At 39.3% G+C, this 144179-nt stretch overlaps 2 protein-coding genes across 7 annotated transcripts; both read left to right on the forward strand.

The window, feature by feature from the left end:
* Window positions 1-18055: 18055 nt before the first annotated feature.
* Window positions 18056-71321, forward strand: SPIN1 (spindlin 1). 6 transcript variants are annotated; one of them, XM_031054178.2, is made up of 8 exons: window positions 18056-18136; window positions 32303-32434; window positions 44462-44515; window positions 47125-47350; window positions 57629-57677; window positions 63310-63563; window positions 64513-64746; window positions 67480-71321. In XM_031054178.2, the coding sequence occupies exons 4-8, from the start codon at window positions 47299-47301 to the stop codon at window positions 67677-67679; spliced, it is 789 nt and encodes a 262-aa protein (XP_030910038.1). In that variant the 5' UTR covers window positions 18056-18136; window positions 32303-32434; window positions 44462-44515; window positions 47125-47298; the 3' UTR covers window positions 67680-71321. The 6 variants fall into 6 exon arrangements, with proteins under 6 accessions (XP_030910038.1, XP_030910039.1, XP_033928618.1 ...); XM_031054179.2 differs by lacking the exon at window positions 44462-44515; XM_034072727.1 differs by lacking the exons at window positions 32303-32434; window positions 44462-44515 and adding an exon at window positions 18399-18636 and having other exon boundaries at window positions 18070-18136.
* Window positions 71322-81630: 10309 nt separating this feature from the next.
* Window positions 81631-90174, forward strand: NXNL2 (nucleoredoxin like 2). Its single transcript, XM_005154915.3, has 2 exons — window positions 81631-82079; window positions 88701-90174. Exons 1-2 carry the CDS (start codon window positions 81778-81780, stop codon window positions 88867-88869), a joined length of 471 nt encoding a protein of 156 aa, XP_005154972.1. The 5' UTR covers window positions 81631-81777; the 3' UTR covers window positions 88870-90174.
* The last annotated feature ends 54005 nt before the right edge of the window (window positions 90175-144179 follow it).

Genomic DNA, 144179 nt, shown 5'->3' on the forward strand with positions numbered 1-144179 from the left:
GGGTAGCTCTATGGAAAAAACCTCTAAACTGTACTATATTTAAACGGTCAATTTGGTAATTTGAAAACCAAACTTTTAAATGTCCAGTAATACCCAATTGTAAATGTTATATCTTTTGCTGGTTTTGCTTTTGGTAAGAGAAAGCAAAAGAGGGAGACCCACAACTCTCCTTCTGAGAACAAATAAGGACATAGTAAGCTACCACTCAATAAATAATACAAATTCATTAAATTGGTTCTCTGTATGTGGAACACAAGAAGGCACACAAGAGGCAGCTCTAGGCTCTTTTGTCCCTGCCTTCAGGCTGACAGGCATTTCTCAGACAAGATCACTAATTCTGAATGTCAAAATATGGAAGAATGTAGTGATAACCACATCTCCAAAGAGGTTATTTTTTCACTAAAGATCCCTGGAGCATAAACTCTATCCACCCACAGATCTGGAAGAGGAGTACTTCCTAGGCAAGCCACTTGAAAAGACTGGAAAGGCATTGTGTATAGCCACCATGAATCTGTTGCCAGTGTCTAAACAAACAGCAAATGTACTTTGTAGGTCATTTTACAGTTCCGGTTCACTAGTCCAATAGACCACAGGAGATAAAAAATATAGCTGGCTTTCTCCTCCCTGACCACACAGATTTTGCAGTGTGAAAGAATCCAGGGTACACAGAAGGATTCCATCAGGTCTCATTCAGCAGGGATGTATTCTGAATACAGTGAAGTGCCTTTAAGGTTTCCCTATATCCATGTGCTTGGTGCTGCTCAATCTATTCACTCAAGTCACTTAAGTGATATCCTTCTCCAGCATCAGCCACACCTGCCTATTTGTTGCCTGACAGTTTATCCATTGACCCTGTGTGTCTGTATGTCAAAATCGTTTGTTTTCAGGTTGATACTCAAGAGACATTACAAACCAGTTTCACTGCCACCATATGTCCTTCTTTTCTGTAAGATAATATCATGTTATACTGAGCATAACAAAGAAGTTTTTCAATCAGACATGTGGTCTCCATTCTGTCCTTTGAATAATGTTTCTTCCCTTTCTTCCATTGCATGCTAACTACTGAGCCATATTAATCAAGCAATTATAAATTATACGAATACAGAACTAAGTGTCAATTAACCAATTGTTTTCTGCTCCTTTTGAGATGTGTGGCCAATTCACATTCCTTTCACCAAATCTTAAGCAACACAGTAGCACCATAAAACTGTAAACTTTCCAGAACTGCTGGGAAAATTTATGTAATGAAAATCTGAAATTATTCAGGCCTGCATGAGACTTTTCTGACTTGACCTATTTACTAAACCACATTTATCAGAGGATTATGATGATTTTGAAGTCAAGGACTTAGGGAGAATGCAATTCTTTATATGTAAGTGTTAATAACAGGTTCTGGATGACATTCATAAATAATTGCAAACTCTTATTAATTATGCTTTTAGTAAGCGGGTGCTGTGACTTCGAAATTATAAGCTACCAGTAACAAAATAATTACAGTTGCTTTAACATATGCAGATTAACTGCTTTAGCACTCTATCTTTAAAAATGGTTGTATAAATAATTGCACTGGTTCTTATTTTCCTCTGTATCTCATGCTATATTGCCAGTTGAGGTGAACCCAAACAGTTTTATGTATCTCAGAGTAGAAGAATGAAAATGGTCCCCATGCTTATGTTGAAAAGAAGTGGTACATAACAGAAAATCTATCTTTTCTCATCAACTAATGTGGTTGCCTATAGTGGGATGCTTACCTCTGCTTGCTCTTAGAGGCTGCTGGTGTGAACACCTTCCTGGAAAGATGCAGAAGAAAGGAACAACTGTCCACAGAAACAAATGCACCTTATATCTTGACTGTATTGGTGGGAGACCAGTTTAATCCTGTGAAAAGTTTCTGTACAGGAGATTTGATACAAATTAGCTATTTGCAGTGTTGGTATCAGCTTTTGTTTCTTACTTCTTTTTTTTTTTAACATTATCGTTGTTTCTAGTAAATTGTAGGGAGACATTTCCCTAATATTTATTTATTTAAAGGCAAATGATGCTTCTGTCTCATACATTTTTATAAGCAGTTTTCAAAAGTTGTTTTAGGAAAGCTCAGAATTGCCTCTTCAGAGAATGATGCTCAGCCCTGAAGCAAGATGAAGACATGGAAGAACCAGCATATTCTTGACAGGATTCTAGAAAACATTAGTTTCAAACGGACCTTTGAATGCCATGTAGACCAGCTACCTGCTCAAAGCAGACCTAGCTTCATGATCAGATGAGGTTGCCTAGGGACTTCTCCAGCTGAATTTTAAAAATTTTTGAAGGGTATCCCACAGTGCCTCTCGGAAGCTTATTCCAGGACCTGATCCACTCTACCAGGAGCAAGTTTTATGTTATATCCAGACAGAATTTTCACTCACAGTTTTTTGATTGCTGCCTGCTGCCCTTTTGATGTGCATCTCCGACAAATGTTTGGCTGGTTGAAACTATAAAATGCCCATCCACCTTGAAGAAAACTGCTTACTGGAGGGTAAAGCACAAGCTTATAATATAATTAAAACAGTGCATATATAGATGACAAAAAAGACCACACTTGCAAAGGAATAGATGCCCTGAAGTCGCCTGCCAAAAGTGACTCTTCATAATACAATTGTTCCAACATATTTTATATTTCCATTATGATCTCCTAAAGAAATTTTTCAGGAAGCTGGTTACGCTGTGTATGCATACACAGGTATAAGGAATCTGATAACTCATCACAGGCCTTCCTAAGGTACAAAGATATCTTGTGGCTACATTATGTGATCTGCATCTGTCTCTGGTGAAATGAGAGGCTTTAACCACAACATTCCTTTTACGCTCAGTCAGTACCCCTTTTTAAAACTGTTATTGGTTAGACAACACTAACTATCATGCTAGAACATGCATTCGTGTTTCAACAGCACCTTCACAGCAATTCAGCCTTAACAGAGGAGCCTTTTAAAAGAGCTATGTTCCAGTCAAGTGAAGCAACAGACATCCTCATAAAAGCAGACACAATTTATTTACTTATAGCCTCATTTCCTCTCACATTCTTTCAGTTTTCAACATTCCTTTTGCTATATAGAGCTCTATATATGAAATAATATTGCAACATGGGCAGCAAAGCTCAAAATGAGACCTTACATGAAGGAAAGGTATTTTTATCTTGTAATAGAATTGATTGCAGCCATACTGTCATATCCACATACAGCATCAATAAGTGTGTGTCCAAGAGGTCTGTCAAGCATGAAATGTCAGTAAGTGGGCAGCCAGGTGTATTTCCTCATTCAGACTTCCTCAGAAATTCAAAGGACAAGGTATGCAGACTATCAGTCCTCTCAGCACTTCTCCTAGGTTGTTTTTTAGGTTATTGATGAAACACTGATTTTGGATGCATGTGTTTTTCCTTCTTAGGAGATGGTAATGATTAGTCCCTTCATCCTGTCCCACCTCTCTGAATCACTGGGATTTATTGATTCTCCGCAGACTCACAGTCTGGGTGCCCTGTTGTCATGGTTTAAGCCATAACTCAGAACCACACAGCTGCTCTCTCCCACCCCCCCTTTCCTCCTGCCACCCCCCCCCCCCCTTCCAAAGGGATGGGGAGGAGAAAGAATGTAACTCCCATGGGTTGAGATAAGAACAGTCCAGTAACTAAAGTATGATGCAAAGGGTTAACTGATGTACAGGGGGTTAGGGTTAAACCATTCGTTTAGCAATGCTACTGCTTACTTGTGCTTACTCAACACATAAGTGCTCAATACTTAGGGTGCTTGCGGAACAGAGTGGGAGGACCAAGGCTATTGATAGGAGGAAGGAACAGTAACTCCTGCACTCTGGACCCCTAAACTGGCTGCAATCATCTTTGCGGTTTGGACAGTGACTAAATCACCAGAGAACACGCACAACGACTAGAGATGAAAAGTTCAGGGAAGACTTGTTTACTTCATCTTGAGACCCTCGCCCATGACCACCAGGAAACCCTACACAAGCAAGGATCTTTTATCTCATTATAATATGAAGCAGGGATAGGTTATGAACATGTATAGATGTGTTGTGCAACCTCATGAATATGTAATAGATTAGAGGATAATGTGAAGGAGAAAAACTGCTGAGGTGCACATGCCTTTAGAGGAGCGATCCCCCATGCGCCTTAGTGCTAAATAAAGCATACCTACTTTACAACTTTAATAAGTTGTGGGGTCTACTCTCGTATCAGGTATAACACAAAATCACTACTGCTACCACCAATAATAATAATGATAAGGGAAATAACAAGGGAACAGAATAAAACCGCTCACTACCCACTGACTGATACCCAGCCTGACCGAGTAGTGATCTAACCCTTCCAGGTAACTGCCCCCAGTTTATAAACTGGGCATAACGTGCTGTGGTATGGAATACCCCTTTGGCTAGTCTGGGTCAGGTGTCCTGTCTCTGCTTCTTCCCAGCTTCCCCTACTCCCTGGCAGGGCACAAGACTCAAAAAGTCCTTGGTCAGAGTAAACATTACTGAGCAGCAACTAAAAACATCGGTGTTATCAGCTCTGTTCCCAGGCTGAAAGTCAAAACCACAGCACTGCACCAGCTACTAAGAAAGAGAAAAATGACTGCTACTGCTTAACCAAGAACACCTGTGAAGATACACATACATTTCATGGAATCTTGACGATCTGTTAATCTACGTGTCATAACATAGTCCATGCCTGTATCTCCTCTGTTGCTCTTTGTTGCCCTGGTGCTTTCCACACCTAGACACTTCCATTAATACCAAACTAAACCTTTTTATTACATTTCTCTGTGTCTAGCTAAACAAAGAGTCATTTGTCAGCAGTGATGATAGTTCACACAGCTGCTGGCCACAAAACTTCTCCAGCATGTATGTATGTATACTCCTCCGTGTGTAACTTGAAGCAGTCGTTAAGTTATTCACAAACTGCGGTGCAAGCAGTTTGCATGAGGTGGCAAGAAGGTGAGAATAGCCAGTTAAGAAGAAGCCAACGAAAGCTTAAGCTCCACTACTGGTCAACATGCAGCTACAACCTATATATGCATTCGGAATTCCCTCCTCCCACTCAGGGTACATGCTGATGTTATTAGTTGGCCAGTCTGTTGTCTCCTCTGATTCACTAGTTGTCCACACAAGCAAGAGAGATTAACTTTCTGACTACCTGACGAGAAAGATACCATTGGATTCTCTAGAACCCCAGATAGAAAACTTCTAGGATCACCCTTTTTCCTCCTGCTACAGTATACAACAACCATGCCTTAAAAAGTAAGATATCCAAATACTATCCTGTTGCAAAGACTGATAATTTCTGCAAGCAACTGAATTCATTGCATTGTAAGTTTGTATGCCGTTAATTCTAAATATCACCTAGCAGCAGGAACTTATAATTCATTTTTTTTTCCTAATTAAAATAAATCCATCATGGATCAAAAATTTATAGAAACAATTTGCCTCAATATTTTTCAAACAACTTTCTTTCTGCAGTACCTTTGCAGCAGGGAGGCTGGTTAGCTTATTTCAGATAAATCTGATCCATTAAAAAGTCAAGCCAGAACGGTTTCAGGCAACTTTCCTATATTTTTCAATATTTATTTAATTTTCATGGGATATTATTTATTCTTCTCAATGATCACCAGATTTCAGGATTTCAGATTATATATATTTTTTATCACTGCAGAGAAGAGTTAAAATAAAACTTTTAAAAAAAATTAAAAGCGAAATTATATTTCTGCTTAGACAGGTATATGTTTTCCTCAATAAAACACCTGAATAAAAATCCTTAGGGTTTGTCTAAAAACATAAATTGTTTTGCAGTCATCATTATTATAGGATCTGTGGGGTGTAGAAAATAATATAAGAGAGGAAACAAATCAACTCTGTCATGAATGTGTGCCCAGACTACAGATTTGTATGTCTCATCTGAAACAGCATGCTGAAGTCTTGTTGATCATTGCTCAGTACAGGTAAAAAAATACCTGTTCATGGAAGACTGTGAGAAAACACATTCTAGAGCCATCCATTTACCTGTGATATGTTCACATGGTTTTTTATTAAAGAAATACACAGTAGATGGAAATAATCAAGATGCTTAAAAGGCATGATTGTAATCTACAGAAAGGAATGGAAGAAACTTCTTATCTGCAATTATAACTACCACTAAAAACTATCTCTTTGAAGTTGGGGTGAACATTAACAATCTGTTTTCTTGAATTGAAATCTAATGCTAGATATGCTTCTTCTTTGAGTTAAGAAAGAAGGAAAAGATTTTACGTACAGGTGCTGAGAATCTGTAAATTAATGAGCTCTTTTAATTCAATATAAAGATTTACAATATGATCTTCATATTGCATATTAACTGTACATTAGAAATATATGCTGTCTGGCTGCTATGTGTTAGCTCCAGACTATGAAAGAGTGCTCAGACTGACTACTTCAGTAGTGTTATTAAACATAAACAAATTGAAAAGACTTATTTTTAGACTGTAGATTACAGAATTTCATTACGTGAGTAGTCAAAATATGTGTGGTAGTCTAGTTTGGCACAAAAAGCATGGGAAAACCTTAATAGTTCTCATCTAGGCGCTTAAGCTCACAAGAATGTTCAGTCACAATAATGCTACCAGGTATTTATATATGAAATAATTTGTGTTATTGCACCTACCAACAGAACAGGGAGTTGGAGGAGAAACCAAACCAGATGAACTTTAAGTTCTTTTGAGAAATCAAATAGAATTAGCACACATCAAGCTAAGAACATCCACTATAAATTTAACTGAATTGTACTAATTAACATCAAACAATAGAGAAAAATAATGCTCTGCACCAAGGGTATCAAATATTAGCAAGGGATAGAGTAAAAGCAAGTGCTTGTAGTATGTGCAGTGAAATTTTAGATCACGTGTATGAAGAGAAACATAACAAAATCCATTATTTTTATTCAATTTAGTTAGGGATTTTTAGTTTGCTTGTGTGAATATTTGCTCCCAAGTTTGTTTTCGAAGGGTTTTTTCAGTTGCTTTTCTTTTTTTAATCTCTAGACTATGGACAAAGAATAGTTATTTTGTGAAAAATACACTTCCATTAAATAGGTATCTGCATCCTTCACTGACTGGTTCAATGCTAATGAGCAGTGTTTGTTCAGTTTAACCCACATTGTCTCTACTAAGACATATGACGAATGAAACGGAGTATATCACATTCTGCTAAGTGCATTTGCAGAATTCCTGTATTTTGACAGTTCAGCTGTGGAAGACACCTACTGAAACAGTTGTGAAGATCTGCAGGTATGTCTTTTATCCATTGTTCTGGTGCACTCTGGTTCCATTTGTTATATAGTCTCCCAAATGCCTGGCCCTGATGAGTCTCATTGGCCTGTAGGGAAATAGGGTTTATGCAACATCCAAACCTTCTTTAAATATATTCAACAAATTCTCATAGAATTTTCAAAACAGAGTGATACAAAACAACTGTATGAGTTATCACTTCATATTGTATTGATTCCATATAGGCTTTTTTTTTCCTTTTTCTTGCAGTTCTGAGCCTCTCAAAATATTTTCCCTTGAGTTGCCCTAATTTCATGAACTTCTTTTAAAGCTGTATTGCAACTACAGCTGTGTATAAAGTAATTGAGGCTTTTATGAAAGCATATGTTTTAGATGGTTTCTGCTTTTATGAAGGCGGATGTGTTAATGTGTGAGTTTAAGTGCATCAAGCAGTCTAGAGGTTGCTATTTTTTTTATCTTCATCATCCCACTAGAAACTTACTAGATAAGTATCACTATAAAGTAGTCCAATTTGTATCCTTAGATCATCACAGCTGACACCATCATAACCCAGTAAATAATTCTACCAAGTTACATACATACTGCACCTTCAGCATCAATACAGAATATATTAAAACTTAATTTTCTTTTTATACAACTCATGCACAAGTGTTAACAATGTATCTAAACTGGAATGGACATGATTGTAATTATAACAAAAAAAAAGTAATGAAGATATTATTCATAAAAAGTGAATGAACAACAAATGAAAATAAAAAACACAAAGTAAAAGTTCAGCAAATACTATGGAAAATTGAAATAGAATGAGGCATTATGCTCAATATGTAATTTCGAAGTAACCTACAATGTTTCCCAATTAACCCAATACTATTGGAAGCAGGATCACACAAGATTATCTACATCCTATTTTTGATCTGGTATGGAAATAAATTTGGCTGCCTTAAAAATGAATATTTTCTTTCAGTACTAAATCTTTGAAAGAACAGTTTTCCTAACTTCTTTAAAAGCTATTAATAATTTGGGATGTCATGCTTTTTTTTGGGAAGATTTCTTGCAATATTGGCTTTTGGGTTGCTTGGTTTGTTTTTCCTGTGGTGCATTCATTTATTAGTCTTTAGATATTCTGGAAAGCTTTAGAGCACATTACATAGACAGCACGTGTCCTAAATGCTTCTGTACTTCCTTTAAAGCAAAAAATCTCTGAGTGGAAATAAATGTCTTGTATTTGTATATTAAGCTGCTCATCAAGCTTCTTATGTTTCAGTCCATATAAATGAAATCATGAAGAAAAGGTGTATTTTACAGTACACACCTTTCTTGTTTGTCATAAAGACTTCTCCTACCTACATGGAAATTATCAAAGGGAAAAACTCTTCTACTTTGTCAACCAAAAGGCTGAGGACTACCACCTTTGTGTGTGTATGTATCTGTGTGAAAGGAAGGAGGGAAGATACAAGAGTGGGAGAAGAAGAGTTTAAATTACTGCAATAGTAGTATAATTCATTTGAGATTCTCTCTTGCTATGACCAAAGCAAGTCTGTGAAGAAGTGTCTCATTTTCATGAGAGAAAGTCCTATCTGTTTGAAAGGAATGTCAGAAAAGGAAGAATCTGTGAGTCTTCTCTCAAAGAACATTTATTATGCTCTTTTCCTCCTTCATTAGGTTACCGCTCTTTAACACGCAGCAGTAGATCAGGGTATAACTACACTGGTAAGAATGAAGACTGTTGATAAAGAAAATATAACAATGAATTGAGACTGAGCTGTGAACAAAATAAGTTTGCCACAAAATCTTCCCCATCAAACCTCTAAAATCTTGGGTTTTGGTTTTTATTTCTCAGACTGAAGTACTGATTTAAACAGTGTTAGTTTAGGGTTTTTTTTAATTTAGTTTCTTTTTTACATATGTTTCAATTCTAAGCAGATTCATTGTAAGCCTGCTCCTACAAGTTAAGTACATTGATCAGAAGTTGCTCTGTGAGAGGGTAGAACTATCTGATAGTTCTTGGGGATTAGAGCATGTCTCTTAAAAGCTGAGCTTTATTCACCACATCCTGATGTATGCAAAGATTAACTTTAAAAAAAAACCAAATTTTAATATAGATCATCTAAATTTGAAGCTTACTGTTCTTTCACTAAAATTGTTAAATGACAGATGTTTGGTTCCTGTGGGCATGACATTTTGTAGGTGTTGCAACGATGTAATTCAGCAAACCCACTGGAAGAAGGCCTCTGTTTCTCTTAATTTTAGGTAATTTATGTATCAGTTTTGTAGCAACATGCTTGGAAAATACAAATTGGCCAGGTACTCAATTAGAGTCACCCTTTAATAAAGTCCCCTTAATTATCCCCTTAAAGCGAAGTTAAAGAAGAACTGGTTGACTGATCCCAACATTTAAAGATGTTGGTTCAAAACCAGGCTCAGAGGCAAGATGATATTATTTCTTCAAATTCAGATCCAGCAAAGATCTTCCTACTAGGATTCTGAGGCTTTTTGATTCGACCATTACATCAGGAGGGCTCTGATTCTTCACTAGTTAAGGCTGACTGTTCATACGCTGGGAGGATGTTGGAAAAAGAAAGCTTTTTTTATCTGGAGAGAACCTGATTTCCACCCAAAGCACCTCAATGGCCTTCAAAGCTTCTGGAAGAGTTGAGTCATTCAACTCACAGAAAAACTAGGTAACAGTTGAAGCATTCCAAAATTCTAGGAAGTTTACATGGTGATGTGATGGCTTGACTTTGTGAATGAAATTTTGGGAATGCTTTAACCACACTTCTGCAAGTGTGAGTAAACCCTTCCAGCCTGCGCAGTGGATTTTCCAGGTGAGGCACAGCATGCATGGAGCTGGCCACACCCTTTACACCTGAGGTTTATCTGCCAGGGCCTAGCAAGTCTGGATGATGACAGCAAAGTCCTCACGTCATAGGTTTGGTTAGAGTATCCTTCTCTTAGATGGAAGACCTTACAAGACTAGACAAGCTCCATCTGCCTGGGTTTGAAGTTAGAGCTGTCCTTCTCCTAGGACGGTTGCCTGAAGGCTAGTAAGCCCATCCTACCCATGGACACGCTTTGTCTGACCCTTCACTTGAGACCTGTCTGGCATGGGAGACCCTAGCGGTGGCATGTGCCACCACCAGCATAGCTCCCAACCTCACAAGGGCATGCAAGCTCTTTCCCCACAACAAGGGGGTGTCTGTGAAAGAGGAAGTTTATGTACAGTACTTTAAAAAAAAAAACAAAACAGTGGTAATTTATAAGACAGTTTATACGATTTTGTTAATTAGGTTTATTTCAGAATATGATGGCCTCCAATCAAACTCTTCTTGACTCTTACAGGAAACCAATTTCAGTGTGTTTTGTGACTGTCTTCTGAGACAAGAAAGTACAAAATAAAACATAATCTTCTGTAAATAAATAAATTCAGTTCTAAATAATGTTAAGTTTGATGGCTTTGTAACAATAGCAATGGAAAGTAACTTAGGTAAACAAATCACAAAAATTAGAATGCAGCCAAAGGACATAATGAGAATCCTTGTCTAATATAAATCATAGTTGGTGTAGTTTTAGGTCCTTATGAACTTAGTACAAAATAATTGCAAGAAAAACAGGACGTGTAGATAAAGAGTATCTGAAACTAGCAGGTGTCCAGGATGTGCTGTAGCTGAGCTAACTGATGAGTACAAGGATGGGATGAAACCATTCACTTATGTCTTCAGTCTTACTGAACGAATTAAGCTGGTGTAAGCATTTATCTACTGCGCATAGATTGACAGAACGAGTTCCAGGGGCAGCTAAGTGACAAAGACTGTTGGAAGAAGTAAACAACCCCTAAAGACCACTATCACATTGTTCTGTGCATGCAGAAATAGAATCACGTAAAGCCGTTCTCGGATGGTTAATAGATATGTATGACGTTTAATGAATATGCATGTTAAGTAACAATATAACCAGTCTCTTTGAGGTTCGGCAGAGACGCTAGGAGGAGCTATCCCCTGTGTCTCCCAGTGCTGCAATAAACACTACCTGCTTGTAGACTTTGTTGGCAAGTTCTTCATGTGTTCTATGAATCACTTTGTGTATCTTTGTCCCACAATGTTGTAACAGAAAAAGTCATGTCACACTACACATGCAAAGCTCTAACGGAAGGCTTGCCAATCAAATAGAAGCTAAAAGCTAGTATAACTGTCAACAGTCCACCAAGACCATGTAAAGAACTTGTAGCGAGTACTTATGTTCAGCAGAGATTTTTGAAGTGTTCCCTCACCATCTGTTTCTCTGTTCTACAGATGACAAGAAGGCCATGATTTTAAACGAATCATTTTGAAGAAACTACTCCTTCTCCATCCCAAGAAATAGTGCTGGCTCTCTTCCATAAAGAAGACAATTGAGCACAAAATGCAGTCTTTGGTTTTGTTCTTGTCAACATCTGAGGGACACTACTATTTAGGAACAGGTTGCCTTGTCATGTGAAATGCTAGTTAGCTGTCAGGTACCTGCACACTCTTGAACTTCTCTGTACAAACATGACCACCTGCACTTCCTCAGGTAACCTGAATTAACATCATTTGGCAGTACTCTAATGCAGAGCTTCCAGCTTGTGCTCAGGCAATCCACTGATTCAGAGATCCACGCTGTAGCAGGAGGTGATACCCAAAGCTTTAAGAGTTAAACAGGTTTGCCCTGCAGTGCCTACTCAATGAATCAGGGAAGAGCTATTAGTAATTCAGAAGAAAGAACAAATGGCCTTGATGGACAGTCAATCTCAAATGCTTCACAATCAAGAAAACAGTCTCCCATACCAGCTCAGGGATCACCACACCTGTGATGGAAATGGGAATGCAAATGCATAATTATGCATTTCTCCTTCCAGGCATGAGAATGCAGCCTCTTCTGTGGACAATTCCCAGTACTCACAGAGAGCTAAGAGAGGTTAGCAAGGAAACAGCTCTCAACAACCTCCCTTTGTTCCCAGGAGAAGACATCTACAACTGTCCGGATGCAGCCCCTTTTTAACAGTAGTTAAAATTCCCTTTTTAACTTGCCCACCTCCTAACAGCATAAAAGAAGATACACTGTAAGTAGAGTGTGTAGGACTGAATGCAGCCTTTGAACTCGGGTGCAGACATCCCTCCAGGAATCAGTCTTTGTTAACTTCACATTTGGCCCGATTACTTCAGGAACAAGAAGACAACACCTGGTAGGACTCACAGTATTTCTTTCAAGAAGCAGCCACATCCCATTTTTGTTTTGTGGCACATAAACTGGGAAGACAAGCCCTGCAGTAAAATTTGACAGCTAGTGAATGAGGGTGCTAAGTGCAGTTACTGGCAGTGCACATTCTGTTTTGGCACTCTGGATGCTCAGATGCAACTGAACTCTGAAGAAGTGTATCTGGAATTTGTTCTAACATAAAAGAATATAATTGTAGTGGGCTTGTAATTTGGTTTTAGTGTTTGTGTAAAGGCAGTATGGGAGTACACAATATAAAACAGACCATGCATGTTCTGCTAAAAAATATACTGAAGAATAAAAACATGTTCTCCAAGTGTGTGACTAAACAAAGGAAATCTCCTTGGAGCACTGGCCAGTTCAAAACAGCAGATACCATCTTTATTGCCTGTGAAACATGCATTACATTGCAAATCAGCAAAATTGAAAGGCAATAAAAACAAGGCTTGTGTCATTTGGACCCTATTGTATGCCTTGCATCATGCATAGGAACTCCTAAGAAAAAAAAAAAGAAGAAAAAGGTCTTAGAAAAAGAAATACAGAAATAAAAGAATTGAAAATGAGATTTCCAAATTAACATAACTGAAGAATAACTTAATCAAAAGAAATTATCTTAGACCTTGTTTACAAATTAAACAACTAGAGTTAGATGTGGAAAACTTCAAGACTAGAAACAGGATGGTTTGGGAAATGAGCTAGAAAAAGCTGTAAGAGCAGCTCCCTTCCTAGCAGAGCAACGTGAAGTCATTCAATGAATGCATCAGTGCATTTTAGTTAAGCCAGACAAATTTTAACAGTGAATAAGAGGTTTTAGCCCCATTTTTCCCAGGAAAGAGTATTACTATTCATTTGAGAGTGACTGTACTGTCGTGGGATGTTGGGACCATGCAGGAAGCCCATCCAATTACAATAAAAGGACTCCTGTAAACCCACTTTGCCAATGACACCAAGTTGTGTGGCTCGGTTGATACTGGAGGGAAGGAATGCCATCCAGAGGGGCCTTGGCATTCTTGGGAGATGAGCTGATGCCAACCTTATAAATTTTAATCACAACAAGTGCAAGGTCCTACACCTGGGGTCCCAGGCACAGCTACAGGTTGGGCAGAGAAGAGATTCAGGGCAGGCCTGCGGAAAAGGACTTAGGGGTGTTGGTTGATGAGAAACTGAATGTGAGACGGCTGCAGTGTGTGCTCACAGCCCAGAAACCCACCCTATCCTGGGCTGCATCAAGGGGCGCATGTCCAGAAGGTAGAAGGAGGTGATCCTGCCCCTCTACTCTGCTCTCGTCAGACCTCACTTGGAATATTGTGTGCAGTTCTGGTGTCCTCAACATAAAAAGGACATGGAACTGTTAGAACAAGTCCAGAGGAGGGCCGCGAGGATGGAGTACCTCCCGTATGAAGACAGGCTGAGAAAGGAGACCTCCCAGCAGACTTCCAGTATCCGAAGAGGGCCTACAACGATGCTGGTGAGGGACTATTCATTAGGGACTGTAGTGATAGGACAAGAGGTAACGGGTTAAAACAGGGGAAGTTTAGATCAGATATAATGAAGAAATTCTTTACTGTGAGGGTGGTGAGGTACTGGAATGGATTGCCCAAGGAATTTTTGAATGGTCCATGCCTGGCAGTGTTCAAGGCCGGGTTGGACAGAGCCTTGGGTGACATGGTTTAGTGTGAGATGTCCCTGCCCATGGCAGGGGGGTTGGAACTAGATGATCTTAAGGTCCTTTCCAACCCAAACTATTCTATGATTCTATCATTCAAACTGTGATTTCTGCTAATCATGGCCCTCACTCTGCTTCAGGCAGAAGGCAGAAAACCTCACAGACTCCAGATTTCGGTGTTTCTTTTGATTCAGAGAAATCTCCAGGAACTCGACAACAAAGTTGAAGTTGACAAACAGGTATTTATTGCAGCACCAGGAGACACAGGGCATAGCTCCTCCTAGTGTTCTCTCCTAATTGCTAAATAAGCTGTCCTTATATAGTCACTAAACATACATATTCATTACGTTCACACATGCATGTTCATGAGGCTACTTATGCATTACATAGTCCTTCTAGAAAGTTTCCTCACATGTGTACAAAAAGGTGGTGGTGGTCTTTGGGGGTCGTTTACTTCTTCCAACAATCTTCATCACTTCTGGCAGTCTTTGAAGCACTCAGGTTAGATAATGCTTACACCAGCTTAATTGGTTCCGTAAGACTGAAGATATAATCATCCTGTCCTTCTACTTGTCTGCTAGCTTAGCTGAAGCCCATCCTGGACATCTGCTAATTTCAGATACTCTTTATGTACATGTCCTGTTTTCTATCTTGTTTTTCTTACACTTATTTTTGTACTAAGGTCATAAGGACCTAAAACTACACCAGCTACAATGGTTTATCAGATACAAGGATTCTCATTATGTTCTCTAGCTGCACACTGACTATATATTTTTTCTTCTGTGAAACATGTACCTCAGTTATTTTCCATTGCTACTGTTACAAAGCCATCAAACTTAACATTACTTAGAACTGATTTTACTTCTTTACAAAGGTTTGCCTTTAATTTTGTGCCTCCTTGTCTCACTTTACAGAGTAATCTAACCTTTAGCTGGAGGTGACCACCTTTTAATCAAACCTACTTGGGATAAAGAAAATCACAGCCATCCAGAGGTGCAATTCAACTCACTGACTACTCATAATCCCTGCCCAAAATCTCCTGAATTCACACAAAATCCATTCAGTAATGAACTCTGGGAGGAACTAAACAACCTTGGAGAAGATACGACAATCTACCAGAATGAAATCTACTGATACGTTTATGGAAGCTCCATAGATAGAGCTCGGAGAAATCTGAAGGAACTTGCCAACAGATTTTAAGTTGACATGTCTTCATTGTGGCACTGGGAGACACAGGGGATAGCTCCTCCTAGCATGCCTTGTTTGAGCATCAACCAGGATGTGACTATATTGTCCTTAAATATATATATTCATACATATTCACATACATATTCATTGAGTTACTTATCCACTACTTATCCATACTTCTAGAGAATTCCTCCCGCATGTGCACTAAAATCTGGTAGTGGGCTTTGGGACCCCTGGTGGTTATTTCTTCATCATCTCCCTCTTCATTACTTTAATTTTGGGATCGTTGTCATGTCAGTAACCACCAGGCTGATTTTAGTTTCCTTATCTCTACAGTTGTTAACAAAGCCTAACGTCCTTGAAGTTACTTATTTACAACCCCATTCTTCAATCAACTGCATTCTTCAAAAGATAGGGACTATAGCAACTGTGCCCCCTGAAATGAATCAGTAGCAAAGTTTGTGAACTGAGTCTGGGCAACTCTACAGTGAGTCCCAGAGAAGCTCTGTAAGTTCTCCTAGGGAAGCCCAGTTTCCTACGGGCTGACACCACAGATCCTGGCACCTCTGACACTGGATTCTCTTAGGCCAACCCTCAGTCAAATGTCATTGGGAACTCAGAAAAAATGCCCCTCTTACGCATGAAGTGCCTCATTTTTCCACAAAACAATGAGGATGGTGAGGCACTGGAAGAGGTTTCGCAAAGAGTAAAGACCACATCCCTGGAACCATTCAAAGTCATACTGGATGGGGCTCTGAGCAACCTGACCTAGTTGAAGATGTCTCTGCTCATTGCAGAGGGGTTGGACTAGATGACTTTTAAAGGTCCCTTCCAATCCAAACCATTCTATAATTTTATGGTTAATTTCAGGAAAATTCAACTAGTGGTTGCTTATCTCAGAAGCTGTCTTGTAATATGCTACTGATATACGTATGTGGCTATAGATTTTATAATCCTGCTTGGATAGCACAGCATTACAAAGCTCATCTTTACCAATATTTATCCTGTTTCATGTTTTCTTACTCTCTTTTCCTCTCTTTTAGTAATGTTCTTGGAAACATTTTAGTTAGACATATTTGCTTTAAGTTTCTTTAAATTGTAAACAGAAAATCTCTCACATTCTGGGGGACCTGCATGTAAGAGGTATTATTTGGGATACAGTCCCTCTTTGATGAAACTGAGAGCTATGAAATTAACAAAGGGCTGACTGAAAGTAAAATTCTTTGTTCTTCTGTTTTGCCAGTAACAATTTTAAGCAAAATATGTATGTCTGTACTTTCATGTTACTTTACTTTCTGTCAAGGACTATGTATTAATAACATGATCCATGAGTGTGAATTGAGAATTCGGATCTTACTCTGTGCTTGCTACTGTTGAACTAAGAAATCCCAAATGTATATCCATCCTTTGAACCAAATCATCCTCTCCCCAAACACATTTCAGATCCTGAGTGTATATTTGGCTCTTAGCCACATGCAGAAGCTCTACACATAACAGTAGTTTGTGTTTCCTATAATGAACCCAAGTTTGTTGTATGTGTTGCAACAGAAGAAACAGTATCATGTCACAATACACTTGCCAAGCTCTACTTCCGAAAAAGTATTCATCTGTTAAAGCAGATCAGGCCTCAGCTGTTGACCTGTTTTTAATGTCCAACAAATTACTTAGTCTGAGAACATAATCTTAGTTACTGATATTTTTTTTTGTCAGCCTGAAGCTATGAATGGCTCTTGAATATGGTACCACCACTGATGGACTACGATTTGATGATAGTAGATTTTCATCAGATCATCTACAGATGACTTAGCTTTTTCCTTTATTATGATTAAAGGCTTGCAAACAGATTTGTCAGAAAAATTCTGGTATGGTTTACTGAATTTCCTCCTACTGTTCAACTCCACATAGATCATGCACATTTCCTGACTCAGAAAATGCTCTTCATGACAGTTAGGATGCTTGCTGCTTCTCTTGTAGATGTTCCAGCATTTAACAGTAATGGCTCAGAAAATGATGTTTATCCATAGCCATGACTATTTAGAGGGTTTCCATCAGCCACCCCCTCAGGAGCTGTCCTTAGCCTGCTGACACCACTCAGGAGAGTCCACCAAGGCTGCGTGAAGAACTTTCAACCAGTGCTTTTGTTCAGCAGGGATTTTTGAAGTGTTCCCCACTCTCTTTATTGTTTCCTTGTTCTACAGATGACACCAGATTTTTAAAGACATTTTAGTGCAAAATGCAGTCCTTTGCCTTTTTTTTTTTTTTTTTCCAGAGATGACACAATACTCTGTACACCTGAGAGGCTCCATTACTTGCATTTTGTCTAGTCAGGTGAAGTCCTAGTCAGCCTTTGGGTACCTGCACACTCTTGGGCTTCTCTGTGGAGGCAAGACCACTAACACTTCCCCATATCACCCAGACATTGTAAGAGAGTTGTAAGGCGACACCGCAGAGAACGCCGCACACCATGGAAACCAGTGAAGCCGTTACCCATAGTCCCACGCCTCAGGCAGGCCGGGCCCCCAGAGGAGTCTGGCCAGGAGCAACTGCTGCTGAGCGAACGGCCTCCACGGGCCGCCACGGACCGCTGCGGCCCGCCCGTGAGGCGGCGCTGGGCGTTTTCCGCAGGGAGAGCGTGCGGGCGGAGCAACAGCCACCCACCGCCCCAGGGCCTTGTAGGCCGTGTTTCGAGGCGGCCGGGCACTCAGCCGCCCGCCCAAGAGCTCCGGGAGCGGTCCGCAACACCTCCGTGCCGGTGAGAGCCGTGCGTGGGTCACCGGCAGCGGTGATCGACGCAGGCGCGCTGGGAGCGGCGGCGAGCGGGTGGGGAACACTCCCTCCCCTCCTGTCGCAGTTTGGGCGCCTCAGTGCGCCTGCGTGCCTGCGCGTCAAGGGGGGGCTGGGGGGTGGGTGCGAGGGCAGGGCGGGGGAGGAGGAGAAGGAGGAGGGGGAGGAAGAGGGCGGGGCCAGGCCCTGTGTTTTGAACGGCTCGATGAGGGTGGCTCACTATTTGGCAGGAAGGTGAGGAGGCCTCTATCCTGGCGGTGGAGCTGGCATAGGGAGAGGGGATCCAAATGTGGCAGAGGCGAGCTAGAGGCAGCGGCGGCGGAGGGGGGCAAACGAGACAAGGGAAGCGGCCGTCCCCGTTGCCGCCGCGGAGCAGCTGAGCGGCCTGGCAAGGAGGGGGGCTGCGGCTGCGCTGGCACCCCCCCGGGACGCCGGCCTCGCAGTCCCGGGCGCCCGTCCCGCAGGCAGGTGAGCGAGCGGCGAAGACGGGGGAGGGGAGGGGGGAGAGCGCAGCCCGTCGCGCCGCCCTTGGCCTGGCCCGGCCCAGTACCCGGCAGAGCCGGAGGGAGTCGCTGTAGGGGGAGCCGAGCCGGAGCTCCCAGCCGAGGCTCGCCTCGCCTCCCCTGCCCTCCCCTCCCCCGGGGCTTACATTCTGTACCCACCCGCGGCGTCCCGGTCTCGCGCCCCCCTCTTCCGCCGCCCGTCCCGCCCACGCCGCCCGGCTCAGCAGCCCACCCGGAAGCTGTGGGGGTCTCGGGCGCGTGTTGCCTTCTCGGCCCTCCCGTCTTCGGGAGCGCCACGGCTGCCTGGCAACCACCACCCTTCCGGGCCCCGGGAGGTTCCCGTTTTCCCTTGGCAAGGGCCCCTCTCAGCAGCCACCCTCCGTCCCCTGCCGGAGGGAAGAGTTTTGGGCCGCTACTCTTCTCCCATCCCCCTATCGTTAACTTCTGCGGAGCTATTGTATATGGACTGGGGCCCGCCGAGGGGCTGCCTTCGGATCAGCCTTCCCCTGGTAGCGCACGCAGGGGGAGGTGGAGGCGGGGTGAAGCGTGCCCCAGTCCGGCGCCCCCGCCGCGGAAAGCTGTTCAAAGGGGGCGTGAGCACGGTGTCGGCGCGGCCGGGCCGGGTGACGGGCGCGGGGGGAGCAGCCGCCCCGGGCTGTCAGCGGCAGGGCTGCGGGCAGCGCTGCCGCGGTATGAGGCACCCGGGAGCGCGCGTGAGTGTGCGCGAGTGTGTGCGCGCTGCGCTGGCGCTGCGCGGGGATCCTTTGTCTGCTGGTGCTGCTGCTTCCCCTCCTCCCTCCGCCCTCCCTCCCTTCCTTCCCCCTCTCTGTGCCTGCCTCTCCTCTCTGCTCGCCTTTCTTTCTCCCGCCCTGCGTTTCCCTCTCTCCCAGACTCCAAGCGCTGCTGCAGCTGCAGGTTTGTAAATACTGGACCAACACACACACAACATGGCTGACGCTCGCCCTGCTCCGCCACCAGGGTCTCCGCCTTCTCTCTCTGTCTCCGCTGCTTAGCCTCTCCTCCGTTTAGGCTTTTGTTTCTTCCCCTCCCCCTTCATCTCCCATCCAAAAAAAGGAGGAAAAACAATTCACCCTCCTTATTGCGCGCATGGCGGGATTTCAAGGGTAAGGATCCTCGCTTTGGAAGCTTTCTCCTTTCGTTTTGCTGTTTACAACAAAATGAAACCTAAAGACCGAAAGGGATTTGGGAACCTGGCAAGGCCTGGGGCGAGGGAGGAAGGGAGGGCGGGAGGGGGGAGGTGGGTGAGCCCCGATGAGAGAGGCTTGATTGGAATGTGCGTATCTTTTCTTTTTTTTGGGTGGGGGAGGCTGATGCACCAAAGTGCTGGCAGAGATGAAATACCGTGTTGCACTTGCAGAGGATGATCTAGGGCCGTTTCTTTCATTTCGTAGTTAGGTGTAAGGTATCAACTCAGCACAGTCACATTAAAAAAGACCTGAACTAGTTATGTCAGAATAGGCATTGTGTAGGTTAAAAGCGTGGCATATCTTTTTGGATTTCTTTGCATTTCCTGTATTTCCTTGTCAGTATCTTAAACAGCTCACAAATCATGGGGATATAAAACTGGAATTACCTCTTGCCAGGTCTTTGTGTTGCTAGTTTTCTGTCACAGATTGATTTGCCCTTGTAATGACAGCAGCACAATTCAAAGCATTTCCTTTTTGCTAAAAGGAGCGCGCCCGCTTCTCATATTCCTTTTTTTGTAAAAAAAGGCATGGCATTGTGAACTTAGGCGAGCTGCCAAACTAAAACAAGACAGCATGCTCTGACCTCTACTAGCGCAAGGCAAATGCTCAGTTCAATACCCCCAGCCTCAGTTTTTCACAGCACCCTCTTCCGGCTTTGATGAGTGTTACATTTTTTTTTTTTTTGCCTGCTTATGACGTAAAACCAAAATAACGTTTGAAGGTAATTTACTGAACGTATTAAGTGATCTGACGTGGAACAGGTTTATATCTAGGTTGTAACTTAAGGGTGAATGCTGAAGGTGCAAAGACATGATTTATATGGTTTCCTAGACTGATTAATTCATAGTTAATGTTTCGTTTTTCAAAGATTGTGTTTAAAGATGCAGCCTTTATTCAGTCATATACACATGGATAGCCATAGCTTCTGTTAATATCCGAGCACTGCCCTAAAGTGAGGGACTTCCTATCTCTGTCATCTTTGGCTACTTCGCTTTGGAAGTTTCTAGTGGAGAAGCACTGCCATATCATAATCGTACACATTTTACTGAAATAGAAATAAATACTACACTTTAGTCCTAGAATTAACTATCGTATGTTAATACTTCTGCTGCTTTTTCCATCCCCATTAGCATGCATTGAGTGACTAGAAGTGAGGAGAAAATAATTTGGCATAATGAGTTTACAACAGCATAAAATTTGAGGAGTCATCCAAGTTACAAGATCATTTTGGAATGTGTATCTACATCATGGCTGCTGAGCCAACTGTACTGCTTCTAGATGGAAAAGTCTGAGCAAAAGTCTGTAACTTGTTACATCAATAGATCTCTGCAGCAGTTACTTTTTACTGCGGGTTTAATGTTTTTGTTTGTTCTGTTGGAGTTTTTTGTTGGTTTTTTTTTGGTGGGTTTTTTTGTTTGTTTTATTAACCTGAAGACAGTATTGGTAAAGCCACCAATACCATGAGTTAGGCATTCATTGTGATAGTCACCAACTTTTGCAATTATTGCTCTCTTACTCTGTGAATTGCACTGAGGTATGCAGCTCCTCCCTCAGAGTAGGTCTTTGGATACTTAAGTTGATTCTTCATCTGAAGAGCAAAATGAAATAAAAATATGCCATCCTCAAGGCATCCATTTAAATAACAGATTGCTTAAAAGCAGGCATGTTTAACGCTGGTATCTTGCAGTTTTGTTGCTAGAACTAGAAATTTACTTTATAAAACTCAGGTCTACTTTAGTACCTTCCTGCAGTTTTTTTCTGTATAGCATCTGTGCTATTGCTTGCAGTTTTATTCTTTTCTATGAAACCAGAAGATGTTTCTTTTTGTCTTGGTTGTGTTAATTTGGTCAAAGATCAAGATTGTGGGTCTTCATATGCCATGAGAAGCTGATCTGGTTGAAGAACTTGACACATCTTTGTGTCTTTGTTACCACTAAGTGAAAACACTCCAGTGTTTTTGCCATTGTGGGCAATGGTTGTCTGTGTTCAACCCAAATAAAAAAAGATTGTACTAGTAAAGTCTTGTTTTCCAAAACAGTTTACTTTTTCATGTTTGACAGCAAAGCTGAGGAAGAACATGGTTACAAGAAACACAGTCTAAGCAATCAGCTTGCTGGAAGATGTTAAAAATTGGTGAAAGAAGAAATACTGTTCAGTGAATCTTTGATGAAGTAAATTATGACCCAGTGTAGTTTAAGTATTTATGAAATTACCAACTAAAATATAAAGTACTAAAGGTAATACAGACTGTTAGTTGATCCTATTCTTCAATATGCACATATTCTCAGTTTGGGTAACATTCTTCCATTGACTTCTTACCCTGTGTCTTTCCTTGCTGTCCGTTGCCAAGCTGCACTCTTTGACGTGTTCAGATCTGTAAACATCTAGCTGATGCAATAGCTGTTTTGAAGTGTTATTTTTTAATGTAATGCATACTTTGCTTAATGTTTGACAAATGAAAGATTTTCAGTATGACTCTGTTTTCTGATGAGAACAAACTGTCTTTTTATTTTTTTTTTTTAATGAATTCTGCTGTTATAAATCTTTTGTGTTTTCATTTTGGTTTTCCTTGCCTCCTTTCTTTCCTTAGGTATTAGAAAGATTGATCTTGACTTCTTGATGGTAAGACATGAGAATATGTTTTTGTAGGTGACTGAAGGTGAAACAAAGTGGTTTAAAAACCATCTTTCAAAATCAGTTCACTGAAGGTGAACTGAGAGAATCACTATCATGGAAAGTTATTTCCTGTTGTATGATTAAATAGCATGTTTCTCATACCAGGTGTGAGAGATTTATTTGGTGTGTTGTTTTTCTCGTCTTCCTTCTCTTAGTACTTTTCAGAGTTCAGTGGTTTTATGACTGAAAGGCAGATGCTTATCTTTCTTCCTTGACACTGGTTTTCCTAGTGAGTACTTTCAAGATGTGTCTACTTTCTATCCAGAAGAGTGGAGAATGTGACCTTCCTGTTGTAAATTGCAGACTGCATCCATTTGTATCTCTGACATAGATAAGTGAGTTCTTTGCAACAGTGTGGTTAACTGGTTTGTATTTATCTATGAACAGTTGATTATAAAGGCAACTGTTCAACCTCATCTAAAGAGTGATGAAATAATTTAATTAAAATTTGCTGCTTTTGCCATGTGGTGGTTGCAGTTAGCTTTCCACTGTAGCGTAAAAAGTGAATTTGGTGATGTCATACAGAATTCAGGAGATTAATTGATTTGGCTATCAGGTTGTTGAGAGTAGTTCTGTTAAATCCAGGGTATCTTAGTATGTTTATTTCCTATAGTGTATGTTGTGAAACCACCATAAATCTATGCCATATGAGGTCTTGTTTGACTTGCTTATGTGGAAACTTCGTTTAGATGGTTCCACAAAATGCTGAACTGTATAGAAATTGTTGTGATTACCTGTGCTGACTGCTAGCCTTTGTAGTTACTCTGAGGTGGTTGAGATGTTGAAATATTTTCTGGGTTTTTTTGGTAGTGTGGTGGGTTTTTTTTGTTGGTTTTTTTTTTGTTTTGTTTTGTTTGTTGTTTGGTTGGGGTTTTTTTTGTTTTTGTGGGGTTTTTTTAGGTGCTTGCAGAGTCAGACTTAACAACAGTATGCTATAAGCACTTACAAGTAGATTTTTGCAGTCTTTTTGATAAGACTGTAAAGGTTATAAACCCCATAGAGCTGATTAGCCCTTGCCTTGGCTTTTTTGTTTGCTTGCTTGGTTTATTTGTTGCTTTGTTTTAGGATGGGTTATCTTTGTTTATTTTATTTGTTTATTTTTAATATTATTATTGAATGTTCCAGTATGGTATTCAGTGTCTGGATCTACAAATACTGGGGAGAGTAGGTTCTTGTCTCAAGAGCAATTCTATGTGTTTCTGGTTTGTAAGTACTTAACACAGAACGACTGCTGAACTTTGATTTCATTTCTATATGGTCGTTTGAGCAAAATTGAATTGTATAATTTTGGTTACTCCTTTATTGTATTTTCCCTCAGTTTTCCAATTCTCATGTTGCTGTTTTACAGTGGCTTTGCATAGGGAGAACATTTTTATCGTGGTGACTAACTCTTGAGTCTCCTTGCTGTCTTTGAACTCATCGCTTCCACTTCACCACTTCTAGTCCAGCTGGACACAGGTCCTATGCTCTGACTTCTTGTAGCTGGTAGCCCCCTTCTAATAATGCTCAGCTTGAATCCTGAGATCTCGATCTTTGTAAAATAACTATAACTTTGGGGGTAGCCTGTTAAGGTCACAGTTCCTTCTGAATATATGTACCTCAGAGGCTCCCCCCCATTTATGTTGCTTTCGTTCTTCTAGGTTCATGTTAGATCAGAACAATTAATTAATACCAGGAGCGTTTATGTGTTTAACCTGTTTTAAGATTACTAGACTTACTTGATTGTGAGGTGTGACGCTACCTTTAATGTACCACTGATGATGCTGCTTAGGCTGATGCTGCATTAGCCAGGCATAGCCAGTCCCCCCAAAAAAGAAAAAGCAGTAAGATTGACTTTTTTTCCAGTGATGTTTTTGACTTGTCCTAAAGCTTAGGAAGTTGTTCTAGCTGGTCTGTGCCATTATGCCAAGGTCTGCAGAATTTCAGTTATCTAGACTTAAATTTTAGTCCCTTAAAGGAATATTTTTTGACAACTTTTATTAATTCAATTTAAATATAAAAATTAACTTTGATAGAGCCTAATCTCTTACCTTAAATGGGTAAGAACTAAAAGATTTATTAAATGTCAGACTTCTGGCCTGGTATTTATTAAAATCAAATAATTACTCTGTTGCAAAACGCATTGTTCTGATTCTTTGTTCCCTGCACAGAAGGGAACATACTTCTCTAGTACACATAACAAAGGTAGTTTGAGTCCATTTTATAATCTTGTTTGCTGTTGAGATTTTTAAATAGGGAACACTTCAGCTGTCTAGATTTAATGTAAGTGTTGTGAGCTGAGTAGCCTAGAAGAAGGCATGTCCTAGAATAGTTCCCCAGTGACATTTGTTCAGAATTTTCTTGATAACCTTTTCCAAATGCCTTGACAAACATAATGTCTGCTAAAATTCAGTGCAGTGCTTATGCTTTAATCATGCAAAGGTTAAAATACCTATCATAGACTGGCAAGTATTGTGTCTGTTCTTCTGCACATCTAATTTATCTCTGTCTTTCAGCTTGGACTGTAAAAGCATCTGCAGATTAAGTGTCATTAAATTTTCTATGAATGAAAAAACTAAGGAAAAAAAACCTTGGAGGATGTAGATCATGTAACTTAGCCAACTGTCTTCCAAATATAATTGTGTATGTCTGTATGATTCTGGATAATCACTTGCCTGCCCTGTTTCATAACCATGTGTGTCTTAGGCAGTGATTTGAATGTGAAAGTGAAAGCAGAATTGGAGAATATATGTTAGAAATTAATTTACTACTTCCTTCTCAAAATCTTCAGTTGAAGAGAGCTTTATTAAACAGATATAACTACTTCTTTCTTCATTAATCCCCTTCAGAAGTTTTTGATCTTAATGGTGAAAGATGACCCACAAATTCATTAATGGTTGTTTTCTCATCAGTGGAAATGCAGTTTTGTGAGCTGTGATAGGCCTAAATCCATGCCTTGACAAAAGTATCTTAAAAAAATAGCGTAACAGTAAATTCTGACTTTCATAGGACTTCATAGAAATCTGCTAAGTGTTTTTAGGGTTAAGGAACATGTAGGTGTTTCATGTACATGGAAACACGGATTGTTGGATACTTACATGGTTAACATCTTGTTGGTAGGGTGAAGGAGTGTTCACAGTGCCTGTCCTCAGAGTTATCTCTCTCTACTGCAATAGGGAGGAGGGAGAGGATTCTCTAGGAGTGAATAAGAAGAGAAACCTATTTTAGTCCCTAGACTGCAGGAGTACACTTAGGGTGAATTGCATCTGTCCATCTTCTGTACCTCCATTGTGTCAAAAAAAGCACATTTTATTGTTAGTTGCCAGCCATAAGACAGAAAGGGCTGTCTTCTGGTTCATATGCTTTTCTTGCTGTTTAAGTTGAGGGGAGAGATCCACTCCTACCCTCAGTTACACCTGTAGTGTGCATAGAGGGATGAGACAAATTTATGTAATTTTCTATCACTAGGAACATGTGGTTAATTAATAATGTATGGAAAGTACATTTTTGAATGGTAATTTTTTGTTGTGACCTTAGTGAGGATCTAGGGGTGAAGGAAGTATTGTATTACAGCTAATTTTAGGCTAGATGCTTGAAGAATGGAATTTATAAGGGTTCATTTGAGGTATTTTTTAAATTTTCTGCATATGTATAAAATTAATTGAAAAAGTTGGGAGGGTGTAAGACTTTGCTGTGAATAACCTTCCTAGGTTTTCAGTCATAATAAAGTCTCTAAGCATGTTTCTGGGAGCCTTCATATTTGTTTGTGTGTGGCTGAAGGTTAAATATAATGCAGGGCTCAGTTTAAAAGGCAGAGATGTTGTTGTCCTTGTGTGTGCTCTGCTTTTCTGTAGGACAGACTTCTAGAAAGCCTCTCCTGCTTTTATGGGTAAGTATACCCTGTCTTCTGAGATCCTGTTTTCATTGGAAGATTCCTCATTTTTTCACTTCTCGAATTACTGTTTCTTCCCTTTTCTGTTTCTCAACTGAATGGACTCAACCTTGTTTAGCCCTCTCAGCAAGTAACATACAAGGGATGTAAGGTTTTGGTTTGGGGTTTTGTTTTTGGTTGGTTTTTTTTTGGGGGGGGGAGGGGTGTGTTCATATTACCATTACCTAGATTGATACAGAATATCAGCAAATACTACTGAATGTTTGTTAGGACATCTAGTTCTAGTTAGATACAAAGCTTTCTAAAGAGAAAATTACATTATGAGGCTAAAAAGAGAAAAGTCTACTTCTATCTGTTGCTCTTAATTCTCACTGAAGTCCTATCTGGATTAATTTCTCACTTCGTTCTCATTCGTGCTGCATACACCATGATTTCAAAGCAGGGGTTTTGATGAGAGCTTATTATCAAAGTCTGAGAAAGGAAAACATGTTTGCTGGTTTGGTAGGAAATGAGATTCCAAGGTGGTCCTCATTCTTAGTCTTGACTCCTTTCTTGACATCATTTTGTCGCCATTCTGCTACTATAGAACAAGGGTAATTCAGTGTCTGAAGGCAGCTGTTTCTGAGCAAAAATTGTCATACACTCACATTAATGCAGGTGTTCTGTTAAAGTACTTTTTTTTCCACAGTCCAATATGTGACTTTCAAAATAACTTGAAATAGTTCCTCATCTTAAGTACTTCAAGATCTTTGGATTGTTTTCATGAGTATGTTTAAAAAGCACCAGCAGTATCTGTGTTGGTCTGTTTTATTCCAAGGTCTCTACTGCTTTTAGGGGTAGTCCCTGATTTCACAGCTTGGTTTTTCTCTCCCTGTTGTCCTCCACCCCTTTATTTCTACCCTTAATGCAAGATGTGTTGTATTTTCAATCAGAAGTCTGAAAGGCCTGCATGTTAGCAAAGAAGATACCATGTAATGGCACAATGCTGATGGTTCTCATATAGAAAGAAGTATGATTATCAGTTTAATAAATTGTCATTGTCCTTGTTGGTGAATCTAGTATTGACTGCAGTATTTAAATTACTGGTATTACGAATCTCTGATGTCTTTTCTATACAGCTATATTGCTCTTTTATAAGTAACAGTTTTTGTTTTAATGTACTGTTATTTCACGGACCATGCAAATTTACAAAAACAGTCAGCTGTACCTAAAGCTTGTAATACAATGAATTTTGCTTTCAGTGCCTTGCTGTTACTGCATATTACAGCTTTGACATCTGATGGGCTATTCACCATTTACATTGTAGACAGTAAGTGAATATACTGCAGTTCCCTGAAAAATTAAGATCACATTATGGGTTAGTAGCCATAATAAGAGACTTACCATTCTTAGCAGCAAATGCTTCCACTTAAGTCATTTACATTTCCAGTGTGAACAGTTACTTAAGTGCGTTTGTATGAGAACTGTTTTAATCTAAGTTAAAATGGCTGAAGGTGAAGAAAATAAGTAATTTTGTTCATGACTGGTTGCTCAGCTTTTTCAAGATGCAGATTAAAAGCAAGTGATAATTTTTCCAGAGTCCTTTTTCCATGTATTGTTTTTTCTGATCATTGCAAAGATAGGATGAAAATTATTACTGGTTCAAATTGTGTAATTTAAGCTTTTCTTAAAATCAGGTGCATAGGGAGAAAAATTCGTATGCTTCGAGTTTAGGGTCTCTCTGTGATCATGCTTTAGTTTGAAAAATGTTACTGTTTACTCTGTCACTATAGTAATTCCTAACAAATGTCCATTTTTTTATTACTAGAGGAGACCTTTGTTTGACCAATAACTTCACTCTAGTGCTTCCCCTACTGTTACTTGATTTGAGACCTACATTTTTTATCAGAGAAGAGGCAGTAGTATTTGTGTCCAGCAGAGACTCAAGTTAATACGTCTAATTCATTAAACACTGTTTTGATTGTAGTTACTGTGGTGTTGATTATGGGGGAAGTTTTAGACATATATTTCTGAAAACCATGAGTAAGTGGCTCATAGTATAGCTTATCATATTTTTAGTTGTATGCAGAGCTAGCATAAATAGCTATTTCTAACCTGGTTCCTCAAATTGTTTTGTGGCCCAGCTTTTTTAAGTGCTGAATTGCTACTTGTTTGTCAATAGCCTTATTGGCTACTTAAATTTAGATTCATAACCATTAAATTTTTACTTTTTTTCTGTTATAGGTTGTCCTAATAAGAATTTATAAACCTCATACATTTTTGTCTGACTTTAAAACTGGTTTTGCTGTAGCACAAGTCTAAAGGATTGATGTGTGATTACTTGGCTGACCTTCCCCTCACAATGTTTTTGGTGTCTTCTGGCCCTCTCCACCAAGTTGGTGGCCTGATGTTGCTCATCTTGAAGACAAATAATGGTTATGTTATGAGTAAATTATAAAACGGCTGCAGAAATTGGGTGCAAACCTTAAGAATCAGTGATCATTAAAGCAGGAACTTTGGCTTCTGAATGCAGGAGACAGAATACATTCTTCACTGTGGGACTTCATTAATAAAGGTATAGAAACATGCTGCATTAGAGAGGGAAAGAAATGTTTCAATTATGTCAGCAAAATATTTGGTCTTGCAGAACTAACTGATGTCACATTCTTAAGCTTGGCTTAGGAAAATATTTTAATTCTGCTTATTTTGAATTTATTGTTGCTGTGGCATCTTCTCAGTGTGCTAGGCTCTAAGGTCTTGGAACACATATCCAAGAATAATGAGTTCCTTATGCTCCACAGACTGCTAGTAAGATAATAAGCTTGAAGGTGGTCTGTCAAATGGTAGCTCTTTTTATCTTTGCCTTTAAAAATAGGGTAGAAAACTTACATTCCCTTGATGCTGGAAGTAGTGTCTGTATAGCAGCATTTGTGTACAATGTCTGTACAGCAGAGTTACAAGCCTGGATTGTTGAGAACTGGCTCTCATACACTTCAAATGTCCCTTAGAAAGACCAGCCAGCCTGAGACAGGAACTCAAGAGATTGATTTGCCACAGTTAGTTAACCTAATAGACATGGCTAAGTGCACTAACGTACCACTCCATTACCTTCTAACAGCAAGGTTGAGTATGTTTGCCCTGGGCTTGTTCTTCCAGAGTGTTTGGGTGATTCCTTTGACTTTGGAAGACACCTGTCTTTGTTACCAAACCAAACTGAGTAAACTTGCTTACAGTCATAATACATTATTTGGGTCAATTCCATCTGTAAGAGCATGAGTAAGGACAAAATAGTTGCATTATAAAACTATTTGCGTATTTGCAGTTACCATGGAATTGTGCCTGGTGCTGCTATTGTATCCTGGGCAGTGCTTAGTTTTGTGCGTATGTTTTTTAGACTCAGGGAGTTGGATGGTGGCTACTATCAACGAGAAGCTAAGCCACTTCATATTTGCCATGGTGCAGAAGTGTGCAGCTCAAGGCAATTACAGCAACCTGTGACAACTTGTTACCCTGGTGTCTGTGCATGTCCATGCCTTGTGGTTAGCTGCAAAGCAATTTGCAGTAGGCAGTAAAGTTACAATGAGTTAAAATTTACCCTTGGATGAAGGGATGCAAGAAGGTTCCTCTGGCTTTGAATAAGTACTCAATCTATTCAAATTTTGTATAAAGCATGGAGGGCTGTACATTTATTAAGTGGTTAATTGGCAAGTTGGAAAATACACAAGGTTTAGTCAATGAGTAGTTTTGCATTGTCTTGTGAGAGGAATTATGTGGATGCTTTAGAAAGTCATTTTGCTTCAGAGTTCTGGTATATTGTGTAAAGCCACAGGAAAAATTGTAGCAATATGGTGAAAAGAAAATAAATCATATCTTAATGTTCTTAAGTAAGTGATAAACCTTACCACTGTTTTTAAAGCTCCTTGGCCGAACTCACAGCTGTTTATTTAGATTCTGTAGCAGAACAGTTGCTTGAGGAAACAAGTAGATTATAGCTCTAAAACAACTCTTTAAAAATGTTCTGTGCATGTGTCTATAGTTCTGGTACTAAAGGTGTGCATAATATGGCAGTAATGGGATTTATTTTTTTTCTTTCTTTCCAAAATCAGGTTTTCTGGGACAGAAGGACCGAAAGGCTTGTGTATAGATAAATGTGTCACTTGTGCTTCTCAGCTGTTGGAAAGAAAATAGACTATAAACTGTTTTTTATTTAAAAGCCTGTACATGAATTAAAGTTGGACTTGGACTTTTATATTGATAAGCACATTGCGTTTTTTTAATGAAGGTGCTTCAAGTTCATTTGGCATTGATAAGTTCTCTTAGTCCTCCTTTAGCTTGATTCCTATCCAGAAGAACAGCCACTGTGTGTTTTTAATATGAAACTTTAGACCCAATTTTTTTTATTATTGTGTTCAATTTTAGGTATGTGTCCTGGGTTCAGCTGTAACACAGTTTTTTGTGGGTTTTTTGCTTCTTCTTAGTAGCTGGCACAGTGCTGTGCTTGCGACTTTAGCCTGAGAACAACGCTGATAACAAAGTTTTTAGTTGTTGCTAAGTAATGCTTACCCTGATCAAGGACTTCAGTTTTATGCTCTGCCAGTGAGGAGGGGCATAGGAAACAGAGACAGGACACTTGACCCAAACTAGCCAAAGGGATATTCCATACCACAGCATGTCACGCCCAGTATATAAACTGGGGGGAGTTACCCAGAAGGGATTGTTTGCTGCTTGGTTCAGGCTCTGTATTGGTCAGCAGGTGGCGAGCAATTGCATTGTGCATCACTTGTGGTTTACTGTTTTCCTTTTTCCCTTTTAGTTTCATATTCTTTCCCCTTGTTATTTCCCTCATTATTATTATTAGTGGCAGTAGTAGTTTTGCGTGATACCTTAGTTACTGGACTGTTCTTATCTCAACCCATGGGGTTTCAGTTCTTTTGACTCTCCTCCCCATCCTTCTGTGAGCTTGGGGAGGAGGGGAAAAAGGTGGAGAGTGAGCGAACAGCTGAGTGGTTCTAAGTTACCAGCTGACCTTAAACCAGGACTGTATGTATTTTTTGGACTAGCATGGGAAAGAAAGAATTACTCAGAGGGCAAGCATAATTGAAAAAAGTCAGTGAGTCCTTCAGCCAACTATTACTGAATGTGGTTGTGACATTGTGAAGGTGGGAGGCAGATAAAATAAGAGACTATTACATTTATATCAGTTTAATTTTAGACAAATGCCAACATTACTGTTGATAAGCCCTGAAAAGCAGAGTAAACCTGCCAGGCTTTCTGGAATAAATCTTTGCAGAACTTAACTTTCTAATGTTTTCTGTGATTTTTATGTATTATGTTGTCTTTTCCCCTGAAACGTGGGGGGAAATTCAGAAAGCTATATTTGTTTAATGTGAGACGAAACTTCAAACCTGTAACTGAAAATAACATTTTTTTGTCATTATGCATTCTGGATATGGCATGTGTTTATCATTATGATTCCAAATCACTTTTACCTCATAAATTTTGTTATTCTTTTATTTTGTCACTTCAGTCTATCAGTAGTTGGGTTTTTTTGCCTGTGTGTGTTGATGACTAGCAGTCTTCCCTTTCAGGCAAAATCTTATGCCTATTGTTAATTGTAACCACCAGCTGATGTATTCATAGCTTGTCTAGTGAATGTGTAGTGCTATCACTGTCACTTACTTCTAATCAGCCCATATGACTTGAGGTTTAGTATTTAAAGATCAGTGCTCTTGCGAGGCAAATTCTGTAACCTCTGATGTACAGTTCTTTAGTTGTGGGTTATAGGTGTTTTCTGGCCTTTTTTTTCTTTCTCTGAAGAACTCTAGGAACATACATAGCTGCAAATTACTAAACATAGTGAAGTGGGCTTTGATCGGAGTTTCCCAAACTGTTTCCAGTTGATTCAGAGACCCAAGCAATGGGAGAATCCTTGATCTGTTGAGCTGGACCAGCTGAGATGATCACCTTTGCAGGCACACCTGTCCATTCATCAAAGGATGGTGGAGAACTTTAAAAGCCACTGGACAGAGGTGAGCTAATTAAACTGTATTGGTCTGCATAGTGTATCCACTAATGAAACTTCTTACTTCCTTTTATATGAAAAGTGAAGGATGAAAAATGTAGTAGAAGTACACCTTTCTTCTGATAAAAGCAAAGTTAGTCATTGTCTTTCTTCTTCTCAAGTCTTTTTTCTTTTTTTTTTTAATTCCACAAATGAGAAAAACTAGCTAGCCTCTGACTAGCTTATTTGGTAGCATCAGGGGAGGAGGAGGAGTCAATGTTACATATCTGTACTTCCATAGCTATTGCAAAAATCACTCAGTGTATCATGTACATGCTGGTGTGGCAGAGGGTACATGCTATGCAAGTTCCTAAAGTTCAGGGAACTGTAATTTACTGGTTATACCCAACATAAAACTAAATATAAAGGTGGTTTTTGTGTTGCTTTCACTTCAGTGACTTCTATCCCTGATACGTAAATAAGGTTGCAACTTGAAAAAATTTTGTGGAGCTGTGCTGGAATGTTTTCTTGACAAATATTCACAGATCTTGCTGAAGGATAATATGTCTAATTACTTTTTTGGGGGTTGTTTTTTTTCCCCCCTTTCTGTTGTGGCAAAGGGTGAGTCTTTCTCCAGTTCTTCTCTGAGCAGTTTAAACAGCATGAATTGCAAAATGGGTTGGAATGATGCAAATCTGTCTGCAGTTATATATAGGGATCCTTTACTTTCTGTTGAGTTTACATTAGCTTCAAGTAACTGCCAGTCTTTTTTAGGAAACAGATTTTGAAAAACCTATAGTGAATTGTCCCACATCTGTGATTGTTTTGCGCATTAGAACTAATAAGCTGCATTTCATTGTGACCTAAGGGTTGAGAGGTGTCCAGTCAATGACTGCCATTAAAAGCCTGTGAGGACAAAATGGCAGAGTTCTTGCTGTTTAAGTTCATTGGGTTAATCTTTTTTGTCTGTGTACCTGATGCAGGTTTTGAGTTACAGTTACAGACACTTATAATGTTTTCATGTGTTTGTGTATACCAGATTGCTTGTGTGGAAACTTGTCATTATCTCATCATTATTTACTAGTGTTTTAAAAAGAACCCCAAAAAATGCACTATTTTTGCTCCATAAGGATCTGTAATTGGTTACAAGAGCTTTTGTGAATTTTGAGAGAGGAAAGTATGTATTATCTTAGAATTGTTTTTCTAAATACAGTCAAGTATTGTGAGGGAATTATATCAAGAACAGAGATTGAGGATAATTTTTTTTTTTTCATTTTTGTCAATCAGCTGGCCTTCAGATAAAAGAAAACAAACAACAACAAACACTAATACAAGACCAGTATAAGAAAAAAAATTGTAGTGCACACTGAGAGGTATTTTTCATTAGGAAGGTTAGTTTCTTCAGTGGTAGAAGATTCTTGAAGGCGTAATGGGTTACATGGTCTGGAAAGTTCTGATAAACCGTTCTTAGCATGTTATTGGGTTAATTTTCATTCAGATTCCATTGGTGAAAATGGAATTGTGCTTATGAAATCTGAGAGAATAATTTTTAAGCTTCACACTTTCAACACAAGAATGGAAAGTAAAGAGGAGTAGTAAACACAAAACTTTGTAAATAATATGCATTAGCTATAATCAATTAAACATACCATCAAGGAACCAGGTTAAAATACATGGTCATTTTGAGAACCTTTTATTTAAGACGTTCTTCTCAAAAAAAAAAAAAAAAAGCTAATGTTTTATAAGCCACATGAAGAGAGTTGTAATAGTGGGATAATCTCATCTTGCTTTGAGGGCTAGGGTTATCATCCTAGTAGGTCACTGGACTGCCTGTGTATTAGTAGTGTTTGTAACAGAAGAAATAAAATTCACCAACTTGTCAGTGAAGTTGTAATTTTATTGCTTATGCTCTGGGGAATTAAGGAAAGAGAAGGCAGAAATGTTTCTTCTCAAGCAAGCTTTACTTTTGCAGCAGAGACATAAGCTCAGTCCCCAACTCTGTTAATACAAAAAAGCATCCCTTTGTAATACTTTTAACAGAATCAGGATCGCATTAAATCACACACACTCTTGTTTTTTTTTCTTGCTTGAGTGTTACACTGGATTAGTAGGGGACCTCAGGAGTGGAGCTTGATTCCAGCCAACTTTACAGGTGGAAAGATTTTAAATGTAATGTAAACGTAAAGTTTGAAAATATATGATTGCCTAAGTTGGGAGTTGTAATGGGTGATTTGGAGAACCTTTCAGCATTGACATTAAAACCTACAAAAGTTAGCTTTTGTTTTAGAGGACTAGGAAAGCTCAGCCTTATGTGTGACTGTTTTGTAGGGAGGTACAACTCACATGTCTAAGGCTGAATTACAATAATTTATTTTATTTTAAATCAATGGTTCCTGTCATTGCTGGTGGAACTAGTTACCGTGAGGAATACTTGTGCTTCTGAAGGCCTTCTAGATACAGCTGTATTTGTAAAGAACATTGTAAATGTATTTTGCAATACTTAGATGCTTTTAAAAAGAGCACGAGAGAGATTCTGAGTTGCTGAAAAATTGGGCCAAGCGCTGAGTGCATTTTTCACAGCTGGAGTATTTGCCCCCTAAAAGAATATTGACAATATTTGAAGCATTTTTAATACCAGCGGTTTTGTCACAGGTTGCACACCATGTAGAGTAGGAAGTCATCTCTTAATTGTGATAGAAGATAGTGTTGCAAGTAATAAAACTGTAAATGAGAACCATACCTTCTCTTTAAAACTTCTTTAGCTGCAGAAAACATGGAAGAAACTGTTGTGTGGTTAATAGTCATATACTTGCATACTTACATTGTTTGAGCAAAGTGATGAATAGTAAGCAGGTCAGAAAGAACAATATTATGGGATTGCCTCTTGTAAAACGGAAACTTCTTCTGTAGATGGAACAGGCATGGATTTTCTGTAGATCTAGGGCTGATGGCCTTAATTAGTTTACTGACTTTAATAACAATAAAGTAGGAAAACTTTGTTCTGTCTCTAGAAATATTAGTTATGTTGCTCATTCTCAAGACTGTCCTTTGCTTATGTATGCAAAGTGCTTATGTGTCAAATGTGTCATGTGATAATTGTGTTTTGTGTTCAGCTGAAGTAGTAAAGTTCTTTGTGTGTTTAGAGCTGTTCTAAACACAGAAAGGTGAAGAGGTCATTGCAGTTAATCCGTTCTCTCTGTTGCTGTACACGGCTATGTATGCATGGATGCACATGCTTGAAATGCGTTCTGACCAGTACTAGTTTTCATTAGCTGTCTTCCTAAAAGTTTGTTGCTGAATTGTGAGTAAAATCATCTGTTTTCAGCTGCCTATTCACCCATCAAGGTAGAAAGGCTAATGAAGTTAGGGCATGAAGTGTTGAGTTTTATGTATTATAGTGGAAAAATATTGTTCTCATTTAAAGTACAAAGGCAATAGTTCGGACAGCTCAATATTTAAAAAAACCCACGTTTTCTCAAAAAGCAAGAAATTGCAGTTTGCTTGCTTATATGTGCTCTGTATTTTGCTGTTGGCTGGGTAAAACTCTTGAATATTTCAAATTATTTGACTTGTCAAATACCAGTTAGTTTTCTGATAAATGTGATACATTAATGAAGATTCAGTACTTCACTGAAATGAGTGTGAACTAAGAGCTCCCAATAAGTGAAAAAAGCATATTTACCTTTAGATTTTCATTAAGATAGCTGATCAACTGAATTTCTGCTATAGGTTTTTTACTAATTTGGATGGCCTAATGAATATAATTGTAAATGAGAGATCATTGGGTGGAAGGTGCAAAGGGACCACTGGTTCTAAAACTTTATGAAGAAACATCCATCCTCTAATAGAAGTGTGTAAGAGCTAGTCAGAATACGTTGGTGTAAGATTAGGTATTAAAAATGTTTTCCCCTTATTACATTTTGGACTCGTGGCATGGTTGTGTAGATGGGAAATGCTTCTAAAGAAGCCATCTAAGAATTCTGTGGTACTGGGGTCTGTGGTGCTGTGAGTCTGCCCAAGATTCTGTTTATGCTGGAGACTGCTCACCTTCAAATTCAGGAAGGCTTGTGGTCAATTGCTGTTGAGATGAGCCACTAGGACTCATGTCTCTTATTCTGGATGTATGCTTTAAGCTCTTTGAAATCAACTTCTAATAAAAAATCAGTCAAAATTGCTTACTTGTCTTCATCATGCTATAATTATGAAAAATAGGGTTGGGTTTTTCCCTGCAGAAAGAAACCGTACCCTTCTTGAGCCAATAGTTTAGATCAGAGAGGTGAAACTGAAGAGTACAGAGAGTATATGTATCTTTGATAAGGACATAGTATGTTTTTTACGAATTAAAAATCCCTACTGAGCTGCTAATAAAAACCTAACTCTGAACAAATAAGCACTGAGCAATTCCTGTTCATGCATATTTAGCAAAGACCCACTGGGGTTTGGCAGCAGAGCTCCCCAAGTCCTTGCATATGTTTTCTTTCTATCCAGCATTGTGTGGGCTGGGTAGCATTGCAGCTGTAATTTTCATAGTGTGTCATTTGTGCTGCTGAAGACAACCAGTTAGACTTTTTCTGTTTGTATTCTGTGTTCTCCTTTGTGCTTTTTTGAAAAATGGTTTTGTTATTGGCTGAAATGCAGTTTTTCATAGGTAATGGCTAAAAGGTTTTTGGGTTTTTTTTGTAACAAGTAGCCCTCAGTGAGAAGTGAGAAATGAGAAACCAGAGAGAAGGATGAACTGCAGCTAGTTTGGAAACAGGCTAGGACAGAAAAAATGCTGCAGTGATCCCAAGAGAATATTGGTATGAGGAACTGTGTAAAAAGTTGAGCAGAAGATTGAACTGGTCATTGTCAAATGACTGGAGGAATTTTTTTATAAAGCAATGGTAAAATGAGTTACATAAATGCAAGGAATACTGGAGGCTGAAGTTGGGGAGAAAGATAATGCAGAAAGAATGCAAGTACAAAGTTTAGAAAGAAGTGAAAGACCTATTGGTTTGCTTTAATTCAGTATTGTGGAATGGCATATATCTTCAGAAAGTGGTAAAGTGACACATAGTATTGACAGTTAAAGAGATCTAGCCAAACTGAAAGTGTTACTGATATGTAATAAAAGTGAGCAGAGCCATGCAACCTAGGTGTCAACAGCAGAACAGACTTCTTAAATGATACTCTCAGTTGAAGTGCTTGAATGTATATATGCAGTAATAGTCACTTCTGTTGTGCACACATTAAGGCTTATCTCAGCTCTAGAACAGTTATTATCCATGTCCTTAAAATGTTGTGAAATGCACGAAAAACAGAACTATAAGAACATGAAAAGAATTGTTTTTATAAAGATAGATGTATGTGATGAGACTGAAGCTGATGTAATAGGTGCATGACTTTGCCTTTAATATTTGGTTGACTCGTACTAAATAGCTGTGTAGTATTGCAAGTTCCAAGGATCCTACTAGGGAAGAAAGTTCATGATGATTTACATGCATTAGAGTAACATAAAATTTTCAGAGCTCTTTATAATAAGTCTTTTAAAAAAAAATAATTTGGAACACATTTTTTATCTTACCAAGCAGTGTATTTATGAAAACAGAAAGTTTAATTTAAATTCGGTATTTCCAGGATTTGATTTCTGAATTGTGCTCTAATTTTTAGATAAGGTTTTAATATTTTAGATTGTTTTCAGGGTGTGCCATATTGTTCACTGCTCTTTACATTGTGTTTAGTTTGCATATTTTTGAGTACATTTTTTTTATTGCTCTGTAATAGGAAATCTAAAATTAAATGTTAGTTACATGTTATCTTGGAGTTTCAACAGCTTGGACTCTTAACAGTTCCCATTGCAGTTCTGTAATTTCATTGTGGGTTCTGTTTACAGTGTCCTTAATAGCACAGAATTTGCTGCAATAAGATCAAGAGAAAACTTACAGTTTTAATATGTTGTGAAGCAAGCTTCTCTAGCTTATTTGCTTGATCAAAAATTTATTTCCTGGGGGCTCTTGTTCCCCCTTTCTCTTTCACTTAACAGTTCTTACTCTGCTAAAAGAATCTGAAGGCATATATTTAGGAAATTTTGTATGTATCAAGTGATTCTGATAAAACCCAAGTTACTAAGTTATAAAACTTAATATTGGTGCCAGAATTGTCACTCTTAATTACTTGGCAGTTACATTTTGCTGCTGCTTGATGTCTTGATGACACAGACATAATGCGGAACTTTTGAGACCATTCATAGAACTTTCTATATGAAGAGGCAGAGATATTTCAATTTTATAACTGCTGGATGAGTAGAGTAACTACTAATTCTGTGTAGCACTTGACTGACTAGACATTAAGAATTTACTATGCTCCCTGGAAGTAGTCCTTTGACTTTCTGAAGTTAGCAAGAAAATAGATGTGGCTCACTTGTTTACAATTAAGGCACTTCTGATCAGTTTTACCCTTAATTCTTTATTCTTGTACTGTGATCTTAATTTCATGCTAGAAAATCTTGTTATCGAAAGACTATGCATTGATCTCATAGCTTTGTAGACTTCTGGAGTAGGGTAGACTTCTAGAGTAGGGTTTCACTATCATAACTGCACTTTAAAATTTCTCTCACAGTGATTGCTTGAACTACTTGGACATATATTCGAGAATTGGACAATAAATTGGACATATATTGTCAAGATTCCTAACTTTTCTGTTCAGGAAACTGTAGAAGATAATTCAGGTCTCTGATGGACGAGGCTTCAACTTCTGCTTATGTTTGCTAAGAATCTTTGGACAATTTGTTTTAAAGGCTTTTTTTTCATGCCCCACTGGAGAATAAAAAGAAAAACTAGACTTGCACAGCATAGGACTTTGTAACCCTGAAGCCAAACACCAGTTCTCTATCATCCATATAAAAGGTTCTGTAAAGGGAGAAAGCCAGGTATTTTCTCTAAGGGGTATCCCAATGGCAGATGAAAACAATGATACTGTGCAAACACATAAAGGTATGAAGATTAGTTGGAAGGAACTGAGAGAGAAGGAGGGGAAAATATAATATAAAGGGCATACAGGCTGCACTATGGAATAGGCACCTAATTTTTGTTTGCTGTTATGGTCAAAAGTTACTACTAGCTATCTGTAACAGCTTTAATCAACTGGGGGAAAAAACTAAATTGAAATGTAGCTGAGATACATCTCTTCTTTCACTGTTCAGATGCTCAGATAGCTATTTGTTAGATAGCTATTAGGCTCTGCCTGGCTAATGGCTGACCTGATAGTTGAGTCATCTCTGGTAGTTTGTGGCCCGCTGAGTAAAATCTTTGGTATGTGTAAATGCAGTGCATTTCATGGGGAAGTTCTTGGAACTATACTGTGGTATGTGACTTGTAAAGACTCACTTTTTGAGGCCAGAATCTCATATTCATTTTGTATATAGAGTTTGTACTATGCTGAAGGCTAGCTTAAAATATTAATATAGTTAGATGATTTATGTCAGTCAAATTACAGAGATGACATCACTATAATTTGTAGTTAAGCAGTCTGAAAAAATCTCTTAATTGTAGTAGGTTTTAAACACAGTTAAGAAAGCGCTGTGGTGATGTGTTTCTAAAAAGTAGGTGTTTCATTCTAGATACATAAACTTTCAAAAAAAGTAGTTCTTACTGTCTGAAGAGATTTTGCCTCCTTCACTGCTTAACAAACTTTAACAGTCAATTTAGTTGATGTGGCATTAGTCATATTCATCAACTGTTGTCTTAAGCTTACAGCCCAGAAATCCAACCGTATCCTGGGCTGCATCAAGAGAAGAGTGACCAGCAGGTTGAAGGAGGTGATCCTGCCCCTCTACTCTGCTCTCACGTGACCCCACTTGGAGTATTGTGTGCAGTTCTGGTGTTCTCAACACAACAAGGACATGGAACTGTTGGAACAAATCCAGAGGAGGGCCACAAGGATGATCAGGGGACTGGAGCACCTCCTGTATAAAGAGAGGCTGAGAAAGTTGGGGCTGTTCAGCCTGGAGAAGAGAAGGCTGCGTGGAGACTTCATAGCAGCCTTTCAGTATCTGAAGGGGGCCTACAAGGATGCTGGGGAGGGTCTCTTCATTAGGGACTGTAGTGATAGCACAAGGGGTAATGGGTTGAAGCTTAAACCGTGGAGGTTTAGACTGGATATAAGAAATTCTTCACACTTCACTGTGAGGGTGGTGAGGCACTGGAACGGGTTGCCCAGGGAGGTTGTGAATGCTCCATCCCTGGCACTGTTCAAGACCAGGTTGGATGAAGCCTTGGGTGAGGTGTCCCTGCCCATGGCAGGGGAGTTGGAACTAGATGATCTTCAGGTCCTTTTCAACCCTAACTATTTTATGATTCTATGACAATACTTGGAAATCTCACTGTGTATGGTTGTCTTTCACCTTTGGATTGTATTTAAGAATTGCAAAGTATACTTAATGAATGTTTAAGACAAATACCCTACCCTTCATTGTAGTGTGCTTAGAATTAATTTCCAGAAATTGATCTTTCTTCCAATAAACCAGGGCTTTTCAAGGAGTAGATGCCAGCAGAACACATCTGAATGGGATGTGGTGTGTTCTTCCTGCAATTTAGAGCAGCTGTTCAGGATGGTAGTGTCAGATGTCATTACCCTGCATTTTGCTTTTCTGTTTTGTGTTTTTTCCATAGAAAGTGAAAGATCATACTTGTGTGTATGTGCGTGTTTCAGGCTATTGCTCTAATGCAGATGAGAACACAATTTCTGAACCTTACATCTCCCACAGTAACTATTTATGTAAGTGTAAGGGTAATGCAGACAAGGCAAAACCTCATAAACAGGCTTGTGGAGGAAAAACATGTTTTAGCATTTAACCGATAAGATTTTGTTTGCTTTGTTGGTTGGCCTTTTTTTTTTTTTTTTTTGGTTGTTTTTTTCGTTTGGTTTTTTTTTTTTTTTTTAATACAGAGATAGGTGCGTCCTGGCACCAGGGCTGAGAATCCTGTGGTCTTCTGCTTTCTTGTGCTTTTATTATAATTTAGAACTGTAGTGTGGGAGTTCTGAAAATTAGTCTTGCAAGATAATACTCTGATGCTGGGAAGAGTGGTCATTAAGTGTCTGAAATTAAGAAATATAAGTTTGTTTAAAATACTATTTTATAGTACCATTCTCATGTTGCCTTTACAGAATTGCTGAATTATATACTGTCAAAAGTTTATTTTGAATTACATCTGTTGCAGAAATAAGTTTTTTTCAAAAGCTAAATTGGATTAAGTGAGGCTGCTTTAATGTTATATGTCAGGAGGAAAATACAGGAGTAATAAAGCTATGCTGTTGTCTTGGTAACAACTAAATTTTAGTAATTCAGAAGTAAAAACCCAAGTTGCTGGCTAGGGTTAAACCATGACAAGTGCATGGGAAGCATTGGAAAGTATACTTTAAGGATTTTTCTCACTGTTCTTTCCTTTTATTTGTGTGCAAGAATTTTGAATGCAGTTTCTGAGCATTAACATTTGTGTGTGTTCTTGTAAAACTATACTAATGTTTCAACTTAATGAAATTAATTTTAAAAAGCAATAAAATGTAATGCACATTTCATGTGAAATACTGCTTCTCACTGAGGTAGAGCTGCGGTAAGGACATTTGCTGAAATATGGTTTAGACAAAACTTGTTCAGACTGTTGCCTAAGACAGGAAACTACTCTATTGGAAGAAATATTTTGTAAAGCTACCAGTCTGTGTCCAAACCACTGGGATAATTCTTCAATATAATATTACTGTTGATAGATGTTCTACTCTAGTGTTTTCAGTTTTTTTTAGGATTCCTACATTATGTCAACATACCTGGTTTAATGCTGTAATGTGAAGTTTTTGTCTTCAGAACTTCTCAGCAAACCGCTGTTATGGTAAAGAGTATGTCCATTTTTTTATGCTAAAAGATTCTAATAAATTATAAATAGAAACTGCAGTGTTCTGCCTCATCTGGTCCATATTATTAAAACACTTAAAATACAGGAGTTTGCTGAAAGGTTAAAAACATCTGTATAAAATTTCAGAGTCTTCATTAAGTATTACAGTCTTATCCCTAGAATTCGAGTGTACCCAAGTGTTGCTTCCACTTTGGCAGAAACTACAATATTTGTAGTCCTATTCTCAACAAAAGTCACTTGAACAGACATTGTTAACAAGAGATAGTTTTCACGAATTTCAGATTCTTTCAGTCTTCTGCTGAATAATCTGCCGTTACATCACTATGCATTGTAGTGTGAAGGTAGCTTAAAATTTTATTTATATTTTTGTTTCTGTCATAGAATCACTGTGTGGTTTGTGTAGGAAGGAATCTTTAAAGATCATCTAGTTCAGCCTCCCCACCCCACCGTGGGCAGGGACATCTTTCACTAAATCAGGCTGCTCAAAGCCCCATCCACCCAAATACACATGGTTTTGTGTGTGCATATGCACACACAATTGCATGCCAGTGCTCCTTGTTTCTGTACAATTGTAGACAAGTAACACATCTATGAGTGGAGAAAAAACTTCGGGATATCATAGGGGAGGGAGATTAACACTTGATTTGGGGTCTTTCAGCTCATAAATCCATATTTGAAGTGCATTGCTCTTTGTGGTTGTCAGCTCTAAATCATGTATGGTCAGATTTTACATACAGCAGTCTTTCTTCTCAGACATCAGATGTTGCTACCCACACAAAATCCCGAGATCTTAGTGACCAAACTGCTGGTTGAGCCTGCAGGATACTTCAGAACAAATCTGGCATTTGGCTGAATTCTTAAACCACAGGAAAGCATTTGGGGCCTGTATTGGGGTGGGGGTGAGGAAGTAACAAGAACTAAAACTGGGCATATGTTTTTGTTCTCCTTTGTTATTTAGGAGATACTTTAAGATTTTCTCTCGTGAGGGGTTGCAGAAAACTTGTGTAGCATGATCCTTTTTGTTCATACTGTAAGAATTAGGAAGTCTAAAAAATATCCATGCTTCATTTGACTTGTTAGTGCTGAAACCACTGTTCTGCTTCAGCTGACACAGATACTAACAGTTGTGGGCATAGTTATGAAAATTAAGTGGTACTTATCAGTCAAAGAGATCTTGTTGTATTTTGTTTCAGAATGACTTTTTCCATAGAACGTTGTTGTGATGTGCTCGTCCTCCACTAGCAACTGCCAGTGCAAAGTTTCATCAGGGGAGATGCATACAGGAAAAGTATTTTATGTACCAAAGTAAAAATGTTGGTGCCAGCAGGCCTGGTCACTGGCACCTCTGGAAGCAGGAATATGCTCCTAAGATGTACCAGCCTGTAGTTAGCATCTTGGGTTGTGCAATCTTTAATTTGCATCTCAGTATCTAATAGGTACAAGCAACACGTTACTGCTCTCCCTTCTTGCCAGCTTTTAACCTAAAAGCAGTGCCTCAGCAAATGTTCTCATAGCATTTCCTTCTGTGTTCACGGTGGTAAAATGTAGGTATGTTATTTAGAAGTAAAGCACTTCACTTTTAGGGTTTGGTACTACTAGTATTAATTAGCACAACTATGATACCATGATACTAGTTGTGCTACTAACATACATCTTCCATGGAAAGTAGAGTCATGAAGTTTTCACTAGAATGCAGTAAACAACATTATGCTGTGTTGTTGCAGTGGAATACATGTAGTTTGGTGCCAGAACAAGCATCAATGTTAACTGAAGGTTAAGCCAGAGAATGATTTTAGGTGGTGATGCTTACTTTCAATGGACTTAAAAGCACATATTAAAAATTTCTGTGTTTTTAAGTATCTCTGTTTATGGAGACAGTTAAGTGGGTTCACAGTGAAAGCTGTGTCACTGCATGCTGTTTTTTCTTCCTTTTGCCTTTATACTGCAAAACCAGTCTTATAACACAGCTTTGTTTTTTTCTGTTGTAATACTGTCTTCCTCCCTAATTTGATATTGTGATTATACTCTTCTTATTAAAACTGATATGATTGACAGTTTATAGGGTTTGCATTTTTAGTGTCTTAACCTTCTGTTAAACACTCCATAATAATTAGAACACTATCAGATAAAATAGTTATGTAATTTCCTTTTTTTTTTTTTTTTGTAAGTGTGCTGTGATCCAGGAAGCTTTACAAAAACTAACAAGCAGAACACCTGGGCTGGTGAGTATAGTTGCAGCTGATGACAAGTCAAAAGAAAAAGTCTGTAAGTGAAACCGGCAGCTGCACTGCTGGTGACCTGTGCTGTCAGGTGTTCGGGAAATCCTTGCCTAACTGGTAGGCTGTGGCTCTTCTCTTCTGAAAGTTACTGTCAGTCTGTAAAGACTAATATGTTTTGGATCTGTTGATTTGGATTCAGTAAAGCTTCTTGGATGGTTTTTGTTGTGTATGCTGCTTTTTGCAGAATTTCCCTAAGAATTTGTTGTTTCATAAGTCATCTTCTATAGATCCAAACAAGGAGTTTCTGTTCTTCTGTAACAGTATAGTTTATTACTACTGAGTATGTCAGAAGCATGTTGTGTTTTCTACTTTGATGTGGGAAATGACATTCTTCAAGACTTATAATAAAATTTTGCAATGAAAGGTTTTGCATTCTGTGAGTTTTTTGTTTTTTGTTTTTTCTTGATAATTTTTTCCATATTAAAGGCTTACTGTACTTGCATGCTGGTATTAAACATGGTGTTTCTCATTCATCATGTTTAAGAATCCAAAGTTTTATGGGATTTTATTTATTTTTCATCATGTGAAAAAGTCATCATGCTTTAAAAGTCAAGATGTTCTGAAGTATGTAAGCTTATTTTCACAAAATGGGGTTTATCCATTCTTACTAATGTCTTCAGAACTGTCAGTGTGCAACTGAAATGTAAATTTAATTGAAAATAGTAGGTTTAAGAAGACTTAAGTTTTATTTGCCTTCAGTGAAAATCTTCAGTCAGGTTTTGAACTAATAACAGTTATTGGCTTAGTTTCTAGAAAATCAGTTTGAACTGCTGAATCACATTCTTACTTCATTAGCCTTGTGTTCTTTGTTCCCGAAAGCACAGTGAAACACTTCATTAAGTGCTAGCAAATGAATTATGACTTCAAAAGGATTAGGATTTAGTTTTCCTTTTTACAGGTATGACTTCATATTTGTAGTGTAGTAATGACTGGGGACATACCACTAAATAAAAGTTAACTGGTAATCTTTATAAACCTACCTGCTTAACAATCAGTGCAGCTACGGTAGTACTTAATTTTTTTCCATGAATTGTAAATTGGGGTGGGAATAGTATATAATAAATTCAGATGTTATAAAATATTTACAGCTTCGTGAATAACAGCTCAGAGGTGTACTGCAAAAGGGCATGCTAGTTTCTAACTTTGAGGGCTTTTCATAGTTTGTGGTTTTGTGGAGGGGTTTTGGGTTTATGGTTTTGGGGGTGTGGGTTTTTTTGTTTTGCATTTTTGTTGTTTGTTTTGTGCCCTCTTTTTGTTTTGCTTATGGGTCTTTAAAGTAGAATAGTATAATACTACATTACAATTGATTCTTAATAGCTCTCTTGGTGGAAAAAATGGGATCTCTCCTGTATGCTTCTGCACAGCCTGTGAGACTTGATGTGGTAGTATAATCACAGCAGTGCTCTGAACTCTAGAGTTTCTTTTCTGTATGGATGTATTTTATCCATAGTAAAATATTTTTTAGTTTAGTAGAAAAAACTGGCTTTATGTTTTGCTCTAGTAAAGTAGTTAGCAAGCTAATTGCTTCCTATTACATCTTCAAGTGCTTTTTAAGAGTTGACTGTTGTCCTGGTGTCATTTAGCATTGTTATGTATACATTGATAGATTTCTATAAGAGGTGACATGTGGAAAAACAGATTTCCTGTAAATTAATTTTTAACTTTCACAATTTGTAGCAAATTCCTGACTGTGAATGTCTGTTAGGTCTTCCAGACATAGTAGTAATCTTCCTAAAAAAGCAAATTGCTAAAAGTTTGTCTTCTTATTGCTATTTTTTCCTAGGATATTCCTCTGTCATTTCCTAGCAATTCCTCTGTACTGCTCTAACACTTCAGGAAGTTAATGGGTGTGAATCATGAGGGAATTGACAAATGTGAGATGTAAATGCATTTTTCTGCAGAACAGTTTCACCATACCTCGAGGCATGTCCTGTACCTTCCCTTGTGCAGAAAAGCACAAGCATAAGGTGCACTTCTGTGTCACTCAGCAGGGTCACTAGTTAGGGGCATTCCTCTGGTTTTAAGCCCTGTATGAAAATGGACAGCAGGTTCCAGAACTGAAATGGAATTGGTGGTTTTGTTACCTTTTGTGTTGGATATTTTCAACACTTTTTTTTTGGTTTTTAACTTCTATAAAGCAAAATTATTCTGCTAGTGGGTGTGAGAGTTTCATTTCAAATAAATGAAAGTAGTTGATTTGTATTTTACCTAAGATGGAGGTAGTACAGTTTCTCTTAAGCTAGTTGCCAGTCTTCCCTGCACTAAGCTCAGTGGTTTTTAAAGAGGGTTTCCTTTCTCTAAGTGATTGACCTTGTGATATAGAACTTGCCTTATGAGTAGGAAGGAGAAGTACCACCTCTAGTATTTGTTTAGCTGTATTCTTGACTGTATTTGCTCTGCTCGCTGAATGTTCTCAGATACGTGGAATATGAGGGAACTTAGTTCTGAGTATGAAAACAAGCATTAAGAGTTAAACAAAATATTTTTTTAATCTTAAAGTCTCAAATCAAATTACTTATGCTTTATCTGGGTCTTTTTTTTTTTTTTTCCAGAGTGCTATAACTGAAAATACATCTTCTGCGTTTGAGGAAGGACAAGTTCATGATTGAATGGTGGATTAATAAGTAGCTGTCTTCTTCCAAGAGTAAGAAGATACCCAGGGAGTTGGGAAGAACTGAATTTTCACCCTAGTCCAGCAGCTTTGCTGCTCACTTAAACACAGATGAATGAAGACCCCATTTGGAAAATCACCAGGTCAGCGGTCCAGAGCTGATGCAGGTGAGGTGTTTTTCTGGGTGGTTTTGTTTGGTTTTAGAGGATAAAAAGCATTCTTACTTTATAGTTGTTTTTTTTTTATATATGTGTAAGGTTTTTGTGAAGGTGTTACCATTCCTGTCTTAGAAATATATTTACTTTTGCTATAGAAGCTGATGAATTAAAAGGATATATGTAAATTTAATTTATCAGTACAAAAGTACATAAGTGTTTAATAGAATATTGAAATTTTATTAGACTTGTAAGTTACATAAACTTCTAAAAGGTAAAAACATCAGTGTTGTAGGATTATATTGGCATATCAAGGAGAGGATTTCTTCATCAGAGAAGAGCTGGAACATAAATTTATTCATATATTTACAAGTTAGAGTAAAACTTTATAGAAGCTGATCAGGTAATAATTGTAAAAGACAAGCTCTTGAAAACACCACAAAAATGCAAATAGGGTTGCTGCTGTGTGTGCTCTCTAAACTGAAATAGGTTAGTCAAGGTATTTCAAAGCAATTTTTTATTCAGACAAATGTAAAATATGTGTCAGTGTTCATCCTCTTATGACTAGGTAGGCTTATTCAGAGTTTAGCAGCTTGAAGGGCTAATGAATCTCAGTTGGTCTTGTGTTCTCTCATAAGGATGAGGCAAAAAAATCAGCAACTGACTAGTGAAGAATTGTTCTGTAGGTTGACGCATGTTTCTGTACAAATTAAGACTCTGCCTTTGCTGTGCATTTTGCCTCAGTGTGTCAGGGAGTAGAAGTTAGCATTTGCAAGGTAAGAATTCTACTGACCAGCAGTCGGAGAACGAAAAGGCTGATGAGCGCTGCTCAATCATCTGTTTAATTATTTCATTTTTGTTGAACTTGGGTAATGTAAATAATTTTGTATATTTAGGGTTTTTTTTCTGCTCTAAAATTTTTTCTGTGACGGGGAAGTGTCCTTCCTATTCTGCTCTAGCAAAAGTCAGCAACCTGGAGGCTAAAGACTTTGTAGACACATGATGTAGCATATTTGCTATCACCAACCAGTGTGAATTGATACTTCTAACTGTTTCAAGAAACCAAGCAAATGTCATGTATAGATGGGGAGAGCTCAGTTAACTTTTAAAATATACAGCAATAGTCCACTCTAGTGCTTTCAAATACTCCTCCAGTTCATTGACAACTGAAGCAACTGATTCTGAATTTTTTTCTGTAACCCTCTGGAAACTTTCAAAACTGTTTGCCTGTGATTAGCTTAAATTAATGTTTAATTTGCTGCTCATTTGAAACATTTACTCATTTCAAAGGTAACTTTGGCAAGTATTTTTAATAGCTTCAATGGAAAGAACCAGTACAAAGTCTAAATCATTTGGTTCAGTGAGTTTTCACTGTCGACTGATGCGTCATCCTTCCTCTTGACACTAGCAGAATATGTGTGGGAGTGGAATTGTATTTGTAAGAGAAAATCAAGGAGAGCAGGCTTGGGCTGGGTACTTAGCTGAAGTCTTGTTGAGTGCTAAGCATAAATTGGGCACTGTGCTAAAGTTCAAAGAATGTAGACACTAGGTTTTTAAGGCAACTGTTCGGATAATTTTAATAACTTCAGTGTGACGGGATGAACAACGAAAACTACAGCACAGACTTGAAGTGTCATAACATGAAACTTACTTACATAAAGGGTAATTATGTGGTTAGATTTTTTTTCCCCTTTAATAAATAAATAAATAAATCACAATTCAAACCCCAAAAAAGCTAAGCTAGGGAATTTTACTTAAATATATTGACAAAAATTGCACTTCCTATTTGTTCTTTCCAAATAAGTATATAATTTTTAGTTGCATTTTCTGTCATTTGTTCATGATATTTTTTGCTATAACCAGTGCCATGCCAATTGTCATTAGAATTGATACAGATTTCCTTAGATGCTACTGGGCGGGGGTAGTATCCCATGATAAGTTATGATTTATCTTTTTCTTTGTAAAGTTCTTTAATCTTAACTGAGAACTCTTTATTTGGTTAATGTATTATCATTGTTATTTAAATACAACCCATAAATCATACACATTTGGCATCCCTCAACTCTTGGCATAGTTGTGGCCTAGGCAGCTGCTGACTGCCCTGCTGTTATTGCTGCTGCTCCTCCTGATCATAGTTGGTGAGCTGAGGCTAGACAGTTTTTACGGCTTTTTGGGATGGTAAAAAATGGGGGATGATATGGAATTATTTACTGTTTATTTCTTTATTATGGATGTGCATTAGGAGAGAGTGCAGCAGGCAGCATCATTAGGAGACTGTGTAGCCTGTTCTGTAGTGAAGGTTGGGCACTGGACCTTTAAAGGCAGCTACTGAGCAAGCAGGACAGAATGCTTGTTTATCACAGTGGTACTTTCACTAATGGTGGTCAAATTCTTCCTTTTAAATGAACAGCAAATGCAGTAATTGAGTTCATCAGAGTTTATAAAATTATTATTTTGGTGGCTGTAAAAGAGATCTTGCACTGAGACATAAATTAAGATCACAGTGAGCGGTTGTTTGATCTTTCTTATTTTTTATAAAGTATCTCTAGGAGAGAAAGCTACAACCAGGTGTAGTGGCAAAGGTTTAGATGGCAACTCTCCCTGTTCTGGATGACTGCATCTGAAGAGCTACAGTTAAAAACTCAATATCCAGTAATGAGTAATGTCCCTCAAGGGTCAGTACTGGCACTATTTAGTATCTTCATGAATGAAATAGTGGGATTAAGTGCACCCACAGCAAGTCTGCTGATGACACCAACCTGTGTAGTGCAGTCAGCACACTGGAGGGAAGGGGTGCCATCCACAGGGGCCTTGACAAGCTTGAGGCATGGACCAGTGCAAACCTCAAAGTTCAACAAGACCAAGTGCAAGGTCCTTACTTGGGCAATATCAGTATTGATACTGGGACAGTCCCAATATCAGTACAGATGGGGATATAAATGGATTGAGGGTAGTTCTGCAGAGAAAGACTTGGGGGTGCTGATGGATGAAAAGCTGTACTGAAGCCAGCAGTGTGCTCTCACGGCCCTGAAAGCCAAACTTATACTGGGCTGCGTCAAAAGAAGTGTGACCAGCAAGTCAAAGGAGGCGATTATCTCTGCTCTGGTGAGACCCCACCTACATTGAGCTCTGGGGGCCCCAGCAAAAGGGGAACGTGGACCTGCTTGAATCCAGAGGAGGCCACAAAGGTGCTCTGACTGCTGGAACACCTCTCCTGTGAGCACAGGCTGAGAGAGCTGGGGTTGTTCAGCCTGGAAAAGAGAAGGCTTCAGGGAGATCGGTAAAGTCTGATACAGACCTCATAAGGAGTCCATTTGATGGAGAGAGAAAGCCAGGTCCTGTAGTGATATTACAGGTCATGATGGTTTTAAACAGAAAGACAGTAGATTTAGATTGAATATAAGGAAGAAATCTTTTACAGTGAGGGTAAAGATGCAGTGAAGGTAAGATGCTGGACCAGGTTGCGTGGAGAAATTGTAGATGACACATCATTGCAGGTGTTCAGGGTCAGGTTGAATAGGAGTTTGGGCAGCCTGGTGCAGTAAAGTCTCTTTACCCAGGAGCAGGTGGGTGCTCTTGTGAGGATATCTTGAAGATGGCATGAGCATCTGTGATTTGCTGGACACTGTAAAAAAAGTCTTGTGCCCTAACAACTTTTAAATGGTATTTGTTGTGCTTTACAGCATTATTATATCTTGACATTTATTGCCTTTCTTTAAAAATAAAGATGGTTGCTACTTCTAAGAAACTGCATGAACAAATAGTGTTTCAGAACAGCTAGATACTTAAAATGTAAAATAAGTTTTTTGAAGTCTTTCCTATAAAATTGCAATCATCTGGTAGTAGATAATATAGCATTAGTATAGTATTCCTATTATTCATTCTTCCTTCTAACTAAAAGATATGGTGAAAGACTGGAAATACTTCATGAACTATATATTTGATCTGTTAATCATGTAAAAAATTGTGGGATTCTAGCAGCCTGTGTGTGTATACACATGTACAGGCTGTGTATGTATATACACATACACAGTAGATGTTGTACAGGCTACAAAAAAGATTGAGGTATAGATAAACTAGTGGTTGTGTCACATATGGGGCAAAATCATAGAATCATAGAATAGTTAGGGTTTGAAAGGACCTGAAGATCATTCTGTTCCAACCCCCCTGCTATGGGCAGGGACACCTCACACTAAACCCTGTCACCCAAGACTGCATCCAGCCTGTTTGAACACTGCCAGGGATGGAGCATTCACAGCTTTCTTGTACAACCCATTCCAGTGCCTCACCACCCTCACAGTAAAGAACTTCTCCTCATATCTAACCTGAACTTCCTTTGTTTAAGTTTGAACCTGTTACCCCTTGTCTTGTCACTACAGTCCCTAACGAAGAGTCCCTCCCCAGCATCCCTGTAGGCTCCCTTCAGATACTGGAAGGCTGCTATGAGGTCTCCATGCAGCCTTCTCTTCTCCACACTGAGCAGCCCCAGCTTTCTCAGCCTGTCTTCATAGGGGAGGTGCTCCACCCCCCTGATTATCCTCGTGTACCTCCTCTGGGCTTGTTCCAGCAGTTCCATGTCCTTTTTATGTTGAGGGCACCAGAACTGCACACAATACTCCAAGTGTGGTCTCACAAGAGCAGAGTAGAGGGGCAGGATCACCTCCTTTGACCTGCTGGTCACGCTCCTTTTGATGCAGCCCAGGATACAGTTGGCTTTCTGGGCTGCGAGCGCACACTGAAGCCGGCTCATGTTCAGTTTTTCATTTTTCATCAGCCAACAATTCCCAAATCCTTCTCGTCAGGGCTGCTCTGAATCTCTTCTTTGCCCAGCCTGTAGGTGTGCCTGGGATTGCCCCGACCCAGGTGTAGGACCTTGCACTTGGCATGGTTAAACTTCATGAGGTTGGCATCAGCCCACCTCACAAGCGTGTCAGGATCCCTCTGGATGGCACTTCTTCCCTCTAGCGTATCAACCGAACCACACAGCTTGGTGTCCATTGGCAAACTTGCTGAGGGTGCACTCAGTCCCAGTGTCCATGTCACCAACGACAATGTTGAACAGGATCAGTCCCAACACAAATCCCTGAGGGACACAGCTCATTACTGGTCAGGTGGACATTTAGCCATTGACCACAACACTTTGCGTGCAGCCATCCAGCTAGCTCTTTATCCACCAAGTCATCCACCTATCAAATTGATGTCTCTCCAATTTAGAGACAAGGATGTTGTTTGGAACAGTGTCGAACGCTTTGCACAAGTCCAGGTAGATGACGTCAACTGTTCTGCCCCTATCCCATCAGTTCTGTAGCCCCATCATAGAATACCACCACATTGGTCAGGCAGGATTTCCCCTTAGTGAAAACGTGCTGGCTGTCACCAATCACCATGTCATTTTCCATGTGCCGTAGGATGGTTTCCAGGAGAATCGTAATTTTTCAGAAAATTTAATTTTAAAAAATAATAATAATAATGCATTAAAGTTTTCTACAGCTGGCTTTGATTTTGTCTTTTTGTAGAGACAGCAGCATCAGCCAGCTGCTCCTTTGCATGGCAGTGTGCCTGTCTCTCATTAGGGAGACTAATTATAGTGGATGGCTGTCTGCAGTATAAGGGAATACGGTTTGGGGTTTTTGGTTGGAGTTTTGTTTGTTTGTTTGGAGGGTTTTGTGTTTTTCTTTTTTTTTTTTTAATTAACAGTGTAGTACAGTTGGTTGTAAAATGAGTTGCAATTACCCTTATGTTTACACTTTCATTTGGCCTTTAGTCTAGTGATCTCCTGTTTAATGCTGTGTATTTACAAGCTTTTGCATTTGTTTCCTGTTTAAAATTGTTGCTCTATTGTCTTTGTGAACTAAGGAAAGAGATCCCACTCCTAGAAGTGACTTGGTTAGGACTGTAGTGGATTTTTTTTGGCAGAGTCAGAATTAATTTTATCTTTGTACTTTGATTAAAAGAACTCTCTTCCTTCCCCGAACTCTTTCAAGTTCAGGTTGGGCAATACTAGGTGAGTAGAAGCACGCCAAAGAGTTTCGTCCCTGAAAGGAATTCTGAAATAGCGTCCAGATACAGAGTAATTCATGTGGTATTACTGCTGTTCCCAGAGAAGATTCTGAAATATAACTTTAAAATATCCAGCGTTCACTGCTTTTTGTAAACATGGGATGTTCACAGAGGTAAGCTAATGGTGCTGTGTTTTGAAAAGCCTGCCCAGTGTTCATGAATTGAATGGTGCAGTCTGATGTGATAACACCAGACAGCATAAAAACATTGCCAGTAGCTTTTTCTCGTCCTTCTCCCTATTCTCTCTGCTTATACCTTGCAGCTGAAGTGACATGTATACTTCCCCTGGAGTCAGTCTTACGGAAGAATGTTTCAGTGTGTCTTGTCTTATCCCTTTTCTTTGTCTAGAGTAAAGTAGAAGTATTCAGAAATGCTGTTTCTAGTTTTGCTGTTGAATTCTGAGGATCTTTTATGAGCAGAATAAATTGAGCCTCAAAAAACACACTGACCACGTGGCAGTTAAATGCTGAATTCTTGACGGAAGCTGGAGTTTTGTGTTCACTTTCTTTTACAAAATACGTGTTTCTGTGCTCTTACATGACTGGCTGAAACATAAATATTTTCTCCTTCCTGAGATTCAGCAAAGTGTCAGTCTTCACTGGTTATTATAAAGATGACTGAAACTAATCCATTTATTTTTATTTTTGTTCAGTGTTAATTTTTTCTATTTTTAAATTCAGGGCTGCTTATTTGCAGAGTATTTTTGAGTGTTTTCTAAATTATGGGATGGAGTGGCTATAGTTAAAACTTGTCTTTCCATAGTTAAAAGGTGAAGGTTGTGGATTTAGACCCATTCAGTCAATGACATTCATGCTATATTAAGAATGTAATAACTTGTTGTCGTGGTTTAAACCAAATCCACACAGTTCGTTCACTCACTGCCCCCCTTGCTCCCCCGACTCCCAGAGAGTTAGGAAGGAGAATCCAAAGAATGTAGCCCCCACGGATTGAGATAAGAACGGTTTAATAGCTAAGGCATAACACAAATCACTACTGCTACTACTACTACAAATAAGTGAAGAGAATACAACACCTCACCAGCCACCGACCCATAACTCACCCCACCCTGCCCAACCGAGCACCGACCAATACCTCCTCCATCTCCCCAGAGCTCCAGCCCTTCTGGGTCTCTCCCGGTTACCTCCTGGGTATGATGTGCTATGGTATGGAATACCTCATTGGCTAGCCTGGGTCAGGTGTCCTGTCTCTCCTTCCTCCCAGCCTCCCCTCCTCCCTGGCAGAGCATGAGCTCAGAAAAAGGCCTTGGAAAAACCAAACATTTGAGCAGTAATTTAAAACATGCTCGCTATCAGCGACCGTTCTCAGCCTGAAAGTCAAAACACAGCACTGCACCAGCTACCAGGAAGGAGAAAAATGACTGCTACTGCTCAAACCAGGACACTTCTCTTTATTGTTCTCTAATTAGTGTTGAGATCTTGAAGTCACATTGTCGCTTGTGACCAAACTGCTTGACCCTAAAACACTTCGTATGTGGTTGTTTTTTCTCATGGCAGATTTGCTACCTTTGAAATGTTTGGGATTTTTTAAATGCTGTTGTGCTTTGAACTGGACATACAATGCAGAATGACTAATGCTAACTAGGCTTTTGTCACAAGCTGTTAAGTTAGTACCATAGGTTTCAGGAGAATTTAATAGAGACAGTTACTGGTTTGTTGTGTTCTGCAGTCCTTAGGTGATGGTGGAGATCGGCAGTATATGTGTCTGTTAGAAGTTTACCTTAAAATTATCACAAAGAATATTTTAAATCATTAAAACATAGCAGTAAGACATCATTGGCATCACTCATTTTAATGTCATACATTTGCAAATAAGTATAAAGAGACTCTGCAAGCCCTTGACAATTCTAAATTGTGAAAGAGCCTTCTGCATAGCTGGTTTCTTGCCATAAAAGGTAAATTTCCTGTCTGATTTATTTTGTGGTAGCTTTTCTACTGCCTTTAATTGTGCAAAAAGCAAAATATACAGAACTTAAGATATCCTCACATGTCAGAAGTATTTTCATATTTACATTTCACTGCTTATTCCTGTAGGGAAAAGCAATATTGAACAGCATTTTGAAATGCTTTTATGTGAATTGTTCATAGCAGGATTTTCCACTTCAAAAGGATAGTTTTTGCAGCCATTCAAAGAGTATGTTGTATTAGCTGCTTGAAAGATAATGTGTTATCTTGGCAAAGGTCAATGATATTTTGCAAGGAAGATGATAGTTACAGAGGTACTTTGGGGTCCACAGCTGTTCCTCTGTGTGACAGGGGCTGTTCAGCGTACTTTTTGTATTTTTGCTACTGGTGTCTGTTTGAACATACCATTTTTGTGCCATCTGTGGACTTCAGTGTAAGCTTTTATTAGGGAAATGGTCTTTCACGTGCTGCTGGTAGACAGAAGTGTATACATCTTACTGATGCAGTTTCGAGGGTTATAGCATTATGTAGTGTATAGTCTTCAAGTGTGGAACCAGTTTCCTAAGGTATAAAACCTGCATCATCTTTGGGTTATAAATAGTATCTGTAATTGTTACAGCAGTTACTGTAAGGCATTACCTCTGGATTATTTTGATAATGAGAGAAAAAGCAGTTCAGAACAGTTCTCGTATGTTACTGTTATTTCCTGTGGACATTATCCTTATTTTACAGTAAGTGAAAGCGGATCAGGCAGTGAAATTGGGGGTGTGATCAGGGAGGGTGCACATATACATGTTTAACAGTGCAGCTGTTAAAGCAAGCTGTCCTAGTGTTAATGTGTGTGAACTGCTTAAGCTGCCTTCTTTGTCTTGATTTCAAAATCCTCACAGAAGATTGCAAGGATTATGGGTGTACTCTCTGAATATATCTCGTTGGCAGTAAGGAAAATGCTATCCCAAGTTTCTGTATTGGGTTTGCATGCAAAGCTGTTGGGGGTGGCTACAGCGGTGGTCTCTCTGAGAAGCTGCTAGAAGGTTCCCCCATGTCTGACAGAACTGATGTCAGACATCTGCAAGACAGATCCACCGCTGGCCAAGGCTGAGCCCATCAGTGGCAGTGGTAGCACCTCTGGGATAACATTAATAAGGGAAAAATCATGCTGGCAAACAGGAGCCAGAAGAAAAGAATTGAGACTATGAGGGAAGCAGCCCTGCAGACACCAAGGTCAGGAGGGGAGGAGGTGCTCCAGGCACCAGAGCAGAGATGCCCCTGCAGCCCGTGGTGCAGACCATGGTGAGGAGGCTGTGCCCCTGCAGCCCACGGAGGTCCATGATGGAGCAGGTTCCACCTGCAGCGCCCCCATGCTGCAGCAGAGGGATGCCTGAAGGATGTTGTGACCCCATGGGAAGCCTGCACTGGAGCAGGCTCCTGGCAGGAGCTGTGGCCCCATGGGGAGAGGAGCCCACACTGGAGCAGGTTTGCTGCAGCACTTGTGACCCCATGAGGGACCCACTCTGGAGTAGTCAGTTTCTGAAGGATGCATCCCATGGAAGGGACACACTCTGGAGCAGTCTGTTCCTGAAGGATGCACCCCATGGAAGAGACCCACACTGGAGCAGTCTGTTCTTGAAGGATGCACCCATGGAAGGGACCCATGATGGAGCAGTCTGCTCCTGAAGGACTGCACCCATGAAAGAGACCCCTGCTGGAGCAGTCTGTACCTGAAGGATGCACCCATGGAAGAGACCCACTCCGGAGCAGTCTGTTCATGAGGGATGCACCCTGTGGAAGGGACCCATGCTGAAGCAGTCTGTTACTGAAGGGCTGCATCCCATGGAAGGGACCCACACTGGAGCGGGTTGTGAAGAGCTGCAGCCCATAGGAAGGACCCACGTTGGAGAAGTTCTGGAGGACTGCCTCCCATGTGAAGGGATCCCACCCTGTAGCAGGGAAAAAGTGTGAGGGGTCCTCCCCTGAGGAGGAAGGAGTGGCAGAGACAGCTGGGGATGGATGGACCACATCCCCCATTCCCATCCCCTTGTGCTACTGGTGGCTAGGAAGCAGAGAAATGGAGAATGAAGACCAGGAAGAAGGTAGGGGTGAAGGGAACATGTTTTATGAACATGTAGCCTGTGTCTGTCTCTGCAGAGCCTTCTTCCATTGTAGCAATTGCTTGATCAGTCATAACACAAAGTGTTCGGATTCTTTGCATTTTGACATTAAAAAGGAAGACTAGTGTAAAATGGCTATTTTTGGCTTTGTGGGCACACTTTATTTTTCAATAATTTCAACATCATTTATATTGTAGGTCATACAGGAGTGTCTGCCAGCATGATGAAGAAAAGAACTTCCCACAAGTAAGTTGTTAATATTTGTACTAAAGTATAGCTCTCAGTAACTGGAAATGCTGTTCTAGAAATATATCTGTATTGTTCCACCAACTTTGTTCTTGAAAATCATGTGGAATAATACTCAGTCTGTATATGTGTGTTGAGTCAGACTTTCAGTTTTTCAGAGGGTGATAGGAAAGAATGCCCTTAGAAACAGTTTTAAACATTGTTCTGACTGTTCATATGGCTTTGTCCTTGAATACAGTTTTGTAGTTCTTTCTGAAATTCAGAGAATAGGAGTGCCAAGCCAGAAATTAACCGCCCATACTGTAGAATCTCTGTTCTCTGGCACAGAGTTCATGTATTGTCACCTGGCCAATAAAAACTGCAAAGCATGCTTACTGCTAAGTCTGGAAGTAATATTAAAAGTATCAAATCTTGTATTCACTACAACTGTAATTTTGAAGAGGAATTTTCCTTTAAAAAAAAAGAATATATTGAAATACTTCTCTAAGGAGGCTGCTAATTCGTGTTGAAGGATACCTGCTTGTCCCACACATTCATGTAATGTTTTTTTCCCTCTGCAACATTCTTAAATAGTAGCAGCTGAACATGGGTGAGTAGCTGTGTGAAAATAGAGGTGATGTTCTGGGCATAATTGTTACTAGTGTCAAGCAGCGAGGTGTTATATCTGGCTACATCTCTGGTGGGAGAAATATAAGCTGGGTAAGTGTGAGATTTACTAAAATGTTACTATCTCTGTGTAAAGACTTACAGTGGTGCATCAATCAAAACCTTTGTTCAGCAGGTGAATTTTCCACAATTAAGATAGTTAATCACTGCTAACAGTGTTAACTGTTTCCCACAGACAACACCTGATGTAAAACTACTCTTAATTCCTGCCACCAGCTCATCATTATCCATTCTTGTGTATCTTCATAGAGGGCAAAGAGAAACATTTATTTGTATAGGGGCAGTTAGAGTTGGTTAAAACTTAATTTCTCTTGTTCTCTTTCAACCGCTCAGAGAAAGGAGTGTATGATGGGAAGACTATCAGAGGTGGGTTGCCTTTTGTACTTGAGGGTGGCTAGATTTGTCTTTACTGTTGTGTTAATATACACGTATTTAACTACCTAAATAGGCTGTAAATTTGTTAGCATGAAGGGCTTTTATGGGGCATAAGAAGTTTTGATTATAAGTGACAAGATTTTGAGGCATTTAGCTTGAGGGTCCAGCTTAGTTTTATGTTAATTTAGTGTAGTTCGATTGTTTGTTAATTATTTACTAAGGGGTTTTTATATCAGATCAAGATGACTTTTTGTGTGCTGTCCCCTGATTCATTCTGAGAATGAGGCGTAGTAGTAGAGAATTTTTTGTATTTATTGTAAATGAGTAGGTTATGAGTGACCATGTAATAATATATGTTTATACTACTCTGAGCCATTATGATAGACCATGAGTTAGTAATGCATCCTTTGTCACTGATTTAGTTAGTTAGTTACTACTCATTTAAAGAAAAAGTCTAGTGTCAAAGACCATCAAGCAGACTTCAAACCAGCTTTAGAAAGTTTGTGGCAGAGGAAGGAGCCAGAAGCCAAGAGGATAGAACAGGGCATGACTCAGTAATTGAGGATGTGTTAGAATGAGCAGCATGGATGAGTCTTCTGAGCTATTCTCTACAAATGGTAGTTAACTGTTGAACCTTCCGGGAACAGTTCCCATGGTTCTAGGGCAGTTCTTCCAAGTGCTTTGTCAGTGGGCAGTCGTAATCTCTGTCAGTATGAAGCTGACCTTACTGACATCAGTCAGTCAGTAATCTACCAGACACCATTCTTTCCACCCTTGGTGCATAACAAAGGAGGGCAAGAAATGGCATAAATATAAAACAATCATTTCTTCATAGGCTCTCTATTATGGTTGGCAATTCAAGGAGACGTGGAGGTGCAGGTTATACCTGCTATTTAGCTAACAAATGAACTTAAATATTTCAGAATTCTGAACAAGCTAACTTTTAGTCTTGGTTCCTGAAGCATCTGAAGATGAAATTCACAACTAAATGATGGCTTTTGAGAGTACTAGAAGTACTTAAAAACTTTTGCCTCAACTAATGTGCCTTACAGTCTGAATATTGTGAAAAGTAGTTAATAACAATTTTGTCATCACTGTTCTGCTATTAATGGTAGTCTGTAATAAGATCACAATTGTCAAAAGTTTTGGATCCTATAACTTTTCTGCTTAGTACCACAAAAGGCTTGAAATTGTACTGACTGTTGCTGCTGTACTGCATTTATACTGCTTCATAATTTTTCACAGTTGTGTCTTTTTAGCACATCAGTTGTGTCTGGTTTTCTTTCACCCTTCTGGCTTTTTATTTAGTACTACCCTGTGGTGCCTTTCTGAGATGAGATGAGAAGGTGTTTAAGAAACAAAACCAAACAAACAAACTAAAAACCCCAACAACAGAAGAAAAATAGACCATGGCAACCAAACCTAGATGGATAAAATAGTTAACTTTACTTCATAAGCTATTGGGAGTTGCTATTCTGCTTCTTATAAATTCTGGTTTGTCATTTAAGTACAACCCTGAAGTAATGGTTGATTTTTCTGCTACCAGTCCTGTGCAGTTCTGCACTACATTGATTTCCTTAGTAGCAACTGCCAAATAAAAACTTGTGTGAGAGACATATAAACACAGCTTCAAAATCCAGGAAGAATTCCTTCCACCTGCATAGTCCTTAAAAAGTTTCTAAACTGTCTGGTCCTGATAATGAAACTTTCTCATGCCAGCTAGGTTTTACTTACCATCTTACTGCTCTTCATGATAAAGAAGAGGATCTGAAACTTTTGAGGACTGAAGGGCTGCTTATAGTGAGGATGCACCTGATATGTCAACAGCTGTTTCCAGTACTTGGTATTTTCTTGTTTTCCTGCCTCCATGTTTTGTGTTCAGGAAAATTGTTACCCATCTTCAAGAGCAAATCTTTGTGGTATTTTAAAGATCGTTGTAATGAAAAAATTGTAATGAAAAAAAAATGTGATGAGCCTTCTGTATATAGCATCATAGAAGATTGTGTACATTTGTATTACTTGGTGTATCACAGAAATAATGCACTACTGAGGAGTGGTTTGAGTTGGTTACTTGAATGTCTTACATGGAAATGTATCCACAGGTATTATTTATTGATAGTTATAAACTTGTGCTTGCTTTTTTACCACATGTTCAGATGCAAGAAGCTGGTTTTCCTTTGTAAATTACTAGTTTGAAAATCTCGTTTCTTGCACTATGAACTGGTCTAAATGAGAGTGAATGGCTGTTCAGTATCCCCAAACAAAAATTTGAAATGTAAGTACACCTGAAGGGTACTTGACTTTGAATTAAATTTATAATGTTTTTTGATCTCTGAGGCATTTTAAAGATAGTGAACTCAGTTTGAACTCAGTTATGTAATCTTTTTTCCGTTGTGTTTTTTGAATGTGTGAATGAAGCTTTTTGCTTTATTGTTCCAATTTAAACATCAGAGTGGATTTGACAGAGATTAGAATTGACCGTGAGGTTGGACATCAATAGTGTTATTTTAACTTTTTCAATGATGATTAGCGGCATTGACGAACTGCTTAAAATTGATACAGCATCATCTGTTTTTAATGTTCAGTTGATTTTGTTCTGCTTTAGAATGGAATTATGATTCATTAGAGTAAATAAACTGCATACAAAACAAAATGTTTAATGTGGCACTGACCAGATCTCTGATCTCATTTTGTAATAGTAAACTATTACTTGCACTATTCCAGTTAATTAAAAAAAAGTATATCTATATATGTGCTTAAGCAAGAAGTAGGATTTGAAAACCCATTCTAAACAGTGTTTCTTAACTGGAAGAGGTTGGTGTTCTGGAAAAATCTGTGCTATCAAAGTCAGGAATACAAAACCTACAGTTTGATCTTGCTGAAAAGCTCAAATGATAACAAAAGTGAAATTCGATAAACCTCTCGGCTACTATTTTCATGGTGAATGAAGGTCTGGTGGTGGGAAAAGCTGCTGAAGGAATCTTATGCCTTGTTTTTAATGGTTATGATTTCAGCATTAAGCATTCCCATGTCTATTAAGCATTACAATGTCATCGAGTGAGTGCGTTATTCTGAAAGACTGCTTCCAGGATTTCAGTGTGTGATTGTTACTTGTCTTTTTTGGATCATATAGGGGCTTCTCTGAGAGCATTGGTCACTATCTGTAAACTAAGGAAGAGTGTTATTCTCTGCAACTGATAGTCTCTGTTAGATGTTGCTTTTAAGCATGCTACTGGTGTGTGCATTTTACTGCCATTTAAATGAAGTGTGCTACAAGTAGTAAACCAGAAATTTCTTTACAACTAGTTGACATTCATGAGAAATTTTATCCAGCAACCCTCTCAATAACCTTTTTAGGAATCAATATGTGTATATGTAGATATTTATCACCAATATTCTATCATATTTCTTAGTTTATTTAATCCATATTCAAAATTGTCAATTTTTGCTTTTAATAACTGAGTAGAACAAAACTTGCAATTATTTGAAACTGTCAGATAGCTTACGTGATCAGAACAACTGTTACTTACCAGAGGAATTTCCATACAACTTCCATGAAAATAGTAGAAGGCTAAAACAGTGTATTTTGATGTATTACAGACTCACAGAATCATAGAATGGTTAGGGCTGGAAGGCACATTAACATCTAGTTTCAACCTGCCTGCCATGGGCAGGGACACCTCACACTAAACCATGTCACCCAAGGCCCTGTCCAGCCTGTGAACACTTCCAGGGGTGGAGCATTTAGGACTTTTTTGGGCAGCCTGTTCCAGTGCCTCACCACCCTCACAGTAAAGAATTTCTTCGTTATATCCAATCTAAATCCTCCCCTGTGTAAGTTTAAACCCATTTCCCCTTGTTCTACCACTACAGTCCCTGATGAAGAGTCCCTCTCTTTAGCTACTTTAGCCCCCCTTTAGCTACTGGAAGGCTGCTATGAGGTCTTCATTCCACATTAAGGAGTATCCGTTCTATTGCTATTACCATTATGTACCATTTTGCTATACTAAGAAGTGGAGTGCAAGAGGAGTGTTGCTCGTATGTGTCTTTAAAAATACTCTGTAGTCAAAAATACCTGTAAACAGAGAAGGAAGCTAAATTGCCTTCAGGTGAAAACACAGGTAGGGAAAACAAAACACCCTGGAAGAATTTTAGTCAGCCACTGGTAATATTTCCACTGATTTCCTCATCCTGGGACAGGAGTTGTGTTTATTCTTCTCTAGGGAGCAGCTAGGTAGCAATGTTACAGTAGCGCCAGGTAACTTGTGCCTTGAGACCTGATAAGGTGAGTTTGACATTTGACATTCAGTATAGCAACGGCTAAACTAGTTGTTTGGTTGTTTTTTGATATTTTTTTTTCCTTAAGCAAACTCGTTTTAGAAACAACTTAAACTAACTTTGCCACACACATAAAAATTGTTTCACTACTTTCCAGTGTGTTTTTCTTTTTTCCAGTATAGTATAATATGCTTTATACCCAAATTTGAATAAAGTGCACATAACTCCATCACAAGCATACAGCTCTTGTCTGGAGTAGAATTTTGAATATGTGTATGTGCTTGTTTAATGTCATGTTTGTATCTGTGTACAGAAAGCATAGAAACAATGTGGGACCAAGCAAACCTATTTCTCAGCCACGAAGAAATATTGTAGGCTGCAGAATACAGCATGGATGGAAGGAAGGTAGTGGACCTGTAACACAATGGAAGGGCACAGTTCTTGATCAAGTTCCTGTAAATCCCTCTCTCTATCTTATAAAGTATGACGGATTTGACTGTGTGTATGGACTAGAACTGCACAAGGATGAAAGAGTTTCAGCACTTGAAGTTCTTCCAGACAGAGTTGGTAAGTGTTTTTGGTTTTTCTCCTAAATTCACATACATGTAACCCGACATTTACTATTAAATGTTCCCTACTAATCATTCCAGACTTCCCTCAAGATAACATCTGACCACTTTAATGTTACTAGTCAATTTCATTAATGTCTCATGGCAGGTAATCTAAATGCTCTGTTTAAATTTTCTTGATTCCATGAAGATTTGATGATACCAGTGAGTGCATTGTTGTCTTCAGTCTTAAAGTAATAGGCAATATGTTCCATAGGTTTTGTTTAGATTAACATTGATATTTCTGTTAGAACTAAATGGTTGGTGTTTTCTGTTCTGTGTCTGACAGTACTAATGTCACATTTCCTCATGTAATTCCCCTAAGTTCTTTTAATAATGGGCAGAAAGGTCATCTTCTAAGTGAGATAACTTGGTTAGTAACAAGGCTTTTTGATCCTCAAAATCAACAAAGTTCATTATTTATTTACACAAGGAATTACTAATTCATAAGCAAAATAAGCTGTTGCTTCTTCTGACTGCAAAGCAATTGGTAGCAGTCTCTAGAGTGGCATTAGGGGGAATCAAACCCCAAAGTTTTATTAATAACTTCATAGAATTGTTCTGTGATTGGCCTGTCTTCCTCTTCTCCCCTGCCTGCCTCTTTCCCTGTCCAGTGTCTAGTTAAAATACAAAAAATCTTGTTCTGCTGTGGCCTCAATTGATCTCCCCTTACCTTCCATTTACCCTTGATTGCTTAACCAGTACAATGGTGTATTGTTTTTTTAATAAGATTTTGAACTTCTGCAGCTCTTCAGTAGGAAACTCTGGAATGGGCAGTATTTGTTTTGTATACACATTGACTTAACTTCCAATCAAAAGCTGCTTATAAGTCAGGGTAAAGTTTTTTTTTACAAAGACATACATATATCTGTGCATTTGAATGAGTTTACGAAATGCTGTCATTTCAGCTTCATCTCGAATTAGTGATGCCCACCTGGCAGACACAATGATTGGTAAAGCTGTGGAACATATGTTTGAGACAGAGGATGGCTCAAAAGATGAATGGAGGGGGATGGTTTTGGCTCGAGCTCCTATTATGAACACGTGGTTTTATATTACCTATGAGAAAGATCCTGTCTTGTACATGTACCAGCTCTTAGATGATTATAAAGAAGGTGACCTTCGCATTATGCCTGATTCAAGTAAGTAAGCCAGTTACTGTTTTCTTCTAGAAAGTGGTAGCTTTTTATATTAGTCTTCAGCTGTGTTTTATTTATGGGCAGGAGAACTGACAAAGATCTTGTTTGTTACTCTGGTCATTGCCTTTTTTATTCTTTTTTTTTCCCCAAGGATAACAGCTAACAAAGATTATGGCACAACAAAGAACATCTGTGTTAACTGCTGAAATTTTACTTTTATCAGCAGTGACATATACAGGGAAAAACATTTTCCATAATTATTCCTAATTCTGGTGAAAATAACTACATAGTGCTGTGGGAGAGTTTCTACTTGGATTTTTTAATGAAACCGACAAACCAGAAGTTTTCCACTGTTGTTTTCTTACAGAAGAACTGAATCAGTTCTTGTGGAAGTAATATTTTGGGACCAACTGATAGATTCATTTCGATGGGCTAGGTGTCTTCAGTGTGAAAAACTTCTGAGTAGTTCCTTGAGGGAAAGAAGTTTTAATCTTGCAAAAAAAATAATTTTCTCTTACATATTTCAACACACTAGCAAGAAGAATATTTCAGCAGACTGAGGGTTTTTTTTTTCTTTCTTTCTTGAAATGAAAGTCATTGGGACTTTTCCAAATTAGTTTAGAAGGATTTTCACAGAATCACTATTGTTCAAGAGATTCGAATAGCCAGTGCAGAAAAGGGTTCGGGGGAGAGGGGGAAAGAAAAAAAATGCTTGTTAAAAATACTTTTTTATTTCTCCCATTTACCTAAAACAGACTTCATGAAAGGGGAAACCTGGGCTTTAAAGAAAATTACTAATTAGGTAACTGTAGTGGTTGGCTACATAGTGCTTTACAGAAGTATTGATTACAGTCTGTGGAGTTTGAGACTGTTGTCTTCAGATCTAGCACTGTTAACAGTCTGCTGGCTAAATAGGCAAGTGGGCTTACTTGCCTGTCTGTAGTTAATCACCTGTGTTTAGATACTTTTTATTCCCCCCACCTCCCTTAACAACTGTTAAGGGGGGGGGGGGAGAAAAAATGTATTTGCTGCTTGTAAAGGGTGATCCACAAATGTTAATAGAAAATTGACCTTCCTTGTCCTGAAGAAAATAAAGCAAGCTCTTTCAGATTTGAGCCTTCAATTAACTTGTTCTTTGTCTTAACTATTAAAAAGGATTTGGAATGTATTTTAAGTCTGCTGTGTTTTCTTGCACCTTTGGGGGTAGGGATAGGGAAAGAGCTTACGCTGCTTTTCCATTTAACATCTAATTGGTTTTAGTGCACTTTTTCATTCATGCTAACCACCAGACTATTTACTGCTTGCCTATTTACAAAACACTCTTAAGTATTTGCCACCTTCACTGAATCTGAATGCTTTCCAGATCCTTTTAATTGTGTCTTGAAATCAATGATTGAGTGTTAACAGTAGTATTTTTTCAAATTGGGTTTTAGACTAACTGGGAAGTATATCTATAAATTTGGTGGAACTTGCCACAGTAGTTATATTTCTAGGGAGCGCTTTCTTCTCAAAGACAGGTTTTGCATATGTGAGGAGACCAAAATTTAGGTAATTTCTTCATGATGGGAAAATGTGTTGCTGGATCTGATACTAGAACTTTGTCAACACTTTGTAATTCCTTCTGAAGGCAAATGTAAGAGTTCAACTTGCAACTGTGCCAAGGAGACTCTTTACATAAAACTGGTATTAAGAAGATACTAGCTATATGTGTGCTAGTGCATTTACAGAGGAACTGAAACAAAAATTAAAAAGAGGAACTTCATAAGTTTGTGGAAGAATCTTAAGTATAAGTGTAATCCAGTCTGTTAATTCCATGATTTTTTGGGCTTTTTTATTTGAGAGTTCTTTCACAGCTCTTTGAAGGGAAAAGAAAATGGGTGAACGCTGTACAGGATACTTAATGTGAACTTGGAACAAAAACATTAATTTAAAAGCTTAAGATTTCCATAATAAAAAGCTACATCAGGTGTGATCTTTACTAAGAAATTTCCTCACTGGGATACAAAACACATGTTTATCTAAACTGGTCAAAAAGAAGATAAACTGAGAAAATATGTTCTGGTTAGCTTCCAGTTCTCCAGTACTGTGTTTTACCTACTGTCACAGTTGTTTTGTGATTGGGTTGTAAGCAACCCCTTGGTAATTAGCATGTTACAAATAATGCGTTTTGTACCTAAATCTAGCATAGGCATTATCTAAAATACAAGGATATTATGGGTAAGTTTTGCTAGACAAGAAAATGACATGGTTAGACTTTATCAACATTATTCCACTATGGAGTCAAAAGCCCCTTTTCATGAGGAGTTTACACTTGCATTTTAGAAGATATGTTTTTGTTGCAGTGGTGTGCATGCATTCAAACACTGAATAATGCATGTGAGAAGAGGTAGATTCAGTTTGGCTGCCTTTCCGCTAAGGAGGCCAGTGCTTTTTTCTGATAGTGGCTTAAGTAAATTATCCACGGACATTTTCTATAATGTGTGCATGAACATTCATGTCAAAGGGTTTACTTCTCTTACCAGAGTGCCATTTGTGTCTTAAAAAATTAAGACAATTCTACTCAAAAGTTCATCTGCAACAGCATTTTCTAGGAGCATGGCAATAATTAGATGTTTGTCTGAACAAAACTGATTTTCTGCATGTTCCATGTGAGTTTTAAAGGAGACTCTGCAGTAGTTTTCCATATTGAAAAAAATCCATTAATGTCTACCAAACTACATTGTTTTTGTGTTACAGATGATTCACCTCCTGCTGAACGGGAACCAGGTGAAGTTGTAGACAGCCTGGTAGGCAAACAAGTGGAATATGCCAAAGAAGATGGCTCAAAAAGGACTGGCATGGTCATTCATCAAGTTGAAGCCAAACCATCTGTCTATTTCATCAAGTTTGATGATGATTTCCATATTTATGTCTACGATTTGGTGAAGACATCCTAGACATCATCGTGAACTTTTGCCAAATTTGTGGAACTATTAAATGTAAAATTTGTAGACACAAAGACTTGACTGCTTTCCAGTTTAATGAAAGCTTAAATGTCCCTGCGAACCCACAATCTCTGCCAGCAAAACTGTTTTGTTCTGAATAATATAAACGTGACATTTTGTGTAAGAGAGCTCCTTTTCGTGAAGGAAGTTGATATATTTGGGCAGGAGGGAGTTAAAAGCAAAGAACAGCTGCAAATTCAAGCTGTGTAAAGTTGATCTAGTATTGTAACCATTAATCTAAATTTTTTCGTAGATTTTAACTTTTTCTTCAACCTTGCACTCACTTGTTCAACTGCCACATGCAAGTGTAGTTTGATATTTTGATATGCCTTCTTTTGTAACATTAAATTTAATTTTTTGGCTACTAGCAGTCCTTGTTTTCAGGGTTGGGACAGAGGTGACTTTTCTGAAAGGTTTCAACAGTTCGTTCAGCATTGAGGAGTGCCTAACCCAAGTAACATCAGTCTGCTGTGTTTCTACACGTTATTTCAAATTTAGCTTTTTAAGAACTTGCAGTACGTAGGAATACTTGTGCATTTTTACTAGTCACAGGGCAGTAGGATATCAAGTGTTTGACTTAATGCACCTTTCAGTGAAAAGGCTTTAAACTATAAAATGCATTTAATCTGTATAACCAGTTAATTAGAAAATGCAGGTTAATGGCCCATATTGACAAGTTGTAGGAACCAGTAAAATACATGCCACAAGGCTGCCTTCAATCCTAAATGTTGTACTTCTTTCTTTCTTTCTTATACACACTTCTTAGCAAAACCCAAGTGCTTGGTGCCACAACTTTAACAGTATATATGCTACTTCAGAAGACTTTAGACTACACATTGGCAATCAGTAGTCTCTCATTTAATATCAAAACCTAGCAACCTGAATGTTTATGTGTGGACTTAGAAGCCTAACAGTAGTTAAATAAATAAATACAATCTCATGCCAGGGGAGTGGGGAGGGGGTGTCCTTTCACATTCAAGACTTTAGAGAAGGAGAAGCATTTGTTGCCTTCTGCTCAGTCTGTTGCATTTCTTTGTTTTGTTCTAAACCATTTTGGTTCAAGAAGGCATCTTCCCAATTCTTTTTCTGGCTTTTCCACATAAGGAGTATCTGGACAAATCTACAGCTTAAACCTGTTGTTGACTTCTGTGGTGTACATTGTACTTGCTTTGAGGTATGCTGTTAACATGAATTTCATTCTATGAACACTAGAGTTCTGCATGCCAGTGGTGTACTATCTGATGGAAGCTATAGGCAGTCTCAGTGGTTCAGTCATCTGCATTAGATTGTGGATGTAAATAGCAGCCCACAACAGCAAAATCCTGTCATAGTTTTAATCTTGCAAGTTAGTTGTAAAGGTTTTTAAATAGAGGCTTCCAAGTATGGCAGTCTTTAAAAGCATGAGAATTGCAACAAGGATCAGCACAGCAACAAAATCCTCATGGTACATTAAGGCAGAGCTCTGCAAGTTTCAAAGAACTGCTTCACAGAAATACAGTTTGTGAAGACAGTCAACACTGTTGATGGAAGGAACAAATACTCTGATAATCCAACCATTTGCCGTTAGGGGAAGGATGCAGGACAGATGCTGTTAATCAGAGTTCAGAGGTCCGAGTGACCTCTTGTGGGTATTCTTGATATTGAAGACTCAGTGGTTTAAGCCCCTTTCTGTCAACTTTTTTGCCTGATTTCATATTTTAGCCTTAAGGCTTGTGCCTCATTATGCTCTTGAATGGTAATAAATACTCTCCATATAAATATGAAACCTTAATTCTTTGTCCATTGCTATTATATTGCATATGTCCAGTATTTCATCATGGGCAACCAAAGGCAGGCTGTTGTCTTTCAGTGATAGCTTATCAATGCAGTCCTTAAGCACTAGGTACCCGAGTCGTAAATGTTCCTTGCGTTTTGAACAAAGTGAGCAGATTTGCAACACAGTGTTTTCATCCTGCAGATCTGTTATGTGTTTTCTATTGACTCTTAAGAGTCCTGCATGTAAATCTCAAAGCTGAGCCTGGCTCCATGAGCCCAAATTGATATCTGTGGCACAAGAATGAGTGAGTGTATTGATTATACACAAGATACATAAATAACCTAGTACACTGAACTTTGGGCTATACATCTGAGGAATACAAGGTTTGTTTTGAAATATCTGAGGTTTAGGTCTACTGGAACATTTTTAGCATTAGGCTTGCATTTGTGGGTTTTCTGCAAGCCTCTTGGATACACCATGTATTCTGCCAATTAGAGTATAATCTATAAACTGTAAATTTAATGGTTGTTTTTGGATGTCCCCATTGTCTGTTGAGTGGGTATTTCTTTTCATCCTTTATTTTGCTTCTTTTTTTTTTCTTTTCTTTTTTTTTTTTTGATAGCTTAGACCACCGTTTTTGAGGCTTGAGACTAATTCCACTCCCTGCCCATCTGCTTTGGGCTTTGTTTTAGGCTCATGTTTCAGATCTGCATGCAGTGCTTGCGTTACCCTGGTAACTAAATGTTGGTTCCTTGTTATAGGGGTTCAACATTACTTTCCAAAACCACATAGGGCTTGTGATGGCACAAGCCATGGATCTTTGTATAAAAGTTACTCGCCTTTCACATTTACCTGCTGTAGTATTGTTGTATATTGTGTGTGTGCGTGTGTGTGATGTCAGGCTGCCATGTAAAACTTTTTAAAAGGGAAAAAAAAAATGCAGACCATCCTTTTTGCATGCTTAGAGGGTTAGAACATTCAATGTAACAAACTAAAGTTGCATGTTAAAATGTTTAGGTTTTTGTTTTGTTCTGTTTTTATTTTGTGTTCAGTTTTTTGTGAATTTGCTTATTGTGCTGTTTTAATGGTTGTTAGTAGGATTAAATGCACCGGTGAGACGAGCATAGTGCCAACAGAAGGTAATTTTCCAGTTGTATGTGTCATACAGCATTTGAAGGGACCAAGTATTCTGTTAAAGAAAAAATAAAATTGCAGTTGATTAACAAAACACTACAATTTTCTTTCTTTTGAGTGCCAAACTCTAAACAATGTTGGAATAGACTATGGGGAAACCCCTTTTTGGGGTTTGTTTTTTGTTTTTTTGGTTGGTTTTTGTTGGGTATGGGGGGTGGGGGGATGTTTTGTTTCTTTGGTTGGTTGGGTTTTTTGGGTTTCTTTTTCTTTGGGTTTTTTGTTGTTTTTTTTTCAATAGCTAGAAGCCTCCTTTAAGGAAATGATTTTAAAATGGAGGCTTTATCTTCAGATAGAATTGACTTCAGTTGCTTCAGGGTTAAAAATTGTGGTAAAAACAGTTTCTGGTTCCTTGAAAATGCTGTGCTTTTTGTATTTTACATCATTAGTGCAATTTGGATGGTTCTTGGTATGTGTATAGTTCAAAGGTCTTCGTGTTCACATTTTTAAATTAGGTAATGACTTCATCTTTAGAGCTTGGTTTCATTATTTTTATTTTATTTTGAACAATGTAGACAGTTCCCTGTTCTCTGCATTTAGAAGTATAAACACTTTAAATCTGTTACTTAATTCTGTAAGTAATTTTTATAATTATGATGTAACTCTATCCTTAAAACATTTAAAATAAACCCTTTATGTGCAACTTATGACTGTAAACTTTGTTCTCATGAGCAAAATGTAGCGGTGATTTCCAATTGTGAAGAAGCAGTTTTTTCAGTTTTCTAATTAAACAGGATTTATTATTTTAATGCTAAGCCATGTATGCTGGTATAATACTTGCCCTATGAAGCAAGTTTGCTTGCAAAGCCAAGCCTTTTTTTTTTTTTTCTCTCTTTTCCAAGTAAGTATAAATGCTGATAAGATGGAACTTGGCACAGGTGAAACACTGCTTAAACTATTTTATCAAACACAGAAACACTCCCCTCCAGGGGATTATGCAAGTCTGTGAAGGAGATGTTTCCATATGACAAAAAAATATTTCAGCAGTTGGAAATAGCAGAAGCATTTGACAGTGTTTATGTGATATATTCGTCTGCTTTGAATTAATAAAATTCAAAATGAAGCACACTTTTTATAATGATAAAAAATGTAGTTGATCTTAATTAGAGGTGGTTAACAGGCAATCACAGATGCAGATATTTTAAAGTCATATAAGCTGTTATAATTAATGCATTAGAATTAATATTTTTATGTTGGTAAGATGGATTTCAATATTGAACAGGTTTTATTTATTCCTACCTCATTTTTGATAATAAAGAGGAAAGTGTTAACATTGATACCCCAGAATAAATTTTTTGACATCAAGTTTGGTGCCAAGTTCTGAAGATACTGAAGATCTTTGGGCATGCCAGCTTACAGTTGGGATGAATACCCAAGTCTCTTCAGTTCCCTTACATCAGTGTCCTATTTATTGCATCCTGTTGTCTGAGAGGTTGGTCCCAGTGAAGATTTATGTTATGTACATTTGCCAGTTAGGGTGAGTCTTGAGGCTTTGCTTTAGCAAAAGTACCACATCCAAAAAGCACATGTTCTATGTGAGCTGGCTACATTAAATTACAGGTAAAAATAGACTAACACTAATTTTTTATGACTAATTCCTGAACCTGTTCTTTACTGCAGCTGATGAGCCAACCTCATTTTTGTAGCATCAGTTGTCATCATATAGGAGAGAGCTTTATGAAAACATGACTTCTGTTCTCTGTTACTGCAGTAATGAAACTGCCCTTGAAACCTGGTTACTTACAAGCTCCTTTGCAAGCAGCTCAAATGTCAGTGCTTTGAAGACACAGATTTAGGAGGCTGGATGTAGGAGTCCTGCCTGGAGCTACAGCCGTAATACCACTGTATTCTGTTTTCATGTATGTCAGGCTCCTTGTGCATATGAGCAGGTTATACTTTCAGAAAAATAGCTTCTCACTTCTCAGCGAGTTACTTATTTTGAAACCAGTATTTTCAAAACTAGTCATGCTGCAAGCAGTTGAGTCACTGAGGACTTCAGTGGACTCCCGTTATTTTTTTGAAAGGATAAGCTTTCGTACGGATATTTTGGAGAAGGCTGGGCTGCTACTATTTAAGCTCATTAAGGTCTAAAAGGAGAAGTGTGTTCATTCATCCTCAAGCACTGGCTAATAACATATTTTCACTTTTTTCTCACACTTAGAAGCAGTTTTTTCAATCTGTATGTTTTCTTTTTTGGTAAGTTCCTGTCTTGGCATGTTACATCACTCTGTCAGAATCAATACCTTACCATTTTAATTCATTTCAGGATAGGCAGCCTGGGAAAGCTTCAGGCTCCTAAGCACTTCTTTCAGGCTCTGCACTTCCCAGTTTAATCACTGCCTGTGAATTCCCTGATACTTCCTCCAAATTCAGAGTGCAGAACTACATATGCACAGCATGCCAGTTGGGTTCTCAGCAGTGTAGGTAAGCTGGTGTCAACTTAAATCTTCCCTGTTCTACTTAGATGTTGATTTCATATTTCTGCACAATTTGCATAACTTCACTTGTACACAGTGTAAGTGGTTTTCCCACCTGACAGCTAAAAAACACGTATGCTTTGGCACTGTTTCTACCCATGCCCATGCAATTAATCCTTAAGTTTATTTGTATTCAGTGGAATCTGACTTCTACAAGTCCTTTTTGAACATTTTGGTGCGTTTTGGTGCCACGTTGTTCCTCAGGTCTGCACTACAGACTGACCTGTTAGAAGCTGATGTTGGTAATGAATGCTGACATCTGCACATTTACATTGATTTCAGCAAATTCTTTGGTTACTTCTTAATAAAGTTCCACCCAGACCTGACATCTGAGTAATCGACAGCTTTAGATGCATATTCATGTTAATTATTTTCATGTAAACAGCCACTATTTTGGGAGAGGAGACTATTACATTTGTATGGAAATTTGCTCAGTAACAAGTCAGCACTAAGTAGGAAAAAGACAAAAGCTTTACCCATTTTACTCAACTGGATTTTGGGATGATGATTTTTAGCCCCATTACACTGACTACACATGGAACTCACCTTTCAACTGGACTGTATGATGACTTCTTAAATTACCTTCACAAAGACTTTTACAATTGGAGTGATGCAGTGGAAATACTGGTCATGTTTTCCATAAAGTTCAAATTTGTTTAATTTTACAACACTGAAGGGTAACTCCTACCTATTTTTATCCTTACAGAAGCAGGTGTCTAACTTAATCTCTCATTAATTTAATGAATCAAAAACCAAAGTAACCTTTTAAGCTGTTAGAACAAAACAAATCAATGCTAATAGCAGAAGTATTGGAGAAGAAATCTGTAATGATTCAAAGGTTCTGTTCAAAAAGATAAAAAAGGATAGCAATAGCAAGTTTGAGAAGTACCTTTCTGTTACATCACCACACATTTCATTAGGGAAGGTGTCTTGCTGGGAATCCTCGTTATTGTCTGGCTTTGTTCATTCATTCACAGTCTTCTGCCTTAAAAGGAAACTCATTCTGCCTGACACAAAACTCTCTGCTATTATAAGTGTGGCTCAGTGTGTTTTCTACTCAGAACCTGGCAGATGGGAAGAACAAAATGAAACAGTTGAATTATGGTGCCATTTCCTGAAAAAGCAAGGCAGAAAAGCTAACTACTCTGATTCAGAACTTCTGATGGCAGGGAAAGAAATAAAAATGGACCCAGCATATACTGATGGTGAGCTGAGAACATGAGTTTATTTCAAATGAATGGAAGTAAGACTGACCAAGAAGATGCTCATAAAAATAAAATGTTTTTACAGAGGAGAAAAGGAAATTACTAATTCTTGCCTAGGATGGACAATTCTTTCTAATGCTGTAAGTCCGAACATCATTATCCTGATCTTAACTTGGTATTACAAGGCCAGCAGTGTATGTGGGAGAAGATTCATAGCATTTTGTCTTTCACAGAATTAGTTTAATAGACAGAAATTCTCATATATAAGACATAAGTTATGCATACAAATGGCCTAAATCAACATCATATGTGCTCTAAATTCTGAATTTTTAGTTCAACAAATAACACTTGCAGATTACAAAATTCTAACTACCTAAATTTACTACTAATTATTACTAACCAATCACGTTCTTATAAATAAAGCTTAGAAAGAGAGATCTGAATGGCTTGAGATTTTTATAGAATACTGTCATGAGTAGAAGGAAGGAAATGCTTGAAGAATGATAAAAATGTCACTGCAGAAGATCTGTGATACATGTGGTCTTATCCTTGAAAAGCATTTCTTACTACATGCTTTGTGCTGAGATGCTCCTCTGTGGAAGAAAACCCTTTTTTTGCATTCAATATATGTTCTAGATTGAAAAGATGAGCAATGCTGATGACTTTGTCCACTGTGAGTCAATAAAAAACAAAGGACATACTGTGTTGCTAGAGACAAAATTTGAATCCTGTAGATACCCGCTTTTCCATAAACTATCTATTACTGGCAAGGATCTTAGAAATAACTAATGCAATTTTGTTTGGTTCGTGTTGGTTTTGTTTTTCTTACTGGGATAAATCATTGATCCTGGCAGGGTAAAGGTGCAGAATACCCACCAGAGAAAATGGTGCCATGAAGTGAAGAAGTCACCTGGCCAACAGACTGACAATGGTCCAGTCACCTGGACTGCCTTTTGGAATGGCAGTAAGACAGCAGACATCATCAAGGTAGAGCAGTAACAAAACCCACTTTTTACAGGGCACTGTATCATAGCTACAGAGATATAAATACTTAGTTCTGAAGCAATAATCCTTTAATCACTGGGCTAAATTCAGGTTGGCCTTGTCACATGCCGTAGTGCCCTCTTTGCAAGGTGGTTAATAATGCATAATAAAGGCTCTACCTCGATGCTATGGTGTAGGGGAGTCCTGTCTCATTCTGTTACTTGCTTTCAAGGCCCAAATCCATCTCACAGGAAGGATTTGTGCCACAGCCAACTGGGGATGCAGAAGGCGATGTGATTTCACTGTCAGTGTTGAAGACTTCTGTTTTGAGGCTTCTTTAAAACTTAACTCCCTGTCTTTGCAGGAAAAATATCTTCCCTTTTAGCAGCAAATAACCTGTAAAGTAGAGCTTCAAGGTCCTTGCACCCTGGGCCTGACATTCTGCCTCTTCACTGTGTCCCATTTGCAGTGACATGTTCCTGTGGCTTAGCCCCAGAACAGTCTCTGGAGCAGCCAGTTTTTAGACTAAGCAGCCTTCTGATTTCTTGACTATGAAGAAGATAAATATGATTGAGTTCAAATAATTATTCCTCTGAATTGTTTCAGTCATAGAACAAATTTTTGGATGAAGTTATTCTTGGGATGCAAGAATGTAATATAGCTGTATTGGGTATACATGTCAAGACAGTGGGGAGACTATACGGGTAGCCTCTGTGAGAAGAGGCCAGCAGCTGCCCCCATGTTAGGCACAGCCAGCCCCAGAGACCCACCTCAGGACACAGCTGAGCCCACCAGCCAAGCTGGTGGTGCCTCAGGGAAAGCATATTAGAGAAAGCGTACAAAATGCTGCAAAGCAGCTGTGAGAAAGGAGTAAGAATATGAGAGAAACAGCTCTGCAAGCACCAGAGTCAGTGAAGAAGGGGGGGAGGAGGTGGCCATGGTGCAGACCATGGTGAGGCAGGCTGTGGCCCTGCAGCCCATGGAGGTCCACAGTGGAGCAGATTCCATTTGCAGCCCATGGAGGACCCAATGCTGCAGCCAAGTGAACATGCCCTGAAGGAAACTGCAGGTCACAGAGAGCCCGTGCTGGAGCAGGCTCATGGTAAGAACTGCAGCCCATGGGGAACCTGCACTGGAGCATTCTTGTTCTTGAAGGACTGCAGCCCATGGAAAGGATTCATACTGAATCAGTTTGTGAGAACTGCCTCCTGTGGGAGAACCCCCTTGCTGGAGCTGGGGAGAAGAATGAGGAGGAATGAGTAGTAGGGATGGAGTGTTCTGATCTGGCCATAATCCACCTCTCTCCTGTACTACTTGGAGATGAGTGGAAGATGTAGCAGGTTCAGGAGTGAAGTTGAGCCTGGGAATAAGGCAGGAGGAAGATATTTTTGGCTTTGTCTTTGTTACCATCCTACTCTTATTTTAAATTGGCATTAATTTAAGGTCCCCCAGGTCAAGTCTGTCTTGCTTATATTGGTAATTGGTGAGCATTCTCCCTGTCTTTTATCTCAGCTGATGAAGATTTTCATCATGCTTTCTCTTGCTGTTCTGTTGAGGAGGAGGAAGAATGAGAAACAGCTGGGTGACCCCTCTGGCAGCCAGGCAAGATTAACTCACTACAATAGCGTAAGGATTTATTGTACTTAACAACCTTGTTTACAATTCCTGTCCCCCTTCACCACCTCCAAGCTAGGATAATTTTGTATGTAATTGAAAATTATGTGATTATATGAAAATCAAAGCTAATGCGTCAGAGAGGCTGTCAGAAGACACCTGAATCTTTGACATATTTAATTCTCCCAAGTTAAACATCATTTCAGAGCCCGAAAATATAGTCTCTGTTTTCTTAATGAATGTTCAGCTGAAGGATGAGGTCTTCTTTTCCTAGGCTTTTTCTTTCTGTAGTGGAGCTTTCACCCTATGCCAATTTTCTAGTGATGTTTCTTTCTCAGTGCAAAAACCCCATCATGTTTTAACTGTCTTAGCTCGTAATTATTTCTCTGTTTCTAATGGTTTTAGAATGAGACTGTGGGACTAAAGGCTAGGAGTGTTATCTATTCTGGGTATGTCTGTGCAAAGGGGAGGTGATTAGATAAAACTCATATGATATAAATTACAGCAAATCCCAGCCTTAGAAGAACATTCTCTTTATGCAAACAACAAGAAAAAACAGAGATTTCGTATTAAAATGAGCATGCTAGACACAACCCCCCTCCTGGAGTCTATGTGCACATCTCTGAGAGAAATGACTGCATTAGGATCAATCTGCTTTGCCAAAACTCCTATTAGGAGCTCCTACCAGCAGCTCCCAGAGCTGTGCTGGCAGCTTTTTTATTTGCAGGGAAGTATTCTAGCTCCCAGCCCTCTAACACTCACATTGGCGTGGCTTTTTCTTTTTTTTTTCCCCAGGACTTGTTCTTCTGCTAGCTGATGAAGAAGTGTATTCAATGGGAAACTGGAATGAGGGCAGTACAAACCAAGGCTGAGTACTCAAAGCATGCTCTGTCTGTACTGGCGTTACACGTTATGAGTCTGTACCAAACATAATAATCTAATAAAACAACAGGTCATCTCAAGTATCTTTTTCAAAGGTGAAGCTGGAAAAAATGTTATGCTGAAATGATGCCATTATACATGATGAGCTTTTTGGTACTGTCACCTCTCTTTGTAGAAATAAGAAGAATACAACACTTCTTTAAAATAAACAAATCACCAGAACTGATATATGGCAAATGATCACCTACAATCCTTAGATTAATTAAATAATTACAAGTCAATCTAACTGGAACAGAGGCTGCTAACAAGACTGGCAAGGAGTATATGCAGCCTGTCTTCTCCGCAACTGAAGCCTCTCATTTGAGTTTTGCCAGAAAAGCATGTTCATATAGCAGAGGCCACTTACTTTTATATGTGCCCATCAAATTATTTAAAGCAACTGAAACTACCACCAAAATTCTGGAATCCTTCCTTGTAACAGAATCCTTGTGACAATCAGGACTCCATCCATTAAAAGCTCTGGGAACAAATGGGATTAATGACTGGTGACTATAGAGGAGAACTAAGGACTAAGGATTCCTATTCTACAGGAAGTCTCACACAGCCTTATGCTGCTGATAAGGCATAGAAATGCTGGATCTACTAGTGGATCATTCTGACCCTGAAAAGGATGCATCTTATGAAGAGCTCTCATCACAAAAAGAAATGTCTACTTAATTACACCAGACTGCTGAAAGGATAAAGAATGAAGAGGAAAGAATGTCCCAAAGCAAACGAACTTGAGCAGAATTTTATTACAGTACTTTTCCACTGCTGCAGGCACCAACATTGTTCCTTGTTGCCATGTTGCTGCTGAATTGCTTCCCTTTTGTACATGTCTGGAAGTCAGAAATGCTACAGCACTGTTATATTTAGATTATCTAAGACTATCTGGCAATTCAATACACACGACCCAGGATAAAGTTAGAGGCAAAGGATTGTTGAATTGGGCTTTTTGTGCTGCAAGGAGAAATTTGTGTACCTTTGCTATTTTCCCGATATTCGGCATTGCTATGATTTTGAATCCAGGGAACAATGCGAAGAATGTATTGCTTGAAAAGTTGTTGGACTTTCTGTAATAGATTTTTGCTTAGTTGGAGTCTATTAATAGGTTTGAGTATCTCCTGATTGAAAGAAAAATATGTTGTTTGCAATCTCTCAATTCTAGCTAACTTACAATTATTTCTAATGGCATTCTGTCCTCTTTGCTGTATGTGCTATTGTTCATTTATGCCAAGGATGCATATTAAGCTAGGACCAAGGGGTATGTTCCAAATGCCAAATAACAATTATTACTTATAATAATTATTACCTATTGTTTGCAAAAATCTTGTTGCTTAAAAAAAGGTGGTATTCCATATACCTAAACAGTGTCTTCTGTACTAAAATACTTTGGTTCCCTGGTATCTGTCACAGCTCTTATTCAGTCAATAATTGGTGCTGGGATCTCGTGGTGGTAAGAACACTATGCTACATCCCAGTATTTCTCCTCTCCTGGAAAAGCAAGATTCCCTTATAGCTTTGATGTCTGCAGCACATTGTTAGGCACAGAACAGTCTGAATAACAGTAATAAAATTGTGATTTAAAAAACCTATGCACTACTTGTTTGGTTAATTTTCCCATTTGAAATGAAAAAAAAAAATAATATGTTATTTATTTTGTGTTTGGCGGTTATATAAGGGAAGCAGGTCCAAGAAGAGTGAGAAAGGAACATTCACAAAGTATTTGTATTACTGATGACTATGTAGTAATGACCTGTGTGTTTCGATCTCATGATCCCAACAGAGGAAAGGGAGTACCAAATGTGGCAGCTGTAAGGATTGCTGTGTGTATCCAATGACTACTTTACTTGGCAGATTGTGTTTGGTAAAATTGATTTTTTGTTTGCTCGGCATTTCTTTGTGCACTGGCTCTTTTCACAGCTCATTGGTTAATGTATTGGTTTGAGACTAAAAAACTTTCACCTTTTTCACACCGTACACTGTGGAAAGTAATTTTACCTGTTTCTCATCAATAACTCAGATTTTAATAACTCTTTCCTGTAAAGTATATTGATATGTACTGTGAAAGTGAATTAAAACCCAATTACTTCGTCTAGTATCATTTTTTCCCCCACATATTTAACTCTTTAGTCCACTGGTGTGTTTCTTTTATCCTGTGCATTCCATCCCTTGATGTCTCTTTTGGGTCTGATTTTTCTGACAGTCTAGTGTCCACACACAGTGGGATTCTCTATTTTCTAATCTGACTTCTACAGGGATTGTATTCCATATACTTTTGCCCAACCAGTTATCTTGATTAGGTTTGTCATTTTTCTCTTTAATTACAATATAATTAAGTACATAGTGTGCTAATGATTACATTGAACACAGGTCTAACAAGCCTTCACCCAGGTAGCACTCTCCTTCTAGTAAATACAGTCAGCTTTTGACTTACAACTTCACTGGATGTATATAGGACTTGTCAATGCCAATTGTGTTATGCAGGTATGCATTTCCTATAGAGCCCTTAGGAATTACAAGGACATTGAAACCTTGTATTTCATACCTTTTTTACTTAAAAATACATCATTATTATGCATGTACCACTAGGTATGAGACTGCTTATTGTGTTTACTGGATCAAATTCTTTACTAGGCAGAACAACGCCAGCTATAAAAAGGTGCATGAAGGAGAAAGTGAACTGTATGTTCATTAAGACTTAGGAGAGACCTTATCATCATGTTCCAATATTTGAGGGGTGACTACAAAGGAGATGGAGATTCTCTTTTTACAAGAAGTCACATGGAAAAGCTGAGGGGTCATGGGTGCAAGTTACTGCTGGGGAGATTCTGACTGGTGACAAGTGGAGAATTTTACCCAAAGAGAAAAATCAGCCATTGGAGTGACCTCCCCAGAGAAGTGATGGACTCCCCAGTGCTGGGCACTCATAAGGTTCAGCTGCACAGGGTGTTGGGACACTTAATCCTGGTCATACTTTGCCTAGTAAGGTGTGACCAGATGATCCTTGAGGTCACTTCCAACCCGGTGTTCTATGATTCTATGACTCTCCTAATTTAACTTGTACATTGCCTGTAGAGACCAGAGGCGCATGAATTACGCTGCCCTAAGCATGTGTTGTATTATATGGGAGTTAGTAAGTTTAGGCATTTTTTACTTCCATTTCACTACTGCTATGTATGTCTCTTTCTCATGTCCACATCCCTCTTGTGTTGGAGCCCCAGATCTGGACACAGCACCCCACGTGGGGTATCACCAGAGCATCTCTAAATCACACCTCTTGTTTTGCAATAGCCTCGTAAGACAACACCGTGTTCGCAGGTGATAAAGGCGCAGTGTGCCTGTCGCTGTGCTGAAACCCGCATAATCACAGGGGTAACTTCAGGTCGACTCTGATCCCACACCCTACCGCACCGCACACGGTCCGCCCGGCGGGACGGTGCCCTGGCTCGCCGGAGAAGGCTGCGCGGGGCACGGCACCACTGTCACACACTGTCACACACTGTCACAATCACCGACTCCCCACTGTGGTTTTGCGGACCCCCCTGCCAGACTTCCCCAGTGCCCTCCGGGCGCCGGCAGGTGGTCAGTCACACCGGGCACCGACGGCTCCTGCAGGGCGGGCGCTGCCATACCCTCCCGACGCGGCCATTGGCGAAGGCCGCTGTCAGTCAGCGGAGGGCGGGCCCGGGCGGTGCGGACCGCTATAAAGGTGGCGGCGAGGGGAGCGCTCTGGGATGCGCTGTGGTGACCGGTCTGAGTGCTCTGCTCGGGGCGGCAGTGGGAGGGGTGGTCCCAGCGCGAAGGTGCCACCGCTGGGACTCGCTGGCCGCAGCCCGCACTCGCAGCCCTCGGTGCCACCTGTAGCCCCACTGCGTCCCGCGTGGCCGGCCGGCGGCAACATGGTGGATGTGTTCAGCGGGAGGCTCCTGGTCAGCAAGAACGGCCGCAGCGTGGACCCCGAGGAGGCTCTGCAAAACAAGGTCGTGGGCTTGTACTTCTCCGCTGGCTGGTGCTCGCCGTGCCGCGACTTCACCCCCATCCTTTGCGACTTCTATAAGGAGTTGCTGGAGGGGAAGCGCCCTCCTGCCCCCTTCGAGGTCGTCTTCATCTCCTCCGACCACAGCGCCGAGGAGATGGCTGGCTACATGAACGCCATGCACGGGGACTGGCTGGCCCTGCCCTTCCACGACCCCTACAAACAGTGAGTACCGGCGGTAGCGGCCCCCGGCCCGTCAGGGTCCGGGGCAGTGCTGCGAGCGGGGGGTGTGTGTGTACGGACACCCTCCTCCGGAGTGCGGGTGCTTTAGCAGCAGGGAGGTGTGACCACGAAGTCCTTGTTGCTAAAGCACTCGGGACCTCCGCCTGCCCTTCTGCTCCACTGATCCTGACCTTCTGATCCCTTCTGATCCACCCCAGGCTGCACTGGGGTCCTTCCGGGGCAGCGTACTGTTCAGCACCCCGTCAGGACAGTCCTGCCTTTCTCCTGCCCTGTGGCAGCGGCTGCTCTTAGCTGGACCTGCCTGAGCTCCGCGAAGGTATGCCACAAACTAACACTGAACTGACAGCTTAGTTGCTTCAGAGAAGTAACTGGGGCGTTAGCCTATTGACATCCGTAAAGAACGCGATGAAGGAAAACTCGGTTTGTGTAGCTAATTTAGGCTTTAAAAGAGCTTTGAAGAAGGTTTAATAAAGACTCTGCTTATTGAGATGACCTGAACAGTGAGTCAAAAATAATGGCAAACGGTTGTTTTTCAGCACAGCAGTAATTGCTGTTTAGGTTGTTCTGAGTTGCCTAGCTTATTAATGCTCTGGAGAAAAGGCAAGTGAAGAAGCAGCAGAACTTGTAGCTTTACAGCTTAGAGGACAGCAGAGCAAACTGGAGAGTTTTTGGCAGATACAAGTAAGCTAGATGAAAAAGAAACATTGTAACAGCTGCAGCTAGCTGAGACAAATGCATGTGGTAGCTAGGATGAAATTCTTTTGCTTGTAGGTCCCAAAAGGGGCATTCCTGTAGGCAGCTTGCTCAGCAGAATAGCAAAAGGAAAGGAGATGATGAAAAGTAACAGGGTGAAGGATAATATCAAGAATCAGCTGTTTTGATATTAAAAATTAAGGGTGTGGAGTCATTTGTGTGGCTGTCAGAAACATGATTTAGCTCATATCAAGAAGCATAGATGGAATTATGGAGGAACAGGTAACATGTTTGGGGCTACTGAAGTGCCTGTAACTAGGGACCAAAAGTACATGTAAGTACTGTAAAGGGATTTCCCCCCTCACCCCCATAAATAACGTGTAAGTAGATTGTGGGAAACAATGTTACAGATGGCATCAAAGTCAAGGAGTTAATGTGACTTTTAAACATAAACTGGGTAGTTAAACTCACAGCAAGATTTGTTCTGACAAAGAATTCTGTTCTAGTGTTCATCTAATTCTAGATCCATTCCTGTGTGCCACCCAGAATAGAGCTGTGTAACATACTAGCTACTCAGTGTGGAGCAGGTACTAATCTTGTTTTATCAGTGCACTTGGCAATCTCATGCCTGAAGCCAGGAGCTATTTCATCCTTTCTTGGCTCATTCCTGGATGTCAGCAGGCAATTAATGTTATGTCTTTTAATGACAGTTTCCACTGCCTTAAAATTAGATTGAAATAACAATGCTGTTTCCCACAGTTCTCCAAAGGCTCCCCAGGCAGTAATTTTATTTGGTATCTACTAATCCTAATAGAATTCAGGCAAATTTCCCGACAGAAATGTAGCACTTGAAGTTACAGCATCCAGCAAGCTGTTCAGTATAGACCATGGGAATGTGCTTACAGCTTCAGCCTCTGGGGATTAGGGGTCTATTTCTGCCTCTGCTCTTGCCCAAGTCATGTGGAATGGAGGTACAGGGATAGTTTAATTGGCTTTTCTGTGTCAGTCTATAACACCCTTCAGAATCCTGTGGAGAAATACGGTTTGTCCTATCACAGATAACTGCAAGATCGTATTATTTGAATGGGCTTACAGAAGAACAGAGTGCAGAGGTATATGAAAAGGGAAAAAGTTCTGTTTCTTGCATGTAACAAAGGGCTGTGTGGAGATGTTCAAGGTATTTAGGTTGAATTAACTTGTAGTTTGGCTTCAGGGTTACTGGTGAATCATTGAAGATGTAGAACAGGTGGATGAGTGTTCATTAAACCAAACTAGAATTCTGTCTGGATACAAGTTCTAATTTAGAATATAATTTTAAAACTGGCTAACATAAATTAACAATTTGATTAATGGTATTTATTAGCATTCACATTTTTATTATTTATTTCTTTATTAATATTTTTAAGGTTCTGTTGTAAATAATTCAAATTTATGCTCTTTTGTGGGCTATGTAAAGAAGGTATAATTGCAGTGTAGACTGAAGTAAAATTTACCATCCAAAACACACTTCACAAAAGGAAGCATGGAATTTCTTGGAGAAGAATTTTTTTTTTCTTTAAGAAATAGCCTGCATTCATACCTGTACCACCTCAATCTGTGCCAGGGGAGGTTTAGACGGGGTATTAGGAAAAATGTCTTCACTGAAAGGTTACTGAAGTGTTGGAACAGGCTTCCTGGGCGAAGTGGTGGAATCACCTGGAAGTGTTCAAAAAAAGCCTGTGTAGATGAGGCCCTCAGTGGCATGGTTTAGGGTGGATTTGGCAGTCCTGGGGTGGTGGCTGGATTTTATGATCTTGAAGGCCTTTTCAAACCTAGTTTTTCCCATCATTCTACATCAAAAAATGCTAGTAAATGGGAATGGTATTTTAACTATAATGCACAAAGACACACTGCTGTGTTTATACTGAGCCCTGCTGTGAAAGGCGGTGCTCTGCGCGATGCCCAGCATATGCTATTTCTTGCAGGCTGCCTGATAGAGAAGTATTTACCTGTGTTCATGTCTTGTACACCTTAATGAAAATTAGAATCTCAAAGAATTCTTGAAAAAGGAAAATAATACATCCTATGTTATGAAGCTTTAGGTATGAGGGTGGACTGGCCCCCAGGGGAATACAGGGGGAGAGAAGGCTAAAAAAGAAAGGCAAAAGGAGAAGAGAGAAAGTATCTGAGCAGTTAAGATCTATTGCCTCTTCCAGTAGCAGATCTAAAACATAGCCCCACGCAAACTGCAAGTTTGTCCCAGTCTTAGTTTCATCTTTTTAGTATTTCACGTGAAAATGAACGTTGACCTCTCATGTTCTAACCTGCATGGCCAAGGTCTGACATCACAATTTGGCTAAGAGAATGCCTGTGTCAGTACAAAGGTTACTTGTTAAAGTCTTCAATAGCTATTATTATAACCTCCTCTTCTGCTTGGTCTGTTTGGGTCTTAGGTGTTTCAAGTCAGTAAGATTCCATATGTACCTTTATGCTTACCCAGGAATAGCTAGACAACTGATTTTTAAGAATGTCATTAGTTACATCACTGTATTTTGCCTTAAGAGAATTGGGTCCCTTTGTAGGACGTGTGATGTTTCTGTTTATAGTTAATGACTTCATAAATTGTCATGGGAGTTAGTCTCATTGCACATATGTACAGGTAAGTCACAGGATATGAGATCCCTGTAGGAGAGTATGATCTTAACAGGTTTTAAAGTAATTTTGGTAAGCACTTGTACAGTGCTAAAGAAGCATTGTCTGCAGAACTGTTCTGAGCCCCCTTCAGGTCCATTCAAACAATCATCAGGTCAGTCTACCATCAACCTTTAGCCCTGTTGTGTAAACAAGATGCAGTGCTGGAGTGTTCCCTTAGGAAAGCCAAGTGTTAAGTTCCAGTTTTCATACCAAATTATCTTCTGTTTCCTACTGTCCTGCCTCTGACTGCTACAGCTGTGTTAAGCTTTTATTGTCTGCTGAACCAGTTAAATGCATCTTCGACCCATGTTGTTTGTCATATAAATGACAAGATGTGATAGTCATTTATGAGTTTTTCATATGAACCATCTTTGAAATGTTCTTTTTCTCCTGTTTTTGTAGACTTTGGAAAGGTCTAGGAAGATTTTTGGTTGTTTGCTTCTGAGTTCAGTGAGAAAGCAAACCTATTGCTAGACAATATTACTGTTGCTTCTGTAGTATTTCCTGCGTTACTACTCAATCAATGTAATGGCAGAGCAGCATCCTTCACCTGTGATGTTTCTACTCAAGGAAAAACACAGAAGGAAAGATGTTTCAGGAATGCTTTCTCAGGGCCAGTATTTCACTCAAGGCTTATTTTCTCTGTTTTTAAAACTCCTCCACTTTTCCAGGAAATCCTAGAGAATGTCTACAAATGTCTTGTATTCTTTAACGGTAGCTGCAAATCTTTTTTTTTTTTTTTTTCTTAGCCATAATTCTTTGGCATTTGAACACCGCACAGCTGATGTTCTTGGTTGTTGTGATAACACTCAGGGACTACCTTTCCATTTTGTGTTTAGTTTTTGTTTTGAGTGTGATGCATTTCATATTTAGGTATCTGGGTATTTCATTACTACTAGTTGTTGTGCCTCTATCCTCTGGTTCTTCTAAAGGTGCTCAATTTCTGCTCACTTTGATATAAAGCAATGCAGGGAGGTAATTTTCCCTACAACAGATCACATTTGTTTTGGGGAGCTTGTTAATTTTACCTGATCCATTGCAGTTCACCACAGTTTTCTTGTACCCCTTCTGAAACACATGACCTCTTCCTCAAAACTTTGCATTTTTTTCTGGCATTCCTTTTAGACCTCACAACTTGCACCTTAGGTGTAGATTTTATGTTCCTTACTTTTCTTGTTAGATACTGGCATGTCTTTCACCATAGCTTGCATTCCTGAGGGCAATATGCCAGACAATATTTACTCTAACTTTTGTCTTCCAAAATTAACATTATAAATTCATTATTATCTATATTGTTTAATCCATGACTCTCTAATATGCGCATCTAGTATAATGAATAGATGTGCCAAGGATCACCTGTGAATAATGTGGTATGGTAGGAAGTAGGTAATAGTTTTTCTACTTTTTAGCTTTGTTTGGAAGGGTGGGGAAACACTTTGGGGTGGTTCCGTCTTTGTGACCATCAATCAGAAATGTTTTCCTTCTTTCTTTGGATGTTTTAGTGTTAGTGAGAGTAGTGCTTTTGCTGTTTCCATGTGTTTGGAACAAATCTGATTTTGCAGTGTCCTGATAAACATGGCAGTAAACTTCACACATTGTTTGCCTCCTTTTCTTTCTTACATGGAGCTGGGGCAGTGAACTGGTTCTAAAGTTTCTGGAAACACTTGAGGCTCCTCCTGTTGAGAAGCACTCTCAAAAACTAACCCTGACTTTTATCTGATGCCCACTGAGGTGTTTAATGAGCTCAGAAATCATTGACTGTCTTTTCATTACCTCTATTGTGAATTTAAGATCCATGCCAAAAAATTGTTCTCAGTGGTAGTGATTAAGTTGTAGTCTCAACATTGTTTTTCTGGCTTATTTATATTCTGAATTTTATTTTTTCATTTGCACTGAAGCATCACCCTTCCAAGTGAGTTAAATTCCTTGTATATAAGATACCATCTTTCTATCAAAATAGATACATGTCTTGCCCTTGTCTTTACTTTGTCCTGTAACAAACAGTGTCATAGCTGTTAATGTTTTCCTTGGAAATGTTTCACATCCTGCCACTTCTGTTTCCTGTGTCTTGCTCAACTGAAATAGCTTACTATGCGGTATTCTTTGTTTCTGTTGCTTTTACATATTCTTTTTGTCTTACTCCGATCTTCCAACTCATCCACATAAACAGTGACTTTTATCTTACTATTTGGTGTGGCTGAGAACCTGCTGTTTGTGCACTTTCATCTCTGTGGTGTATGTAATTAGTCATCCTTTCTTGTTTACCATGTGCTGGTGCCAGCAAGTAGTTTTGTTTCCTTTTGGATGTTTTGCATCCTCTAGGATTTCCCTTGCTGAATGTAATTATTCTTTCCAGCATTAATAATCCATTTATTTAAGATGTATCTTGAGCTTGATCCCATTAAATTTTCATCATTCAGGAGTCATTTCTTATGAAACAGGTTACCCCTGTTTGTCAATTGTTTGAATACATCCTGATTTTGTTCATGGAACATCACTGTCTATATAGCTTTGAAAGACTATTTAAGACAGTTATTTGTCTGGAGTTTTCCGTGTTCTGACATAGAGAAATTGCTGCTATTGTCTATGTGATGGGCAGAAGAGTTGAAAATGTGTTCTTGGACAATTTAGGTGGGTGTCCCTTGTTCCAGATCTTTTGATTGCTTACGTTTTATATGTAGAGGGCCTATTTTACTAATGGAGTGTTAGGTATTTCTGCAGTCTTTTTGGTTTACACTAAAGAATTATGCACCATGCTTTAATGGAGGTTATTGGAAGCAGATCTATGAGACTGTTGCACTTTAACATCCGGTACAGGAATAAATGTCTAATGCTAATTGAGATCTTCCTCCTATCAAGTAGAAAAGGGACCAGAAGATAGCTGTTTCTGGCTAGTAAAAACAAGGTGGGTGTGTCACGTCCCATCCATGGACCTCCTTAGAGCCAGTGTCTGCTGGTGTGAAGATCACAGGCAGCAGTGAAGAGCAGTTGCGGGGAGGGTGCTGCAACTCTGATGTCCCTGAGCTAGGTTTCACCATGTGAACTCCCAGCTGCAACCTAGTCCATCTCCCTGTACTGCCCAGTGCTCTTCCTCAGGCTCTGAGGAGGCCAAGGCAGTCATCACTTCTGCTCTCCCATGTATCCTGACTAGAGTTCTCTTCATCAAAGAGACTAGGAGTGTTCTTAAAATGCTCCCTAATGTGTATTTTGTTTTTTATTTTTCTTTTTTCCTCTCAGTGATCTGAAGAAGAAATACAACATAACAGCCATTCCTAAACTGGTGATTGTGAAACAAACTGGAGAAGTTATTACTGACAAGGGAAGAAAACAGATCAGAGACAAAGGACTATCCTGTTTTCGGAACTGGCTGGAGGTTGCAGAAATTTTTCAGAATTTTTCTAGCTGAAAATTTGGCAGATGAAAACAAGACAAGGCATCATGGAAAACCATAGAGTTCTGAAAAGATTATTGCCTTGTTCAGAACAAAAAGGGTAAGGCTTATTTATCTTCGCTTGCAGACACATTTTGTTTTCAGCTTGAAGATTAGCTATTCCAGTAAGTCATAAAATGCTGTTACTGTTTTATTTGTATTGTTCTATCTACTATATTCAGTATGAACCAAAGCATTCCATATAGTATTAAAATACTTCAAGAGGATAGGCTGTTTTAGACAGTAATAATGGACCACTGTGAAATCTATGCAAAAGCTTTCCAAATCTGTAGAGTAAAAAATATATTTATGCACAAAGCTATTTTTTCCTGATTATCACATATTTTAAGAAAAGGAAATTGTTTGTTTTAAATAAATAAATAAATATTTATGAAGTTTGTCTAACTTCTATCTTATGTACCTTAAGATAATCAGAAAACGTCAGATTTTTAAAATAGGACATATGTCAGTACTGAAGAAATGCTTTTCTTTGTCTACTTTGTACAGGATTTACTTAAGTTTTACTAAGTATTCCTTACTGCTGGATTTTTAAGCTTGGCAGATAAGCCAAGTTATCTGTCAAGTTAACATCAGATCAAGTTTAAGAATAAAGCATTTTCCATCTCCATTTGCCAAAGTGCATAGGAGCAAACATAAAAAATTATACCAGCTCTCTTTGAGTGCTCATGTTGTTGCAGATTATCTTAAGTTTTACTGAATCTTTCTACATTTTGTTTGTTTGTGAAACAGTTACAGGAACATTGGAACATCTTTATTTGAGATGTTAGCCTTTATGTTAGCATGGGTTGCTGTACTACTTGAAATCTGACTGTGTGTTACTTGAAGCCCCTGTTCTCTGTAACATGTTAGCCTTAGTCCTTTCTTTCTAGACCATAACCAAAGCAAATAACGAAGGTCTATTTTATATAGGATGGGTTATTTGACAACATGGCAAGGTAGATATCTAGCTAGGAAACTTGTCAGCAAAATAAGATTGGGGTGTTCTTTAGGTGAACTAACATCATCATAGTCATTGTAGCACTCAAAAACACAACCACTGATCATGAAGACCCTTCTTCTGAGCAAGCATAGTAACAGAAGAGAATAACACTGCAGATGTTATAATTGTATGTAAATTGATAACCAGTCATTGTAGCTGGAGTGTACTACCTTGTAATTTTTGTGTGTAAATGTAATGACAAGATCGGCATGGGGTGTGCTTGATTTGTGAAAATTGCACCTAGCACCCAGCGCTGCAATAAAGAAGTGCCTGCTGCTTAATATTATGTTGGTAATAAGGAGTTTTATTCTTCCTACTTTCAATGATAATGTTGCATCTGAAGTAGAGCTTGGTCTGCCTGTATTCACCACCTTCAAATTTGTTGGCCAGTCTTTGTGACTGAGGTCCCAGGACAAACATCCATGCAATTGAGCTAAAGAAACAGTTCTTATTCAAGCTGAATTAGAATTTAAAAACTTTAACAGAATTATTTCTCCAGCTACTAGTACTTATATTACTAGCACTTCAAATCCAGCTTAATCACTTATTATATGACATTCCCAATAATGTTTATCAGCTTTAACTAAAACTTAACTTTTCAATTCTTGTTGTGGTTTAAACCAAGTCCCCCAACTCCCGGAGAGTTAGGAAGGAAAATCCAAAGAATGTAGCCCCCATGGATTGAGATAAGAACTGTTTAATTGCTAAGGCATAACACAGAACCCCTACTGCCATTTACTACTACAAATAATAATGATACAGCAAACAGCAAGTGAAAAGAATACAACACCCCACCAGCCACCGACCCATAACTCACTCCACCCTGCCTGGCCGAGCACCATGTGCTCCCTCCTCCATTTTCTTCTCCAGCCCTACCCCTCCAGCTTTCTCTTTCCCAGTATGCATCCTGGGCATCACGTGCTATGGTAGGGAATACCTCATTGCCTAGCCTGGGTCAGGTGTCCTGTCTCTCCTTCCTCCCAGACTCCCCTCCTCCACCTGGCTGGAAAAAACCTTTAACAAAAACACCCTTAAAACATGCTCAAACCATGAGAATTCTCATGCTATATTCACCCTTCCTCTTGGTTCTAATGTTAGTAGTGTTTTCCTGAAGATGATGAATTGCCTTCTGCTGGAGTGTGTGCTGCCGATCACAATGCTCTGGGCCTGAGTGTTCAGCCAGGTTGGAGTGGTATTTCCTCTCTTCAAGCTTTAGGAGCCTCTTTCCATAGACATGACCTCACTGTGCGGTCATCATGAGAGCAACCCATCAGGCCATGTGGATTTACACATATTCAGGCTGGTTAAGTACTTCCTACTCTAGTGGTAGTGTAAGTCTGTCTTGCTCCAGACTTTAACCTCAGGGATTGTGGATACCAGAAGTTTGATCTTATGATATGTACTACAGGTGCACATCTGTTTGTCTGCCTGCCAGCTGTGGCCCAAAAGCGCTTGACTGGCTCCTGAGAAATTCCAGGGCAGCGCTCCATGCACTCCAGCTGCTCTTCATATGAAGTGTGATACCCTGTGTTTGCCCTCACAGCCTGTGCTTGCTAAAGAGTCTTTATCTACCCTTTGTAGTACTCCAGTCATGTGAGCTATCCTATCCCACTGCATCTTTGTGATCCTAAGGAGGTTACAGCCCTGTAATTGCACATGGACTTCTGACTCCCCCTGCCTGTTCCCTGTGCGGTGTGCATTAGTGTAGAGCCATGGCTGTTCTGCAGGCATCTCTTTGCATACCTGTGCTTGAAGGGATTATGTATCAGACTTCTTTTACTGTTTGCTATGATCCTATTGAAGTCTCTGGCTTACTGAACCCACCCACAGAACTGTCACTTGTTTGTTGAGGAATCTTTGCCTTAGCTTGAAAAAATGCAGCAACAATGGCCTGAAATCAGTCTGTGTGAATAATTTTATCATTTAGCAATACAACTGTATCATTTTCTTGTAATGGTGGAAAATTTTTACTTCCCGTGAAAAGGATGGGAGAAGGGAATATATCTAGAAGAAGTCAAGTACCACTAATAATATGTCAAAACCCGAGTACTGCAGAGAAACTGAATTTAAAATGAAAAATATTGTGTCTAGGAAGTGTTCATCAGAGTTGTGAGTCTGAGCACCTTATAGTTGTTCTTAAAATGACAGCTGAAGATACTTCAGACAACTTCTGATTTTTGCCATCTAGCCATATAAATAATGCTCTGGTTCTTTTTTAATTAATACTAAGCTCCTATAGTGGATTTTCTGTGCAGGTGATGCGTAGCCACTGCATGCTGTTCTGGGTCCAGCTAATGGCAAATATATTTCAAACATAAGATGAAAAAAGACTAATGAAATTGCTTCTTTTTTTTTTTTTTAACAAATAATGTTGCCTGAATGCAAAAACTTGCCGGTGTACCAGTATTTGAACTTACAGAATTATCCTTTTAAGTTTCTTAAATATGTTCAATTCACTAGCACTGTTCTATCCTTCATTTTTACTTGCAGTTACTTTGAGATTAGAGAATACTAGTACTTCTTCTTAATGAGGAGGGAAAGTGTGTGCATTTTTATCTAACAGTAGGCAGTAGCATAGTAATATTGATAGGTGCTGCACACATAAAGGAATCAACTAAAAACCAAACAAGGTTAAGAAGAGGAGTGTCCTTCCTTATTCCATTGAACAAGATACTGCCCATTGTAAGTAATTAATGGAGACATGTATGTTAAGATTACTTAAAAATATGCAGTTGTGATTTCTTTTTATTATTATTCCTCTTTTATTTTGTTAAGAAAAATTGCAAGGATTATCAGTTGATACTTTGGAAATTGATTCATACTGTGACTTTTGAGGGGGGAGACTAGGTGCAGATGAACACTGCAAGTCTTATCCCAGAATGTGGTGGGACCATGATAAATACCTATTCAGGAAAAGCTGTCAATATAAAAAATCCTACTTTTCTCTGGGAATCAGAAAATGGAAATTAGAAAAGCTTTTTGTCATACCTAAACAATAATTTTGAGATTTGGGGTGAAGAATAATAAAGATCTGAAGTTGATACTTGGAAATTTCTTGAAATGCTGTAACGGTTTCTTGAATATGCATTTTTATACACATTTGCATCTCAACTGAGACTACATACAAAATGAAATATCAGTACCTCCTTGCAACAAGAGGAAAGAGTAGACTGCAAACAGATGTTCTTCAGAGAACAAGTAACTGTTGGTTCGTACGTTACAGCTTTTTGCTTCTCATACCGTTTCCACCCTATGCGTAACATGATTCTACTTTTTGCACAGCTGAGTTACTTGTCAAGACCACACACTGGTAAGAGTCAGTTTGACCTGTTATGTGCTCTCTGTGTAGGCATTATTGATGAATGGGCAACCCTAAATTTTATTATGGCAGTTTCTATGAAGATGGACATTTAGGTGAGAAAATCCAAGCAGAGGTGGATTTAAGCCTTTTACCTCCTCAATTTCATTTAAATTTCCCTATATCAATTTATGACCCTTCAATTTTAAGAAGTACTGTCAATGTCAACTAAAGAAGTTGCTATGGAAAGCTCTGTTTCTACCAAAAAACCTGATTTTAAGCACAGTGGTATGGTCCCATGTAAATACTTCAGATACAAGTTGACATAATTAAGCAGAGGAGTGTTCTAGTAGGAACTGAGATGTGAGCCCTGATGGTTCAAATAGATGAATAAACCTGTGCAGGCAGGTTGTGAATAGATACAAGTACTGTACTGGACATGGTTGTTACTATGCCTCCTTAGATTTATAAAATGATAATAAATGAAGAGATCCTTGAAATGATAAACAACTATTTTGCATAGTCAGTAGCTAGACCTCCTGAGCATTTCTCATACTAATAACCTTAAGTGCATGCACAGGACATCAAAGAAAATATTTTTCAGAGATGAGCGGTTTCCTGAGTATAACAGAAAGGCACAGTTCCCATGCAAACACAAAATGTACCATTATTACTATGCTTGGATAAAATTTTTTTTCAAAAGAAGTAATTTTACTTGAGTAAGTAGAGTTTTTTTTCCCAAAACAAGGCTGTGATTCTGTGTTTTGGTGTTAATTCCTGTTTGGTTTTGAAATGCACTCAGGTTTTTAGGAGGACTGTCTGGGGCCCCAGCTTTCTTTAACAGATAGCCTGCATGCTCAAACATAAAAGAAGATATATTTAATTGTTTCATTTATACAGCCATCTACTGGTTATGTTTACCACTGAGATTAAAAACCCTATTCTGAGCCTCAAATTTTACCTTGAGGCTCCTATTCTCTATTTTATTGTGCAACTGACTCAGTCACTGCTCCTAGTTTCTCCCAGTATACCATGTAATAACACAACGAATGCTATCTCTGAAGACTGAGACCTTTGAAGTGTCCTCCCGAGTTCCAGGTAAGGTGGTGCAATGCCAATGTATACACATTTTGTGACCCGATACAGTCTGTGTATATTGGATGTGTGCAACTGTAGCTTGTCAGCGTCACCAAAGCAAATTTTCATCATCTAAGTCTAGGTACCTTCTTCCTGCAACTTTCTAATTTGCTATCACATGTAGTCCTATAGGGTGAAGAGAGTGAAGACTGAAGGGCTGGCAATGAAAATGAGTTGAGATCTCGATTGTATCCTAGTGTCCCAGTCATAGACTTGCTTATTAACACTGAAAAACATGCACTGTTCCCTAGTTCCATGTCCAGCACTGCAGCTAGTCTGGTTATGAACACACAGACCATGGGAACAGGTTGCCCAGGGGTGTTGTGGAGTCTCCTACATTGGAGATATTCAAGGCCCACTTGGACAAGTTCCTGTGTGATGTACTCTAGGTTACCCTGCTCTTGCAGGGGGGTTGGACTAGATGATCTTTCAAGGTCCCTTCCAACCCCTGTGATTCTGTGATTCTGTGCTGTGTTGAGGTTTAAGCCCAGCCAGCAACTAAATACCATACAGCTTCTCACTCATACCCCCAGTCCGCAGTGGGATGTGGAGGAGAATCAGGGGGAAAAGAAAAAAAAAAAGGTGAAAACCCCCATGGGTTGAAGTAAGAACAGTTTAATGATTGAAATAAAAGTAAAATGCTGTTATAACAACAGCAGCAATAATAAGGTGATGGGGGGGGGGGGGGGGGGGAAGAGAGAGGGAGGAAAGAAGTAATAAGCTTCACTCCCCAAGAAAAAAGAAGTGATAAGCAACACAATTGCTCACCACCTGCTGACCAATACCCAGCAGCGACCTGCCCCTGGGGGTAACTCTCCCCAGTTTATATACTGGGGATGATGTGCTGTGGTATGGCATACCCCTTTGGCTAGTTTGGGTCAGGTGTCCTGTCTCTGCTCAGTCCTGGTTTCTGGTGCTCCTTCTTCACTGGCAGAGCATGAGAGACTGAAAAGTCACTGGTCAGGGTAAGTGCTACTCAGCAGCAACTAAAACATCAGTGTGTTATCAGCATTGTTCTCAGACTAAAGCCAAAACACAGCACTGCACCAGCTACAAGGAAGAAAAATAACCCTATCCCAGCCAAAAGCAGAATGTGTTGCATTTAGAAATACCCTTGATTAACACTTATCACCAGATAGTATTCCTATTAACAGTATCTCAATTTAGATTTGAAGTTGACACATTGTCACACTCAGAGAACAGACAATTTCTTTTAAATGGTATTTGTTTTGAAATTTAAGCAATTGCACATTTAAGGGCACATTCAAGTAAATGGAGGATTTTATTGTGCGTGGTGCAGAACAGATCTTGTGCAGAGACCAAGGCAGAAGTATCACAAATACAGAATCTTATCATAGAATGATGGAATGGTTTGGGTCAGAAGTGACCTTAATGATCACCTAATTCCAACCCTCTTGCCATGGGGCTGGACCCTTCCGCTAGACCAGACTGCTTGAAGCCCCATCCAGCCTGGCCTTGTACACTTCCAGGGATGGGGCAGCCACAGCTCCTCTGGGCAGCCTGTGCCAGTGTCTCACCATGATCATAGTAAAAACTTTTAATGTCTAATCTGAGTCTCCTCTCTTTCAGTTTAAAGCCATTTCTCCTTGTCCTGTCACTACATGCCCTTGTAAAATGTCCCTCTCCAGCTTTCTTGTAGGCCCTCTTCAGATACTAGAAGGCTGCAATAAGGTTTCCACACAGCCCTCTCTTCTCCAGGCTGAAGAAGCCCAGCTCTCTCAGCCTGTATTCACAGGAGAGCTGCTCCAGCCATCCGATCATTTTTGTGCTCACCTCTGGACCTACTCCAACTGGTCCACATACGTCTTGTGCTGGGAACCCTAGAGATGAGCGCAATACTCCAGGCGAGGTCTCACAAGAGCAGAGTAGAGGGGCAGGATCACCTCCTTTGACCTGCTGGTCACTCTTCTTTTGATGCAGCCCAGGATACGGTTGGCTTTCTGGGTTGTGAGTGCACACTGAAGCCGGCTCATGTTCATTTTCTCATCAACCAACACCCCCAAGTCCTTCTCTGCAGGGCTGCTCTGAATCTCTTCTCTGCCCAACCTGTAGCTGTGCCTGGGATTGCTCCAACCCAGGTGTAGGACCTTGCACTTGTCATGGTTAAACTTCATGAGGTTGGCATCAGCCCACCTCACAAGCATGTCAAGGTCCCTCTGAATGGCATTCCTTCCCTCTAGCGTATCAACAGAACCACACAACTTGGTGTCCATTGGCAAACTTGCTGAGTGTGCACCCAATCCCACTGTCCATGTCACAGGCAAAGATGTTGAGCAAGTCTGGTACCAACACCGATCCCTGAGGGACACTGTGGACTGACTGCAAAGCAGTGGGCATATTGTGCCCAATTCTGATGTTTTGGCATTAGAAGATGACGTTTATGAGGAGCGCAGGCCACAGTCCCAAGTCAGTAAGTGTCTACGTGGTGCTCGACATGAACTGAGGATGAAGAAAGCCATGGGTAAAGAAGCAAAAGTAGCAGTGCAAGCAAGGTAAGAAGAAACTGTGATGTGTTAAGACACAATAGTGAACTGTTAGCAAGTTTTAGAGACTAGGCTCTCATACACTTAATGTAACTAGATTGTATCTTAGTTGCTGTGTGCTGCACTGTATATGTATCCACTAATACTGCAAACTATTGATTATGTATCCAATTTTAATACAGCCAGTTATTGTGTATGTATCAAAGTATAATACACTGAGCTATTGTAAGCAGATGCAGAGATTAACATGGAAATTCTAGCTTAGCCAATAGCTATGTATAGATAGACGTGCGGACAAACCAATATAACCAATGAAAGAGTGTTTAGTAACACATGGGCTATCAGTAACTATATAAATATAGGCAACTGTGACCAATAAAAGGGAACAAGATGTGTAACTCATATTGAGTGATCCTCTTGATTCTGGTTGTTCTCTCCGACAGGACACCACTCGTTACTGATTTCCATTTGAACACTGAGCTGTTAGCTGCAACTCTTTGAATGTGACCCTCCAGCCAATTCCTTATCCACCAAGTTGTCCATCTGTCAAATCCATGCCTCTACAGTTTAAAGACAAGGATGTCGTGCAGGCAAGTGTTGAATACCTGGCAAGAAAACATCAGTTGCTCTTTGCTTATCCACCAATGCCATGGCCCCATCATAGAAAGCCACCAGATTTATCAGGCAGCATTTGCCCCTAGTGAAGCCATGATGGCTGTCACCAATCATCCCTTATTGTCCATGTGCCTTAGGATAGTTTCCAGGATGATCTGCTTCATGATCTTGTTGAACATGAAGACTGACTGGCCTGTAGTTCCATGGGTCTTCCTTTTCTCTTTTTAAAATTGAGGGTTATATTACCCTTTTCCAGCTAGTGGAAACTTCACCAGACTGACATGACTTCATATGATGGGTAGTGGTCTGGAAACTTCCTCCACCAGTTCCCTCAGGACCCATGTATGTATCTCGCCAGATTCCATTGACTTGTGCACCTTCAAGATCCTTAGACGGTCTCAAACCTGATCTGCAGCGGGTGGTTCTTTATTCTCCTAGTCCCTGCCTTTGACTTGTGCAACTTGGGTGGTTTGGCTGGAGTTCTTGCTGGTGAAGACTGAGGCAAAAATGTTGTTGAGTACCTTTGCCTTCTCCATGTCCCAGGTCACTGTTTCATTCCAGAGGTGGCCCAGCTTTACTCTCATATACCTTTATTCCATGTGGAAGAAAGAAGGACAGAACTGAACCACTTGGTGTAGGTGTCGTCATTAAAGAAGCTTGCAGAGAAAGTTGTTGGGACTCTGGGCTGGAATAGTTGTAGGGCTGTTGACAATAAAATTCTACTGCATTTGTTTGAGTCATCCTGTATTCAAGATAGTGGGATTTTCTTTGAAAATGAACAATATTTGCCCCCCAAAATCCAAACTTTTCAATTAGATGGTGTTATATTACAAAACTTCAAAACTTCAGCTTTCTTCTCAAGTCAAAGGAGCAGAATTTCATAAAACCATAGAATCAAAAATAGTTAGGGTTGAAAAGGACCTTAAGATCATCTAGTTCCAACCCCCTCTGCCATGGGCAGGGACACCTCACACTAAACCATGTCACCCAAGGCTCTGTCCAGCCTGCCCCTGAGCACCCTGAACACTGCCAGGGATGGAGCATTCACAACTTTCTTGGGCAAACCATTCCAGTATCTCACCACCCTCACAGTAAAGAACTTCTTTATATCTATCCTGAACTTCTCCTGATTAAGTTTGAACTCATTACTCCTTGTCCTATCACTACAGTCCCTAATGAAGAGTCCCTCACCAGCATCCCTGTAGGCCCCCTCCAAATACTTGAAGGCTGCTATGAAATCTCCTTTTTCAGCCTGTCTTCATATGGGAGGTGCTCCAGTCCCCTGATCATCCTTGTGGCCCTCTGCACTTGCTCCAACAGTTCCATGTCCTTTTTATGTTGAGGACACCAAAACTGCACACAATACTCCAGATGAGGTCTGACGAGAGCAGAGTAGAGGGGCAGGATCACATCCTCCAATCTGCTGGTCACGCTTCTCTTGATGCAGCCCAGCACACAGCTAGTTTCTGGGCTGCAAGCACAAACTGAAGCTGGCTCATGTTCATTTTGTCATCAACCAACAGCCCCAGGTCCTTTTCCACAGGGCTGCTCTGAATCTCTTCTGTGCCCAACCTGTGGCTGTGCCTGCGATTGCTCCAGCACAGGTATAGGACCTTACACTTGACATGGTTAAACTTCATGAGGTTGGCATTTACTGCCTCATGTGTGTCTAGGTCCCTCTGGATGCTGACGCACTTGTGAGGTAGGCCAATGCCAACTTCATGAATTCTGAACCTTCTAGCAAATCTGTCTGAATCTTCTAGCAAATGTTCAAAACCACCAGCTTCCTATGGGGTATGTGGGAGCAGGCCTTGCTATGCTTAAAGCTGGGTCAAAAATGCAGCAGCATCATGAGTGAGAGACGGAGGAGCTAGACAGAGGAATGTGGAGATCACATGGCTGAAATTCCTGAGTTATCAGGATGTCCTGGGTTCAGCTGTAACAGTTACTTTTTCTCCTTCCTAGTAGCTAGTGCAGTGCTGTATTTCAGCTTTAGCTGGAGAACAACTCTGATAATACACCAATGTTTTTAGTTATTGCTAAGGAGTGCTTATTCTGATCAAGAACTTTTCCTTCTCATGCTCTGCCACTGAGGGGGGCAGAGGAAGCCAGGAGGAAGCAGAGACAGACACCTGACTCAAACTATCCAAAGGGGTATTCCATACCACAACATGTCATGACCCATGTACAAACTGGGGGGAGTCACCCAGAAGGGGCAAATCACTGCTCGGGGATGACCTCAGTATTGGTCGGCAGATGGTGAGCCATAATACTGTGTTTCACTTATGTTTACTGGCCTGTTTTTTTTTTCTTTCTCCCTTTTAGCTTCATATTCTCTCCCCTTGTTATTTCCCTTATAGTTGTTATTATCATTATTAGTAGTAGATTATATTGTATGTTAGTTATTAAACTGTTTTTACCTCAACCCTTGTGTTTAAATTCTTTCAATTCTCCTCCCCGTCCCATCCGGAAAGGAGAAAGGGGAGGGTGAGTGAATGGCTGTGTGGTGCTGACTTATCAGCTGGGCTTAAGCCATGACACTGGAAAAAAAAGGGTACATCTGCTGGAACACAATTCCCTTCTATACAAATGCTGCTATCATATCAAGCCCCTTTGCAAAGCAGTTTTTATCTGTTGTAAAAGTATACAAACCCTAGTACTGTTGCATTAAGACAGAGTTCATATCAATACAGTGCTGAACTTCTGTATTTCTGGCTTCTCTCCTGCAGCTGTAGAAATAATCTTCTCCTGCCTGACCCAAATCTGTAAAGTAGACTGTGTGTTTACACCTCGACAGGTATTTTGTATGGCAATGCACAAAAGCATAATATCTCAGACTACTTCCGAGTAATTTATGTTCTGTTGTATTTCAAGCATTAGAATTTGTAAACTTGACACTGTGAATCCAGGCAGAATGCTTCTTGCTCACAAATCAAGCCATGTTTGCAATTTGTTTATCAGATTTGTTTTAAAAAGAGTTGACATGCTTGTCCTTTGACAAACCTATTAGTTTGAGGTATTTATAGTCAATCTCATCCTAGAACATTTTTAGCTAATGGTCAGATGCCAAACAAAATATGCAATTAAAATCTGAGGGCACTAGCACCTATGTTAGAAGTATTTGATCTGTTAGAGCTTAAAGGAAAGAACTTAATGGGACCATCAACAACAGTCTGGATATGCCACTGTATATTCCCAGCTGTTTTTGTTGGCAAACTGCATTTGTTGGCGAACTGCTTTTGTTGACAAATTATTTGTTGCTACACCCCAACTGCACTTAGCACATAGATAATCCATTAGTGCAGGACTTCCAGAAGGGTGGTGTAGTTATCATGCCAGTTAGAGCCAGGGTGATTATTGAAGTGGGATGTGGGAAGGTCTCTCCTACTTAAAATAGTAAGGGAGTGGGTGAGAGTTATGCACACTAGCAAAAGACACAACCAGCTGCAGCTGCTCCTGCTGGGAGGAAGAGGGGAAAAGGGGGAGCACGTATTAGCCTGAATTTGCTGTTAGCCTGGCCAGTTACCTTCTGGCTAGTACCTGTTGCTTAAGACCCAAGGCCAAGGTAGGGGGGTGGGAGGAACCACTCCTACTCCTCAGTATTACCCTTGCTTTCTCTACAGAACAGCAAAGACGAGATCCAGCAGCAGAAGCTAAACCTGAATCCCTACCCAAGGGTAAAAGAGAGACAGGCTTGATCCTTTGCTAGGCAAGGTGAAGGAGAAAAAAGAATGCAAATTATATGTGTTAACAGCCCACTCTCTCTGCCCTGTGCTGTGCCCGTGTTGGGAAATTTTATCTGTTCAGCTGCCATGAGATGATCAGATTCCTCTCTGAATCCTTAAATAAGAGATTCACAGCTCCTGAGGACTCATGAGAAAGGCTATCTTAAGCTCACCAGGAGTCACACTTCACTGAATGCAGGGTCAGTTAGTGTGGGTGCTGTCCGTGAAGCAGTAGGCAGTGCTGGTTTTCAGCATATAACCTCTAGCATATCTACTTTATTTTTCCATGCATTTTTCAAGTTTTTGTCATCCATATTTACCACTTGTACTGAAGTACACTAGCTCCTAAATTTTCATGCATTAGTAATAGAAAACCTTCTATCAGGCTTGTTTTATTTGTAGTTGAGTGTAATTTACGAGGCACATGATAAGCAAAATGGATTATTTATTTTTAAATTAATGTATAAAGTTATGCCAGTGAGTTACAGTCTGGTAGTTAAGAAGAAAATAAGGTTCAAAATATAAGGTCTGTATATAGATATTTGACTTAAATATGCAGAACTGTGATTTGCATCAGTCGGTATCATATTATCTTCTAAGAAATAGCTTATCTTAAAGCATACAAAAACTAAGCTATCAAACAGTGTATACTGCATGAGGAGAATTCCTCGTTTTACTTCCGTAATACTTCAGAAAGTTTCTTTAAGACTTAAATTGCTGTTAAAGGATCTTGAAAATAAACTGGAAATACCTGATGATTGACCATGGATACCTAAGAAAGCACAGAGGCCTCTAAATCAGACAGGAAAACATTTCTAGTTCATCTCAGTTACACAGGATGGGACAGCAGGTAACAAATGCACGGTTTAACAAAAAAATAATTAAAAAAAATAATTTATCTCATGCTGATTTAGTGGCACATTCACAGCTCCATGTCTATTAGAGTTTAGCAGCAAAGCACCACTCTTCCTGGTTCAATTGCTGCTGTTCTTGATACACAGCTACACTAAGAATCCCTCTATCTTCAAGGTTATCTTAAAAAATTAAATGGTTACTAAAGAATCTGTTTTATTGGAAAGAGAATAGGTACTCACGAAGCTTGCTTCTGAAGTTTTAAAAAGGCACAAAAACTATGCCACTAGATTTTTAACAGCCTTGAATTACAAAATCTTTTTCTCGTGCAGTTGATTGCCCAGGATGAAATGCCATTCTTTGAAGTGGTATTTTATTTTATTCCATGGAAGGTTGCATTAAGATTCAAATATCTTTGATTCTCCAAAATCTAATGTCAAATTGCTGCAAGAAAATTGCTCGTTCATCTTTCATTTCTCTTTCTGGATGGTAAATATTTAAGGAATTTCACTGACCTGATGCCTCATGTGGTAACTGCCTGATCCCAGTGTGAATACTTCAAGTGGTTTCTCAGGCTTCTGATTTTATCATAGCAGGAAAATCTATTAATGTGTGTAAACCAAAAGCAACTATGAAATGGTGCTTCTATTTCAAAATGATTTAACAATCTTTTTTATTCCCTCCCCTATTTCCTTTCTAGTTCAGAGAGTGAGATGACACATTATTAGTTACAGGCATGTCTGAAACTGCTGACAGTGCTCAGGAAATTAGCTCATCACCACTCTGTCTCAAGCAGGTGAAAGTCTCCAGAGAAAAACTAAACCAAGTTCATAAGCCATTCCTGGAATGCGAAGTGTCCATATGAGATCAGATAAATTCTCCCCTGTGCTAGCAAAGGGTCCATTGCCCATTTAAATTAAATTCTGAAAAGAAGATTTACATGGGATTTAAATAATTCAAGGATGGTTTTTAGCACAGCAATGAAATTTATCTTGCTCTCCTGGCACTGATCTCACTGCAGCCATTGGCATTCATCTCAAGGTGCACTGTTTTCTTGGTTTACTCTCAGTTACTGGTTGAGAACACCTCCATAATTTACATAAACATTACCCATAATTTTAGATGAATATACAATGTAAAGTAGGTTCTGTTATATCCTGCAGTAACTATTATTCTCTGTGGAAAATGCACAAGCCTAAGCATTTTTGTCAGCCTGCTCGAAAATAATGATTCTTGTCATTGAGCACTACAAATGTGGACCAGCAGTACTCCTGTATTATTTTGCATGAGGTGGAAATCTTCAGCTGGGCTGCTGTAGACTGTAATAACAGCAAAAGCAAATTGATGGAAGTGGCAATGATAAAAAGCAGAATGTTTTTTCTCTTAGGACTCATAACTGCAAAAATAAATAGAAGAGAATTGTTCTTTGCAATGAAACCAGCAAATCAATTCACAAACAGAAACTAGTAAGCACAAGAAAAATAGCAGATTCCAGTTCAGATTTTTAAGGTTCATTTCCTAGCCTTCAGTTGAACAACGTGATTTGTCCACTAGGAAAAAGATCTATTACAAGAAAAAATGTAGCAATCCTTTTTTAATTTAGTCTTGTATAAAAGCCTTTTCTTTCAAATATTAGAAGCTGCAAAGCTGTAAACAAGCCAGGGAAATGACGTCTTAAATGTTGTTGCAAATAAAAGAAAAATGGACATTATTTAGTGGCTAAAGCATTCTAGGTTTTGAAACATTGTGGCAAATTATGCCATTACCCAGCTCTAAGGAAGGCAAAGCAGAATTATCCAAAGGCAGAATTATTTACTTCTGTGTAGTTGTTGGCTTTTTTTTGTTTTTGTCTTTCTTCTCTTGTAGATGAGCCTGCCTGTTTTCTGTGACTGTTAAACCAAGTGTTTTTTTTTTTCTCAGATACCTAATTTAACAAAAGATTATGATCATTCTTTGCTGCTCAGTCCTTGGCTATTTTTTAATTTCCTAATCCACTCTCCTTCAAGTCTCCTGAAATCTAACTCACAATGTTTATTTGATGGTAAAATATAATAATGAGACATTGTGCCTGTCTGTTCACGTCCACCCAGATTTCACCATTATCCAAACACCAGTCATCTCAACAGTCCTGGGAAGCAGCTGATATGATCTGTATTCATTTTACTGATGGAGAAAATAAGACATAATGAAAGTGTCTGGAAAGGCTGCCTATGAAATTCGTGGCAATGCCAGGACCTAAATGCAAACTGTGGTGTGATTTGATTCCTAAGCCAGTGGTTACCAAACAATGGCTGTGGATTCATTGCACAATTATGGTAGATAATCTACTGGTGACTCACAATACCATACTGCCTTTATAATGTTTTTGATTAGCAAACCTGATTGTAAAGGAGTGTGAAAATTTATGCTCTCTTGGTCTGAAATATTTGGAGAGCACCACTGTTTGCTGTACGAAACATAAAATAGCCAAAAGGCCTGTAGCTGTAATTGCTACATGAGTTTGTGCTTTCATGCATCTGTGTTTTTCTCTTCAGAGATATATGAATGAAAAACACCGTGTTAGCAAGTTAATTACACACGCCCAGCATCAAACCAATGTATAGCCTAAACAAGAAAGAGAGAATATTTACTCCAATAAGAATGATATAGTTCCAGTATATGAAAAGAATATTTACTCCAAGAAAAATAATGAGATTCCAGTACACTTATTACACCAGACAATAATGTGGGACATAAAAAGGGTGCAGAGTCACTGCAGGTACCTTCTAAGCCCATTTTAGATAGGTATGAACACCATCTGGTTATCTTAAGAACGCACTTATATAAGTTTCTTGTATGGCTACTTTGCCCCCTTTTACAGGACACATTCTTCTTTGCTGATCTCAGAGCCTTGCCCAAGCATATTTTTGGTAAAAGCAGCTTGTGCCAGTGCTTTTTAATCACTGAGAAAGCAGGACCCAGAGTTGTATGGAAAGGGAACAGCAGTACCTGAGCAGGAGGCATCTGACTTCTGGATGGAGAGCTTAGGGTGGTGGGATGAGAAGACAGGGAGACAGGCAGCTAAGGGGAGGAATGTAGGGAGACATTTGAAAGGAATAGGATGATCTGAAGAGAGGGAAACTGGATTTTGTCTTGCAGTCATATAGTTCTGTGCTGGGATACACTGTCAGAGTCAGGACAAGCAGCAGCTGGAGCAGAAGAGGCTCGTGGCTGCATGTTATGGGAGAGTTCAGGAGGGATGAGGTTACACTGGGACACCTCCACCCTTTTCCCACTCAGACAACAAGACATTCTCATATTCATGTTGTGTATTCTCGCATCTGGTGGTGTGCGCCAGGGCAGATACTCAAACATGATCAAAAACCTACTATAGCCAGGAGGCCAGGTGCTGCTGCTCTTCTTTTTATACTGGAAACCTGCTCTGTCACCGTCAGACTTGGCAGGAAGGAGCCAGGAGGCCTTTGCAGCACCAGGTGATATTCTCCAAGTTCAGAGGGTATGTGGCTGTATGTAGTGCTGTGGATGGACCCTGGGGACCCCTGCTGTCCAGAAGAGATGCTGTGGGCTGTGAGAGGGCTGGCAGAGGCCTGCTCCGGTTTTGCAGCTGGGGTACTCACCGTGAGGTTCACCTGCCCTGCAGTGCTAAGCTGCGCCAGCACGCAGCATGTGCAGGAGACATGGGTGCTGTGCTGCCTGCCACTCAGACCCAGCATTAACAGGACAGCACTGAAACAGTTCATTTTGATATATTATTATATGAGAGTTGCTGCTACCTTTTTTCTCTCTAAACACTCTATACAAGTAATATCCAACACAATAAAGGTAGCTATTTTTTAAAAGTGCTAGCATTTTCTTCTACTATATTATCCTGAAAGACAAGTTTCCTGAATGTGGTTTCTTTTTGTGTGCATTGATCTGTTAGATAGACTTTTTATCTCCAATCTCACCTTGGAAGCAGTCAGCTGAATCTTCAAAGCACTGTTTGCTTTCTGAGCAAGCTGTTGCTTGTTCTTTCAGTATTTGCACTCCATCCAAATAAATTGAAATTGAGACAGTTTTATCAAGGGCTTTGGTAAACTAAGGTTTTCCTTAGTCACTGTAGTTCCTACTCTAATTTTTATGTGTGTACATATATATATAAATAAAAAATGTGTATATATATACATCTATATGGGAAAATGGGAGATAAGTAATTTTACAACTAGTACATTGTTAGTTTAATGTGTTCCTACATAGTTCCTCTGCGGTTGTTAACAGCTGCTCTTCACAGTGGTTGAGAGGATCTGGGGCATTCTTCTGGGGTTAAGAAGAGAATGTTTGTTAATGAGTAATATCCCAGCAGCCATGCTTAATGTAACAATCCTATGTATGTTGTTGACCTGTACAAACAATGTGCCTCCTTCATAAAGGTATTCTAAGATTAGCAATTTTAGCATTTTTGTCATTACAGCAATGTGAACTTCAGAAACATTTCTAGGCACACGGAACATATTGCTTTGTTTAAGGCAAAACCAAGCTCGGTCCTCGACCTGTCCTCTCTTGCTTGCTTTTGCTTTTGCTCCCTCTCCTCCATCCCTAGTTTACCAGCTGAACAGTTCACCTTCTACTGCCAGATTCTCTGAAAAGATCCATGCAAAAATCAAAATTAGCTCTCTTTACAGTATGCATTCCTTCAGGACAGCCCATTTTTAATGTTCACAACTGGCAAGCCAGCCACATACTCCATACCACAGATTTCAATGCAGTCCATAAACAGTTTATATGTCTTCTGAAATTAATCCCACCTCAGCTCCATCCTTTCACTCCATACTGTGTGAATTCCTCTTTTAGGAGACATAATCCTAACTACTTAGGTTATGCACTTGGTGCCAAACAGAAAAGAAGGGGCATTTTAAAAGTGCAGCAGTCCTAGACAGATTTGACTCTCGGCGGCCTAGTTCTGTGTCTTAGCTTTTAGGCTAAAGCACTAAAAAGTGGTGGGTTTTCCCTGTGTTTTTCCAGTAAAGACAGTTCTAAGCTCAAATATCTGGCACCTATTTACAAGGTTGCTTCTAAGCCACAGCCTCAGAGGTGCAGTGCTAGTCAACAACACTGAATTTTCTAGCAAGACAAAGTCCCGGCCCTGCAGCATGCCACAGGTTCTCAACTCTAAATGACCTGAGGACATGGAATGAAAGTGTCAAGACGTTTGAGCGCCCGCTATGATGAGACTTGCAGGATTAATAAAACCAGGCCGGCAGCAGGGCTGGAACTTGCCTTTTTCCATTTCAGCGATTACCCACGAGAGGGCAATGTCATCCCTACATTCAATCGTTCAGTGGCTAAAAACATCTAGAGCCTCTAACACCCTGCATGTTGCCACCTCCACTGGCACCTCCATATACTGTTCGCTGAGTTGTTCTTACATAAATAGATCTATTTAACAGTATGGTTGATAATCATCAGTAGCTGGACTGGCAAAGGTACCAAAACATCAGTAACTGGGGGGCCACTTACTGGCAAGGGCAATGTAAATGTAAAAGCTACCTGTCATTGCATGTGCCCCACACTTGTGCGCTCTGCTGAAATCTTGTAATTTATTTTCTAAATATGTTTAAAGAGAAAAGCAGCTTCAGACTTCAGGACTGTTCTGCTGTCCTTAAGTAACACAATTAACAAGCAAGCACATGGAGGAACATGAGCCCAACGTGTATTCATTACTGCTGGGGAGCAATGGGGGAAAAAGATTGAGGAAAGGAAGACGACAATTACTGTCCAGTATCCCTGCAAGTCAGCAGTGTACGCTTATGTAAGTTGCCCTATTAACCAAGACTGGGTTTTGTTAATCTGCAATAAGAGCTCTTCATACACAGCAGTAACAAACCACATTTGCTTATTTGAGCCCAACATGGGTCAGTCATGCCTAGTCCCTCCAGGATGTGTACTTGCCCCTTTAAAGAGTGCGGTCTTTACAGCTGCTTTTTGTTCTTGTTGCCTTCACACACAGAAAGAACAAGCTAGCGTCATCCGACATCCTCTATCCCTGTGCTATCAGTTGTTTTGCCATCTGGCATGTCAGCAGTGCAAGCACAATGCTGCAACATCCAACACCTCCACATCATACTCTCCTCACCACAGCAGCAGGAAAGATAAATGGTATTCCAGAAGAGACACATCAGCAGAAATCAATGCCAGGGCCACATCTCTGTGTCTCACAGGAGGTGCTTAGTATCTTTCAGGATCAAGTCAACATGAATTACCCAAGTGAGACTGTGTCATATCCAGGGATAGGTATCAGGGCTGCCTGCCTCCAGGCCTTCTGTTTTGACACAGTCCTTTGGAAAAGAAACTGAAGACACATCCACATTGAGATCCTTCAGTATTGAAGCAGATGACGCTCATGCAATAATTTGCTTTACCCAGAAAATGCATGCTGCAGCTTTTAAATCCCAAACATCAAGGTGTGAGCAGAGGAAAAACATTCCAGTTTGAGTTACAACATTCTAATTATTCCAATTGAGTTACACCTTTTTTAATAGCCAAAAAAAAGCTTTCCAAAGCAGAGAAAATACTATAATTGGAATAACTTACTCTTCTCTGAGATATTTTTGGGTTTGGTAATTTGGGGATCAGGAAAGTTCAAATAGCTGATGTTTTCCTTTCCAGTATTTGAAAATGTTCCAGAAGAGGCCTTTTTTGCATTCCTTGATGCCTCCTGCCATTGTAGATGATGCTCATTCAGTGCAGTCTTGGCTGGTCTGATTACTCAGACTTTGGCTGGTCTGATTACTTATCTAACAATAAGACCAGATTACTTATTGTCTGAAGCATACAGTTTACACTTGCAGATGTATGATGGGAAAGGAGCTCTGTTGTCTGACTGTGAACAGCACCCAGTGGACTGTTCTGGATGGTTTATGGTTTCCACTGCCTGAACATCTATCTACATCTATCCAAAGCCTTTTCTGCTACCTGAATGGTGTAAAAGGATTAGAGGTAGGCCATAAACATCCATACAGCTTGTGTTACAATTACCATATATCCCCCCCCCTTTTATCTAGAGATTCTTTGTTAGTTTCATTCTTCAGTATGGCAAAAGAGCCTGAATTTTCTTTCTTTTTTTTTTTTTGTTTGTGTGTTTGTTTGTTTGTTTGTGTGTGGTTTTTGGCTTTTTTGTTTGTTTTTGGTTTTTTTTTTTTGTTTTGGTTTGGCTTTGTTAGAGTATAATGCTTATTAAAAAAATGCAAAGGTCATTTTCTTGCCACTTAAGCACAGTTCTCAGTTGCTTGTCAGTTTCATATTTTGTCTAGGCACAGACTTCATAAAGTAATAGTTAAATGCAGTATATTGCTCTAACTGAACAAGCTAAATGTGGGAGAGGATACTTCCTCTGCAGCTTGTTGTTATCAGTGGAATACAGACAAATAGAGACAGGCAGTGATCTGACAACTGGGCTGAGCTGAAGTGGGGTGCCACCACTGCCAGCTTGTGCTCACTGTACTTCATTTCTAGCACATTGGGTAAGCTTGATGGGAAACAATAAGAGGCACATTTCAAAGTTTTTTTTGTCCTACTAAAATTAATCACAACACTTACATGACTTAACTAACTTAATGTCCCTGACAGTCTGGAAGCTTTAACTGTGAAGGACATGTTCAAGAATAAATGAAGTTGTTTTCCCAGAGCCTGCGCTCTGGTTCTTGGGAGCCTGCCTTAGAGACTTAGGATGTGTAAGATGTCAAGAATAGATTTTCTTTTGTTCCTAGGGGGATCTGTTTTCAAAAATGCTAGATTGCATTGCCAGTGGCACAAAACCACAGACTATGACACATGATGATGAAAGCCTCTCTGCTAGATCTGGCAAGTCATACTACTGTATGTACAGAACATACTACTGTAAACAAGACCATTGACTAGTCCAAACAGTGACATTGTGGTTTTGTTGATTGTTTTTTAAGCCTCTGTCATTGTTCTAACCCACCTGGATATACTTTGAAACAGAACCCTTTGAAATAAACACTAAAGGCCTTTTGGAAAACGATGCAGTTTGAAACGAAGTGGGTTTTTTCTTTTTTTCTTTCTTTTTTTTTTTTAATTGCATTCTGTAACCATTAATCTCTCTGTAGCTGGAAAAGAAATCTAGACAAATGTGTCATCAGTCACTCTTCTTTGCAGTCAGCTGATACAAGCTGACATGTTTTCATTTTGTCTTTCATAGATTTCAGCAAAGGATTTCAAATGTGCACTTTACTCTTTCCTTTGAACAGATGAACAGAGCACATTCTGACCTGGGAAATAGTTGGTTTGAAAATAATGATTTGGAAAGGTGCACACACACACACACACACACATATATATGTATAAAAGACATGAATCAAGTCCCATCAAAAAGGCAAATGCATTTGACAAAAGGTCTGAAAATGTAGTACTATTGACATAGTTCCATGTTCCTGAAGTCTTTTAGTTTTATTTTTGTTTCTTTTAATTACATCAGTATTTGTCTGAGGGCATAGAACAGAAAACTTATGCATAGAAAGACAGAACATGACAGAACTTTTGTTTCTTTAACACATTTTCAATAAAAAGGGAGAAAGCTCTGTACAAAAAGTAATTCAGCCTGCAGTGATAAGCTGGTGGTCGATACTGGTGCAATGATCCCTACAAATTCTTTTGTCATGCTTCAAAACCAGCATACTAAAGGATTAAAGCCTTGTGATAACACCATAACTCATTATTTTTCTACCATGACAAGTAAGAGAAACAAGTCTGTTCCTTGTCAAATCTCAGTCCTGCCTATCTGCTGATTATTGTACTGGCTCCTAGAGCACCACTGAATGTTCCCCCCCACTTTTCTGATGTACTACACACTTCCCTCCTTACTACAGGTGGGTGTCGCTGCGCTAGAGGACATGTTTGTGATGTTCTTTGCCAGTGATAACACAGTAAGTGAATGTCTCTGGAGTGATGCAGAAGACATATGGTAGTGTCCTCCTACTTCACTGGGAGCTGGGACTGCAAGTCAGAATATTTTGTTTCCATGGAGTGTCCAAGGTGGAAGAGGTGGAAGCTGTATTCCTCAAAATGGTCAGCCATAGCACAATACTGGACAAAAGTGTGTTGAGCACAACAGACAATGCCTACACGTGTAAATTAAAAAGCAATTTCCAATTATGTGTTCTGTTGACAAAGAGATGTTTGATCACCACAGGTATAGCCTTCTGCCACTTGCTGCCAGATGTTTCATTTTGGTATCTTGGCCCCTTTGAGTTTCCAACGTTTCCTGGGGGCGTGCTGGAATCATGATCATAGGCTGTTCCTCTCTCTTATTTGCTCAATAGCCTCCTTCTGGTGAAATGGAGCAGAGCAATTGCCCTACAGGGAGACCAGGAGCGGATGAGCAAAGGGTGATAGCAGGCATAAGCCTGCTGGGGCAGGGTCCTGGGGAAAAGAAGGCTCAGCACCATTAGCCATGCTAAAGGAGCTCTGGACTTCAGAGTTTCTTTGATGAAGATGTCAACACAGTAGTGCTAGCATGCAAATTGTCCCTACCCCCCACATTCTGCAAGGTGTAGAAAAATTCTTGAGGGACAGCAGTATTCAGGAGAGGATGCTTTTTTGTTGTTTGTTTCATGCGCCAAGGATCAGTTATCTGCTCAGAGCTTGTAGTGGCTAATGCAGCTCAGCAAGCCATCCTAATTTCATTGCAAGCCTGTGGATTTTGGAACAGATAGATTACACTCACTCATTAAAATTAGTAGTTGATTAAGACTATGAACTGTGACTTAGCTTAACAATGTCAACTGCTTGCAAGATAAAGCTTCAACATAGTCATGGAGATTTATTATATTTGTGATCTAGGCTGCATGAGTGTTCTAAAAAATACAGTATGAATACAAGTAAGCAGTATAATGACATTCTATTATTATTATTATTTATTATAGCAAAAAAGTGTCATTTTTCTTTCTCAGAAAGTTTTTATAGAAAGCAACAAGTTCATCCCATTGTATGTTCTGCAGACTGTGCAACACTCCCTGGGAAGCTGTCCTGAAAAAGTAGGTGCAGGCTTAAAAACTATGGCTGAAGTGGAATGCAGACAGGAGACTGTTTCCATCTTCCATTAGATATAGAGCCTGACCTATGACAGAACAGACAATGAGAGTCTCAGTCTCCCAAGGGAAAGCTGTGTGAGGCAGTGGTGAGGGGAAGATACTCTAGAATCATACTGGTTTGCTTTACAGTTTCTGAAATTCACTTGCTGTGTGACCTTTGACAGAGCTTCCAGCTGCTGTTTCCCATGAATTAACTGGATGACGATTTTTTAAACTTGGAAAGAACACTTTGAAATCAGAGCACACTAAAAGGTGTTGAATTTATCTTGGAAATCGAAGGTGACCTGTTGTGCCCAGGAAAGGTATAGTAGAAGCAGGACTTCACTTTGCCCTTAGGTTAACATTAGTAACACTTTATAATAGAGTTCTGAAGACTTTCCTTCTTTTTGTTTCCCAGATTCTGACTGCTTTTATTCCTCTCACTCCCCCAGAACTATTTTTGATGCTTCTGGCATAGAGGTGGCACAGCATCAGATTTAAAAATCAAAACAAGAAAGCTACAACCTCACCCCCCCCCCCCCCCCCCCCCCCCCCCATTTTCCAGATGCACATGATAATACTTGTACCCCATTGCCTTCTCTTCAACAGGAAATAAATGAGAATGAGTCTGGGCAGTAACCATCATACGCTTTCTGCAAGTGGTGGACACTCTTTAGGGAAAGCGCTGACTTTTTGCCTCCATATGAGTCAGAAAATGTTACTGCAGCTTTCCCAGTTTGTATCTGTAAGCTGTATAATGGTTAAATATTACCCTGCTCTTTAGTAAAGTAGCAGTGGTCTTTTTTTCTGGTTCTTGGGAGCCTTACAATGCTCCACGGGTGGACAAGAATTGCAGTGGAGCTGGGCATCGGTGGGGGCAGAGCTGAACTCCAAACTGCCCTCTGAGGTATGCAGCCAGTCTGTTAGCCAGGGGCTGTGATAATGAGGGGAAGCACTCTCTCTGGCCTGCAGACACAAGCCACCATGTGGCCGTGTTATCCACTCCTTATGGGGACTTGGAAGTGCTGCAGCTTGTTTTCTTGGAGAAGGGTTCCCTCATCAGCCACAGCTAGTCTGTGGGGTTCCAGCACATGTGAGATGCAATTTCCTTATTGCAAAGTAGAGAGATTTCTGTATGTGCACAGGCACAGGTGGCTGTCCCCTCAACTGCCATCTACAGCAATGAGTCCAGCCCACAGCAAGAAAAGGACTTGGGCTTCCTCCTCACAATGGTTTATCTGCTCCTCAGAGAGGTAGCAGGGGATCTGTCCTTCCATGGAGGCTGATCTGAAGCTCCAGCTGCTGCTGGTAAAGATCTGTGTTGTTTCCCAAAGAACAAAATTCCCAGTGGATCTCATGGTATTTTAGGATCTGCCAGATCTTAAATGTACAAATTTAGCAGAGGTGAGTAAACAACTCCTCCGTACATTGCAAGCAGGCAGAAGTAGCCATTGGGTAGCTGTAATGAAGCTTACATCACTTTTTCCCAAACTACCTCTTTTGTGCATGGAAAGTTTAGTTGACCAGACATTATAGTGCTTCCAATAGAGATCGCATGTTAAACCACATCAGACCTGCTACAATAAGTTTGCCATTTCCTAGGCTTCAGGCAGTAGCTAGCTGTTGTTGATGTGACCTTTGAGACGAATGGATGATCTGAGAAGAGGTATAAATTCCAAAAAGGATAAGCTTGCAAGGTACGACAATTTCACAACAGAGAACTCATGGCCATTATATCTTTCAGTATTCCTATTATCTCTCTATTTCCTATCTTGTCTAAATCTGAACATGGTATTTTTCTTTTCCTCCTCTGTTATCCACTCTGTTTCCCCCCTCTCTCCCCACTACCACAATGATGCCTTGAGTAATTAATTTTCACAAACTATTCTAGCATCAGTGCCTTTTCAGGAAAAACCAAACCAAACCAAATAATAACAAATAAAACAAAATAAACCCCAAAACCACACAAAAAACCCAACCCAAAATTCTCCAAAAGACCCACAATATGTAATGAGAGTGGGCATTAAATACATGAGCCTGTGGTTAATTCTTCAGAGGTTGCTAAGTTAATGTAAAAAGAGTAGTGTCAAGTAATCAGTCCTGTTCATGCTGGAGGACTTAATGAATACTAGGAGAGGTGTCTGGATTGTCTGTGTAATGAAAGATTATACAGACACCCAAGGCACGCTCATTACTTCAGTGGCTTATTTCTATTCACTGGGTAAGCAGCAATCCCTGTGCAGTTACAGCACCACCCTTCTCACCTTTTCACTGCTATTTACCTGAATTTTGTTCAAAACCATTTTATTTGCTTGTTCTTTACTGAATTCTCAGCTAAGAGAATTAATTACACTCTAAAAGAGAAATTTGTGCCTCAAATCAAGCACAGAGTCTGAAGTTATACTCCTTTCCCCCTGCCTCCCTCACTGTACTTGACCAGATAATACAGAGCTCTCTTCTCTTGCTGGGAGGTCTGTTTGAGCAGCTATTCTTCCTATGGTTGCCATCTCCTCTTCCCCTATCCCTGCTCCACTTTTCTACAGCCAGTCGCTCCCTGGTGAGGACAGCCTGCTCTGCACTGTGGGAGATGGTGTGGAGCTGCACACAGATACAGTCTGTTCCTGGAAATCCCACTGAACTGAAAAAGCACCATCCTTGCTGAAAGGTGTGAGTTCAGCCTGTCTCCATACCCCCACTGGAGCCCAGGTGCTACTGACGTGAAGAAAGCAGTCAAATGGAACCTTCTTCCTCACTCTAGGCTGGGCACCACATGGTATTGTTTTAGGAGAAAATGTGGGTAGGATTTTATTTCTTGCTGGTTTTAAGAAAGAATAAAAGAACTATTTCAGTCGTGATGCTTGCTATTGCAACCATTCTTTTCTTGTCAGTGCATTTTTATCATATTGGTGGCATGGGCTTCTTTTTCCACAGCCAGATGGCAAGATGTGGAGCATACTTACAAGGAATTTACTCTAACTAAAAGAAATGTGGCATATGTATCAAGCCGCAGCCTATGGGAATGCTCTAGGCTTATGGCAAAATCAGGATCAGGATATTTAGTGGCAGTCTTTCCATTCTGAATACATGTTGCCTCAGTATGAATTTTAGGACAAGAAGTACAGAATGAGCTATTGCAAAGAACAGCAGTTCACATAGTAAATTCTTCCCTTACATTCTGGGTGTGAAACAGCATACAAAATGGAAGCTGCTGTTTGCAAGAGTTTGAGGGATTCCTGAGTAACTAACATCTCCATGATACCTCCTCTACTATACAGAGCATGAACCAATCCTCTTACCATTCTTCTTGAGACAGAGAGTTCTCACGAATAACAGAAAGGTGAGAGCCACTGGGCTGGCTGCTTTTGCTGAATGGCTAGGTGAGTTGGTTCTCAAAGTCCTAAGGCCGTAAACATTTATGGTTCAGCACTGGGGAAATGTAGGATCATAGAATGGTTGCTTAAAGCCCCATCCGACCTGGCCTTGAACGTGTCCAGGGAGGGAGCATTCAGCTAAGATAAGATGACTGACTCATTCTTTCACTATTTTACCCCAACCATTAGATACTCCTGCCAGTATAAACAATTTGGATAACTTGGTAAGAAGTTTAAAAAGTCAGGTCAAGTTCATTTGAAATTGCTTGAACCACTTGTGGATGTAAACTCTATGATCAAATTCATATTTAACCATAAATCTTCAAACAGTTCAGTGCTGGGATGAAAACTGATTGCACAGCAAGCTATGGCTGCATGATTGATAGGTACAGGCCAGCATTGTAGGTGGATCTTCTAATCTTCTGGAACCTTTAATGTGATTTACTATCTCCATATAGCAGATGTGTTGCATTCTCATTTGAAAAGTTAAACCCAAGTAGCTACATCAGAATTAGCTAACACAGAGCCCTGCTTAACAGGGCTTTCTGGACTACATAAAAATAAAACTGCTTAATCAGCTATTTAGAATGATGAAGAAACACTCACTGATGCTTCTGTAATTTAACATAATAATGAAGCAATACTCTGGAAAGAAAATAAAGGGATATACAGCGTGCTCTGCTTTCGGTGGGAGGAACAGTTGCACCATGTTCCAGCATTTTTAATCAATACAGCTTGTGCTGAGAACAGCTAAGGCAGGAGGGCATTGACTGGAGCACACTAGCTCCGCCGGGCATAATCTAGCTCCAGATAAGCTTGTTGTAAAAATAAAAGCTAAATGTCTGAATTTCTGCCCATATTATTTGCATTGCACTTTCTTTCAACTAGAAACCATGGAAATTCGTACTAAGAACTAGCCTCTGCCTCCCAGTATGAGCAATCAAGACAGGTAAACAGCAGTAAAAGGGAATCTACCTGCTTCTGTATTATATCCGAGGAACAAAGGCAAAAAGACTGTTTATGCTCTCTTGTTAGTTAAGGATCAAGCCTGTATTCTTTCTCCAAGCCCCATCTATGCCCATAACTGCTCACTAGTTCTCTATGGTGAACCTCAGAGCAGGAGAGCTACAGCAAAAGGCAAGTCAGGTTTAGAGTGGAGTCTCTGCTCCTTCAAACTGTGTGGATGCAGCAAACTCCAACCCTTTGAAAAGCCACCTAGCCAGTCTAAGACTGTTACACCAGCAAAAGCACTTCCTTTGGCAATGAAAGTTACTGGGCTAAATCCAGGAGACAAACCACCCCCGTTTGCAACCTGCTCCCTACTCAAGATGCCTGCAGCCTACAGCAGCTACATATCAGACAAAGGCATCCATCAGACAAAGGCTTATGCATCTCTGCAGGCATGTCTAGAGCTGCCCGCACCTGCAGAGAGGTGAGCTGCTAGGCAGCCACCTCTTTCCCGCAATCTACTTGGGGACTCAGCTTCTCTCCTCTGTGGGGACCATGTTGGATGCTTCTCCCTGCACCCTCCTCCAGGCCACCATGGAGAAGGGGAGAGAGGCTGTCACGGCCTGAATGGTGTTTTGGGTTACCCCTCCACGTCCAGAGGAGTGGAAGGCAGAGGCAGGTATGTGGCATGTGTTGTAGAACACCCTGGGTGTCACCTGCAAGGAACATGTAAAAGACAATGCTCGAGTATCCTTTTTATACACAACTGCTTTTTCTTAAAATCATTAGGTGTAAGGACAAGAACACAGGTTGTTGTGCTCAGTAAGAGACATAAGGGCAGAGACAGCTCTCTGTCTTCTTTTTTTCCTTCTTCTCCCTGACCCTAGAAAGCATAAATGATTTATTTTTTCTTCAAAAGAGCTTCAACAGAAGACATTAAAACTCTCCTTCTTGGCTGCCCCTTTCTGTCCCCAAATAATTCAGACTAGCCTGAGTTCCCTCTTCATCTTGGCTACCTTTATTACACACACAGAGCTATGGCCTTTCAGATTTAGAAAGCAGGACACTAAAAATCTCTAAACAATTCTCAAAATGGCAGTGAAGAGGACGAATTCAGTAACATTTCAGTGTAAGCAAAATGAAGCCAATTTAATATGTATACTTGATCAGCAGCTCACACTCCAGCTCCTCTTCCTTTTCCTTCCTGGGAGAGTGGAAGCTGTTCTGCTTTTCCTTTTTTGTCCTTCCCCTCCCTCTGCATGGGCAGATTATTTGCACTGCATAGCTAGAATAGTAACCTTCTTCCCTCTGTTATTTTTTCTTTCTCCCTCAGGCCTGGTCCAAACCCCACTTACATTAACAGAATTAACAGATTTTTTTTTTCCTGACACAGTGATTCTGTGTCAGCAAAAGTCAGTTTCCAGCAAGAACAGCAGAGATGTTGTGATATCAGAAGTAAATCACTTGTTGAAACACTTCTGAGAAAACCAGACCTCCAGTTGATGACTAGCTTATCGTTGAGGCTCCAATTGTGATGTCCCAGAGTACTTTTTGTTTCTGCAAGAAATTAAATGGCTTCCAAGCAGCTAGACTATTTACTAATATCACCTAAAATAATCACAGCATTTAAACCTGCAGTTGGTCCCCAGTAAAACACAGTAAATAAACTAACAAACAGATTGGAATTTTCCACCAGTGCGAACATCACAGCACTTCTGTGTCAGACAGTTTTTTTCACATCCAGAACCTAACCCAAACATTACCAAAATAGGACACTGAGGGAGTAGGGTGGTATTTGGCATGGGAGAGCACTCCTGCCACTGCAAGCATGGTTCTTTTCATTTTTCTACTGCTCAGGGAAACAACCAGAAATGTGGAGTACCATGCAGCAACTGAGGAAGAAAGGCTGAATTTACTAGTACTTTGAGAAGATAATAACCTGCTGAAGCTGCAATGAGTCATCTGTACTAGATGTTAAAAGATTGCTGTGGCATGAAAAATACATAAACCTGCCTCAGTGTGTTGCTGTAGCACATATACTACTTGATATGATTTATTTTGACCTTTGTGTAATCAAGAAGTAGTCAAGAAGAAATCCTGGTAGAGTTATATCAGACCAACAGTGCGTGCATGAAAGACAAAAAAAAAAAAAAAAGGTGTTTTTTCTTTCTAAAAAGCACCCTAGCTTTTCATGAAGTCTGAAGCAAAACAAGAAGGACAAGCTGGACAGCAGTGCACAAAATATATAGCCATATGAATAACTATGGCTGAGTCAAAGGAGCTAAAAACAGAGTGGATAAGTCTAGTGGAGCAGATTTATCCATCTGTGACTGAGAACAAGATCAGACCCTCAGTCACAAGCTGGAAAGTGCTGCTTACAAAGATGGGGCAAGACTGCACAAGAAGCAACGTAGCTTAAGTTGCTGGGACTCACAGATGCCAAATTAACGCAAGGAATAGTTGTTTAAGCAGATGTAAATTAAATGGGAGGTTACCCCCTTCAGCAGTTATTAGTGCAGATCTCAGCTTTATGTGGTTACAGGAAACAGCAAGGGACACGAAATTGTGGGTAAAATTAGCTTGTAATTTGCACACTTGCTTGGGTGTTAGTCATTGGGCAAGCAACATCTGTCTGTGCCTCACAGGGCAATAATATTTTCTTATCCCACCTCAGTTCTGAAAAATTAATATATGTAATGTCCAGTACCTGTAGCAAGAGGGGTGACAAAAACATTAAAGATTCGCTTTCAGGAAATGCTGAAATGCATGAAAAAAAAGGTGTCTAAGTAAAGTTTAGGTCATCCTGCAAATGATTTTATATCATCACATGGCAAGTCACAAGCTTAGTATGCTTTACACCACCAGAAACATTCCTTTGGCAAGCTGTACCTGGCTTAAAAAAGCCCAAAACTCAGATGTTATCTGCCTAAAGGACTGGCAAGTACTCTGCACAGGACAAGAATACAAGTAAAATCAAAACCAGCACCACTCTTTCTCCTCTTCCCCAAACAAGCTTTCTCCATTTTTTTGTTACAATTTCTGACTACCCTTCCCAGTGCTGCACATCCCTGGCACCTCCACTCCTTTGAAATCACGACCGCTGGTGTTCCATACAATTGCTTTGCTTGCATTGCTGGTCTCTCTATCTTCCTAATTTTCCTGCATGGTTTGAACTGCTGTGCTTTTAATGTTGGGAGACCATCTGTGCTGCTATGTAACTACTTTTTCTCTCTGAGGACAAGCATTTAATGAGATGACTAACACAGTCCTTTCCCGTGCAGCTTTTACTCTCAGTGGCACGAAGTTTAAAGGGCTGTCTGAAACCTCCATCGTGACAGTTCCTAATGACATGTGTTTTCCTTGCTAGATTAGGCCTGTTGCCACTGATCATTGCATGAAGACAGAACTTAGCAGCTTCTTCTTGTTTCATTATCTAAAGTGCAAAATTACTTTGTAGATGAAAGCAAAAAAGCAAGACAGACTATTACAGCTGAAGATTGTAAAAATACATTCTGGAAAGAGACAGGGAAGGAATGATACAAACAATAACAGAGGAGTATGTTCAGTATTTAACTTTGCCATTGGCTCAAAGTCCATGATACAGAGTGAAAAAGAAGTCACAGTTAAAAGGAAGTTACACAATCCGAAGATGAGTTATCCACCCCTCTGGAATGGTGAAGAGGGCTCTCTGGGGAGCCTGCAGGTTGGGGAGCTTGGGAAACAAGCCTTCAGGTTGGCAGTAGGAGAGGCAGGCAGTGCTGCAAAACATTCCTTGCTCTTTTGTTTTCATTCCTTCCTCATCAAGATGCTGATAAAGAAACTAGAACACAGAGAAACTTGTATCCTTGCAAGGGAGCTACAGCTCCTCTAGTCCATTTCCTCCTTAGCATTCTGCAAAGAACGAGATCCCCAGGGATGACTAAGAGTTTTCAATAAAGCAAAGAATCTAGGTGGATATAAGCTCATAGTAACCTCAGCTAAAGCATGGGAGAATACCAGTGTGACCATGGGCTGGGCTCTACTGAGACCAGTAGATGTGCTCCACAGCAGTACAATTCTAAAAGGTCATGAAGTTTTAGGAAAAACTGAGGGATAGTGAATCAGCATATCCCTTTCAAAACTGGAAGGTAGAGTTGATGATTTGCCAAGGGACTTCTTCAGTGATAAGTGAAAGGAAGATTAAAGACTTGCTGGCTTCTAGCTTGCTGGTGAGATAGGAGAAAGGAGGGGAAGAGTAATGGGAGAAATATAAACCAACAAGCTGTGAATAGATGCATCTGGGTGAGTAAGTCAGACTTGTGAAAATTACAGATTTTAAACACTGGCTTTTTGTGTCACAGTAAAACTAAATTTCAGGGCAACACTGAGACACTCAGTGTTGTGAACAGTTCCTGACTTAGGGTTTGTGAAAATATGAATAAACCTGGTTAACTTTTCAGTTTACATGCCTACAGGTGAGGACAATCTTGCAGAATGTGGGGCATTAGACATGTACAGTTGGAAGCTGAGACCTGAATCACATGCACTATACTTATAAAATATAGTGTTAACTTGGACATCCAGACTTCTCTCCATTTCCAATGATAAGCAATTTTTGTCCATATTTGTTCAAAACAAAGGAAAAGCAGGATTTTTTATTTTGCATTACCTCTATGGCATGTGTCTGATCACTGCTGACTCTAGGGTGTACTAAGCAGAGCAATTGCAAATGAAACACTTACAAAATTCTTTTTACATTGCAAGAGTACTTTTTACACATCCATTTTCGGAGAGAGGGGGAAGATGCCAACTTTGTCCATTTGTAGTGCTGAGAAAAGCAAAATAGAAAAATAATGAATGTGCACATGGATTTAAAACAGTTTGAAAGTAGTATTTTTTTTTCCTATACTGTTACTGGCAGCTGCTTACGTGTTATACACCCTATAATCATCTAAACAGTGCACCTAAAACATTGTCTTGGGAGTTTTTACAAAGGATGCCCAAGGGCCTCTTTAGTTGCAACTGAAGTGATAGTTCCAATGAATTTATTACACAGTTTCATATTGACGGGAGGGGGAAGCGGTGTTAAAAAATAAAGATAAATCTTCATTTTATGTTAGGGGAAGATTTGTTTTAGCAGAATGATGCTGTTAGCTGAAGTGGAAACAGAATATTTCAGTTTAACGGAATTGAATGTTTTGTTCCATCAGATGATAGGTTGGACATTATCTCTTGAGGTCCCTTCCAATCCCAACAATTCTGAGATTCTGTGATTATGCATTCCGTCTTTTTTTGTATCAATTTGGATCATGAATGGTATTTTTGCTACTGTTTTTCCCAGGGGACACAAATATAATTTTTGATCAAATTAGTGGTTTAATTTGCCAGTAAGTTTCAGAATTATCAGTATCAATACAAATTGGCTATAAATTTTTATCAGTATTTTGCAAAAACCTACTAGCCAAATGCAATAATAATTGAAAAAAAAAAAAGAAAGGTGGGGTATGAATATTACCATTTTAACTCAGTACACCAGAAGATAAGCCAGTAGATAAATACACAACTTAGTGTTTTGACAGGAGTGGGCATCTATTTCCTGTTAACTTTCCTTGAAACAAGCAAGGAATCAAGTTCTCCTGTGATTTAATTTAAAGAGCAATTTGGATTTCCAGTGCCTCAGCTGGAGGCATTATTGGTATGAGACCAGAAAGGCCCTAACTGTCTTAGGAGGTTCATGTTTCACAAAGAATAATACCTACCAAAATGCGAACAGGATGTCAAGAAGTGTTATATGGGGATTCTCTGTGCTCTCAGTGTTTCTAACATAAATTCACAAGGCAAAACAATATTAAGCTATAACTTTCATTCCCTGTTCTTGCCACACAGAAACCAACTAACTTGAACAAGATAATAAGCTAAAGAGTGCTCCTCACCATGTCCACCCAGTGGATTCCTGTCCAGTAGAGATGCTGAAATTCCCCATCAGGTTCCCTGAAAACAACATTACTGAACCAAGTAGCTGAGGCTGTTGTTCATGGAAGTGGAACTGAGTCTGGACACAGTCACCACGCTTTGGTTAGGCAGATTTTTCAGAAAGGGCTGGATATGTTACCTGCTATGGTGAGGTCCTGTAATTTTTCTCAGGCTGTGTATGCAGAGGTGAAGACGTGCCAGACTTACATGCTTTTTGAAACCGTGGCCTTGGTGCCTGTGACTAACATAATGCTGGTGGCATATTTGTATGAATAATTAAACATTATTAGGGTGATAATGGCTATGTGTTACTTCTTTCTAATGGATTTTTTTACAAAGTACTTTTCACTGTCTTTTACTTTTGAACGAGGAAAGGAATTATTCTGAGCTATCCAAACTGTCAAGAAACTAATACATCAGCACCACTCTTTACTTCAGATGATATCCCAGTCCCACTGGAGTAAGCTCTGTATTTTGCCATCGGCCTCAAGACAGCTCAGACAAGTGGAGAAACCTTGTGTGCTTAAGTAAATATGATATTTTTGTCTAAGGGACTCGTCACTTACTTTTCCTTCTACCCAGAATAATCCACCACACAGAGTTTTAGCTCGGCTGCCTCAGTCAGAAAGGCTAATGCTTGTTATTATTTGCAATTTACTTCTTTTCAGTTTGTGTTGTTCTTAACAACTAGTAAAAGTTATTTAGAATTTAGTCATTGTCAATTTTGCAGAAAAAAAGTTTATACTGTTTCTTTGACACTGTAAATTATCTTTATTGTTGTTTATTGCAGGTTCAACTGTACTGGCATTTGTAAGATCTTATCATTACTGGAAATTTAAGGAATTTTGTGTTTTATGGCCCATAAAAATATGTTAACAAAAAAAATAATGAACAAATGTTTGTTTAATTGTGCCTGCTTAAACCACAACAGCTACTTAATTTTCCATGATGAATAGAAAACATAAAAGATTTTACATTACATTATGGTAATGCAAAACTTGGGATTTTCTTGACAATTCACATGGTTTTTGTTTGTTTGTTTGTTTTGTTTTTTTTTTGTTTTTGTTGCTGTTGGGGTTTTTTAAATGCTGATTTTGTATACAGAAGACTGAATTTTTTAGGTAAAAGCCAAAATGTTTTCACTAGAGAGGCTCATCCTATGTCTCATGATTTTGAAGCCCTGCTTATCTCAAAAAAAAACACCAAGAAAGAAAACAAAGCATGCTGCTCTAAAATGCTAAACTTGGTTTCACGTAGAAGCTGCACATGTACACTAACCAATGAAAAGCTATTCCTGGAAAGTACATATTCTAGTGCTTTTTCTCTACTACTATCTTTTTTCAGTGTATCACATTAAGGTTCTGCAGTGTTACTGATCCTTCAGCTAAGACATTTAATGATTTATTAGTCTACATTTGTAGCTGACACATTGTCGTATCATTCCACATAAATATTTTCTCAATGCAGTAACAACTTTATCTAATAAAAACATGTTTCATGATGAACAGAATTTCTATGCAGCCTCCATGACTTTTGACTAAAATTGGGTCATGACTTTTGAATAAAATTGGGACACATGCTTCAAAATTCCTGGATGGGCAGCTGGAAATTTGAGCTTTGACATTCAATAGTAAGTAACAATTATTCATATAGAGACAGAATTTCATTGCTACACAGTGATCTTGAAACACAATTGATGACTTCTATCATTGTATATGGAAAAATTCTGAAAGGGGTTTATTTATGCTTAATAGCTATTATATTGCATATGATCTTCAGTTAGCAAATTAAAACAGGTCATCGGTTTATTTTGTTTGCTGGTTGTTTTGTTGGGTTTTTTTTTCCAAACAGCCATTGTATCTCATTGTAAAGGCTTTAAGGATCTCTGGCAGGTTGTTTTAGTGCAATGTCATCCAGACTTGAGCCCAGAACAATTCTGTAACAAACAAGAGAAGATCCTCTTTAACAGTAATAGCCTACAGGTCCCACAAGGATGTAGTACTGTCAAGATGGGACATGACTTTATTTCTGTATAAGCATTCTTCCCTCACTTCTTCAGATCCAGATCAAGATGGTTTGGTAATTAAAAGTCGAAACAGCAGCTAGTAGTGTGACCTGACCTACTTTGATCATATTGTCCCAACAGTCCGTAAGTTTACAATATTTCTCACAGTTGATACAGCACTCTAAAACTAAAATGTGTGCAAATCCTCAGCAACTGGCTTTCTGGCAATAATGTTTGACTGTTTGAGATACGGGCTGTTTTGGAACAGAAGAAATGTGTGGAGTTTTGGATGGTACTAGTATTCATCTTCTTGACCTTTCCATTAAGTCCTGGGCATGCCAGGTTCTGAGGACTGTCTTGGGGATATAAAACCTTGACTCTTGTTTGACCCAAAGGCTCTTAAAGTTAATATTTACATGAAGTCATTTGTAAGACTACTGATAACACAAGTAACTGCTGCTTTTTTACATGGGTTGGTATGTAATTCCTGAGAAGTCAGAGTGGCACATCGCTGCCCAGCCCATGCTTTGAAAAGTGTCTGTACTACATGCCTTACATTAGTCAAACCTTTTCCTTTCCTGGAATTTTTCCAAGGTTTCCATAAGTTACAACAGTGTTTTCCCTCACTAAATTAAAAAAAAAATAATAAAAAGAAGAAAGATTGATTTAGTTGTTTTTCTCTTACTAAATCAAATTTTGAAAGGGAAATGGCCGATATCCAAATGTGCATCCAATGACTAATGTGAGAAAATGCTTTTTTTCTAGGTCCCTAATGTATTCCCATGGTTGTGCCACAATTCTGAGAAAGTTATGGCAGCTGAGCTCAAGAAATCCAACACTTACTCATTACTACAGTATATCTTGCATTTAAAAAAGAGTAATCTCTGACCCAGAGGTGAACAAACAGACTTCCATGGACTTTGGTTGACTGTGAATCAGTCCCATGGGATTTAGCTGCAGAGGTAGATGCTAGATTTCGTCTCACCTAATTTTAAACTTTTTCTATATAGCCATCAAGGAAGTCTCACACCAGCCAGGGGAAAACAGAGCATGACTATCAGTACTACTTTCTTGTCTGAAAATGAGAGGAATCATGACCAATGAAGCCTTATATGCCTCTACACAAATGGGAACTCTGATCTCACAGATGTAGACGTCTTCAATGTAGACATTCCCATTTAGTCAGCTGAATCCCATCAGAAAGGTCAATTCTTCCCCTGTAAGTTCCCTTTGATTAAAATATCTCTGACATATTTTTATCTCTTTGATTAAAATATGTTGACAAAGATGAAGCATTTCTCAAAATCGTTTGTTACAGAAGTTCACATTGTAAAAGTGATGGTTATTCTGATGCGTGTTGATGCTATACACAACATTATTGCAGACATTGACACCATAACATAGTGGTGGAGTAGATGGTAGGAGGGGCTGTAACTCTACTTGCTGGTTCCCCATGCTGTAGGACTGGTAGCTGGCTGGCCCCACTGCTCTAAACTCCTCACATTTGTTGTATACCATCTCACTCTTTGTGATGCATTCAGAAATGTGTCTGACAAATGCTGAGTGCTTTAAGAATTTTTTTAATTTAGAAAAGCAACTAAGAATACTCATTCCTCTAATTTTTTTAGATTGAAATTTCTGAAAGGGTAATTTTTCTGACTATTTTATGTAAAAAAGGACTACATTTTTCAATTAACACTTTCACATCTGAAACATGAAAAGTTGTTAAGATGTGACATCATTATGATGTGCTATCAGCTATTTGCAAAAATTGACTAGTTAGGTCTTTGTCTTGCATGTTTAACTATCCACCATGGTCCTAAACTTTCTTTAGAATCTGGCCTTAAGAGCAAAACAAACCAACTTAATGAAGATGCAAAACCACTTTACGCAACCATGTGATATTACTTATTGTCAAAGAAAAAGCTAAATGATGAGAGATTTACTATCTCTGAAGAGTATGGGTGTTTAGGGAGTAAAGATTAGCAGCCTTGAAAGTCACAAGCAGATAGCTATTTTGAAAACCTGCATTACCCATGCATGTTTTGGAGACCATGACAAACTTGAGTATTTTTCACCAGAAAAGAAATACGTATTTTTTAGACATAAAACAGTCATAAGATGCAAAATTACTAATTACATCTCACAAATTTGTCAGAAGTATGGAAGAAATGAAATGCAGTACATGGAAAGACACCTTGGGGGGTTTTAAATAGAGCTTTCAACTCTTACCTCTTATTCACTCTCATAGTGGCAGGAACACTCATTCAGCAGCAGGAAAGCTGCACTGCAAACTCTCCTCAGTCAGAGGGATTTCTATTAATCTTCTTCAACTCCTAATAAAACGATTGCTATAACTATCATATCGTATACTAACCAAACCCATGGTTGATGTTGGAGCATTGTGCAGCCAAGAGCACAAATCCTGGAACAAAAAAGCCAGGAAAGCTTTGTAGCATAATGCTATTACACTTAGCTAGAGGGGGACAAAGTTACATCTATATATCTGTGAACCATCAAATGTTAGATGTGCCTATTGTATCTGTTCAGAGCTGTAACGTGTGAGTTATTCCCTTCCCTGCTCTCTATTTCCGAAAGTACATAAAATCCCACACTGAAATTCATTAAAATACCATATTCTTCACAGCTATTCATGTGCTTTAACAAAATCCAGACTTCTATTTTAGGAAAAGAGAAAGCTGAAAGCAAAGACTCTGGGAATGCAAGAGAGTTCTAGCAGTTAAAATAAACGTTTCAAGTGCCCTTATGGCATGTTCACAGGAAAGGGAAAAAAAAGGTTTGTACAATGTATGGTCTCTGCTACTCTTAGCATAAAACAAAATGTCCTCACAACACAACAATGACAGTAAAAAATTATAAGGTCATGTTACAGAGCTTAAGATTTTTCTCATAGTAATTAGAGTTAAAATTAGAAGATGTGTGAAAAAAAGTATCTTTTTTTTCTCACAGGTATTTCAAAATGGTGACAGTATTATTATGGACTAAAAGTAATTAAAAGCAATTAAAATTATTTTCTAATTGCCTTCAGCCTGTTTCACAAACGAGTGTGAACTCCTGTAAATAAACTCTACATTACAGATGGTGTTTGCTTTACGAGCATTAATGGTCTAAAAGTTCAGTGTGAAATTTTTTCTCTGTAGCGGTGGAAATATCTTGTCACCATCCATTGACTGTAGAAGAAGTTTAGACTGCACCCAACTGCTGAAGCCTAAAATTAAGTGAGAAACTCTGATCTTATCCAAGCACATTTATGTTTTAAAGTGATGACTGCTGGACTTCGTCATTTTAGACAGTTGGAATTCTTCCAAAGGATGACTAAAGTGTGCCAAGGCCATTGATTTGTTTCTTTGGGGTTAAACCAACAACCAGCAAAGAAGTGGATTTGGAAAGGACAGAAATAAACTCTTTTTATGTTCAGAAAATATAATAAGGTATTTTTAAAAATAATTTACACTCAGCTAGAAAACTGAAAGTGAGAGCACGCATTTTTGTTATGCTTGATTTCAGCACCTGTTTCAGGAAGAATTTCTGCCATTGTTTCTAACCTAGAATATGATTCACCAACTTGAAATTATTACAAACTCTGGAAGCTTTATCAGACACTTGAATTCATTGACAGCAAGAAACAGACAGTCTGCTGCTTATAAAACAAAGTGGCCCTGAGTTTTTATTTGAAATTGATGTATATCATCTCTGTGTCTGCGATTAATTATCCATTGGAAATAATCAAGTCATGATAATCAATACAGTTCTGATTTGTATGAACTAAGTGAGAGAAACTCGAAAAATAAAGGAGAATGTGGTAGCAGTGGCATCGAGCAGCACTGGGAGTGTTTCTTGGAAGACTTTGAAAAAAATTAAACATCTGTGACTTATCAACCCTAGGAAGATAATCCACTACCACAGCAGAGCAGAGCTTCTGTGGCTGGTTTTGGTTGATGTCATTGCCTTTAGGAAGACCTATAAATTCATGTTTGGATCCCCAGTCAAGAAAGCCAGCAGCATTGGACTTTAAGGCCTAGAAAATCAAAACCAGGCATTAAAAGAATTGCCATCACATGGATTGACTATGTACAGGCCTTCCAAAGCAGGTGTCAGGCAAGTCTGCAAAAGGGTGACTAATGTGGTGCATAATACAGGATTATCTGGTGATCATTTGGTGTTCCTCATTTAGGGCAACACAACAAGTAATTCTGTATTTTGAACAGCTCTTTATGAAAAACAGAAATATGATGAAATTGACTGAGGCAATGAAAAATGTTTAGTAGCTTATGAAATTGCTACTTAGCAGAACCTGGTTAAATAAACTATTTTATTCTTCATGTATTCCCAGACTGGTTTGTCTCTGTGTACAGATACAATATGTTTAGAAGTGAAGAAGAGCAAATAACTGCTGCTTGGCATTTCAGTTGGTACTTTGTAGACAAAAACTTGTGAAATCATATTAATTAATACCTGTACCCCCAGATCTAATTTGGAAATATTTTAATATTTCTCTTCCAGGTGAGGAGCATAGTAAGTTTCCCATCAGCTGGAATGACTGCTGTCCCTTTTATGGCATACCATCCTTCAATGTATCATAAGTGATCTTTTCCTACATGATAGTAACTAAGTTTTGTCATGCAGTTTGTGATCTGGGATGAAAATTAGTTATAATAGATTGTTATTGCTAGTTTTAGTATGTTATTCTTCAGTGTAATGCATCTCAACCAATGATAACAGAACGGTAAGAACAGTAAAGGAAAATAGTGTACTGTGAAACAGCAGGAGCTATGAGTTGTTCATTTAAACTAACAAACCCACTGAAATAAATCTATCACAGGACAGACAACTCCCAGCAAAATAATGCCAAAGAACTATGTTTATTGTAGACTTGTAATCTACCTATTGCAAGGTTAATTTTTATGGTTCATTAAAATACAGGTTCATGAGAATATGACTGTACCTAGAGACAGATATGAACAATGAAAAACCATCTGTGTGATGCCCAAAGATGTACCTGAGTAATGCTGTAATGTATTGCTCTACCTCAGTCAAATCAGTGTTAAAATGTTGTATTGTTTTAACTGAAAGGCTTAATTAGCAAGCCAAACATCCTGTTCAACATCTTTGCCAGCTACATGGTCGGCGGGATTGAGTGCACCCTCAGCAAGTTTGCCAATGACACCAACCTCTGTGGTGTGGTTGACACACTGGAGAGAAGGGATGAGATCCAGAGAGAGCGTGACACGCTTGAGAGGTGGGACAATGCCAGCCTCATGAGGATCACCAGAGTGAAGTGTAAGGTCCTACACCTGGGTAGGGTCAATCCCAGGCACAGCTACAGGTTGGGCAGAGAAGAGATTCAGAGCAGCCCTGTGGAAAAGGACTTGGGGCTGTTGGTTGATGAGAACATGAGCTGGCTTCAGTGTGCGCTCACAGCTCAGAAAACCAACCGTATCCTGGGCTGCATCAAAAGGAGCGTGACCAGCAGGTCAAAGGAGGTGATCCTGCCCCTCTACTCTGCTCTTGTGTGACCCCAGTTGGAGCACTGTGTACGGTTCTGGTGTCATAGAATCACAGAATCATAGAATAGTTAGAATTGGAAAAGACCTTAAGATCACCTATTTCCAACCGCCCTGCCATGAGCAGGAACACCTCACACCAACCCATGTCACCCAAGGCTCTGTCCAACCTGGCCTTGAACACCTCCAGGGATGAATCATTCACAACTTCCCTGGGCAACCCATTCTAGTGCCTCACCACCCTAACAGTAAAGAATTTCTTCCTTATATCCAATCTAAACCTCTGCTGTTTAAATTTCAACCCATTACCCCTTGTCCTATCACTACAGTCCCTAATGAAAAGTCCCTCACCAGCATCCCTGTAGGCCCCCTTCAGATACTGGAAGGCTGCTATGAGGTCTCCACACAGCCTTCTCTTCTCCAGGCTGAACAGCCCCAACTTTCTCAGCCTGTATTCAAACAGGAGGTGCTCCAGTCCCCTGATTGTCCTCGTGGCCTTCCTCTGGACTTGTTCCAACAGTACCATGTCCTTTTTATATTGAGGACACCAGAACTGCACACAATACTCCAGGTGAGGTCTCACAAGAACAGAATAGAGGGCAGGACCACCTCCTTCGACCTGCTGGTCACACTCGTTTTGATGCAGCCCAGGATATGGTTGGCTTTCTGGGCTGCAAGCACACACTGAAGCCAACTCATGTTCAGTTTCTCATCAACCAACACCCCCAAGTCCTTCTCTGCAGGACTGCTCTGAATCTCTTCTCTGCCCAACCTGTAGGTGTCCCGTCAACATAAAAGAGACATAGAGCTGTTGGAACAAGTCCAGAAGAGGGCCACGAGGATGATCAGGGGACTGGAGCACCTCCTGTATGAAGACAGGCTGAGAAAGTTGGGGCTGTTCAGCCTGGAGAAGAGAAGGCTGCGTGGAAACCTCATAGCAGCACTGTTTTTTTTTATGTATTCAGTATAAGTCTGTTCTGACATTCTGTCCCACTCAACACAGAATCATAGAATGGTTTGTGTTGGAAAGGACCTTAAGATTATCTAGTTCCAACATCTCTGCCATATTTTTTTTATCAGCAAAGTTACCTCTAAGGTCATATAGATTTATTTTTTGTGGTAATAATAAAGCACCACATTAGCATTACTGTGGATTTTTTAGTAGAGTGTATTTGTGCTAAAATTAGATGATGACCACTTTGTGTTCACCTACTTTCCATCCCATTTCATGTGTTTGCTGATTAGCCCATTTATTTTCCTCCTGACACTTTTAAATTTATCTTTGTAATTGTCCTGCCATTGGATCAATACCCTATTCTTTGCCAAGAAAGAAATACTTGTCTAGTTACATATGAGCAATTTCTGTCTGTTTGTTTCAGCTGTGAAAGGAGGTACCTGTAAGAAAAATGTGGTTGCCATTGAAATTACCCTTCAAAGCATCTGTCTTGTCAAACATCACATAAGGTAACACAAAAACCCAGCTTAAGGAATAAGTTCAGAGTGTTGGGTCGTACATTACTGGGTAAAATTTGATAGTCTGTGTTGCTAAAGAGATCAGAACAAATGTTTGAAATAGCATCCTCTTAGTTTAAACCTGACTCCTACTGGATTGCTCATGGAGGACATTGTATGGGTAAGTAAAGTCACTGAGAAGATTGACACTAAATGACACTAGTCTCTGACTTTGTCTGGCTTTGGCAGTCAAGCTGAAAGGGAAGTCATTAACATACCTGTAATGTGAAAACAGAAAGTGAGTGTGCTGCTCTGCAGCATGCAGAGACCTCTTGCTGACAGCAGAGGAAGCAGCACAAAATGTTCCTTCCCTTATTTTCTAGTTTCTGTTCCCATAAATTGATCACTCTTGCCCGACTTTTAATCTTCTCTCTTTCCCTGAAAGTTTCATCTTTCTGCAATGTGAAGTGACTGCTACATTTCTGGATGGCATAGTTAAAACTTTTGCCTATGTATTCTTAGCACAAAACTGTGAGACAATGGAGCAATTAAGAGATCTTTCTATGGATCCAAGGGAGCGTACCTGGGGCTCAGTCTGCATTTCTGCTGTAGGCTACATTAGTAAATACAGAGCATAGAATCATAGAATAGTTAGGGTTGGAAAGGACCTTAAGATCATCTAGTTCCAACCCCCCTGCCATGAGCAGGGACAGCTCACATCAAACCATGTCATCCAAGGCACTGTCTAACCTGGCCTTGAACACCTCCAGGGATGAATCATTCACAACTTCCCTGGGCAACCCATTCCAGTGCCTCACCACCCTAACAGTAAAGAATTTCTTCCTTATATCCAATCTAAACCTCTGCTGTTTAAATTTCAACCCGTTACCCCTTGTCCTATCACTACAGTCCCTAATGAAAAGTCCCTCACCAGCATCCCTGTAGGCCCCCTTCAGATACTGGAAGGTTACTATGAGGTCTCCACGCAGCCTTCTCCAGGCTGAACAGCCCCAACTTTCTCAGCCTGTATTCAAACAGGAGGTGCTCCAGTCCCCTGATTATCCTTGTGGCCTTCCTCTGGACTTGTTCTAACAGCACCATGTCCGTTTTATATTGAGGACACCAGAACTGCACACAATACTCCAGGTGAGGTCTCACAAGAGCAGAATAGAGGGGCAGGATCACCTCCTTCGACCTGCTGATCACACTCCTTTTGATGCAGCCCAGGATACGGTTGGCTTTCTGGGTTGTGAGTGCACGCTGAAGCCAGTTCATGTTCATTTTGTCATCAACCAACAGCCCCAAGTCCTTTTCCACAGGGCTGCTCTGAATCTCTTCTCTGCCCAACCTGTAGCTGTGCCTGGGATTGCCCTGACCCAGGTGTAGGACCTTACACTTGGCATGGTTAAACTTCATGAGGTTGGCATCAGCCCACCTCACAAGCATGTCAAGGTCCCTCTGGATGGCATTCCTTCCCTCTAGCGTATCAACAGAACCACACAGCTTGGTGTCATTGGCAAACTTGCTGAGGACGCACTCAATCCCACTGTCCATGCCAGCGACAAAGATGTTAAAAAAGATAGGTCCCAACACCCATCCCTGGGGTATACCACTCGTTACTGGTCTCCAGCTGGACACTGAAGCGTTGGCCACAACTCTTTGAGTGCGACCATCCAGATGTGTGATACTTGGTTATTTAAATAGGGACCTAAAATGCAGCTAATAAATGATGCTATTGCCTGTTTGTGTGATGCAGACTGTACCCAGAAGTACAGCTATACTTAGAGATTATCTTAGCTTTCTTAGCACATGTACCTCTAGCTCTGATTTCACTGTCTGCAGATACTGATCTTTTTTTCTGGTCCTCCTTATTAAACAAGCAAATATGAAATTGACAAACAAAGTTTAATATTTGAGCACACCACAGAAACTATGGAATTTAAAGAGAGTTATTTTGTTAAATGATGAGAAGAGCTCCTACACCCTCTCTTAGTTGAGAGTCTGCTCTTGCATAAGAGATCTTCTTAGGATTAGTAGGATCTTCTTAGTACAAGCAAGATTTGTATATTTTCTATATAAAAGAAAAAGCATAAAATAATATAATTCTCAGTGTAACATCCATCACTCTAGGCATAATAAGAGTAAAGGTAAGTCTACACAAGAAGTACTTCTGCTGACATCATGTGAAAGTATATAAAGAAATTAAAAGCCTTATTAGGCCAAATGATTTCTAATGTTAACAGGAGCAAATTCAGACTGTAGTTTAAAAATTCATTAAATGGATAATTTAAGAAATGTGAGGACTCGTTTAAGAGTTTTTCCTGCTTGCTCAATCACACACCCTTTAAAACCATGCAAAATAGTCTGTGGGGGTTTACAATGTTTATACACAAGTGGCTAAATTAAGCACTTTGATTCAGGCCATGGAGGCCTGCATCTCGGCAATGACTGCATACAACACTTAGGGAGCTTCATCTCTGAAATATTTTGTCTGCTAAAGCAGCTGGTATGAATATATATTGTTCACTAGTTTACATGCATCTGCAAATTCTGCTTTCTTAGGCTGTTATTTTGCTTGTATGTCATAGTATTCCTGAAAATTTTAGAAAACAATGATGATACAAAGATGCAATGGGTATTATTTATTTAATTACAGCAATTAACAAGCGGTGCTCCAGGTTTACTTAGTAATTCAGGTAGCACTGGAAACACAGTAATATTGCTGAATTTTACATGAAGTATCAGCCCTAAACTCCAACACCTGTGTTTTAGGTAGTGACAACACATGTCCAGCTCAGATGAGAGACCTGTGGTACACACTTGTTAATTAGGAAACTAAGAATTTGTTGACCTTATTAGCCCTCGATCATGTTACCTTAGCCAGATTTCTTTACATCACTGAACAGCCAAACAAGGGATCTGGCCCCAGTATTCAGTTTGACTTTTCAGACACTCACTTGGTCCCTGGAAGGAGACCTGCAACACTTTCATGACCTCACCAGAATATTCAAGTATTGGTATCAATGTAGTGTGCTAGAGTAGTTACTCTCAAAAGTATGAAAAATGCTTAAGTTGGATTTACCAAATTAATAAAACTGTAAGAATTAAAAACATTTTACTTTCAACATTTCTGAAAAAAAGATTGAGTTCTCTTCAACAAGTACCTATGAAGGGTTCATTTTATTTAAGAAAAACTGTACATTTAGGGAAGTTATGCATACAAAATTTTGTGAGGCAAATTATATATTGGTAGATAGCAATGTATGTACATACATGTATATTAGTTGGTAAAAAACCTGTGCATATCTAATAGCTCATATAGACACATGCAAGGGGAAATATAGGGAATAGGTTTGACAACGAGAAAAACCACAAAACTGTTAGATTAAAGAAGCAAAGGGGCAGGGAGGGTTGTTTGCTTTTTTTGCCCCTGACAAATGACTTGATGATTGACATTAATGTATGGCCTAGAACCACATGGAAAAAAAAAAAACAAAAAAATGCCTCAAGATATGCCAGGACTTCCTGGAACTGGTCCATCTGAAAAGAGGATGGAAACTGCATTTAGAGTGGTATTTTGGTATCTTAGCTCCAGGATGAAATAAGGTTAAGGAAAAAGAAAACATCCAAGAAGAGCTGTTTCACAGTTTGCTTCTTGACTAGATGAAGGGTGAGTTCCCTATAGGTCAAACAGCTGCCACTGGGGAGATTTCTGGGTGAGAAATTGATGTGTTTACTCAGCCTGAAAATGACCTTCCCCCTATCTACCTCAAGCCCATTGCTCAATCAACCAGTTCAAAGAGGGAAGCAAATCAGAGGACCTCTTTCCCACTTTGTGGCACCTTATGTTTAGTGTCCATGGAAAGCCTGTGGGAGATGGTTATGTGATACAGCATACTGGCAGCAGAAATATGTATAGTCTTTCATGCTTGGTAATCTGTTAGTTATGACACTTGACTTAGATTTTAGTCTTTGCTAAAGTGAAGACAAAAATCACTGTTTATTTATTCTCACAAAGCCCATAAGATAATTACATAACCTTTTTTATTTCTAGATAAGAAACAAGCAAGTAATTAGAATTACTGTGATTGAGCTTCTTAGAAACTAATAAATTATTGATTAATTACATTAAGCTTTTGATATGAGGTTTCATAGCTCTACTGACCAGAGTGAGTTTTGGAGGGTCTTGTTACATCCTCCAAAGCTTCCAAGTGGTATATGCCCTCTAGATCATTTTCACTACCAGTTCATCTCCATGGACATCACCAATGCTAACAGTATTAGTAAAGGACAGCTGTCAGATCTAACCAGTATTTCAAATACTAAGCCTATTGGACATGATTAGAGCCATTGACAACAAACAGCCTTTGCCTAAATTTAGCAAGCAAACCTAAGTAAAACATGAGCTTCCAGAGGAGTCAGACGCACATCAACTAAATAAGAGAAAAAGATTACTTTTTAACCTTCTTTTACCGGAAAGGGCAATTCAGCTCATTCTCATCCAACTGGAACTACCCTTCCTAACCTATAGGAAATCAAAACAGTCTGTCCATGCTAAGCATTAGATTAGCTCTGGGTTTTATTGACAAAGGGAGAATAACCAAAATATAGATTTCTATACATCATAAGTGTTCCAGAAACATTTGTATGCGCAGTCACTATACTTGAAAGGAAGACTAATATTTGAAACAGCCTTATTGTTTTGAAAATTAAATAATAAATCTAGAATAAAATGGAATGCCCACATGGGGGAGTTATTGCAAAACAGTTAGGCCAGCTTCCTTATTAAAGCAAGTACACCTAGCCTTTGAAAAGAATGATTGAGTTGAAATTAGAGTTGGCAGTGCTGAGAAACCAAACTATATTATTTTCTGTGAGTAAAGCACAGAGTACTGCTCATTTGTGTCTTCTTCATATGGTAGATTTCTCTAGTTCATTATCTTTTTTTCTGCATAGTTAAATAGTAGTACAAATATACAGTGTAGAATAAAATATCTCTATGTCTGCAAAATGTCCGAATGCGCCCATGAAAATTTCTTCACATTTACTGAAAAAGTCATCATACTTGAAAAATTATGTGTAGCAGGTTTAAGTGTCAACTTCTGATTAAGCAAAAATTTTGAAAAGAGCTTAGAATCATCTGTCATTGCTAAATTTCAGACAACATAAACTGGATGTGACATATAGCTGAAAGGAACATCACAGAGTTTGCTATGAACACAATGGAGCTAGCTGTAGCCATTTAAACAGCTCTCTTCATATCCAAGGGTCATAAGCATGCATGCATTCATCTGCTGAGGCACTCTGAATGCCCCTGGCAAAATAATGATGCAATAGGTATCGGATGTCCTCAAAGCAAAATCAAAGCCATGTCACCTTCAGTGGTTAATCTCAAGCAGTAAGAAAGGTACACAGAAAGAGGATGCATAACAGAAACAGATTTTAGTTTTTAAAATGTCACTGTGGCAAAAATGAGGAACCTTATAACTGTGGACAACTAGAAAAAGTAGGCCACAGAGCAGTTCTTCTGCAACTGGTAGATGTCAGTCAGATACAGACAAACCCCTGGAGACCTGCATATTTTGGCATAAGAAACTTGAGAAAAGAATAATTTCAGGCACGCAGAACTTACATTTCAGGTATTATAAATCCAATTCACTTTAGCATTTGTAGGATATTCCACAGATGCTTAAGACTTTTTGGTCCTGCCAAGAGCTAAATATACAGTTTACTGTGATATGAAAGAGAGCAAACAAATGACGATCACTGTGAAACTGGAAACAGATGTCAGTGAGTAGGTGATGTCATTAGAAATGAAAGTGAAAATTTTATTTTTGAGTTTTTAATATTAACATTTAATATTACCCTTATGACACTTATTAAACAACCAAATAAGCACATGTGCTCCAAAGTGACAAAACTATATCTGATAGATAAATCACAGACTTTCCTGATAGTACTAATAGCAGCTATACTTCTAGTACAGCTTTGCTATTGCTGAATAGTTGAAACAAGTGCTTATAAATGATAAAAAATTGTATTGTTACTATGTGGTAAGACAAGATTTCATTCTTTTGCTCAAATATATGAGGTATTTGTACTCTGAAAAACTCATGAAGCAGTCTACTGCATTAATTCAATGAAAATTCATCTGGTTGCTGGAAAGATTTGCCTTAGTCCTTTCATGAACAGAAGTCAGAAATATGTCTTCAGAAAGAAAACACGAGAAAGTTCTTAGATTCTTTGACATAATTACTCAGTGTATAAAAAGATATTATTCAGGTAATATAACTTTTATATGAAGACGTTGAAACTTGCTTTGAAGCATAGATCACAGACATTTCCAAATCATGTTTTTAAAATAAGCCCAAGGAAAACTTCTACCAAGACAAAGACTAAATGCTGGAAACATTTCATAGAATCATAGAATCAACTAGGTTAGAAAAGATCTGTAAGATCATCCAGTCTAACCATTACCAAGGACTGCCAAGGCCACTATTAAACCGTATCACTGAGGGCCTCATCTACATGCTTTTTGAATACTTCCAGGGATGGTGATTCCACCACTTCTCTGGAAGTGACAGATTTCACAGACACATTAGCTGTTTAGTGTTATAACACTACCCAAACAGCCTTTCACCAGGCAAATCAAGGTATACACTTCTCACTGTTATGAACCGATTTATCATTTACTCTGGATAGACCACACCTCAACTCAGATTACCCACTGTCTCAGCATAATACTGTATCATAACAATGACTGAATATCCCCAGATTATATGCCTTTTCTGTGGCAAAATTTCTGAAAGTTCTTCCTTTTAATGTGGCACCCAGATGATAGCCCAGTTAGACAGATAGCTTCAATCCTATGTCCATTTGACCAAAAGCAAAGCCTCAAGAAAATTAGTCCAACCCAGTTACATCACAGAAGCCATTGAAACAGAGATAACGTCAGAAATCAAGGGTCTATAATTTCATGTCCAGAGGCTGTTAAAAGTCCTTGGACAGATTCACATATTTTTCACAGCGCTTCAGTAGAACTACTGTTCTGTTCATATTTTTTGTTGTCAACATAAGTGTTATCAAGCTTTCCTACTTCAATTATCAGTTAAACGTAACAAAATTCTAGATACCTCAACTCTTTTCTATTTATAACCTTGCTTCAAAAAGTCTGTCTCAGTTATCTGTGGAAATGTTTATTGTATCTTAGGAATAGAATTAAGATTTAATTCATTTGGGAAAGAAAGAGGGAACAGTGTATGGCTGCTAATGAAGTGTTAATATATCACTCCTACTTATATTCCAGCCAAACTAGTTAATTTAAAAACAAAAATAGCAAAGGAAGTAATGCAAATAAACCAGCGTATATTTCCAAGAATGCCATTATGGCCTATGAGCTAAGACACTTTTCAGCAAGAAGTTACACAAAACCAGGAGTATACCTTTCAAAACAATTCAACACAAGTTCTTCAATGTGGAGTAAGTGGAGATTTTCAAAATAAAGATGTACTCTTTGGCTAGTAGTGGAAAAGGAAAGATTGGACCCATAAGAATTAGCAAGTTTAAAGAACATGACTAAGTCTCTAGCATGCAGTGTCCTTGATTCGAGAAAAGGAAAATACAATGGAGACCTTCCAAAGGTTTATCTCCACCAAGAGGATTTCCAAAGATGTTTCCTTTCATCTGGTGGTGGACAGTTTGCACTAGAAGCTCTTCTGGGGTAACACCAATACTCACTATGGTTTCAGTTTAACCTGGTATCAGGTAAAATATTGTGAGCATCAGTCAAGGCACTAGGGAATTTTTCTTGGGAAACAGCGATAAAAACCCTCCTGTGATTATTAACGTTAAGTTCACCAGCCAGAAACAGACTGTTGCAATCACACTATCAGTCTCCCGGAAATATCTAGCAGATACTTTTCTCTAGAAGAAAGTGAACTCTCTGATTGAATAACAGGATCTTCTCCTCAGTTAAGCACAACATCGTTAGGCTTTGAAGCCTGTACTACTCACTATAGCCTTCTTTTATAGCCAGTAGAAAGAAGTGAGCATCTCCAGAGGGTAGTTTATCTCTTTCTAAGACAGATGGCTAAGACAAGTCATGTAAATCACTCCCTCTTTTTCTCATTTGACTGCAAGGAAGCCAGGGTGAGTAGTGACCATGTTTAAACATTTTAAAACTTTGATTTTTTTAGTCTAGTAAGATGAATGCCATAAAAATTACATGATGCAAAAGTTATTAGTGCATTTGGGCCATATGTTGTCGTGGGACATATGGGAGTAATATAGCTGAAGAGATTTCTGCAGATTTAGCTTGAGATACTAACATGATTAAATAGACTCCTCTGGTTTCCAATGTGAGTTTAAACAGTCCAACATGAAGAAGAGCTTTGCCTTTAAACAATATTCCTCACATCAGCATCTGGGTTAATATCCAGTGTCATTTGTAGGCTGTGGCATTTCCTTTCTTATCAGAAAGTGCCTGCAAGCTCAGTTTGCTTGCATATGCATGGATTAGTCCACAGGAATTGCTGATGACTTTCTTCCTCCTTTTTTTTTTGAAGATACAAAGTAGTGAGCAACTACGTGCAGTTTCTTTTCCAATATGCCTGTCTAGGTTGAGACACTTTCTCTCCTCCTCCTCTTGTAGATATTTCTTCATTTAGGCAATTTCTTTGTGTGGTTGATCTTCATGCTTCATCTGCTTCCCATTCTCCTGCCTGCAGCCTAAGGCAATTACCTCAACCCAGCTGGGATAAAGAAAGCAGAGGTTCTTTAACCAATGGAATAGCTTAGTAACGGTCATATGTTGTTCTGAAATAAATGATTGTTTGTATAATATTAGCCCTAAGGCCATAAATTAAGGCTGGATAGTGCAAAGAAGGACCCTAGGAAAAAAACCCAAATTCTTTGTATTCTGTTTAGTAAACAACAGAATACCCAAATGTTTATACATCACTTATTATGCTGCTTTTAATCTTACTGAAAATACCTTAAAAAGGGACAATAAAGATCAGTTTAGTGAAATGGTCACATTGAATTAATGGGCTAAGGAATAATAAGCTGTTTCATGGCTACTGGTAACAAATGTATAAAATGCACTTAAATGCTGGTATATAATACTTTCCTGAGCAAAGAAATTTCAGTGCAAGAGGGGCTGGAATAAACAAAAATAAAAAGGGTAGCTTTCTTTACCCTGAAGTATTTGTGAAGATTGTCCAATGCTGTCCAAATCCAACATTCAGTATAGCATTATCTTGCCAGAAACTAAATCAGTGTGCCTCATAATCTGTGTCAGGGGGTAGAAAGTTTGAAAACGAGCTGTTGAATTGCATAGTAAATGACTTGTGCAAATAAACGATAATCAGACAGTCTTTGTTCTTTCTGATACTCCCTGCAACTAATGCCTTAATATTAGTGCTTGATACCTTCTAAAAGTTTTTTTCAACTCTGAACATTTTCATGTTAAAAATATATGAATACAGAGAAAGAGCTTATGTTACAATGGCTTGAAGCTAGCAGAGGAAGGGGTTCGGCTGTGAACTTTTGAAATATGACTCTTTAAAGGAAACTAAATTTCAGAATCATAAATTAGATTGATTTTCAGCATTCCAAGTCCTGTCATGTGGAAGCAATTTAATGGCCTAAGTCTCAGAAGGAGGCCAAAGGCAGAGCACCAGTGGAGGTGACTGCTGTCTCTGGTAGTTAGATGCAATAAGGGAAAAATCTTGTGAAAGTTGCATGTTCTGTGCAATTTTCATTTACTGGCATGAGTCCAGTGTAATAAAAGCTATGAAATGGTCTGCTTATAGTTAAATGCCTGTGAGTGCATATTTCTAAAAGACTTATTTTATTACACTGCATTTTTATCTCCACAATCTTCTCATTGGAATGATACCCTCCCCCTGCCCTCCCTAATATTTAATCCTGAGAATCCCTTTTGAGGATTTCTAAGACTGGAAGCAGAGAAGGAATCACAGCTGGAGGAAAACGGACTGTTGCATATAAGAGGGAAATGCATGAAAGATTTGAAGACAGAGAAAGACTGAAGACTGTTTTCACTGTTGAGCAATTTTTATGATTCATCAGGATAGGATAGTTATAGCTTGATTTGTTCTTTAAGGTGCTCAGGGTATTTGATTTTCATTCAACTGAGGAGGAGGGAGAGCTTTCAAAATGATGCACTTGTCATTCAGAAATGGCTGGTGACCTCTACAAGAAATAGTCTCAGATTACATGATATTTTGACCAGAGTATCATTATGAAATCACATTTTTTATCCTTGCTGAGTAAGATGTTTCAGCTCTCTCAAATTGAACAGAACATTTGTTCATCCTCTTAAAATACAGTTTAAACAGAGCAGATTATGAGAAATCTGCTAAAAGGGAGAGGGATGTTACTAGATAGACTCCCAACTTTGTCTTTTTTTCCAGGAAATTCAAACCCCTACTGTCCAGAAAAATGCCCAGACCACCACACAAGCTCTTTAGGTTGTTTCACTGCAACAGCTTCATATGAAAAATCTGGTGACAGGATGACATCATGTCTGCAATGTATTTGAGTAACATCGTGTTTACAGTATCTTTCTGGAAGCAGCAGCTAGTTGCCAGGTTTTGTCCCAGTCCTGATACACTTTGTTATATTCAGGAACACTCTGAAATTAGATTAATGAAGTTATTTTATGATATGATCATTGGTATGACTGCTATTGAAATGTTACTTTATTGTCAGTCAGCAAAAAACACTTGGTAATGTCTTAAGGCTTGGGAGAAAAGAACCACGATTTACCATGTTGATGTCAAGGATCACAATCTATCCTGCTTATCAAAGAGAACATTAAGAAGTGATCTGATTTATCCAGAGAAGTGTCAGTTTCAAGAGTCAGTTTTGCAAGCCCTACAGATTCTGGCTGATGCTATGAAGGTCTAGAATTATAAATACTTACTGCTTGTAGAGTCTTGGAAACAATATGGAACTTAGGTGGCTGCAAGTCAAGCTTTGAAAGAATGGGAAATAGAAACCTAGATAAATTAATTTTCTGCAATGTATTTAAGGGAGATAGGATTTGAAAAAAAAAAAACGGTATTTCAATGATGATCTGAACATCAACAACAAAAAAGACAACTTGTGGTAAACCCAGTAAAAGATAACGTGCCTAAAAAGTTGGAGAAACTATTTACAAGCAACAAAAATTTGAAAAAGTGTGAAGATGAAAAGAATTGCTGTTGTAGTCTGAAGAGAGTGGATTACACAGTGAGATCAACCAGTGAGATCAACCAATGAGAAATGAAATTTATTGCAGAGGATGTATCAATTTTAGCTTCATAGTGATTCAGGAGAGAAACTTGAAGCTACAGGAAAAATATCTGGGTGCTTCAGAGGTCCACAGTGAAAATACAGTAAGAATTCCATAGTGGTGAGAAACTCTGAAGTCAGAATGCCCTAAAAGTCCCTACAATGGAATTCTAGGAAAGAGGAGTTCATGAGTTCCCTGGGATTACCCAAAGAAACAACTGGCTTCAAGTACAGGGGAGCAAAGGCAGCACAGTGTGTACAAAACCTGTATTTAGGAAGTATGTTGAAGTGACTAAGGAGCTAGTAATTTCTTAAGTTTGTTTTGTCCCAACAAAGTGAAAGATCTCATTGTGGTGAGATGGAAACACAGTGATGTGGTAACTGTATGGTTGAGTGAAGTTCCCAGGTGTCAGGAATAGCAGGCAACAGTACTGCAAAATCCAGCCTAAATCTCGATTTGAAGCTAGGCAAACTCAGGCTAGAAGTGAAGTTCAACATTTTTAATAGGGGATAACTAAAAATGTAAGAATGAGATTTTTCATTTTTGCTATTATGGTATAACAGTAATCTCTTTCTAAAAATAACTCTTTGTTCTGTTCAAATGATCTTTTCTTGCCTTTAAGTCTGCAACTTTTTAAGTAAAGGGGCAGAAATTATAGCACTGTGATTACTACTTATGTTCTGCTTGCTGCTAATGGAATGCACAGGATTTGCCAAAATAGGAAGTGGATTTTGATTTAAAAGCCACTTTTTTTTCTTATTTGATTATCTTAAGCATCTGGAACAGCTAACAGTACTGTGTTGCTTGTCATAGTTATGCGCTCTGCAGGAGCAGGTAATTTCTGATATTGAAGTCTCAGGCAAACTCAGTAGGAAATGGGATAATGGCATTCATGTCATTAAAGAGTCTAGTGGAGAAGAATAAAGGAAAAAATCCAAGTACCAAAGTTCTTAAAGAAGCGAGGAGATTATCACTTTCAGGTAATAATCCACTAATCAAAACAGAGTTGGGTTGCTGATAGATGGAAAATCATATGCTTTTATAAGCTGGTGGAGGGCGATGGGTTTATATTTTAAAGATGCTAGTAACAAGTTAATTTTTTCTAGAATTCAAATGTGTGTTTACACGCTTTTATAACCACTGCTGTAATCTAACTAGGTTGTAACAAACCTATTGTGCTATCAAAATTGCAAGTTTGTCTCTCTATACATGTTGGTTGCTTTTCTGATTAGAAAAGTGGGGATAACTTGTACCATTTGACATCTTTTTGCCAAACCTACAAAGTTAAGATCTTTATATTTTTATAGATCTTTATATTTTTACCAGCAGGTGGAACTGCATGACTTAGTAGATTAAGCAAGATGCTTACAGTAATCAAACCACTTATTCTGTAAGCATTGGACATAACCATGTGGCTAGTGTTGCTCTTAGAAGGATATGGATAGCACATTTCTGTGGGTACAGAAAGTAATCACATGTTGAAAAACAGTAGAGATGGGCTTGTCATTCTGTCATTTCTGTCTTAACATTGGGCAACCT

Source organism: Melopsittacus undulatus, chromosome Z (genome assembly GCF_012275295.1).
Source record: "Melopsittacus undulatus isolate bMelUnd1 chromosome Z, bMelUnd1.mat.Z, whole genome shotgun sequence".
NCBI classification, from domain to species: Eukaryota; Metazoa; Chordata; class Aves; order Psittaciformes; family Psittaculidae; genus Melopsittacus; species Melopsittacus undulatus.

What these genes read in the sequence shown, in the direction of transcription:
- SPIN1 (XM_031054178.2), top strand. Translation starts at nt 47,299, where the DNA reads ATGAAGACCCCATTTGGAAAATCACCAGGTCAGCGGTCCAGAGCTGAT. An exon ending in GCGGTCCAGAGCTGATGCAG is followed by an intron (nt 47,351 to 57,628) that starts GTGAGGTGTTTT and finishes TTTATATTGTAG; the next exon opens with GTCATACAGGAGTGTCTGCC. An exon ending in AAGAAAAGAACTTCCCACAA is followed by an intron (nt 57,678 to 63,309) that starts GTAAGTTGTTAA and finishes ATCTGTGTACAG; the next exon opens with AAAGCATAGAAACAATGTGG.
- NXNL2 (XM_005154915.3), top strand. Translation starts at nt 81,778, where the DNA reads ATGGTGGATGTGTTCAGCGGGAGGCTCCTGGTCAGCAAGAACGGCCGC. An exon ending in TTCCACGACCCCTACAAACA is followed by an intron (nt 82,080 to 88,700) that starts GTGAGTACCGGC and finishes TTTTCCTCTCAG; the next exon opens with TGATCTGAAGAAGAAATACA.